The 144,179-nt window shown below is 37.7% G+C and overlaps 1 protein-coding gene across 1 annotated transcript; it reads left to right on the top strand.

Annotated features, from left to right (window-relative positions):
* The first annotated feature begins 28,985 nt into the window (after positions 1-28,985).
* Positions 28,986-93,744, top strand: LOC150080153 (omega-amidase NIT2). Its single transcript, XM_090381809.1, has 9 exons — positions 28,986-29,008; positions 35,082-35,200; positions 51,027-51,147; positions 57,376-57,464; positions 65,481-65,574; positions 67,541-67,615; positions 80,570-80,747; positions 89,078-89,133; positions 93,407-93,744. The coding sequence occupies exons 1-9, from the start codon at positions 28,996-28,998 to the stop codon at positions 93,505-93,507; spliced, it is 846 nt and encodes a 281-aa protein (XP_090237935.1). The 5' UTR covers positions 28,986-28,995; the 3' UTR covers positions 93,508-93,744.
* The last annotated feature ends 50,435 nt before the right edge of the window (positions 93,745-144,179 follow it).

Genomic DNA, 144,179 nt, shown 5'->3' with positions numbered 1-144,179 from the left:
ATCCGCTCTACAACGTCATCAACCTTTGCCCCTGGCAGACATACCCTGGTCCTGTTCCACCTATCCTTTTTACAAAGCATGTTCCCCGTTTCCCTGACAATCGGTAAAGCAACCGGATCCGAATTTTTTTCATGTATTGCCGAAGTATTCGATAAGCAGGATGTAAAGAACATTAAAGGTAAATATTTATCTTTAACGGCCGACAAATCAACGAATGTCGATAATATAACTGAAATTACCATTTTAATAAGTTTTGTGGATGACGGAAATAATATCAGGGAAATGTTTCTATGTTTGGTAAGACTTGACAGTACAAAATCGGAAACGATAACTCAAACTATCGCGAGCGAATTTAAATAGAGGCATTGACTTAAAATATTTAGTAGCCTGTGCTTTTGATGGTGCTACAATTTTTTTCTGGGAATATTAATGGAGTTTGGAGGAAATTTTCTGAAATGGCATAAAGAGAAATACCGTACATACATTGCCGAGCACATGTACTTTGTATACTTTCATTAGCATTAACTAGTGCAAAAATCAAATATCAAACCATCAAACGCGTGTTACAGATTAAAAAAAAAACACATCTACAACTTGTTTCATAAATCATCGAAACTTTAGAGAATATTACGTGATGTACAATCCATCCTGGAAGAGCCACTGTTAAAAATTCCCAAAATGATTGAAGTTCGTTGGCTGAGCAATTTCAGAACGATTAATGCAGTGAAGTTGTGTTATAGTATTATCATGATGACATGTGAACATACAAAGACAGAGTCAATCTTGCATCACTGACAGGTTAAATTTTGTTGGAATTAAAAAAATCTAGCTTTCTAATTAAATCTGCGTTTTGCATGAAAATTTATTCGCTATTTCAAATTTGAGTACAGTTTTACAAAAGGAAGAGCTCCACCTGATTACTATTGATGCTTATCAACTAGATAATACATTTAAAAAATATATCGTCAGGTTGTATCGAGCAAAACCCACGAAGTACAATTTATAAAAATTATCATAAACTGCCTCAAACTATTTGTCATATTCGACCAATTGTTCTAAATAAAGATATTAGTTCAAGTTATAAAACGGCAAAAAAATTTTGTTGATATCCTAGTCAGCCAAATGAAGGATCGTTTTAATGACAAAGCAAAGTCGATCATCAACGTTACTGCAAAATTTGAATCATCGAAATCTTCTGCGAACTAACAGAAGATGACATAAAGATAATCTCGTTTTGTCTAAATTTGAACTTCAATCTTTTGTGGAATGACATACTCTCGTTTAAATATGTGACAAAAACAGAAAACTAATTCAACAACAATCTTATACATTCAATTTTGGAATAAAATACTGTATTGATTATGTTGAGCTAAAGATATTACTTATCAAGCTATGCTATCTTCCTGTTTCAACTGCTAGTGCTAAACGTTCTTTCAGCTCAATGAATCGATTGATGACAAAATTAAAAAACCGAATGAGACAGGAAACGTTGCAAGATTGCATGAAGATAACCATAGAACGCCCGATTGAGTTCGGGCGTTCTATGGTTATCGGAAAAATTAATAAATGAAGTGATTGATACATATGCAAAGAAAAATAAGATTATTATAATACTTGCATGTTTGATTATAATTTGTATGTTTTTTTTTTTTTGCGAATTTTATTCTGTGATTTTCATATTATTAAACTGTGATTATTGTCATTGATGTGTTAGTTGTGAACTATTAGTATTTAGATATTAAATAATAAATATTTCCTTTTGTTTTGTCATATTCTCTTATTATGACATTCATAAACATACAAATTTATTTGTAACTTATACATATCACCAAGAAAGAGAAGAATGATGATGTCCTGAGCTGGATAATACACTTCAGCATGAAATCTCTACCTGTGATTTATAAAAATAGCTGCAACGCTTGAATGATGAGTGATATTTTTGCTTCACGGTTCGAAAGTGAGTTTGTACTATCAGTGAGACTCCACTTGCTTTCCAAAAAACTTGAAGAAAAGGCTCTGTTACCGTTGGATCACTGCACAGCTCATCATTCGGCTGATGTCCTGAAATCGAAGGATGGCAAGATCAGAGTCGCGTTTCTGCCAAAAACCACAACTGCACTAATTCAGCACATGGATCAGGGCATTTTTCAAGCCTTCAAAGCTGATTATCGTGGTGAGCTACTTGTTGGTGTTGTAAACTCAGAAATTCAAGTTCTAGAATTTCTGAACACATTAACACTGAAAGAAGTTGCATACAAAATTGGGTTAATGTGGGAGAAAGTAAGCTCAACAGCAATTGAAAACTGCTGGATAAAATGTATTGGAAAAGACGAGATCACTTGTAATAAATCAAAAATTAGTACAATTTTCATAACAAGAAGCAAAGGCTGCTTGTAACATAATTGGTGGAAGTCTTGGAGCAAATGACTAGGCTGCTTGGATTCAGGTGGATGGGGAAGCACCAGTTGCTCATTAACTGAGAAAAGAAGAAATTGCAGTCACTGTGAACAGTGGGAAGGCAATTGACAAAAAGAAGGGTAGTGATATAGGGAGGGATTCAGAAAATAATGTGGATGACACTTGAGGAAAAAGCCCCAGAAATTAATAACGTGCTTGAAAACATTAATGATGCGATAGGATGGTTAGAACGGCAGAGTGATAGTGAACATCTTCATTTAGAATGATGACGACTATTAAGAATTACGTACTGAAAAAAACACTGTCATCATTTCTAGCAAACAAAATTCCGTGACTATTTCAGAACCGATACGTAAAATGTCAGCCCATAAGAGTGCATTAGTAGAAGGTAAAGGGAATGATACAGCCTTTAATACTTAATTACTCTCAAAATATTGGTAAACAAAGTGTTTATTTGCTAAGTAAAGTGTATTTATGTTAAAAAAAATGGAAAAATGGTAAATTTTTTTCGGCTATAACGCTTTGCTTTTAACCCGGATATTTAAGTGGTCGCCTGACACCCACTTAAATCAAGGTTGCACTTTTATGAAACCTTGATGATGCTGTCCATGTTTGCAAATTGCATTTGTTCTGTGTCGATTTGCTGTTTGATGGACAGTTACCACTCTAAAGAGATTTGCATAATCGTCCCTAGAGACTAAATTATGGGAAGTAATATCGTGCAAATCAATAAACATTTAATGTTTTTTTTAAGTAAAATTTCAGTTTAAATTTTCCATTCATTTTACTGAAAATAACTGATAGTAGAAATTGTTACATGTAATTCTGAATCTCAATGGATAGAACTCATTAATGATCAACTCAGCAGAATATTTACTTGGGTACCTGCAATAAGTTCGCTTTTTTATAGAAAGTAGTTCGTCTGTTGACTTATTTCAATAACTTCATATCGTCCGTATTAAAATATTACCTTCCTGAACGTTTTCCCTTCAATAAGTGTTTCTCCATTATGGATTTTGTGTCCCTTTTCTTAAGGGTGAGATGGGGCCGGTGAGACTGGCCACACCATTCAATTAAGCTTGACATCTCTTTATACCAAACTAAAATTTATGGCCGACGGTAAGTTGTTTTATATTCTCAGAGATATTGGGAGCATAAATTTCAAAACAGTTAGAAGCACGAAAAATCAGCGAAAGATTGAATAAACAAACATTAAAGCTCTCAACTGTTATGCCATTCAGAATCCTGCCGTTAATAAACAGCTTAGTCGATTTAACAGTAGGCAGCCCACTAGCTTAGACTCAGCATCTGCGGTAATCAGCAGGAAATTCGCAAAACCCATATTCGTAACGCTTGCCTCCCAGGAGAGGCAACTGAGAGCAATGGTCTTTAATGTGCTACAAGAGTGAGGGGGAAGGGGAGGTGAATATTCCAAAATCTCCACAAGTGATTCTCCTTTTGTGAGTTAACAGCAACGAAATTCCCCACCTAAAGTAATGCTGCCTTATCCATTATCGAGCAATATCAACGACCAACTAAATATAAAAAATTAATAGACTCGTCTTATTTCTCTTTTCGTTTCATTCACTGAAGAAATAACAGAATTAATATAATTCTGTCAATTGCCAGTACATTGGTAACAGATATAACATACCATAAGAATGTATGAAAACTTGCTGACGAGTTTAAATGTTGGGTTGTTGCACGGTTTTAGGAATATTAGCCACTAAGTTCGCATACATTGGCTGTAAATTGCGTGTTTCCTGTGGTCGATTTTCTGTTCGCTGGACGAAAAATCATGCTACCCTCGCCTGATATCAACAACTTTGCCACGTTGTGAAAAAGACAGATCAAAATTCTTCCCGTCGTCAACCGGACTCGAACTCAGGTCTTTTCCACCCGGTGTGGGGAGGACGGCGATCATACCAACTGTGCTAAAAACGAGGGCCTTGTTGTTCTTGTTGTAGGGTTTTAGGTGCATCAGTAACTTAGGTCATATATCATGTCTGTTAATTGCGTATGTTTTGTGGACGATTTGTCCGTTTGTTGGAAGAAAAACAGTAAAATGTCATGACCGAGAGAAAAAAAACGTTACTCTCTCCTGAGAAAACTCAGCCATTGTGAAAGGTATCCTTTAAGGGACTTTTTCAATTCTCGCGTCATCGAAGGGATTTGAATCCAGTTCTTTTGCACCTGGTGTGGGAAAGATAGCAATTCTACCAACCGTGGTACACACGAGGGCAAGTGTTTGGGGGGAGCGGGGTTAAAAATATGGTATCTTATGTAGGACGGCACCTGAACGTCAGTTCAACCCCGCTTTGGTACTCTGTGAAGAATACAGAGCTCTGCAAAAGGCCAGAAGTGTGTAGTATTATGTTCGTGCAATGTGTGTGTGTTGTTTAGTTGTTTCTGGTCGTTTTGTCACCAGGCAGGCAATCGGAGAGAGAATATCTATGGAAACGTTCTGCATATGAAACGTTACTATTATGACAAGCTATAAAGCACTCGTTAAGCGTGTGTGTTAAGCGCCAAAGAAACTAAGACTGTGAGGCGTCAGTGTCTATGTCTGTAAACTGCCAGTATTCTGTGGTCCAGTGTACGTTTGCTGGAAGAACAAACCCGAGTTATCTGGAGGAAAAACCGCCCAACCTTTGCCTGAGACCAACGGACTCAGTCGCGTTGTGAAAAAAGCCATAAAAATTCCTTGAATCATTCACGGGATTCGCTCTTGGCCTTTTTCCATTCGGTGTGGGGAAGACGGTGATTTATCCATTTTGCTATCCGCGAGGATAGCACTTGTGAGCAGCACAATTTTGTGCGGTTTACAATATTCTTAAGGGGATGATCGCCACTGTACTTAAGGAAAACAACCACTATTTCATTGTTTCGTATACCATATGAACTGCATTGATTTTTGTCGATTTGATTCATATCTGACCAAGTTAGTCGATGTCTAGTAGTGACTCGCATCTATATTTATATATATATATATATTTTTTTTCCTTCTCTCTAGAAATTTGTATTTTTCATACGCAAAATGGGCGGTTCGTTGTTGTTCTGTGGGATTTTTTTCATCAATTAGCTTCTTTTGGTCATAATGAACCAGTTAATATGGTCTTTATTGTGTGTATTTATAAAAGTGTGTTAGCAGATAAATTTTCATGTTATTCGGGATGAAAACCTTAAATCACTCGCATCGTATAAGTACAGTTTCGATCAAACAAGACTAAGAATTTCCTCGTATGCTAATGGAGTTTAAAACAGACCTCTCCAAATGAGTGATAAACCGATGCTATAGAATATATTCGACATACAGACAACAGGATATACATCCGTTTCATTGAAACTCATTCAAACATGCCGTCTCTCAAAACTGAAATCTTCTTTCTCCACCCCACTGATCAAAAATGACTGGTATAATCTGGGACATCGACCGTTCTTTTTTTTTTTTCTTATTTAAATAACAATATAATGTGGAATATTACAGTATTAATCGTCTCTTTAAAATAAATAACTACAATAAACGTTATACAGTAAACCCTCGATTTAACGGACTAATAAGGGGAGAAGGGGTGTCCGTTAATGCCGAAAGTCCATTAAATCGAATGTAACTTGGTGGGGAAGAGCATTTTTTATTGTTCTTAATGTAAAAAAAAAAAGCTTTAATACAATATTCAGTACTGTACAATATAAAATTATGTTGTATTCGGACTTTGATTTACGGATATCAGAAACAGTTTTTTTTTTTTTTTTTATGCCGTAAATTTCACAAACACGTGCTACTGAGACGCCTTGTTCTAATTTCTCAATTAGCTCTAATTTCTGTGCCACATTTAAGTTCACACGCTTTCTTTTAACTCCTCTTTCACTTGATGACATTTTAAATTGTAAGGATTGCAAAATTATTTAATAAATAAAGTCACAATTCAGAAATCACAGAAATACTATGTATACAACCTGGCCGCACAATAGAGTGAGGCACTCTGAGACCGAAACAAAGCGAGTCGGTAGACCTGCAGTTTAGTGTCCTGAGTCACATTCAGCTCGCAAGTCACCGCCTGCTCTTATCTGTTATCTGTAATCTGGGAAAACAACTATTTGAACACGTTTTGAGAAAGAATAAAAAACAATTTCCTGAATTTGATTATAAAAATAAAAGTAGGTAATTATCAAAACAATAATGGAAATAGGTAATTATCATTAATTTTTAATTAATAGTAAAATTGAAGTTTTGTATAACCTAAAAAAAAATACGGTCGAGATTAATACGTACATTATTGTATTATTATTTGTCCGGTCCGTTAAATCGAGGGTTTACTGTATTCTGTGGCGAGGATACAAATAGCAAAGTTTCACTTCCCGTACATTTTTTTTTTTTTTTTGCCAATTAATTTCATTTATAATTTCATTTATAATGTAAAACTCCTGGCCATGTCGCCGTGTTGAGTATTATTGTCTCTAGTACATGTCCTGTACTTATTAGCAATAAAGAATTTATTTATATAAACAGCGCTCAAGGAGGAGTAGCAAAGAACATAAAAATCTATATATCGTTCAGACCTTAGTTTTAAAAAGAAATGAAAAACATACTTCAACGGCAAGCAAACAAGACTATATGGAATGAAGAGAAACACAAACCCCAAAATTCTATGCTTTATTCGAAATGAAAAGAGAAATTTTCAACAAAATTAGAAGCCAACCCATAACAAAATGAAAATAGACTAAAATTGAAAGTGTTTGCAATTCTGCCCAGAAACGATAGAGTCTTGTCAATCAATTCGGCATTGGAGAGACTGTGAAAAGCTCATGTGATAGAATTTTTCTCAGTGTGGTCGGTGTTCGTAAATAGGAGAAGCTGTTTTTATAGGGATGGGACACACTTAAATAGAAGGGGTGAAAGAACATTGCCCTCGTGGGTAACACAGTTGGTAGGATCGCTATGCTCCCCACATCGGGTGGAAAAGACCTGAGTTCGAATCCCATCATTGATGGGAGGAACTTTTATAGGCCTTTTTCACAACGTGGCTGAGTCAGTCGGTCTCAGACGAGGGTAGCATGGTTTTTTCTTCTGGAAACTCGGCTTTTTCGTCCAGCAAACAGAAAATTGACCTCAGTACACACAATTTAGAGACAATATACATGGAGCAATATGGTCATAGTCACTGATGCTTCTAAAACCCTACAACAAGGATATTTTCTCATTCTTTCGAGGCAGTGCATTATCGCCTCAGTTGCTAATGCGCCAATAAAACCCAAATCGAAGCATTATCAAGTGGATCGGTAAAACTCTAGCTTGGGGAGAAACACAGACTGATAGTTTAACAGCAGCCACAGGCAAAGGAGAAAATAATACTTGCACTGCTGCTATTAGAATATGAGTAAAAAGAGTAAAACTGGTGGATGTACACTTGCGTGTACCTTAATGTTTGTAGGTGCATAGCAAAATTTGATAAACTTAAAGTACTGGTCAAGTCATCAAATTTAGAAATTGTAGATTTATCGCACACATGATATCATTCCGACATAAAGGATGCAGAATTTGAATATAGGGAGTACGATGTGTACAGAAAGGTCAGACAGAAGAGCACGGGGAGGGTTATGCTGTTTAAGCATCACATAAAATCTAAGATCTAGTTAAATGCACAGCCAGTGCAAGGCAAAATTGAATCAGTTCAGAGTAACAAGTCGGGAAAGGCTAAAATAGGATTCTACACTGCTCGACAAAATTAACAGAACACGTATAAAACGTGGTGTAACTCGTGCAGATTGCAATGAAGCGGGACAAAATTTAGCATGGTGGTGTACAATAGAATAATGATAAAATTAGGAGACATTGAGAAACTTCGACATGTATAAGGGACGTTCATAGCGGTTGTATAAGAATTAACAAAAAAGGTCACATTACAGAAGTCGATGCAAGATACTCAAAACTATGGTTACATGAATCAATACGGGGTACGATCCCCTTCAACAGCTAAACAGGCCTAACAGCGGTGAACCATGCTCGATATAAGGGTGTCTAAGATTCTAATTTTAACTTCCTCCAGGGATTTTAACTTCCCGGATATGACTGTGTAAGACGTACATCTTACAAATATAATAATAGCAAGTGTCAAGGTGTTGACAAATGACCCATCGATATCAGTGCTAAAATAAATCCAAGAAGGGCGATGGAAAAGGAGTATTAAGTTTAAAATAAGTGTTAAGATTGGATATTTAGGTTTAATGTAAATAAGGTTAAAGTTTAAAGAAACACTGATTTGGGGGTGGGAAAGTTATAGCCGCATATGTTAAATAGCAGCTAAAGGGAAACAAGTACTTTCGAGTAACATAAGATAGCAAACAGGGACAGAGATGTCATTTGAGTACAGGCGAAAAAGGGTTGCTGACGGCAAGAACAATAGGACCGTGAAACTCGATTGTGAAACGTGTCTTTTGATCTAAGCCACCGTTAGGAAGTAAACAGGAAATGAGTGAACGTCCAGTGTTTGAGTCAAAAGAAAACGGCGTCAGGGTGGCTGATATTTTGGTAAGTTCAATATATTTAGCAGAGAAGATGAACATGAAACGGAGTGTTTTGGAGGTTACCGGCAAACATGAAAGGTCCATACTGTTGTGTGAAAAAAATAAGAAATTTCTAGAGAAGGGTTTGTTTGTGCGCTAGGGAGACAACTGTAGTCCGATGTTTTTGCAAATAGGAAGGAATGAAAAATTAAACAGAGTATGAGGATTGGTTGCGAGTCCTTGGGTAAGGTGTTCCAAACTTGAGGGGAAAAAGAAAAGTTTGGGGCGAGTAATGGAGCAAGTGTCCACTCGGTATCTCACTTGTCTGTGGTAAAAATGAGAGAAAGTCCCCAGTTTGGCGGTGGAAGTAGAAGTAGATTTTTTGTTGATAGGACTTCACATCTCGTGGTAGCAAGATGAAGAAGAAAAATAAGATAAAAATGGGCAAGGAAAGGGATAATGAGGCGTAGAGGACGCGAATACGTGTGGACTGGAAGAGATTGTGTTTTTTTTTGTTTTTTTTTTGGAGGTATGGAAAAGTGGGAAACATGTGCGTTGAAAGTTGTGCAGATAAGTGAGCCAAGAAGAGGACGAAAGCCTTGTCCGGCATCGGAAGGTAGTGATAGAGTGATCGGCGTCTCTGGCAACGTAATCGCAAGCTGTACCTCCGAAGTTTTGTCGTGTCAGAGTCTACACTTGTGTCTAGGGTCCAGTCCGTTGAGAAATGGTCAGTTGTGCAGTTATGTGAGCGAAGAAAAGAAAGCTTGCCAGTCTGCCAAGGAAAGAAAAAAATTAGAGTGCCCAAGAAATGAACTTAAGCTTGTTTGCTACGAAGGAAATTGGAAGTTAGTAATACAATGAATACATTGCAATAAGCTCTTCACGGCCACAAGGCCAGGGGTTAACATTAATATTACAACATATAAGAAAAATAAATTAATAAATTAAATATAAAATGCATATGTGAACGAATAAAAGTAAATACAGCTCAACACTCAAAGTATAATACAATTATAAACATCACAATGTACAAAGAATATATAGGTGGAAAACTGCAAGGTTGGTTGGTAAGCCATCTTCATGTCATATTGCTGGATTGCGGCATTAAGGCGAGTTTCAAGGAGAAGGATCAGGGACAGGGAAGTACAAATTAAGGATGCGGCGTCTGTACTCCTTATCACAAGAAAACTTATTAAGGTCAGCATCCAAAGACTGGGCACATGAAAGTGAAAGTAGCTGATATGGCAGAAACCTATCGGATAGGTGGAGACGTCTCAGATGTGGGCACAGAGTTGGAGTCGCTCTGAGGGAAGGCTGAGGGACTCTCCAAGAGCCCAGGTCCCAGAATGATGGTGCCGAGATCTTGCCAGTGATCATTTTTACAGTTGTGGTAAGGCATTTCACCCTAATCAGAGTGTAAAGCCTGTGAATTTTTATCAATCTGGCCATTTCAATTGTCCTTAAGTGTGAAAGAAGTTTATGTTTGTTTATGGCCCATTTTAGGAGCCAAAACTCAGTAGAAAAGAGTGGTCGAATTGTGCTAGGGGCAGCAGATGCCCATACTTCTGCAGCATATAGAAGCGAAGAGTATACTGTGCTTTTTATGTATCTTCTGGTCGTTACTTCATTAATATAATGCAAATGCTGTTCAGCCATCCATCGAAGTCGAGCTGCCTGGGTGAGCAGCTTTTCCATGTGGTTACCAAAACAGAGCAAAAACAACCCCCAAATCAGTATGTTTCTTGACAATGGGAATAGGGGAATTGCATAGTGTTGGCTGAATATAGGAAGGCGTTTTCTTTAATGAGAATATCATAAATTCAGACTTTTCTGGATTTATTTTTAGTCCAAACTGGTTGAGGTAGTTTGCAAATTCCAGGAGTATATTGTTAATTGATGCTGTTATCATGAGAAGATCATCATGTGGAGAAATCAGTGTGAGGAGTTTCATATCATCAGCATAACATAGAGTATTATGCCTGGACTCAACAAGCGGCGAGATAAGCGCTGTAAACAAGAGCCCAGATAAGACACCACCCTGTGGCACGCCTGAAGAGACACATCGCTCGTATGTTTTGCCATGGACAGTAAGCCGGATTATTCTATTTTGAAGGAGTGAAGTGAAGAACTGTAGAGTGTCTCCCTTGATTTGATAATGGTCTGAAAGTAGCTTTAGCATTGCAGAAACGTTTATTGAGTTGAAAGCTGCTTCGAGGTCTGCATAGGTGACTGCGAGCCCTGTGAGATTCAAACGCAGAGAGGATAGAGCTGGTGGTGGCTAAGAGATTAGTCACAGTGGATCTATGAGGAAGAGCGTAGTGGATTTGATGAGGCTGATGTGGAAGAAGTTGTTTAGTTAGAATGGGGAGAAGTACCTTCTCTAGGAGTTTTAGAAGACTTGAGGCGTTGGAGATTGGCCGGTAATGCTTAAGAAGAGTAGGAGATTGAATTTTGGGTTTAGGCTTCACAAGGTAGATGTTCCACTGCTGGGGAAAGAAATTACTTGACAAAATAGCATTAAAAATAGTTAGAAGGGGACCCAAAATGTAGGGGCTAAGACATTTAATAATGAGTTGTGGTATTTCATCTGCACCTGCCTTAGCAGAAGCCGGTGTAGAATTCATGGCAGCAATAAGCTGTTCCCTGGAAATTGATACTGCAGATAGCGTGTCAGGTGGGATTTCAGTTGTTGGTGTCTCAAGATCAGCACATTGTTCCGAGTTCGAGGCAAATTGTGATCTTGAAATTGCAATAAATCTGCTTACTAATTGGCTTAAGACGATTGCGACATTTGCAGCATTAAAGAGGATTTCTATTATGCCTCGGTCCAGATATAGATATAAAGTCTAGCCACTGGTCAGGTTCAAGTTTTAGGGGGAAATCAGAAGGCCGTTCAAAGTAGGGGGTTTTTCCTCTACGAAGGGTGGTGTCCATATAATTCTTAATTGCTTGAGATTTCAGCTTGTTGAATATTGCACGGGCTCTAGAGTAGGCTATCCTGTCTTGAACACTTTGCGACTGCTTCCATATTTTGTGCAGTTGCTGTTTTAATCTGAAGCTCATATTAAGATGGGCACCATGCTCTGGACCGAGGCATAATAGAAATCCTCTTTGATGCTGCAAATGTCGCAATCGTCTTAGCATTAGCATTAGCATTAGTAGAGGCATTTGATGCAAGAAAGCAAGCTTATGCAGCATCAGCCAAAAAAAAAAAAAAAAATAAATAAAACCACTTCCACTTCACCCCTCTGTTCGTTCGAAATACCTGTCCAGCTGAGCCTTAAACTTATTTAGGCTATCAACTTCCACGACAAGGGATGGAAGTCTGTTCCACCAACCAAACACCCGCTGGCTAAAGGCAAATTTCCTCACGTCTATCCTACATCCGTCTTTCCTCAATTTGAATTTATGCCCTCTCAGGTGATTATTCTGAGCAAAAGGAAGAATCCCATCAGCATTGAGCATGCTCAAACCATTCAAGGCTTTATACACCTCTATCAAATCACCTCGCTGGTGCCTAGTCTCCAGACACTGTAATTTGCAAAACTTAAGCCTTTCTTCGTAAGAGCACCCCTTTGTTCCATTCACTATTCTTGTTGCCCTTCTCTGTACTCGTTCCAGCATCTCTACATCCTTCTTGAAATGAGGCCTCAAGAACTGTATACGGGCTCTAGAGTAGGCTATCCTGGGTGTGGCTTGACCATTGCCTTATACAAGGGAATAATCACCTCCTTATCCCTGCTAGAAAAATTCCTATATATCATCGACAATACACCATGAGCCACTCTTGCAGCGCGTCTGCACTGCTCATAGAACTTCATATCCGCCTGCACAACCACCCCCAAGTCCCTTTCATTCTCTACCACTGTCAGTGTAGTACCACAGAGTTGATACGTTGCTCTGGAATTGCTGTTTCCCATGTGTAGTACTTTACATTTGTCAATGTTAAACTTCGTTTGCCACCTCTCAGCCCATCTGCTCAACTTTTCCAGATCCTGTTGCAGTAGCATAGTGTCAGTAGTGTCCTTGACAACCCTGCCAACCTTCGTATCGTCTGCCAACTTGGACATTAAGCTTGATATACCATTATCAATATCATTTATAAATACAGAAAACAATAATGGACCCAATACTGACCCCTGAAGGACTCCACTAATAACATTAGTCCACAATGAGCAGTGTCCAGTGATTATCACTCTCTGTCTTCTCCCCCTCAACCACCCCTTTATCCATAGCAGCAATTTGCCTCCAATCCCACACTGCTCCAATTGTGCAGCAGTCTTCCATGTGCAACAGTATCAAAAGCCTTTCTAAGATCCAAATATATAATATCAAAGTTATTCCCTGCATCCAGTTCTTTTGTGACTGCATCATAGTATCCAATCAAATTGGTCAGGCAAGACTTCCCCTTAACAAAACCATGCTGTGTCCGAGCTATAACTGAAGTGTTGTCTAGATAATCCTGCAGTGCTTCTTTAACCTGTGCCTCCATTAATTTTCCGGGAACAGAAGTTAAACTAACAGGCCTATAAATACTTCTGTTGCCCTTTGATCCTCCTTTGTGAATTGGGGTCACATTTTGCACATCTCCAGTCTATGGGTACTTCCCCTGAGTCCAAGGAAGCTCTCATAATTATGGCTAAGGGTTTCCTTATTTCCTTTGCTGCCTCCTTTAATATAACTGGATAGATCCCATCCACCCCAGGTGCCTTTCTTGTATTTATCTTCAACAATTTCTCCTCCACTTTACTCTCAGTTATTAGAAGATTCTCTAGCTTACTGCCAGAGTTGAATACACCTCTGGTATTCCCCTCGCTGAATAACTCCTCATGTGTGAATGTCGATGCAAAATATTCATTTAGTTTGTTAGCTACCTTAGTAGGATCATCAACAGTTGACCCATCGATATCAAGTGGACCAATCAGATTCATCCCCTTCCTTCTAGAGTTTACATAAGTAAAGAACTCTTTGCTGCTTTTCTTTGCTTCACTTGCCAAAGATTTCTCGTAATCTGCCTTTGTCTTGCTAATCTCCGTTGTGACTTGTTTACAGAGTAGCTTATATCTATCATAGGCCTCTGTGTCACGTGTTAATTTGTATGTATCCCATGCATTTTTCTTCTCTGCCATATGTCTCATTAGTTCATCTGACATCCACTTAGGCCTAAACCTTGAACATTATTTCTTAGTTGGTATGTAAAGCCTAGTAGCTTCCAAGATAAGTTCTTTGAATGCTTCCCATTTTGAATTTGCTGTTGGTAACATCATCAGTGGGTCCCATTGTATAGAATTTAAATACTGTCTCAGTCCATCGTAGTCGCCTTTACAAAAGCAATAACCCTTCCCTTTACCCCTAATGGTAGTTACCTCTTTGAGTAAATCCCTTCAGCACACTGTGATCACTGCCACCTAGTGATTCATTTACCTGCCGATTCTTTATGCATGAAGAATCACTACTGATAATCAAGAGAAAACACATTATTGAGAAAACACAAAAAAGCATAAATGGTTGTGACAGGTGTGCTAAGCACAAAAGACAGAAGAGAGGGAGGATTTCCCTAGGGAACTGCTACACAAATTGGAGCAGTGTGACATTGGAGGCAAATTGCTGCTATGGATAAAGGGGTGGTTGAGGGGGAGAAGACAGAGAGTGGTAATCAATGGACACTGCTCATCGTGGACTGATGTTATTAGTGGAGTCCCTCAGGGATCAGTGTTGGGTCCATTATTGTTTTCTGTATTTATAAATGATATTGATGATGGTATATCGGGCTTAATGTCCAAGTTTGCAGACGATACAAAGGTTGGCAGGGTTGTCAAGGACACTACTGACACTATGCTGCTGCAACAGGATCTGGAAAGGTTGAGCAGATGGGCTGAGAGGTGGCAAATGAAGTTTAACATTGACAAATGTAAAGTACTACACATGGGAAACAGCAACCCCAGAGCAACGTATCAACTCTGTGGTACTACACTGACAGTGGTAGAGAATGAAAGGGACTTGGGGGTGGTTGTGCAGGCAGATATGAAGTTCTCTGAGCAGTGCAGACGGGCTGCAAGAGTAGCTCATGGAGTATTGTCAATGATATACAGGAATTTTTCCAGCAGGGATAAGGAAGTGATTATTCCATTGTATAAGGCGATGGTCAGGCCACACCTAGAGTACTGTATACAGGTCTGGAGGCCTCATTTCAAGAAGGATGTAGAGCTGCTGGAACGAGTACAGAGAAGGGCAACAAGATTAGTGAATGGAACAAAGGGGTGCTCTTACGAAGAAAGGCTTAAGTTTTGCAAATTACAGTGTCTGGAGACTAGGCACCAGCGAGGTGATCTGATAGAGGTGTATAAAGCCTTGAATGGTTTAAGCATGCTCAATGCTGATGGGATTCTTCCTCTAGCTCAGAAAAATCACCTGAGAGGGCATAAATTCAAATTGAGGAAAGACAGATGTAGGAGAGACGTGCGGAAATTTGCCTTTAGCCAGCGGGTGGTTGGTTGGTGGAACAGACTTCCATCCCTTGTGGTGGAGGTTGATAGCCTAAATAAGTTTAAGGCTCAGCTGGACAGGTATTTTGAACGAACAGAGGGGTGAAGTGGAAGTGGGTTTTTTTTTTTTTTTTTGGCTGATGCTGCATAAGCTTGCTTTCTTGCATCAAATGCCTCTACTAATGCTAAATGCTAATGCTAAAACTGAGTAGGAGCGATGCTTTGTGATTCGGTCAAGGTTGACTCATTGCCCACTTAAGCCTTTAGGGTAGTGGGGCGTTTGCCAATTTCATGAGGGCTAAAGCGCTGTGCATACATCGTAATGAAGGACTTCAAACGTGAGCAGGAATAATTAAAAAAATCAGAAATACCTGTTTATCATATCACGAAGATGATACCACATCAAGCTTAAGCACAGGAAGAGGAATTCATTGGTAGGCGAATCACTTCATAACGTTAAGTATAACTAATCTAAAACTGAATTAATATCAGGAGCGTAAACAAACACCGTATGCCATAACTCGCGCACGCTGGCGTCCATGTTCCTGTTTTCTTATTGAACCTGGAACTCATGGACTCACAATCTAAACTCTATAAGAAATTTATTGATAGTTCTTTCTAAAGAAAATTCAATTTGAAATAGACAAGTTAGTTACTAAAGTTGAGATAATTTGTTATGAATGTTAATTATTATGAAATAACGTAAGGGGTAATAAAAAGAGAGAGAAATAGTATAAAAGAATTAATAAATAAATATAATCATAGGGATAGTAAGTCGAGGATATGTTAACATGTATCATTAATTTAGACAAGGTGTTGACAAATGATAACTTGTCAGATACGGTTTGTAGAGAAAGAAATTTTATTTATTTAGAAACCCCTTGAATAAAGGGAGTAACTAAGGTAGAATGAGTGATCTGTAATGAATATTACTGATGTAAAAGGATACCAGTTGTAATACATTTCATTCGTTACAAGCTAAGAGATTTAACAAAATAATAAGAGTTGTAATGGGTATTACTGATGTAAGCGATAACAAATAGTAATAGATAAGAATGATTGATATTCATTGAGGATTCATAATATGTAAGATACAATTGATGCAAAGTAAAGTGGATAATTTGTAACGGAAAAGGAACGATTTCGCGCAATAGTCCTGATTGAGAGATAGTGTATTGTACTATGGTATGGTTTATATATTTAGAAATTGATATACATATATGTAGTTTGTTTTTTTTATGTAAATGTTGTGTATAATGTTCATTAAAGGTTTGTAAATTTTTTGTAAAAAAATGTGTCTTTGGTGTTCTGCTAACACTCGCTTTACACACTCTAGAATCTAGAATTGCAGTTAGATTTGCGTTTTGTGGGGTGGGCTTGTGATTTCTGTACGGTGGAAGTCAAAACAACAACAAAAACAAGCCAAATAAAAACTTTTTTCTTCCCCTCCCACAACTGGAACTTGATGATTGGTCACTTGCACATTAGCAAGGCTTTTGTATATTTGTTGGATGATTGTTTTCTATGGTAGCATGTTCGAGAGTAACCAGAGAGAGAATAATATTCTTGATCTGATTATCAGAAGAGATTCTTCTTGCATTAAGAATCTGTCGATAAAGGAACCACTAAGTGACAGTGATCACAGTGTGCTGATGTAGGAGTTACTTAAAGATGTAACTAGCATGAGGGTAAAGGGAGGGGTTTTTGCTTTCGTAAAGGTGACTGTGGTGGTCTCAGACAGTTTTAAATTGTACACTATGGGCCCAACTGGTGATGTTACCAACAGCAAATATGTTTATTTATTCAGTTGATTGCAAGGTACAATCGCCCCTTGTACGGTGTGCAAGCCAGAGGATAAATTTACAAAAATATTTACAAAATATTTACAAAAAAATGTTTACTAATAAAGTTTACTTTATTAGTAAATTGTTACTTTGTAATTCTACTACCTTACTTTATTAGCAAACTATTAGTTTACAAAAATATTTGCAGTTTGCTAATATATATATTAATATAAAAATTTTGTTCTTCATTGCGGGATGTCTTTGTAGAGGAGCATTCGCAACACTAAAATTTATTGACTTCGTATCCTAATGCCGTGATGACAGCATAACTCATAACTCAGAACTAAAAGATGATGGGTTCCAGTTAGTAGAGTTGCGAATCAGTTGTTTGTTGCTAGATAGTTTTTCTGTAGGCCTTATTGGAGCACAGATTTTGACAGTTAATCTGAAACCGGTTTAAGGTTTCTATGGTATTTAGTAGTAACATCCTGTTTAAACTTTTCTAGGATTTTAGGTTTGAGCGAAGTAGCCTAATTTGCAGGCTGCAGGATTGCTTCTGACTTCGTGGGTGCGAGATGATGCCTGTAAGTACTGGCGCATCATATCTTCCTGTTAATAGCTTGGCCAGGATATGAACATTTGCCCAAATGACAATAAAAGTCCACGATGTCCACTCCATATTTGCATACAAAATGCCTCTGTAGACAGTGAAGAGGGATTGGAAAATCTTGTTTAGCCACTTGAATATCCAACGTTCTATGTTTAGAAAGGTTTTAACGTACGTTTCAGGAGCTGAGGACCAGATGACCGAAGCATAAGCGAACCGGGGAAACGCACCTAACAATGTATTCCTTCACCAGTTGAGCATTTTGAACCCCAGCAGATTCTTGTCTTGGGCGCCAGATGGTGGTCAGTGTTTTCTTCCTAGTGGTAGTGAAATGCTCAGTGAAGGATAACTTGTTGTCCTAGGTAATTTCCAGATCCTTGTGATGATCGACCTTTTGGATCGGTTAGCTATTTAAGGAAATGGTGATGTTATGTATTTTATTCTTTCTGGAGAAGGAAATCTGGGCTATTTTAAGAGGATTAATTTCGAGCCCAATCTAGGTGAGGAAGTTGGCCAGATTAGTTAACTGCTGTGTGGCTTGTACAGCAACGTTATGCTCACTATCATTACTGCAGGATGGGAAGAATATTTTTAGGTCGTCTGCATAGGTTAGGATGTTATTGCAGGTTGAGAGGAAAGGATCAAGGGCTGCGGTGAATAGTGTGGCAGAGAGCACTCCTCCTCCTCCTTGGGAACTCATCTTTTTACTGTGTAATTGGAACTAAAATTTTCATGCTTTACTATTATGATCCTCTCTGTAAGTAAATCTCGCAGGTAGTGTGAGTAAGTTTCCTGTAACGCAAAAGTGAGATTCGAGGAAGTAGCGGAGGGGTTGGATCGCTATTCTGTCATAAGCGGCTTTGATGTCAAAAGTAGGATATCCATCCGGCTTTTATTATTCAGAGCGGGGATCCTGCAACTTGTCTCTAGGAGAGACAAATCTCTTGTTCCATTGCATTACTCCTTACATCTTACGATATTCGTGGAAAAAAAAAAAAAAAACACCGATGCAATAACGGTAGGAATAATAAGTCGTAATCTGCAAAATCACTAGCAAACTTTAGAAGTAAGCTAACGAATGTGATTAAGACTATTAAACTATTTGTCAAACACAATTTAATATGTTAATTAAACAAAAAGATGGTAAAAATTTCCAATAGACTATGTAGACACCCCTCCTCCATTGATAGTTGGTCACATCCAACAAAACACCATATATCTGGCACAACTATAAATATGCTCCTAAAATTGTAAGAGGCAATAGCAAGATTACGAATGCAAGCTGCTGAAATTGACGGAGTTAAAGGATTTCCAGCGCGAAATGTTAAAGGGCACCATACAGACGATTAGCGTTCTGAGAACGAAACTGGATTGGTGCTGTAACTGTCACAAAACGACTTGGAAAACGTTTGAAGCTGACGGAATGTAACAAGAAGTCTCTGCAAATATTCATTCTCTCGTAACGCATGTCAATTGGTTAACAGAACACAAAGGCTTTCAGTCAGATGACTGGGACACATGTCAGCACCAGAACAGTGTAGAGGACACCGAATGATATGATATGGGTTACCATAGTAGTTCAGCCATCTAAAAGCTACTAATCTCATCGACTAATTAGCATTAGCATTAGTAGAGGCATATGATGCAAGAAAACAAGCTTATGCAGCATCAGCCAAAAAAAAAAAAAAAAAACACTTCCATTTCACCCCTCCGTTCGTTCGAAATACCTGTCCAGCTGAGCCTTAAATTTGTTTGGGCTATCAACTTCCACAACAAGGAATGGAAGTCTTTTCCACCAACCAACTACCCGCTGGCTAAAGGCAACTTTCCGCACAGCTATCCTACATCTGTCTTTCCTCAATTTGAATTTATGCCCTCACAGATGATTATTCTGAACAAGAGAAAGAATCCCATCGGCATTGAGCATGCTCAAACCATTCAAAGGCTCTATCAGATCACCTCGCCGGTGCCTAGTCTCCAGACACTGTAATTTGCAAAACTTAAGCCCTTCTTTGTAAGAGCAACCCTTTGTTCCATTCACTAATCTTGTTGCCCTTCTCTGTACTCGTTCCAGCAGCTCTACATCCTTCTTGAAATGAGGCCTCCAGACCTGTAAACAGTACTCAAGGTGAGGCCTGACCATTGCCTTATACAAGGAATAATCACCTGCCTATCCCTGCTAGAAAAATTCCTGTATATCATTGATAAGACACCATGAGCTACTCTTGCAGCCCGTCTGCACTGTCAGAGAACTTCATATCTGCCTGCACAATTACCCCCAAGTCCCTTTCATTCTCTACCACTGTCAGTGTAGTACCACAGAGTTGATACGTTGCTCTGGGGTTGCTGTTTCCCATGTGTAGTACTTTACATTTGTCAATGTTAAACTTCATTTTCCACATCTTAGCCCATCTGTTCAACCTTTCCAGATCCTGTTGCAGCAGAATATCGTCAGTAGTGTCCTTAACAACCCTGCCAACCTTTATATCTTCTGCAAACTTGGACATTAAGCTTGATATACCATCATCAATATCATTTATAAATACAGAAAACAATAATGGACCCAACACTGAACCCTGAGGGACTCCACTAATAACATTAGTCCACGATGAGCAGTGTCCATTGATTACCACTCTCTGTCTTCTCCCCCTCAACCATCCCTTTATCCATAGCAGCAATTTGCCTCCAATGCCACACTGCTCCAATTTGTGCAGCAGTTTTCCATGTGCAACAGTATCAAAAAGATCCAAGATCAAAATATACAATATCAAAGTTATTTCCTGCATCCAGTTCTTTTGTGACTATCTCAAGCTTTTGTGACTGGCTAATGCCACAAGCCGTCTACCCTGTAGTAAGGCCAGCCATTATTGGACTGTAGACTAATGGAAAGCCACCTTTTGGAATGTGTTGTTGTTATTGGTTTTAAGAGCATCGGTGACTAAGACCATATTATTCGGTATACACTGTCTGAAAATTGTGTGTGTTCTTTGGTCGACTTTCTGTTTGCTGGACGAAAACCCCGAGATTCAGGGAGAGAAAACCATGCAACCCCCGTCTGTGACTGACTAACTCAGCCACTTCGTCAAAAAGATCCAAAACAATTCCAAAACATGGTCTGCCACTCATAGTCACTTCGTAGTAGTAGGGTTTTAGGAGCATTAGCGACTAAGGTTATATTGCTCCGTGTAATTCTCTGCAAATTGTGTATGTTCTGAAGTCAATATTCTGTCTGTTTGACGAAAGACCCGGTTTTCCGGGTGAAAAACTGTGCAACTCTCACCTGAGACCAACTAACTCAGCCACGTTACAAAAAAAACCATAAAAATTCTTCCCGTCATCAACGGAACTCGAACTCAGGTATTTTCCACCTGATGTGGGGAGGATGGGGATCCTGCCAACTGCGCTACCCACAAGGGCTAGGGTTACATACATAGAACGCTAGCTGCAAACTGCTTTGCCTCGACAATGAAGTTCGGCTTCAATTTCGTAACTATAGACTTAGCAAAAGCTCTTTTCGTGTTCAGGCTGTTTTTGATAAGAAGCATAACTCCTCCACCCCCTTCTATCTTCTCTATTTTTCCTAAATACATTATACGGATAGTAGTGGAAATCATCACCAAAAATCCTTGCACCACCTTTGGGTGGTACAAGGATATTTTATCAGTATCATTGTGGATACCCCAAGGGTTCAGGAAACTACTAGTTAGGGGGAAGGGTAATTTAGATCGTCGTATATCTGATAACATGGGTCAAAGTAATGCTTCCACTCACCTCATGAATACTTGTTTGTTGCTACAACAGTCAGTGTTGGGAAGATGATGTGAGGTGAGCAACGTTTCAAATGAAGTGGGAGATAAAAAGTTAGAGATACAAAACTAAATTACATCAAGGGGTGTGTCAAGGTAGCTAATTATAGAAGATGAATTAATCTCAACTGTGTCTACAGTAAAGTCAGGAGTGTTGTCAATAAAATGGCTGAAATTGAACTCCTGGTTAGGATAATTAATTCTGATATAATAGGGCTAACTGAAACGTGGTGCCACCCGAAAATTGGTGATAACGATATATATAATCATAATCACCAATGCATCATGCTTCTTAGCAAAAGGAGCCTTGAGCGCGAAAACAGCCTTTGCTGAGTCTGAAGTTACATCTGCCAGCATGGAATCTGCGTGGTGTGAGTTAGTTGAGCAAAAGAGCAATGAGAGTTTGAGTAATCTACAGAGCAGAATATTGTGAAGAACACGATGAAGGTTTCTTCATGGAGATGGAATGGGCAAGCAAGCGTGGACGTCTTATTATAGGTGACTTTAATCTGCCCCAGATTGTTTGAAATAAGTCGGAGGGAAACTCGATGGGGAAAACTTTTTAGAATAAACTAGATGATTATTATTTGTACCATCATGTTAGAGAATATACTAGGGGCGGGCGAGAATATTCTTGAATTCGTTACCTCATTGTTCATTGCTTATTGAACGTTACCTCATTGCTCTTGAGCTCATTACTATCGAATCAAACGACATCACAGGGCTTAATATACAGGATCCATTGTCAGCAAGTGATCCTAAAATCGTCAGCTGGAAGATGAAGAAAGATGTTGTAGTGAAAGGTAAAAGCACAGGTGCCACAGAAAATTCTAGGCTAGCAAAGGCAGTTTATGTGAAATCTCTGGCAAAAAGAGCAAAGAGAGGGGGGATAAGGAATTCTTCACATATATAAATGCAAAGAAGAGAAGGAAAAACTAGATCGGACCCTTATGTAATGGGCGTGGGACAGTATTAGATACCTCAGCTGATGTTGCAGATAAACTCAACAGTTACTTTGCATCGATATTTACAGAAGATAAACCCTTCACGCCAATGAGAAATTCTGGGAGTGAAGTTGAAAAAAATGAAATTAATCATGTTGAAATTTCATATGTTTATTTAATGAAAAAAATTTCGAGCCTACAGGCAGTAAAGCTCTTGGGGTTGATGGCATATATCCTATAATCCTAAGAGATGCGGCAAGTGAGTGCATTGAACCATTGAGGCTAAATATGGAGCATCACTGGACTCGGGAGTGATTCCGTTCGATTGGAAAGGTGCCTTATGCATCTTCAATACATAAGGGCAGTTCTAAGAGTGAAATGAGAAATTACCGGCCTGTTAGTCTAACTTCAGTAGTATGGAATTCAGGATCATTTAGATAGAAATAGAATTCTGAAGGATACTCAGCATGGTTTTGTAAAGGGAAAATCATGTTTAACTAATCTGGTTAGCTATTCTGACAGGGTCACTCAAGAGCTGGACTTGGGGAATAATTTAGACATTGCTTATTTGGATTTCAGCAAAGCATTTGACACAGTCCCACATAAGCAGTTACTTTATAAGCTGGAACAGGTTGGAATCACAAGGAAAATCCTTAGATGTATAGCTTTATGGCTTCAGGGCAGGAGGTAGAGGGTTGTGATAAATGGTTATTCCTCAGATTGGGTTGATGTAAGAATTGGGGTTCCCCAAGGATCAGTATTAGGACCACTGTTGTTTTTGACTTTCATAAATGACATTGATGAAGGGATTTGCAGATGATTTAAAGATAGGTAGAGTAGTTAATGATTGCTGCCAAGCAGAGCTTCTTCAGAATGACCTAGATGGACTTCGGGGACAGTCAGAAAAATGGCAGCTATGCTTTAATCCAACAAAGTGTAAGGTATTGCACCTGGGGAAAGGTAACCCCAAAATAACTTATGCAGAGTTGAACTAAAGCCGGTAGTGGAGGAAAGGGACTTGGTGTTACAATACGGTCAGACATGAAGTTCTCTGAGCATTGTAGACAGGTTGCAAGGAAGGCCCATGGTGTCCTATCGTTGATTTATCGAACAATCGCTAGTAGAGATAAGGACATCATATAAGGCTATTGTTAGACCACTCTTGGAATACTGTGTTCAAGTATGGAAAACACACCTAAAGAAAGGCATTATGCTTCTTGAAAGGCTCCGGAGACGGGTAACTCGCCTGGTGATCGACAAAAGGGCGTCCATATGAAGAAAGACTTCGAATATGTGAGTTGCAGAGCTTGGAAACTAGGCACCTTAGAGGAGACTTGATTGAGGCGGTTAAGGCTCTGAGAGACATAAGCAAAATGAATAAGGACGAAATTTTTACGGTTATAAATGATTGTAGAACTAGGGGCCATAATTTCAAGTTACGGATGGGGACTGGACTGCAGGAAGTTTCATTTTAGCAAGCGTGTTATAAATTACTGGAATAAGTTACCTACATGGGTGGTAGAGGCTGACAGTTTGGGGAAATTCAAAAGTCAGCTGGATAATTACCTATGAGAGCAGGGAAACGCTTAGTTTGTCCATTTCCTTTTCTCTTATTTATTAATTATTATATATATTTTTTTTTTTAAATTTTCTTCTTCTTATCATTATTTCATTCTTATCGTTTTATTTTATTATTATTTAATTTAATTTAATTATTATTTTTTATTATTTTTATTTGTTTATTTATTTATTTATTTATTTATTTTTGCTGATGCAGCATAAACCCTAGGCTTACTTGCACCATGTGGCCATTGCTAATATTAATTACTGAATTGAAGAATTGCTGAGTGAGAGTGAAGCCATTTGAATTGTGGAATACTCTCAAAGTAAAAATCACAGAAGCCATGAACACCTACTATTATGTATTTTATAAGGCAATGGTCAGGCCACACCTTGAGTACTGTAAACTGGTCTGGAGGCCTCATTTTAGGAAGAAAGTAGAGCTGCTAGAACAAGTACAGAGAAAGGCAACAAGATTAGTGAATGGAACAAAGGATTGCTCTTACGAAGAAAGGCATAAGTGTTGCAAATTACAGTGTCTGGAGACAAGTCACTCCAGGGGCTCACATCTGGTGAGTATGAGCGTGGCACACCCAGGGTCCTGAGCTGGATATCATATCATTCTTCTATTTCTTGGTGATTCCTCTCTCTCTCTCTCTCTCTCTCTCTCTCTCTCTCTCTCTCTCTCTCTCTCTCTCTCTCTCTCTCTCTCTCTCTAAGGATAACCCGGGAATTCTTTTTTGGCTGGTGCAGGCTTCCTTGCACCTTATGGTTAATAATAATAATAAGGCACCTATGAGGTGATCTGAATGAGGTGTACAAGGCCTTGAATGGTTTGAGGAAGTTCATTGCTGATGGGATTCTATCTCTTGCCCAGATTAATCGCCTGAGGGGGACATAAATTCAAATTGAAGCAAGACAGTTGTAGAATGTTCTATATGTTGTAGACAGTTGTAGATGAACGGAAATTTGCCCTTAGCTAGCGGGTGGTTGATTGCTGGAACAAAATGTAGTTGTAGAAGTTGACAGCTCATATAAATTCAAGGTAAACCTAAACAAACATTTGGAGCGAACGGATGGAGGAAATGGGAAGGGTTTTTTTTTATTTTATTTTATTTGACTGATGCCGTATAAGCTTGCTTCCTTGCATCATATATCTCTAATAATGCTAGTTTTGATGCTATTAAGAAAATATTGCAAAAGGAGGATGTTGAATGGATGACTGCGGAGCTCGCTGGTCAAAAAGGGCAGAAAATGATAGTATGGGAGTTACAGAGCAATGAAAAGTAGTGAAGCCTCCAACAGGTATAAGTTGATCTGTAATAATACTACAAATAAGGTCAGGAAATCCAATGCTGCGTGTGAGATAGCTTTGGTTAAGAGAACAAAGAATTGGGAAAATGAATTTTTCATGTATCTGAATACAACAAAGAAGAAAGCTAATCAGATCATACCCTTGTGCACTGGGTGTGGGAATGTCTTAGACAATTCAGTTGATGTTTTGGATGAAATTAATAGGTACGTTCATCGGTTTTTACTGACTAAAGATCCTTCATGCCGAGAAGAGGCTGTGCAGTGAGGGTAAGCCATATGAAGTTAGTGATGTCGTAATTTCAGTTGATTGTTTATTAGCAAAACTTTTGAGCATAAAAGCAAATATTCCACCTGGAGTTGGTGACATATACCCTGTACTTTTTGAGGAAGTCTGTGCGGGAACTATAGTGGTATCGTCACCGTTCCCCCACACTCGGTGGAAAAGACCAGTGGTTCGAATCTCGTCGATGACGAGAGGAACTTTTATGGGCATTTTTCACACCGTGATTGAGTTAGTTGGTCTCAATTTACCTCCGTTTTTTACCCCTGTTCCGGGGAAAAAAAACGCAGGGAAAAGGTTTTTCACTCGGAACGCGTGGTTTTTCTTCCAGCAAAGCAGCCAAATCGACCAGAGAACACATGCAATTTACGGACATAATACAGAAGGGTAGATGAAATAACTTTGAGGATAACCCTAATAAATAGTTTTTTTTTTTCGTATTTTTGAGGGAGAAGTAGAGAGAGAGGGAGTGTATTGTACCCCTGAAGCTAATTATGCAGGTACCCTTGGACTCAGAGGAGATTCCTTTGGATTGGAGAAGTGTATTCTCCAATACATAAAAGCGGTTCTCAGAGTGAAGTTGGTAACTACCGAGGAGACCAGTTGCTCGACTTCAATGGTAGGAAAAATCTTATAGACAGTGATTAAAAGTACAATCCAAGGACATTTAGATAGATATCACATTCGGAAGGACACACAACATGGCTTTGTTAAGCGTAAATCAATCTTAACTAACTTAATAGGCTATTTTGAGACAATTTATAATGAGCACAATTTAGGGCACAATTTTCGATAGAATTTATTCGGATTTTAGCAAAGCATTTGACTCGGTCCCTCATGAGAGGTTTCTGTATAAGTGTGAATAGCTTGAACAGGCTATGATTACTGGTAAGATTCTAAGATACATTGCTGGGTGGTGCCAGAGCAGAAGGCAGAGGGTTGTGATTAATGGATATTCTTCAGATTGTCACAACGTTAGGAGTGGGTTCCCTCAAGAATCGGTTCTTGGATCACTACGGTTTCTGATTTTCATAAATGATCGACGAAGAGATAGAGGCTATGAGGTCAAACTTTGCAGATGACTTAAAGATTGGCAGAGTCGTTAATGATCAGTGCCAAGCAGCGCTCCTTTAGGCTTGAATAGACTTCAAAGATGGTCAGAGAAGTGGCAGCTCTGTTTTAATGCTGGTCTTACATTTGAGAAACTGCAACCCTCAAATAAATTAAAGATTTGGTTGGGTTGAATTAAAACGGTGGAAGAGGAAAGGATTCTGAGAGTCACAATACGAGCAGATGTGAAATTTTCTGAACACTGTAAACAGGACGCCAGGAAAGCCCAAGGTGTCCTATCATTGATTTATCGATCGTTATCTTGTAGAGATAGAGAGGTCATAATCAGACTGTATAATGCAATTGTAAGACCACATTTGGAATACGGCGTTCAAGTACGTAGACCTCATCTGAAAAAAGACATCCAGCTTCTTCAAAAGGTCTAAAGACGAGCAACTCTAATGGTGAGATCGGCAGAAGGAAGACCGTAGGGAGAGACTCCGATTATGTGAGCTACAGAGCTTGGCAGCCATGCACCTCCGCACCTCCAAGGTGACTTGATTGAGGTTTACAAGGCTCTGAGGTTTACAAGGCATTCATTATTAAAATGAATGAAAGTGGAATTCTCACGGTTATAATGAATTCCAGAACTCTAAGTCATAAATTCAAATTACAGGGGTGAGGTTTAGATTAGACTGCAGGAAGTATTCTTTTAGCCAGAGATTCTTTGATTTCTGGAACAAGTTGCCTTCGCAGTTAGTGAGGCTGACAGTTTGAATAAATTCAATGGTCAACTAGATAATTACCCGTTTGTGGAGGAAAGCATATATTTTGTGTTTTCTTATCTACTTGTTTTTTTTTTTTTTTTTTCTGTGCAGCAAAAGCCAGTGGGTTCCTTGCAATACATGGCGATTACTATATCTGGATTGCAGGGTATATCACGAAAATCCAACCTATGAATCATGGACCTCCCTACTCCACGCTTACCTTACATGTTTTCGCTACGTTGGCTACAGTTCACTTTACGATGTGTAAATGGGTGGCTGTGGCACATTTGTCTAGTTATAGACTGGGTGTGGTATCCAATGATTAAGGCTCTTTGAAACACTGCAAGCGTTTTGACCCTTCCAATTCTGCTTATTTGTGTTACGTTTTTTTTTCTGTTCTTTAAATGCTTTCCCTGTTCCTTTGCAAATATCTCGTTCGCTTCTCTTACTACGGTTGGTGGATTGTTATACTGTAATACAGTCCACTAACTGTAGTGGTCTTATTATTATTATTATTATTATTATTAGCCATATGGTGCAAGGAAGCCTGAGGCTTATGCTGCACCAGGCAAAAAAAAAAAAAATTTTCCCTATTTCCCTGAGAGAGAGAGAGAGAAAGTAGAAAGGAATCACCAAGAAAGAGAAGAATGATGATATCCAGCTCAGGATCCTGGGTGTGCCAAGCCTGTATGCAATGAATAGCCGACCGGGCTAGCCGAGTGGGTAAAGTACCTGCCCGGCAACCCAAAGGTCGCGGGTTCGATTCCCGCCTCGGGCTTGGATCAAAGTACTGCAAAAACCTTGGGAGGTGCAATATGGCCACAGAAGCCGATGCGACAACAACTACCAAATCAAAAAAAAAAAAAAAATATGCAATGAATGAAAAATACGTTTTCACTTTTTCATATATCGTATTGTATATCGCCATGTATCGGCCACGATACATGGCGATATACAATATCATGGCGATATATGATACATGGCGATATATGAAATCGCTACCACGATTTCATATATCGCCATGTATCGGCCACGCAGTGTGACTGAAAACATAAAAATTCCCCAGGCTTAGAATTCAGGCCTTTTCTATACGGCGTGATTAGGCAGTAATCCTAACCACCTTGCTAGGAGCTAGGTCCTAGAGTGAGATATGGCGTTATGTATGCTCCTGTAACTAATTTTCCTATACGTGAATCCATTGTACTCTTTGTGAGCATGTTTTGTGTCTGTACATCACTTGCGAAGGTAGTTGTAGGTACTCTTTAGCTCTGTTATGGATAGCTGCTGTTTGTAACGAATTCTTAAGTAAGTTAATTGTGTAGGAAAATAACGATTAATTTTTGAGATTAAATTAAATAAAGGAAGAATTAAATTGACTGTTGTCCATTTTCTTTGATATGAATGGTTTAGAGTTTTAAATTGGCAGAGCAAGCTCACATAGCGACACTCTTGACATTTAAACTTGTCATTTTAAATATGGCGACAAGTAGTGAGTATGGAACTTGTATGTTGTAATGTATTTGAGTAATTGTATTTCCAGTATTTTTATGTGGAGGTGATTTTCTCCATGTGATATCGGCATTATGCAAATCTCTAAAAATGATATTTTTACTTTGATATACAGTATTTATCGAAATAGAAATCAGAAGCAGGAACAGATGCATGCTGTTTTTCCCCCTGGGTGGGAGAACGATGTAATGATGAATTTGCTAAAACAAATAAATAAAATAAAAATAAAAAACACATTACGCGGTATTATATTTACATAATTTAACTAAGTTTTAATGTTATTGTCGTTTTTAAAGGACAATTACATTAAAACCATACGTTTCGGAGTACCCTGTCTAGTAGTGGCATGTGATGCAAGAAAGCAAGTGTATGAGCTTATGCAGCATCAGCCAAAAAAAAAATAAAAAATTTACAAAACAGTTTCTTCTAAATGTTTGTCCAGTTCCTCCTTAAATTTATTTAACCTATCAACTGCCACAGCGACAGCTGGAAATTTGTTCCAGCAATTAACCACCCGCTGACTAAAGGCAAATTTCCGCACATCTATTCTAGTGTGGTAAAAAAGTATATGTGAGCATGAACTGTATGTTATATAAAATAAGCATGATACGAAATGATATACTTTATAGGGTAACGTGATATGCACGACGATTATGATATATGCAATTGACAATAACTGAAAATCATATCAGATTTGTCGAATTTTAACTATCCTTTATATAATATATATATACCACATAAAGGTATGATGCAACTTATAAAACACAGAATTTTTCCAACTTAATCAGGCGCTAAGGAGCTCTATCCATGACCATCACCATCCTTTTATCTGCTACTGATAATTATGAAACCTGTTGATTTAGAACTAGTTTAATAAACTGGTGTATTAACTAATTTCACAGGCTTCTAGTAATAGGTTTCACAAGGCAGTTTGGCTCTTTCTCCATCAGCCAACTGTGGGATGCCATTAGAAAACAGGCCTTGTGCGTCGGGTTGCATTATATCATCAAAGTTTCTTGCGACGACCGACTGTCAGTCATCACAAGAAACTTTGATGATGTGGGATGCCAGTTTCCTTTCCCCATTCATAATAGTAATTTTATGGAATTGTAGGTGTAAGTCAATTAGTTTTTCACTTTAATTGACTGGAAAATGAAGTTCTGGTGGCATGTTTATAATAATGCATTATTTTAATCACTTCTCAAATTTTAAAATATTAGTAGCTGGAAGCTAATATTTGGAAACAAAAATAATAAGATATATATATATATTATTTATTATTTTTTTTTTGTCAAAAGTTTATCTAACACAGCACATTTTTTATAGAATTATATCAGGTGTTCAGAACATACATTGGAATGCCATTCCAGTTCATTACAAAAGTAATGTAATGTATTAACTGCTTTATACACATTATGCTGCTGAATATCCTCTTTTGTAAAATTTTCCCATTTCAAGCTCTGATTATATCATTAAATATACAAATGAACAAAATATTGAATTAGTCAAAATGAACAGAACAAACAAAACAGTGGCTACATGAAGATCATTTTGATGCTTCCCTTACATTGCTATTTATTAAGTGAAAGTCATTTTGTTGAATTGGAAGTAATGCATATCACTATCCAACACAATTTTGTTTGCTCAGTTTCTGTACTGAAAAAAAATTCAAGAAATATATTTCTCAAATATATAGTAAAAATATAGAGTCAAAGTGGCAATATCTTAATGTGTATACCTTCTACTGAATATTTTCATGTGAAATTTCATGTTTTTTTCATGTAAACAAGGAGGGTAGTTATTCCTTAAGGAAATGTAATTGAAATGAAAATAAAATTTTACGAATATATCTATAAAGATACAGGAAAACAAAATATTCAGTTAACTGAGGTTATCAGAATTATATCAAAAACATTATATATTTCAGTTAACTAATATTCCCAATATTTTCATAATTATTATCAGGCCACCACATCTTGAGTACTGCATACAGGTCTGGAGGCCTCATTTTAGGAAGGATGTTGAGCTGCTGGAATGAGTACTGAGAAAGGCAATGAGATTCATGAGGGAGGAAAAAAAAGGGTGCTTTTACCATGAAAGGCTTCAGTTCTTCAAATTGCAGCATCTGGAGACTAGGCACCTGTGTGGTGATCTTGATTGAGGTGTTTAACTATTTGAATGGGTTGAGCAAGCTTAATGCTGATGTGATTCATCTTCTTGCTCAGACGACAGACATGAGGGGAGCACAAATTAAAATTGAGGAAGGATGGTTGCAGAATAGATAGAATAGATAGATAGTGGAAGTTTGCCTTTAGCCAGTAGGTGGTTGATTGTTGGAATAGACTTCCATTTGTTTTTTGTGAAAGTTGATAGCTTAAATAAATTCAAGAAAAAACTAGACAAACTATTGGAGGGAATGAATAAGTGAAATGGGAAGTGTTTATTTCTGTTTATTTATTTTATTTTTTTGGCTGATGCTGTCTTGCATTATTTGCTAATGCTAAATGAAACAGTGTTGGATTTGATTTCGCACACTTCTGCGGCCAACATGCTGATTTAATAATACTCCTGGAATGTTCTAAGCAAATTCCTTCATTTCTTTTTACAGTTTAATTTTTTTTTTTTATGAAAACCCCAAACACGAAAGGTATCAGAACCTATAGTACTTAGTACCGTGCATGGGTTGGAGGAGAAGTATGGGGGGAGGGGGATACCGGCAACTTTGCTCTAGAGCAGGCCCGGACAAACTATGGCCCACGGGCCATACAAAAATGTGACGGCGGCGAGCTTTAATTGTATTTTCAAAAAAAGTTTACTTATTTTATGCCTTTTTGAAAAATAAATCTGTATATGTAATACATTATAGAATTTGTCAACTTGTAAATTGTTTTATCATCTCTGTATTGTTCATATTGAGATAGAATTTGAAACTGTGCGCGAACCGGAGCGAGCCAACGGGCGCTTTTATAACAGTATAATTTGCGATTATAAACTAACCGCGCGAAACTACGGTAACAGACAACTGGTGATGACGATAACGGCTTTGCTGTGGTGGCGGAGTAATAGGATAGGACTGCTGACCGGCCGCAGCTTCAATCTGTTTTCTCTGACGGTCATCCCGCAGTTAGTTTTTTTGCATTATCTTTGGTTATCATCTTGGTGCCAGTAGCGATAAAAATAATATTTATGCCCTTTTAAAAATGAATAAAAAACGAAAAATTCAACAAGAGCATCGTGTCTTCAATGAAGAGTGGAACACAAAATATTTTTTTGCTAACATAAATAACGAGACTATTTGAGTGTGTCTCAGTGTTGAAAGAGTACAATATTAAAAGACATTTCACTACTAAATATTCCGAATATGGTGCCAATTTAACTCCGGAAGCGAGAAAGAAAACTGCTGATGGATTGATTCAAAATTTATCTAGACAACAAACTGTGTTTATGCGGCTAAGGAACAAGAAGCTACTGTAGAGGCAAGTTTTTTTATTTCTCATATAATTGCAAAAAGCAACAAGCGTTTTTCTGATGAAGACTATATTATAAGGAATGTATGACTGAAGCTTGTGGAATTATATGTCCTGATATTAAACATAAATTTGAGAATATAAGTTTATCTCGGCGAACCGTAGCAAGAAGAATTGAATGTATCGATACAAATTTGAATGAGCAATTATTATCAGTATTAGAATCCATAACATGGTACTCAATAGCTCTCGACGAAAGTAACGACCAAAAGAATACTGTGCAGTTATTAATTTTCATACGTGAATGTACCTCTAATTTTGAAATTATTGAAGAGCTTCTTTCAATGGAATCTCTTAAAGACCAAACAACGGGAGCTGACATATTTGAAAAATGCTTAACAAGATATAATTTACAATGGAACAAAATGGTAAGCGGAACAACTGATGGAGCAACAGGTAAAAATGTTGGAGCGTTAAAGAAAATTCAGGATAAAATTTGTGAAAATTATCCCGATTATGATTTAATTACAATTCATTGTATTATACATCAACAAGTATTATGTAAAAATGTGTTAAAAGTTGAACATATCACATCTTGTATTAGTAAATTAACTGGTAAAATTTAGTAATTCCAGTAAAATTCAACTTGTAAAAGTTTATTTACTAGTAAAATTAACTAGTAAATAAACTAGTAATTTAATACGATCGAGGGACCTGAAACACAGACAACTCGTTAATTTTCTTCAAGATATTGAATCCGAGTACACAGATATTCCTTATCATAGCCAAATTCGATGGCTTAGCTTAGGAAAAGTTCTTTGGCAAGTATGGGATCTTAAAGGTGACATCGTTCAATTTTTAAAACTGAAAAATATTATGGACTTTCCCGAATTAACTGATAATAACTGGATTTGTGAATTTGCATTTACCCTGAACATCGTGACACACTTAAATACTTTCAACACCGTGTTACAAGGGAAAAATTTATACGCCCATGATATGTTAAAAAGTTTGAATGGATTTCAATTAAAATTCCAGTTGTTCCTTCGACATTTATTGATTAACAAGGTAGACCACTTTCCAATTATGAAGTTGCTGAAGATTCCAGAAAGTAAATTTTAAAAATATTGTGAAATTATCAACGCTTTGAATGACGACTTTTCATGAAGATTTGGCGACTTCCAAAAAATTGAGACAAGTTTGGCAATAGTGCGCGGCCCATTTTCAATAGAAATTGATAGTGCACCGAGTGAACCACAACTTCAGATTATAGATCTGCAGTGTGATACCGATTTAAGGGAATTGCACTGTCGTGAGGAAATCTGTAAATTTTACAATACTCTTTTTAATTCGGATAAATTCGACGAACTTAAAGATTTTATTTTGGATCAACTTACATATGTGAACAAACATTTTCCATCATGAATCTAAATAAAAATTATTTACGATCAAGCATCACCGATGAACATTTACAAGCAATTTTAAGAATCTCAACTACAAAATTAACACCCGAAATTAAAATAATGTTAAAAGATGTAAAACAGTTCCATTCATCTCATTAAATTCTTGGTTGTTAGAGAATAATTTTTTTTTGTTATATTTCTTCTTCATGATAACAAATAATATATATCTAAAAATAGTATTTTACGTGCGGCCTGCCTTCTTTTTGAATTCCTAATGTGGCCCTTCAGCCAAAACGTTTGCCCAGGCCTGCTCTAGAGACTAAACATGGGTTCTCATATGCAACTCCCATTGCTCTACCAACCCTAGAGTTTGTAGTACAGCACTCACATTCAGAATTCATATTCTGTTTATTTAATGGGTGGGTCAAATGTGGATTTGTACTGTGCCCCATAAATGTATGGTTCACTTCTGTATACTAGTGCTACAGGCCATACTGCTATGGCCTAGTAGGCATCAGCAGCAGTGCATTATCTCCAATCATCCTCTACTCCCCCCCCCCCAAAAAAAAACTAAAATAAAAATAATGAAAAATGAATAAATAAACAAAGAAGAGGAGAGCCATGGATCACATGATGTTAATCAGGGTGAGAATGATTCCAAGGAAAGTTATCAATAGCTGCAGATTTGAATTTGACTGTTCCACATATATTATTTGGCTCGATTATATATGTGCTGAGAGTCCAAAAGTGCATCTTTAGTGTTCTTTATGCTGTGTTATATTATATGATTAAGTAAGCTGAAGTAAGCTATTGGCCTGATAGGTAACGTAGAGTGATTGATCTTGATAACAGAGTTTCATTAATAGGATAGCTTGCCTTATAGGAAATGCTCTTTTGGTAAAGACTTGGAGTGTTTCTACAAGGTGTTGTAAGTTACTGCTGGTAACTTTACTCAACTTTATATCATAAAAAAGTTAGGTTGATATGCATCCTCCATGCATTCTTACCAGCTGAAAAACAGTTTTTTGTTTAATCATTCTCTTCTTTGATGAAATTATTGGAAGAAATTATATAAATTTTATACTCTGAATTTTGTCTAAGCAGACATCTGTAGATGAAAAATGATTATTATGATATGATGATGAATACTTTCCTAAGTTTTTTTTTTTTATTTATTTTTTAGAATTGCGCTTAGCCCTCGTTCAACTCACAGTAGGCAGTAACAAGGAACTTAATATCAAACATGCCTGTGAATTGGTTCAAGCAGCAGCTAAACAAGGAGCCCAATTGGTGTGCTTACCTGTAAGCATCAAGTTTTTTGTTTTTATTTTTAGAATTTACCTTTTGTAAGCATCAAATTTTTTGTCCCTATTTTTAGAAGTTATCTGTTGTAAGCATCAAATTTTTTGTCCCTATTTTTAGAAGTTATCTGTTGTAAGTATCAAATTTTTTGTTCTTATTTTTAGAATTTATCCTGTTGTTGTTGCCATTACACAAAACTTAAATTTTTGTTTCAAATCCAGGGGTCCCCAGAATCTGAGTCCTTGCAGTTATGAGGATTTGAAAATTGAACAATTAAAGCTTTTTCCCTTGAGAAAATTGACCAAGCACTTGAATATTTTTTGTGAGAATGATCTTCTTTATTATCGTACAACAAATGTTAAGCGCAAAGTTTAAGACATAACTAAATGCTACGACACAATTTTATCTGAAAAAATACGACAAAAATAACCAAAACTCTGGATTCGTTCTTTATTCGTGCAACTTCAATAAACTTTACTTAACCTTACATTTTGTAACATATTATAATAAAAAATGTCTAATAAAATAATTTTCTCCTTTTTCACTTCCTTCGTCTATTTTTTAACATTAAACATTACTATGTAATATCGGTGTAGATAAAACATATCTACCCATCCTTCACAACAAGTTGCCCATGTATTGCACTACCTCGAATAAGTAAGACTTCACTTGCAATACCATGATACCTGCTCACCCACCGATGAAAAGCTAACTAGCTTTGAAACAGTGCCGTCTGGGTGGTGGCGCCCACTGAGAATACGTAACAATAGTCTTCTCTATTTTGTGAAGCATTACTTATTTGAGGTAGAGCAATACATGGGCAACTCATTGTGAAGGATGAGCACAATATGAGATACAGTTGAAATGATGCCTTTCATGCTGTGATCGTAGTTTTTCTTTAAAAGTTGTCTATGGTGTATCTACACAGGTGGCTAACAATCTGAACGAGTATTTTGCATCTACATTCACACATGAGGAGTTATTCAGGAAGGAGAATGATGTAGGTAAAGTAAACATTGGCAGTGAGCTGGATGATTTTGTAATAACTGAGAGGAAAGTGGAGGAGAGATTGTTGAGGATAAACATAAAAAAGGCACCTGAGGTGGATGGGATCTATCCAGTTATATTAAAGGAGGCAGCAAAGGAAGTAAGCAAACCCCTAGCCATAATTATGAGATCTTCTTTGGACTCAGGGGAGGTACCCATAGACTGGAGATGTGCAAATGTAACCCCAATTCACAAAGGAGGATCAAAGGCTGACACAAGTAATTATAGACCTGTTAGTTTAACTTCTGTTCCAGGTAAGTTAATGGAGGCACTGGTTAAAGAAGCACTGCAGGATCATCTAGACAAGAATTCAGTTATAGCTCAGACGCAGCATGGTTTTGTTAAGGGCAGGTCTTGCCTGACCAATTTGATTGGATACTATGATGTAGTCACAAAAGAACTGGATGCAGGGAATAACTTTGATATTATATATTTGGATCTTAGAAAGACTTTTGATACTGTTGCACATGGAAGACTGCTGCACAAATTGGAGAAGTGTGGCATTGGAGGCAAATTGCTGCTATGGATAAAGGGATGGTTGAGTGGCAGAAGACAGAGAGTGGTAATCAATGGACACTGCTCAACGTGGACTAATGTTATTAGTGGAGTTCCTCAGGGTTCAGTGTTGGGTCCATTGTTGTTTTCTGTATTTATAAATGATATTGTTGATGGTGTATCAGGCTTAATGTCCAAGTTTGCAGACGATACCAAGGTTGGCAGGGTTGTTAAGGACACTACTGATACTATGCTGCTGCAACAGGATCTGGAAAGGTTGAGCAGATGGGCTGAGAGGTGGCAAATGAAGTTTAACATTGACAAATGTAAAATACTACATATGGGAAACAGTAACCCCAGATCAACGTATCAACTCTGTGGTACTACGCTGACAGTGGTAGAGAATGAAAAGGACCTGGGGGTAATTGTGCAGGCAGATATGAAGTTCTCTGAGCAGTGCAGACGAGCTGCAAGAGTAGCTCATGGTGTCTTGTCAATGATATACAGGAATTTTTCTAGCAGGGATAAGGAGGTGATTATTCCCTTGTATAAGGCAATGGTTAGGCCACATCTTGAGTACTGTATACAGTTCTGGAGGCCTCATTTCAAGAAGGATGTAGAGCTGCTGGAACGGGTACAGAGAAGGGCAACAAGATTAGTGAATGGAACAAAGGGTTGCTCTTACGAAGAAAGGCTTAAGTTTTGCAAATTAGAGTCTGGAGACTAGGCACTGGCGAGGTGATCTGATAGAGGTGTATAAGGCTTTGAATGGTTTGAGCATGCTCAATGCCAATGGGATTCTTCATCTTGCTCAGAATAATCACCTCAGAGGGCATAAATTCAAATTGAGGAAGGACGGATGTCGGATAGATGTGCGGAAATTTGCCTTTGGCCAGCGGGTGGTTGGTTGGTGGAACCGACTTCCATCACTTGTTGTTGAAGTTGATAGCCTAAACAAATTTAAGGCTCAACTGGACAGGTATTTCGAACGAACGGAGGGGTGAAATGGGAGTGGGTTTTTTTTTTTTTTTTTTCGGCTGATGCTGAATAAGCTTGCTTTCTTGCATCATATGCCTCTACTAATGCTAATGCTAATACACCGATATTATATAGATATAAAATCTTAAACTCTTAAAGTATTATGCCTAGTTGCATTTAGTTTTATTTAAATAATAAACATTACGAAAATTTCTCCTCGTTTTAAGTGGAATTTTCTGGAACCAGTTATCCTCAGATAAGAGGATTCCCTGTACCTTCTAAAATTGGGCAAAAATTACTTGATGTAATCTTTGTCTTTGCCGTAATTCCATTTATATGTGTGTATATATATATATTTATTTTTTTTTTTTCCGTTTTTTCTTTTATATTTTTTTTATTGCTCCAAAACAGCCTAAGCCTTACAGAGGAGAAACACTATGAAATATCAATAAAAAAAATAGTTAGCACTCTGCTTTTTCTCTTATTTAAAAAAAAAAAAAAAAAGTCAACTATCAATGAAAAGACTTTACTTGTTACCCCAATCAGACTCAATTTGAGTCTGATTGCGGTAACAAGTAAAGTAAAGTTATGTGGGACTGAATAAAATGCTTTTTGCAAGTCCAAATAGATGATAATAGATGATATAAGCGAGATTGCATATAAAATATATTTAAGGGAATTGGAATAGAATTAGCAGTCATGGAAAAAGAAGAATAATTCTTGAGAGGATACTAAATGTTTATGGCGATTTTATTCCTTCATATTTTAGAGTAAAATTTTAGACTAAGCAGATGAGGCTAACTATCAATCTAAAATTGTGAATGCTTAAATGCAGCCATTTCTGACATACTTAAACAGCTGATGATGCATGGAAAAAGAATGGAAATATTTGAGTTTAATTTTTTGGTCATTTTACAGAAAAAAGTTGGCATGAGCAGTATCCATTTGCATTAAGTATCTTGAAGTAACTCCAAAGGAATAACCACAGTTTTTTCCCTGTAAAATTTAAATATTTTTTAAACAAATTCTGAGAAAAGTCCTTTTATGAATTGTGAATGAAAATAATGTGTGGGTTCATATCTTAAGATTATACACATTCTACAAGCTGTGAAGACTGGGTTTGTTGAAAGTATGATAAGGCTTATCTTTGAGAAATTCATTGCTTAACAGTTTGCCTGACATTAGCATTAGTAGAGGCATTTGATGCAAGAAAGCAAGCTTATGCAGCATCAGCCAAAAAAAAAAAAAGGAAAAAAAAACCACTCCCACTTCACCCCTCTGTTCGTTCAAAATACCTGTCCACCTGAGCCTTAAACTTATTTAGGCTATCAACTTCCACGCCAAGGGATGGAAGTCTGTTCCACCCACCAACCACCCACTGGCTAAAGGCAAATTTCCGCACATCTATCCTACATCTGTCTTTCCTCAATTTGAATTTATGCCCTCTTAGGTGATTATTCTGAGGAAGAATCCCATCAGCATTGAGCATGGTCAAACCATTCAAGGCTTTATACACCTCTATCAGATCACCTCGCTGGTGCCTAGTCTCCAGACACTGTAATTTGCAAAACTTAAGCCTTTCTTCGTAAGAGCACTCCTTTGTTCCATTCACTAATCTTGTTGCCCTTCTCTGTACTCGTTCCAGCAGCTCTACATCCTTCTTGAAATGAGGCCTCTAGACCTGTATACAGTACTCTAGGTGTGGCCTGACCATTGCCTTATACAAGGGAATAATCACCTCCTTATCCCTGCTAGAAAAATTCCTATTTATCATTGACAATACACCATGAGCTACTCTTGCACCCCTTCTGCACTGCTCAGAGAACTTCATATCTGCCTGTACAACCACCCCCAAGTGCACAACCACCCCCAACATGCACTGTTGCAAAGAAGTCTCACAAAGTTCCTGGCTCTTGGTACTGTTGTATGTAATGTACTACCTACTGAATAGGAGCTGTTTTCAAAAACTGCTAATTACACTTTCTTATTATTTAAAACTTATTAGTTTTATCTTATTTAAGTAGTCTATAAACTATAATTTTATAACATAATACAAAATGTAATTGTATATGGTATACATATATTACATAACTTGGGAATAATGTAGCATTATTATTTTACTTATCTCTTGGTTTAGTGTGATATTTTTAATTTAAATTTCAGCTAAAATCATGCTTCAGATTAGAGTAGTAAAGCAAAGAGCTTAAATTGGTGGGAACGCAGTATCTTGAAGTAACTCAAAAACAATAACCACAATTTTTTTTCTGGAAAGTTTAAACATTTTTGAAACAAATTCTAAGAAAAGTCTTTTTATGAATTGTGAATGAAAATAGTGTGTGGCTCAGGAGAGAACTGCTGAGAGCAGTTTTCCTATGAATCAGGAGAATGAACTGATCATAGGAGAATCAGGTTCTCCTGTGAATCAGTTTTATGATGTTCTGAGACAACCTGGTATATTAATAAATAAATAAATAATAGCAGAATATGATACAGTCAAATGGGATTTTTTTCTGTTTTTAATGCAAAGAGTGTGAGGAGATTAAGTGCAAATTTAGCATTTTGATAGGTGAATATGTCAGCTTGAAGAGTAGGAAAATGATGCCCTCAAAAGAAGTAAAACAAAGGACTCATCGGCCATAACACTATTTATGTATCACACAGCACAGAAAAATCCCAAACAGCTGAAAACACTGGTCCTACAGGAAGTCCCACCTATTATTGGTGACTATTCTCAGAGAAACATTGAGCAAAAAAAATAGAGCAGTATTAGAGTATGCCTGTCAAGGACAAAAGTTAATGACATAAAACAATTATCTTTTAAGGGCTCAAAAGATAACCTGCCAAGATAGATGGCAGGCATCTTTTGGTGACCTGCCATCAATCGATATAATCATACAGATGTTTATAAAGTTTGATAATGTTAATGACATAAAACAATTATCTTTTAAGGGCTCAAAAGATAACCTGCCAAGATAGATGGCAGGCATCTTTTGGTGACCTGCCATCAATCGATATAATCATACAGATGTTTATAAAGTTTGATAATGTTTGATAATATAAAGTTGAATATGGATGTTTAACATTAATGAAAATGTTCTGTACATGACACTGCTGTATACATAGGTACTAATGTTATTAAGAATAGGTGATATGAGGATTTGCTTTATAGGTATAGGGCAATGTTGAAAATGGCCATGAGTTAGGATCGAAATTGAAAGTGTCTGGAATTTTTCCCAAACATGATAGGAGGGAGTACATGAGAGGCTTTTCAATTAGTTTGTTCCTGGACAGATTGTGTGTCCATCTCAAAAACTGGTGCCATCACCTTACCAGTAGAAGGAATTAACTTTACTTTCTTTAGAGGAGTAGAAGAGCTGTGTTTCCGCTGTTTGAACTTCTCCTTTGTCTCTGGCTGAAAGGGATGGACCCACATCTCATCTGTGGTCACAGATCTTGCAAGGAAATTTGTTTGATATGCTTGAAAATGATGCAAATGGTCACTTGACAACTCTTGTGCATTTTGGATCTGCTGTGAACAACTTTGGAATCCATTGTGCTGACAACTTTTTCATAGCTAGAACCCTCTGTTATTATGTGGTATACACATTTAGCATTCTGATAGGTGAATTTAGCAAATTTAGATGAGATGCTCAGGATGTGGCAATGTACCGATCTGTTGCTCATCGATCGTTCATCAGCACATCGTCAACAACTTCTGGAGTGATGGACATTGCAGGTCTTCCAGAGTGTGGATCATCTTTCAGGCTTTCCCTTCCCCCCTTTAAATTCTGCTGCCCACTTCTTAACTGTTAAATGGGAAAGGGCATCCTCCCCCACTGTTTTAACCATATCATGTTTTATTTATGAGAATTGCCTTTGGCATTAGTCCTTTTTTTCCCAAATATTGAATGACTGCATGGTGACTGATTTTTCACAGCTTTGTTGACTTCAGGACCTGTAATTAAAAAAGATGTTATTGAAACAGTGTGAAAATTGGTAGGTTACTATTTGAAGTGCTATATATTAAATACAGAAATTTTTAAAACTCGGCTACTAACGTTTCATGCTCAGGCTACGAACTTCAAATGCCCCTCGTATAATGCCTTTTGGGACAAACAAATATATGGTCTTTGTCAGAGTTACAAGAGCAAAACCAAGTGCACATATGCTAGGAGAATATCAAATAAATTTCATGAATTTGAAGTATTAAAGCCATCAACTGTGTACATAGTGCCAGTTAGGCATAGGGGACGCAGAGTTTATATATGGTGAATACAATATATATAGGAAGCACACATACGTATTTCTGTCTGAGCAGTTTGCCAGCATCACCCTAAAATCTGCTAATCATATCTATGTTGTAGCATCTGTGTAAAACCATTCATTCATGTTGTTTAGGTTTATTTAGCATCTTATTGCAATGTTGTTTTGTATAACTGGCCACTTAGCAACTAGCCAGCAGAAAATCACCTGGAAATTCATTGGATTGCCCCTTGCCACAAGGAAGTAGACCATTGGCACCATTTGTTGATAATCTGCTGGGCTGTCTCTGTGATCTGAGATTTGAGAGCAAGCCCAGTAAAAAATAAATAATAAAATGAAATAAAATTATAAAATATAGTTAAAAAAATTTAATAATAAAAAGGAAGGGAAAATGATTGACAGGAAGAGATGAAAGTTATGGCTAGGATTAGATTAGGTTGAGAGAGAGAGAGAGAGAGAGAGAGAGAGAGAGAGAGAGAGAGAGAGAGAGAGAGAGAGAAGGCAACCCACGGGAGGGGGATTGTGGTTGGCCAGCAGTCTCATTGCATGTTACCTTACAGCCTCGGACTGCTGTGTGACAACTTCTGCTTAGCAGGCACAATTTCATAAATTTTGTTTTGTTTAGACATAAATTCAAGTTGAGGAATGATGGTTGCAGGATAGATATGCAGAAGTTTGCCTTCAGCCAGCAAGTGGTTGATTGTTGGAATAGACTTCCATCTGTTGTTGTGGAAGTTGATGGGTTGAATAAATTCAAGAGAGAACTATACAAATTCTTGAGGGTATGGATAGATGAAATGTATAATTTTTTTTTTCTTTGGCTGATGCTATATAAGTTTGCTTTCTTGCATCATTTGCATTACTACTGTATTTAAATTACTCATCATATACATTGTGTTATTGTTCACACTTTGGGTTTAAGTAAGTTAAGAGTTTAAAACTTTGAATAGATTGAGCAAGGTCAGTACTGATGGCATTCTTCCTCTTGCTGAGACTACACATGAGGGGGGCATAAATTCAAATTGAGGAAGGATGGTTGCAGGTCCATTGTGCAGAAGTTTGCCTTCAGCTAGCGGGTGATTGATTGTTGGAACAAACCTCCATCTGTTGTTGTGGAAGTGGGTAGTTTGAATAAACTCAAGGAAGAACTAGACAAATTATTGTAAGGGATGGACAGATGATGTGAGCAGGTTTTTTTTTTTTTTTTTTTTTTGGCTAATATTTCATAAGATTGCTTTCTTGCATCATTTGCCACTAATAATAGTAAATATTTGAATTAGACTGATGGCAACCAGCTTGGAGGGCCTTTAATTTTATGGAGGTCCTAAAGTCTCTAAACTTTATTAGACAGACAACTTGAGTAGTCGAGACCCGCTAATTTTCATAAAGTCGGACAAAAAAGCTCACATCTGGTGAGTATGGGCTTGGCAAATCCAGGGTCCTGAGCTGGATATCATCATTCTTCTCTTTCTTGGTGATGCCTTCTACTTCTCTCTCTCTCTCTCTCTCTCTCTCTCTCTCTCTCTCTCTCTCTCTCTCTCTCTCTCTCTCTCTCTCTCTCTCTCTCTCTCACACACACACACACACACACACACACACACACACACACACAGGGGATAACTCGGGATTTTTTTTTTCTTTTTGCTGGTGCAGCATAAACCTCAGGCTTCCTTGTACCATATGGCTAATAATAATAATAATAAAAATGCTAATAATTTATTGTAATTTTTCTTCATAGTTGATCTGTGATCTCATTATGGATTTAAAATAAACTTTGTGGATTTTTTCCAAAAAAGGATAGTAAAGGCTATTTTTGGAATATTAAATTTTAGAAATGTTATATATTTTAAAGCAGAAGAATTCTCTTACCTGGGGTTTCCTTCAGGAACGGCTGCATCTGGATGAGATGTAATTCAAAAGGTGTTCAAATAGCATATATCTAGCAGGTGGATGAAGAAAAAAGTAAGCTTTTGTCCTAAATTCTTGCATGGGGAGTAATTATAAGTATAAAGGGAGATGATGTCCTGAAGCCTGATGGGGGCTTTTCGTTAATACCATCTTCAAAGGAAGGTAAATACGTGTTGTAGGCTATCTTTTATAGTCCAGCACATTCCATTGCTGTATTTCAAAAGCGTGTGTGGGGTGGGTGGGGGGGGGTGTTGAGTAGTCAAAAGGAGAAGTAGGGTAGAAGAAAAATTTTCCACCCCACAGTATTACACTTATAGTTTGAGAATTTAGAAATTGTTTTATTGGAGAAAAGGGGGGGGGGGACCAGGAAAAGGTGAAAGGGAAAAAAAGGTTTTGCTCAGAAATCTGGGTGTGTGACTACCTGTCCCCGTTAGTAGAGGTCCTGGATTGGGGAGGATGTTATGTTCTGTTCTTGAAGTTGAACTTATCAGACTTCAGGACATCATCTCCCTTTATACTTATAATTATTCCCCATGCAAGGATTTAGGACAAAAGCTTGCTTTTTCCTTCGTCCCCTTACTAGATATATACTATTTCAACACCTTTCGAATTACATCTCACCTGGATGCAGCCGTTCCTGAAGAAAACCCCATGTAAGAGAATTCTTCTGCCTTGAATATAATATTTCTAAACTCTAATATTCCAAAAATAGTCTATACTATCCTTTTTGGAAAAATATCCACAAAATTTACTTTAAATCCATAATTAGATCGCAGATTCACTACAAGGAAAAATTACAATAAATTATTAGCATTTGTCCTACTTTACAAAAATTAGTGGGTCGCGACTACTCAAATTGTCTGTCCAACTATCTAATAAAGTTTCAAGACTTTAGGGCCTCCATAATTTTTTTACACCCTGTCACGTATCAAAATCTAGCTATTTGATTTCATAACTGCTAAAGTGTGTTGGACAGATGTTTCAGTGAATGATCCATTGTTCTATTTTGAAGGCATGCAACCCCCATTATGTGAACATTTCAACTTATATGAAGTAACCTTAATAAGATATTTCCAACAGAAAACGCACATAGATTTTTTAAAAAATGCATCATCATCAGCCATTTTCAATCCACTGCAGGATGAAGGCCTCTCCAGCAATTTTCCAGTTCCTTCTGTTTTGAGCACTGGCCATTCATTTACTACCCAAAAACTCATGAATTTCATCTATCCATCTCCGCCTTTGTCTTCCAGGTTTTCTTTGGGTACCATTTTGTTATGGTACCCAAAGAAATGGTACTCCTCTTGGGTACCATTCTGTTATTTTCTTAGTCCATCTGTCATCATGTCTTCGAGCTATGTGTCCTGCCCAAGACCATTTTAGTTCTTTAGTTTTGATAAGAATGTCCTTTACTTGAGTTTGCTGTCTAATCCATGTGTTTCTCTTCTTATCTAACAGTCCGATTCCAAATATAATTTGTTCCATTCTTCGCTGTGTAGTTCTCAGCTTCTCTTCCATTCTTTTGGTGAGTGCCCAAGTTTCACTTCCATAAGTCATGGTGGGGAGTATACATTAGTTCATTATTTTATGTTTCAGACAAACTGGGATATTGCTCTTCAGTATGTGACTATATTTCCTGAATGCTATCCATCCAAAATTTATTCTTCTCTTGACTCCAGCCATTTATCATTATTACAGCTAATAACTTGTCCCAGATAAGTATATGACTCCACCTTTTCAATTACTGCTCCTTCAATCATTATTTCCCTTTCTGTGGGGGCGCCTCCGTAGCCAGGTGGGAAGGAGCAGCAGTGCGTAGCACACGCTTCTTGATTAGACCGGGGTTCAAGCCTGTCACCACCAAATACGGAGGATGCGAAAGGTCAAGGGAATGACCACCGCATATTCCCGGAGAAATATGGCCTTAGTTGCTAATGCTCCTAAAAACCAAACAAACATCCCTTTCCGTGGCATACTTGTTCATCATTACTTTTGTTTTAGCCATATTCATCTTTAGTCCAAAATCCTTACTATCTGTGCATAACTGATTAAGATTTTCCTCTAATTCTTTGGGATCGTGGCTTATAACCACAATGTCATCTGCAAATCGTAAATGGTTTAGGTACTCTCCGTTCACATTGACTCCTTTCTGCGACCAGTCTAATCTTCTGAAAGCTTCCTCAAGGGCAGCAGTAAACAGCTTCAGAGATATTGTGTCTCCTGTCGAACTCCTTTCTCGATTTTAAATTTGCTTCTGTCTTTGTCTAGTCTAATAAAGGAGGTAGCACTCTCATATATTTTCTTCAAAATCATAATATATGGGGTATCTATGCCTTGTCTTTCCAGTGCCCGAAACATTGCCTTATGCTGTATGGAGTCAAATGCCTTTTCATAATGCACAAATGCCAGGCATAATGGTGTTTTATATTCATTTGCTTTCTCCATTAGCTGTGATATTATGTGAAGGTGATCCATAGTTGAGAATCCTGTCCTAAAGCCAGCTTGCTCTTTCGGTTGATTCTCATCAAGTATTCTTTCTAATCTGTTAGTAATGACCCTTGTGAACAACTTGTAGATGTGGGATAACAAGCTAATTGGTCTATAATTTCCAATTTCTGATTATCTCCTTTCTTATGCAGCAAAACTACGATTGCATTATTCCACTGCTTAGGCGTCACACCTTTTCTAATGCACTTTGTGAAGAGCCTTGCCAGTTTTTGTGTTAAGGCTCTTCCTCCCGATTTTAACAACTCTACAGTAACTTCATCTTCCCCCGGGGCTTTCCGATTCTTCATTTTCTTCAATGCATGTTCTACCTCATCAGGAAGAATATCGGGTATGTCGTATGTGTTGCTACTTTGCAATCCATCTTCCCCACTGCTGGTATCATTTCCTCGCTCCTTGTATAATTCTCTATAGTAGTCTTCTGCTATTTGAATTATGCCTTCTCTGCTGTTTATAAGTACATCATCGCTATTCTTCAGTTTCAGTATCATTTGTCTTTCTGTATTACTGCTCATGGCTGCTGATTTAAATCCTTTGTTTTCCCTTAATGCTTGTTCTACTTTTCTTGTGTTAAATCTTCTTATGTCCTCTCTGAGTCTCTTTCTAATGGCTTTGCATAACTCAGTATACTCAATTTTCTCCCTGTCAGTGTTTTTTCTTGCTCTTCATTTGTCGTCTTTGGTTCATCATGACATGTGTTTCTTGACTAATTTTTTCTTCTTTGGATTTCTGTTTGCCTATAGGTTTCTTGGGCTTTATCACTTTCAGAAAGTTGTAATATTCCTCGTCGATATCTTGGTCCTCAGCAGTCTGCAGAAGCTCAAACTTGTTTTTAAGTTCCAGTACATACTTCTTTTTCTCCTCCTCTGTTATCTCAAAGACCTTTGTATTATTTACTCGAGTCAGTTTTTTCCTTTCCTACATCTATATCAAGTGTACATCTTACCATTCTGTGATCACTTCCAACATTTACCTTATTCAGGACGGTAACATCATTCACAATATATCTTCTGTTAGTGAGAATGAAGTCGATTTCATTAGTTGTTAATCCATTTGGACTCTTCTATGTCCACTTTCTGTTCACCCTTTTTTTGAAAAAAGTGTTCATTACTGACAGTCCTTGAGATTCTGCAAATTCCACAAGTCTTTCACCTCTTTTATTTCTTTCACCAATTCCAAAATTTCCTATAGTTCCTCTTTCTGCGCTGTTTTGCCTTTTTCCAACCTTAGCATTGAAGTCCCCCATAATAATAGTGTAGTGGGTTTTCTGCTCATCTAGAAGACTCTCAATTTCGGTGTACATTTCTTCAACCTCTTCATCATCATGGCTCGATGTTGGTGCATAAATCATTATAATCTTTAGCTTATACCTCTTAGAAATCTTGAGTATTAGCCTTGACACCCTTGGTGATGTACTTTTGAATTCCAAAATGTTGTTTTTAAAATCTTTATGGACCAGAAACCCAACTCCACCTTCACTCCTTTCACTGTTTCCATTGGTGTACAGCAGATTTCCACTTTATAAACTTATAAGTGATTTGTTTCTTCTTCTTGTTTCAGCCAAAAAATGCATATGTTTACAAATTATCCCAAAATTAGTGCAAATAAAAATACAAACAAATTATAGAAATTTTAGAAGCAAATTCAAAAGAGCTGCCATATCTATAGTAAAACGTTCACTAAAACAAAGGACCCACGCAAAGGAAAACCTTTTACGCTATATTAACACAGTAAAAAACCGACTGCCATGAGAACATTGCTACATACAAGAATCCAAAAACATAAAAGCAATTTAAAAGTAGCTGTAAATAACAAATAAAAAATAGACCGAACGGGAAAAAAATAATAGTTCTGAATTGGTAGCACACCACTTAGACACTGGACATTACCCTTCCTTTGAAAACTTGATAATAATAGGCAAACAAGACAAGAAATTTAAGTTAGAAACCAGTGAGACACTAGCATTGAGATCAACTAACAGATCTATAAATATACATAGTGCAATAATAATAATTTTTCAAGAATGGGACCTAACAAATATCCTATTAGTTCAACTTTAATAATGGAACATAACCCCCCCCACCTCCCAATCCAGGACCTCTATTAACTGGGAGAGATGCAGGCACCACCGTAGCTAGGTCGGCAGGAGCAGCAGTGCGTAGCACACGCTTCTTGATTAGACCGGGGTTCGAGCCCGTGACCACCAAATACGGAGGATGTGGAAAGGTCAGGGAATGACCACCGCATATTCCCCGAGCAATATGGCCTTAGTTGCTAATGCTCTTAAAACAACAGGGAGAGGTCACCCACCCGGATTTCTGAGTGAAACCTTTCTTTCCCTTTCTTCCCCACCTTTTTTTTTTTTTTTTTTCAAAAAAACCTGTAAACTGTTGTAAATCTACAATTTCCAAATTCCCAAACTATAAGTGTAATACGGTGGGGCGGGAAAATTTTCCTTCTACCCTACTTCTCCTCCTTTCGACTACTCAAACACTCCCCACTACACTTTTAAAATATGGCAATGGAACATGTCCAGGGTATAAAAAACGGCCTATGACACGTATTTACCTTCCTTTGAAGATGGTATAAACAAAAAGCCCCCATCAGGCTTCAGGACATCATCTCTCTTTATACTTATAATTACTCCCCATGCAAGGATTTAGGAGAAAAGCTTGCTTTTTCCTTCATCTCCCTACTAGATATATGCTATTTCAACACCTTTTGGATTACATCTCACCCAGATGTAGCCGTTCCTGAAGAAAACACCAAGTAAGAGAATTCTTCTACCTTAAAATATATAATATTTCTAAAATTTAATATTCCAAAAATAGCCTATATTATCCTTTTTTGGAAAAAGTCCACAAATTTTATTTTAAATGCATAATGAGATCGCAGGTCCACTACGAGGAAAAATTGCAATAAATTATTAGCATTTGTCCGACTTTATGAAAATTAGTGGGTCTCGACTACTCAGGTTGTTTGTCCAACAGGAAATATGGGATGACTTGGAAAAATAAGAGACTAACACTTTTCCAGGCAACAAGTTAATTAGAATGTGAGAATGGGAAATCCTTATAGTTATTGCATCTGTAGAGTATAAAGATCTAGTAGGACTTCGTTATTTGCTTTCTCAGGAAACAACTCTTAGATGAGAGACTATCAACAGAATAGCATTTTTTTCTCGGGAAGGTATAAAAAATATCCATCATAATTGGCCATTTATTTGAGGTAATAACTGGCATTACACCAATGGGCTGTTTCTAGTACCAATTCAAACACTTTCAAATTGACCTTTAGAGTCAGGACTTTAAAATAGCTAACAAAAGATCAGTCTTAAAAGGTACTCACATTTCAGTGTGATTGGCCATTTTGTTTTTGGATGGTAGATGTGTTTAGACTGGTGGAATGAGTTGAAGCAGTCTTGGTTGATTCATCTTTAGCAGTAGTAGAGGCATACAATGCAAGAAAGCAAGCTTATGCAGCATCAGCCAAAAAAAGCCTCTGTTTCACCCTTCCATTCGTTCTTAAAGATCTTTCCATTTTTCTTAAGTAATGCTGATTTGCAATGTGCCACGATGGAGGGAATCAGTTGAAGACTTTTCAGACTGTTGTTTGGCTGGGTTATGAGCTTTAAAATGAAAGTGATTGATACAATGAGTTGGGATCTAGATTTCAATGAAAAAAGTAGGTATGGGTGGATACAACATAGAAAAATCATAAAAGTGAGAAGACAAAAACAAAAATTTCTAAATAAATAATTGGAGATAGTTTCAGCATCTATTCTTGATTTATTTGAAATGTTTTTGTGGTTGATAACTCTGTTAATCTTATTCTGTTTCATTCAATATTTTTGTTGGTTAGATAAACTGCATGAAATCAAATTATTTCATGCAGTTTATCTAACTATTATTTTATTAATAATATTATTTTTTAAAAAAACCATTATGTATTTTTTATAAATTTTGTGAAGTTTTTTTTTAATTTGTTTAATCATGTTAACATACAAACACGCAAGAAAAACAAAGTTTAAATTAAACTAAGATGGGCTAATTATGGCAAAGGTAAAAAATATTCAGTTGAGAAAGGGAAAAAATGTGTCCTTCTCACACTATTTTTTATCTTCATCATAATCAGCCCATCTTAGTTTATTTTAAACTTCAAATATAACAAATAAAAATGTAATTTTTATCTATTTGGTATTTATATCAAAACACAGTACACTGCATTAAAATATCTTAGTAAAACTAGACTTTAATTAAATTGAGAAAAACTGCTCATAAGTGCATGTTGCTACATGCTGCAGAAAACATTCTTTTTTTATGATGTGTAGCAACATGCATTTACAGACAGTTCATCTCAGTTTAATATTTAAGTTCTTTAAAGATGTTCTAAAGTAATATAAGATGTTTTTGCTACAGAAGAAGGGGGATAGATCCCCAAAAATTAAATTAACATATTAAATTTAATATGTTAATTTAATTTACATTTAGTTTCATAGTGATATTTCAATACAGAGTAGTGTGTTTTTGCATAGGATTAGTTTTTCCTATATTCGAAATTGTCCTTCAACTCCCTTATATTGAATATTCAGGTATCATGTGATTAAGTATCATTTGTTTCATCTTTTCAGGAATGCTTCAACTCTTTATATGGAGTACAGTATTTTTCTCAATATGCAGAAACTATTCCAGGTAAAACAAGTGAAAGTCTCTCATTTGTTGCAAAAGAAAATAACATCTATTTGATAGGAGGTATGTGTTCCAGTACTTGCTTTCCACTCTACATTTGTTTCTCTAACTGTATGCACATATTCTTTTCCGAAGGCAAATAAGAATTGATTTAAAGTTATTGGCTGGTTATTATTTTGCATGAATCAGTTTAACTTGTTTTAAATATGTATGCTACTTGAAAAAAATATATATTTTAAACAGAAAGATTTAAAAGTGTAAAGATTTTCAAAGACCTTTATTAAAAAAATGAAAGAAACTTAAGAAAATTTGAAAAATTAGAGTTTTGAAACTGAAATAAAGACAAATGCTAAAGACATACAAGAAAAAAAAAATAAAATAAACTGGGACTCTCCTTGCTGTTTTTTTCCTGATATTAAAAGATTATCTTTCTTTACCTCTGTGGATATATCCAATAAAATTATTATTATATTAAAATTAATATTAAATTGATTATACAGTATATCATTAACCCAACAGTAGATGTGTGGAACCGTACAGGTGCCACTCCAAAATAACTTGATCTCCTGCACTACCCTTTAATTAATGATTAAAACTCTAAAATCTTTTCCAGCTTCCTAAATATATAAATATAGCCAAACCTTTACTGCAATAGTTCACATTTTTTTTTTTTTGCAGTTTTTGCAAAGCAGTTAAATGTGCAAGCACCTGTGAGGTGCCACCTGACCATCTTTGTAACCATTTGTGTTAAGACTAGCATCTGAATTGATACACATTGATGTTGCTATGAAGTTTAAAATTATGTGTTTGTTTATGGGCCAAGGTTACTTACCTTTTCACTGTTGAGTAAACATTTACAGTCTCGTACATGTTATTTATGAAAGATTTGTTATTTCCTTTGCATAAATATAGATAGGGGAAAATGAAAGGTGATATTCACATGAGACATGATACTCAGTTGAGATGAATACTCCTCTGCAGGAAGTAAGATATGTATGTTTAAAATTTTGTGCACTGTGAATTGCCCAGATTTGAAATAAATTTTGAAAATGGAAATGAATACTAGTATCTAATATATACATATACTTATGAGCCAAAACATTATGACCACTCCAGTTTCCACAAGTGGATGCATCCACAGCACATAGGACTGATGTTCCAAACCATTACAGCATATATAGTGATGGCACGAGCAGTGCCTGTCAGTACAAAGCCTGTGCAACGGAGAAAGAGAAAGCCCTGACAGAGTTTGAATGGGAAATGATTTGCAGCATTAAGAAGGTGGAGACCAACACTCAGTAACTGCAGGCATTGTTGATTGTAGAGAGCCTTCATAGTGAAGGTGTGGCAGGAATGGTCTGAAGAGGGATACACGACCACCTAGTGTGCTGCAATGGGAAGACCACTACTGGTTGACATTCAAAGTGAATGGTGGCTGACATGTGCTCTATAGGAACACAAGGAGTTTTTGATCCTTCATTTAATGACAGCCACAAAGAAACGTTTTCAAACATGTGTGTGTTGTGTGTTGTTTGGTTTTTAGGAGCATTAGCAACTAAGGCCATATTGCTCCGGGATATGCAGTGGTCATTCCCTGACCTTTCCGCATCCTCCATATTTGGTGGTGACGGGCTCGAACCCCGGTCTAATCAAGAAGCGTGTGCTATGCACTGCTGCTCCTTCCCACCTGGTTACGGAGTCGCCCGTTTTCAAGCACACCATTCAGTGGATAAGTATATGACCTGTTCATGTGCTGGTGTTGACCAATTGCCATCAACACCTCCACCTGCAGTGGGCTGGGGGGCACCATTCCTGGACATTGGATTCAAAATTGTCCTTCAACTCCTTATATTGAATATTCAGGTATCATGTGATTAAGTATCATTTGTTTCATCTTTTCAGGAATGCTTCAATATATGCTTCCCTTAATTTACACAGAAAAGAGTCACCTTTTCTGGTAAATTAAGGTTCCAGCTCCATCATGCCGATGGATGGGTACATAATCAACGGTGAGTAGGTAAACAGCTGTAACCAGACTGCATGGTTTGAGGGATGTTTTCATGGACATTACTAGATCCCCCTCGTCCCATTGAACACATCACTGCCAGATCCTACTATGTAAAGCAGCCCTTTTGCCCTATGTAGTGACCCACGTATACAGATGGCACTGGTCTGTTTCAACATGATAACACCCCATTTCACAAGGCCTACATTGTGCAGGAATGTAGGCCTTGTGACATGGCCTACATTGTGCAGGAATGGTTTGAGAATATGTGTAAGAATTTTGTGTGTTTCCCTGTCCACCAAATTCCACCGACATCAGTTCTGTCAACATTTGTGGGATGCAATGGAATGCAGAATTCACTGATCCACACCTGTGATTTACTCCTTTACTGAACTCTGGGATGCCCTTCTATCCAGCTGGTCATGGATACCCAGTGACACATGTGGTTTCACGCAGTCGATGCTACACCAGGTGCAAGCAGTTATTACAGAAAAAGACAGCCTACCTGCTATTTGGTAGGTGGTCATAAAGTTTTGGCTCATGAGTGTATATTTTTTAATTTTTTAGAAGTATTTGTTGATTGTAATAATCAGAAATATATATACATTCTTAAAATTTTGTGTGCTTAAGTTCTCTGAATGGGAAAATGGAAGTGACTATTAGTTTCATGCTTATATTTTGTGCTTGCGACTTTGTGTTTTAATTTTTGCACAGAAGTTATTTTTTTTTTGTTTTTGTTTTTAATATAATGTGTAAATATACATAGAATTTTTTAAAATATTTAAATTTTTATTAAAAATTAAAAAATTACATACACTGAGTACTGCAATCCATTAAGAAAGGAAATATTGGTATACTGCAAAGGTAACTTTAAAAAAATAATAATAAATAAAGTAGGGCACCTATGCTGCATGATTGCATTTATAACAAACTGGGACGTAGCTGCTGTGACAGTTTAAGTTCTTATTAATTTTTTAATAATCATTATAGTTTATTATAATGCATTTGAATATTTAGGTTGGGAGAATTGCCAGCAACAGCCACTCAGTTCTTTTGCCAACAGCTTTTTATATGTTTCTCTTTTTCTGAATTTTAAAAGTTATTTGTCTTTGGATCCACTTTGCATTTGGCTTACTTTGGAATCCCTTGCACTTTTAATTTTTTTAAAAAATACTGTTAAGTTTCTTTAGGCCATTGATGCTATCTAGGGTCCCAATAAGATTGGACTATCGATGCATACTTGCCACCTTTTATGGCTTTCCTATAAAGTGCACAGAAAGTGTCTTTCTTTTATAGAAAGCTCACTCTTTACATAGATTTCCATCAAGTTTGTGTTTAAAATACATACAGTATTTTGTTATTTTTCAAAGACAGCTGAGGTCATAATTGGTGTATTTTTATGTTTATTAATGTGGGTTTCTCAGCCAGGAATTAATTTGTCTAATCATTTAAACTTACAAACACACAAGAAAAACAAAGTTTAAAGTGAATTAAGATGGGCTAATTGTGTGAAGATAAAAATTTGCAGTTCAAGAAGGATACTTCTAACAGTGACATGTTATCTAGAGTGATATGTCATTGTTAGCATTAATTGCTTTTTGTGCTTGTGAATAGTAAGGTTACATTTGTTGTTGCATTACTTACCAAATTCAAATAGCAGTACTCTAAAGAAATAAGGATTATTTTCAAGAGTTTGGGAATTCATATTCTGATGGTATATTTTCTTGTTTTTAATTAAAAAAAACATGTTTGTCTTTTGTTCTGGTATTACATTAACATAACATAATACATAGCAGAAAAAATGTTTTAGATAAAGATAAAATTATTTACAAAAGAAAACATATTACACAAAAAGTGAAACACTGATTTTTCTATTTTATAAATTCCATATTTTGAAGACAAATTTCACAAAGGAAAGGCTGATTTGTCTAGTTAGAACATAATTCTAGAATTTAATTGTTGATCAAAAATAATTTCAAGTAAATAATATCATAATCATATGTAATTAGTCATATGCAATCATAAGTAAATCATAAATAATATATGCACATATTGTTTATATCAAAGTTATCTCTTAATAAAGATTTATATTTTTAATATATTTTAATTTCAATGTTTAAGTTTGTAAGCTGCATTAATTAATCATATAATACAGATCTGTCAGTCATTACATGCTGGAACATTTTTGCTCTTGCTGTATTGTTAATCATATTAATATAATACATAATGCTATATTTTATGCACGATCCCCTCCCCACACAACCACAATAAAAAAATAAAATTATTAATTAATTTAAAAAAAAAGAAGGTTCCAGGATAGAGAAACTTTTAATAGTCAAAAATTGAGGTACTCTTAGAACACATAAAAAAGTAAATAACTTAAAAATATGGTTCCTTGCATTTTGACATGTGAAATTTTTTCCATTGTGCTGTGTGACATGAATTCATTATTATTAATTCAGAATAAACATTCTGGTGTACTCTTCTAAAAAGGTAGCTCTATAGTAAAAGTTTTACATAATTCACATTTTACATTCCACTTTCAAAAATTTTTAGATATGTCAATGGCATCCTTGCAAGTAGTATCAGTAGTAGAAAAATGATTCATGGAAGCAAGTTTATATAGTGTCAGCCAAAATAAAATCACTGCCAACTTTATTTGCTGATCCTGTCTGATAATTTGCTTTAAGTTTATTGGAACTACCTACTTTCAAAAAACAACCAGATGGAAGTTTTTTCTAACGATCAGTTGCTTTGGCTGAGAGGAAATTTTTACATATATGTCCTTTTACAATTTAAATTTATGTCCCTTTATATGTGGGTGTTGTTTGGGAAAGAGTAAGGATTCCATCAGCATTTTGTTTACTCAATGCCTTTAAAGCTTTAAACCTCACAAGTGCTTAGTTTCCAGACATTTATGAAACTCAAGTATTTCTTGGTGAGAGTACCCTTTTGTACCTCCTCTGATTAATTTTGTTGCTCCTCTCTGCACCTGTTAAATAGATTTACATTCTTCTTACATTGAGGCTTCCAAACCTGTATGTAGTATTCAGTAGGCAACCCAATCATTATACAACCTGTATACAATGGGTTAATTGCTTTTTTACCCCTTCTGTCAAAATTCTTGTACATATATATATATATATCATTAACCCCACAAGCCATCCTTGCAAACTTTAGAAGGTGTGGGTTCAATTTCTGTCAAAGATGGGAGGAATGTGTATGTGCTTTTTTTTATCCTGAGTTAGTCTGTCTCATGCAAGTGTTGCAATGTTTTCCCTCCTGGACACTTGCATTTTTCTAAAATAGGCAAATTGAGTATAGCCACATAATAATATACTGGTGCCTCATAGCTTCAGTTGCTTTTTTTTTTCACTGATTTATTTATTTTTTTACCATGGTAAAAAAAAATAATAATAATAAATCACTGAAATTTATCACTGTTATTGAGATTTCTTGATAATTTATTACTATTTTTTTGCCTATTTCTACCCAGCTTCCTCTCCACTTGATTAATTCATTCTCTTGATTCCTGTATCACTTTTAGTTGAAAATAAATCAATCAAAATAAAAACTGGCAGAATGATGGCAAAACATTGCAACAAAGCAATTACAAAATGATGTTGTGAAAGACAAATCACTCCTTGGGGATGACAGAAGAATTGAGCATTGGATTTGGCCAATAAAAGAGTAGCAGTAAATGAACTCATCTTGCAGCACAACCACACTGCCAGCTCCCGTTTTCTAGTGATTTTACATAGTAAGCAGTACACTTATATATCTGTAGTCATCATGGCAACCTAGTTAACATAGTAACTGTTTACAACAATAGCAAAATAAAATCAGTAAATGAATACACAAACATGGCATTCTTAGATAGCAGCTAGTTGCTATATACCTACAAAGAATGCCTAAAATTCTCTGAAATGGACATTTTAAATACATATTGTTGCTCTCAAAATAAAGGCTGTTAAAGACAGCATTTGTTTCCTTTCTTTTTCTTCTTCCTGTATATTGTCAAATATATAGTTACAAGACAACATATAGGGTTTATGGCTATTTTAGAAACAACTGTCGTAATGGCAAACCACAGCTTAATATTAATTTATTTTTTTTAAATGTGTATGCGTTGTATTAGGTTGTAAAATATTTAATTGGAAACTGTGTCTGCCAAAATGGGTAGTCACAAATTTATATTTGATAACTAAATAAGCTCTCTTTTCTCTGTTTTAATTTTCAAACCTTTTTTGAAAGGAAAACTCACTGAAGTTTGTTTAATTTTCTAGGGTCCTTTCCAGAATCTGACTCTGGAAAGCTGTATAATACTTGTTTAGCATATGGACCGGATGGCCATGTTTTAGCAAAATACCGTAAGGTATGTTATTCATGAAGCTACCATGTATGATTATTACATGTGAAACATATTATTACTTAAATTATTACTTTAATGAAGACAATTTATGCCACAGTGTGGGCTATCAGGATGCATTAGCATTAGTAGAGGCATTTGATGCAAGAAAGCAAGCTTATGCAGCATCAGCCAAAAAAAAATAATAAATAAATAAAAAAAAATAAATAAATAAAAAAAAATAAAAAATAACCACTTCCACTTCACCCCTCTGTTCATTCGAAATAACTGTCCAGCTGAGCCTTAAACTTATTTAGGCCATCAACTTCCACGACAAGGGATGGAAGTCTGTTCCACCAACCAACCACCCGCTGGCTAAAGGCAAATTTCCTCACGTCTATCCTACAATTGTCTTTCCTCAATTTGAATTTATGCCCTCTCAGGTGATTATTCTCAGCAAGAGGAAGAATCCCATCAGCATTGAGCATGCTCAAACCATTTAAGGCTTTATACACCTCTATCAGATCACCTCGCTGGTGCCTAGTCTCCAGACACTGTAATTTGCAAAACTTAAGCCTTTCTACGTAAGAGCACCCCTTTGTTCCATTCACTAACCTTGTTGCCCTTCTCTGTACTCATTCCAGCATCTCTACATCCTTCTTGAAATGAGGCCTCCACACCTGTATACAGTACGCTAGGTGTGGCCTGACCATTGCCTTATACAGGGGAATAATCACCTCCTTATCCCTGCTAGAAAAATTCCTATATATCATCGACAATACACCATGAGCTACTCTTGCAGCCCGTCTGCACTGCTCAGAAAACTTCATATCTGCCTGCACAACCACCCCCAGGTCCCTTTCATTCTCTACCACTGTCAGTGTAGTACCACAGAGTTGATACGTTGCTCTGGGGTTGCTGTTTCCCATATGTAGTACTTTACATTTGTCAATGTTAAACTTCAGTTGCCACCTCTCAGCCCATCTGCTCAACCTTTCCAGATCCTGTTGCAGTAGCATAGTGTCAGTAGTGTCCTTGTCAACCCTGCCAACCTTCGTATCGTCTGCAAACTTGGACATTAAGCTTGATATACCATCATCAATATCATTTATAAATACAGAAAACAATAATGGACCCAATACTGAACCCTGAGGGACTCCACTAATAACATTAGTCCACGATGAGCAGTGTCCATTGATTATCACTCTCTGTCTTTCCCCCCTCAACCACCCCTTTATCCATAGCAGCAATTTGCTTCCAATGCCACACTGCTCCAATTTGTGTAGTAGTCTTCCATGTGCAACAGTATCAAAAGCCTTTCTAAGATCCAAGTATATAATATCAAAGTTTCCTGCATCCAGTTCTTTTGTGACTGCATCATAGTATCCAATCAAATTGGTCAGGCAAGACTTCCCCTTAACAAAACCATGCTGTGTCTGAGCTCTAACTGAAGTCTTGTCTAGATGATTCTGCAGTGCTTCTTTAACCAGTGCGTCCATTAATTTTCCGGCAACAGAAGTTAAACTAACAGGTCTATAATTACTTGTGTCGCCCTTTGATCCTCCTTAGTGAATTGGGGTCACATTTGCACATCTCCAGTCCATGGGTACTTCCCCTGAGTCCAAGGAAGCTCTCATAATTATGGCTAAGGGTTTGCTTACTTCCTTTGCTGCCTCCTTTAATATAACTGGATAGATCCCATCCACCCCAGGTGCCTTTCTTGTATTTATCTTCAACAATTTCTCCTCCACTTTACTCTCAGTTATTACGAGATTCTCTAGCTTACTGCCAGATTTGAATACACCTCTGGCATTCACCTCGCTGAATAACTCCTCATGTGTGAATGTCGAAGCAAAATATTTATTTAGGTTGTTAGCGACCTGAGCAGGATCATCATCAGTTGACCCATCGATATCAAGTGGACCAATCTGATTCATCCCCTTCCTTCTAGAGTTTACATAAGTAAAGAACTCTTTGCTGTTTTTCTTTGTATCCCTTGCCAAAGATTTCTCCTAATCTGCCTTTGCCTGCCTCACCTCCTTTGTAACTTGGTTACAGATAAACTTGTATCTATCATAGGCTTCTGTGTCACATGCTAATTTGTATGTATCCCATGCATTTTTCTTCTCTGCCATATGTCCCATTAGTTCATCTGACATCCACTTAGGCCTAAACCTTGAACAATATTTCTTAGTTGGTATGTAAAGCCTAGTAGCTTCCAAGATAAGTTCTTGGAATGCTTCCCATTTTGAATTTGCTGTTGGTAACATCATTAGTTGGTCCCACTGTATAGAATATAAATACTGTCTCAGTCCATCGTGGTCGATGGACTAAGACAGTGTTTAACCCTTCCCTTTACCCCTAATGGTAGTTACCTCTTTGAGTAAATCCTACTTCAGCACACTGTGATCACTGCCACCTAGTGGTTCATTTACCTGCAGATTCTTAATGCATGAAGAATCACTACTGATAATCAAATCAAGAGTATTACCCCCTCTAGTTGCCTCCCGAACATGCTGATGTAGAAAACAATCATCCAATAAATCCACAAAAGCCTTGCTAGTGTGTGAGTGACCAGCCCCCAAATTCCAGTCAATATCTGGGAAATTAAAATCCCCCATTATAAGACTCTGATTTACTGGCCCACTCTATTTCCCTGTACAATTTCTTATTATACTCATCAGAGTCATTAGGCCTATAGCACACTCCTACTCTCAATTTTGATCTCCCATGTGTTACTTATTTGTTTCAAACTAATAAAGTCATCTGCAGACTTGCATTTAAAAATTCTAATTTTTCCCCTGTTAATTATGGATAAAAGAAAGAGTGAAAAATATGACTGCAATAAAAAAAACAAAAAAGTTATTACTTTAGCTGATAAACTTGAAGTTATTAAAAAACATGAAAGTGGCACAAACCATGCGAAAATCGTAAGAGATCTAGGATACAGCGAGTGTGAACTATCTTGAGCTGTAAAGATGAATATAAAGAGCAAGATAAAGTTTCATCAACTTCTGTTGGTTTCCAAAATACCAGAAACAGAACTCCAGTAATGATTAAAATGGAAAGTCTTTTATCAATTTGGATAGAAGATTGCAATCAAAAAAGAATTCCACTATCTAAGGACAATATTCAGAGCAAACTATTAACATTTTTACTAACCTCAAACAAACAAAATATCAAAAGACTGAAATGTTTGTTGCTAGTTCAGGGAGGTTTGAACATTTCAAAATCGAGCTGAACTGCATAATGTAAAACTAATAGAGGAAGCTGCTAGTGCTGATGAAGATGCTGCAGCCAGATTTTCTGCAGCATTACAAATAATCATTCCGGATGGTCTGTACTTGTTAAAAGGAGCGACTGCTTCCACAGGGATGGGATACACTTAAATAGAAAGGATGCAAGAATATTTGCTGATGCTATCGAGGCAGTGTTAGGTGGGTCTGAAAACTGCTAGCTTGGAGGGATACAAGGACTAATAGATTAACAGTAGCCACTGGCGGAGGTGAAAGTGATTCTTGCACTGCTTCTGTTGGAATGAGAAGCAGCCTGGAAAACAAGATGCAAGGTATTTCAGAGACTGCTGGGAGTCATTGCAGTACAAGTAAACACATGGGTTGTGTTAGGGTAGCTAAGAATAGGAACAGGTGCATGTATACTTGCGTGTACACTAGTGCTAGGAATTTGGTAAATAAATTCGATGAATTTGAGGTATTGCTCAAAGCATCGATATTGTTGGGATATCAGAGACGTGGTGTCACACAGATATAAGGAATGCAGAACTGGAATTTGGGGAGTACAACGCCTACAGAAAGGACAGACAGGATAGGAAGGGAGGAGGGGTTACACTATTAGTTAAGAAACACATAAAATCCACGGAAGTGAAGCCAATCGACATTGCTGGACAGTGCTGTGTCTAGTCAGTTTGGTGTGACATAAGCATTGGGAGATCAAAATTGAGAGTAGGAGTGTGCTATAGGCCTAATGACTCTGATGAGTATAATAAGAAACTGTACAGGGAAATAGAGTGGGCCAGTAAATCAGAGTGTCTTATAATGGGGGATTTTAATTTCCCAGATATTGACTGGAATTTGTGGTTTGGTCACTCACACACTAGCAAGGCTATTGTGGATTTATTGGATAATTGTTTTCTACATCAGCATGTTCAGGAGGCAATTAGAGGGAGTGATACTCTTGATTTGATTATCAGTAGTGATTCTTCATGCATTAAGAATATGCAGATAAAGGAACCACTAGGTGGCAGTGATCACAGTGTACTGAAGTGGGATTTACTCAAAGAGGTAACTACCATCAATTCTATACAGTGGGACCAATTGATGTTACCAACAGCAAATTCAAAATGGGAAGCATTCAAAGAACTTATCTTGGAAGCTACTAGACTTTACATACCAACTAAAAAATATTGTTCAAGGTTTAGGCATAAATGGATGTCAGATGAACTAATGAGACATATGGCAGAGAAGAAAAATGCATAGGATACATATAAATTAACAAGTAGCACAGAAGTGTATGATAGATATAAGTTGATCTGTAACCAAGTTACAAAGGAGGTTAGGCAGGCGAAAGCAGATTACGAGAAATCTTTGTCAAGGGATGCAAAGAAAAACAGCAAAGAGTTCTTTACTTATGTAAACTCTAGAAGGAAGGGGATGAATCACATTGGTCCACTTGATATCGATGGTTCAACTGTTGATGATCCTGCTCAGGTAGCTAACAAACTAAATGAATATTTTGCATCAACATTCACACATGAGGAGTTATTCAGTGAGGGGAATGCCAGAGGTGTATTCAACTCTGGCAGTAAGTTAGATAATCTTGTAATAACTGAGAGTAAAGTGGAGGAGAAATTGTTGAAGATAAATACAAGAAAGGCACCTGGGGTGGATGTGATCTATCCAGTCATATTAAAGGAGGCAGCAAAGGAAGTAAGCAAACCCTTAGCCATAATTATGAGAGCTTCCTTGGACTTAGGGGAAGTACCCATAGACTGGAGATGTGCAAAATGTGACCCCAATTCACAAAGAAGGATTAAAGACTAACACAGGTAATTATAGACCTGTGAGTTTAACTTCTGTTCCAGGAAAATAAATGGAGGCACTGGTTAAAGAAGCACTGCAGGATCATCTAGACAAGACTTCAGTTATAGCTCGGACACAGCATGGTTTTGTTAAGGGGAAGTTTTTCCCGACCAATTTGATTGGGTACTATGATGCAGTCACGTAAGAACTGGATGCAGGAAATAACTTTGATATTATATACTTGGATCTTAGAAAGGCTTTTAATACTGTTGTACACGGAAGACTGCTGCACAGATTGGAGCAGTGTAGCATTGGAGGCAAATTGCTGCTATGGATAAAAGGGGTGGTTGAGAGGGAGAAGACAGAGAGTGGTAATCAATGGACACTGCTCATCATGGACTAATGTTATTAGTGGAGTCCTTCAGGGTTCAGTGCTGGGTCCATTATTGTTTTCTGTATTTATAAATAATATTGATGATGGTATATCAAGCTTAATGTCCAAGTTTGCAGACAATACAAAGGTTGGCAGGGTTGTTAAGGACACTATTGATGCTATGCCGCTGCTGCCACAGGATCTGGAAAGGTTGAGCAGATGGGCTGAGAGATGGAAAATGAAGTTTAACATTGTAAAATGTAAAGTACCACATATGGGAAACAGCAACCCCAGAGCAACGTATCAACTCTGTGGTACTACACTGACAGTGGTAGAGAATGAAAAGGACCTGGGGGTATTTGTGCAGGCAGATATGAAGTTCTCTGAGCAGTGTAGACGGGCTGCAAGAGTAGCTCATGGTGTCTTGTCAATGATATACAGGAATTTTTCTAGCAGGGATAAGAAGTTGGTTATTCCCTTGTATAAGGCGATGGTCAGGCCACACCTTGAATACTGTATACAGGTCTGGAGGCCTCATTTCAAGAAGGATGTAGAGCTGCTGGAACGAGTATAGAGAAGGGCAAGAAGATTAGTGAATGGAACAAAGGTTTGTTTTGTTCCATTCCTATTGATTATAATATTCAATTAATGTTGTTTCCTTTTTGCACAATGCTTTTGCAGGATGAATTAATCGCATTAATCGAGGCCAGCCGGTACTGTGTTCAATTATGGAAACATTCATCTGAAATAAGATATTGAACTTCTTGGAAGGGTCCAAAGATGGGCAACTCGGATAGTGCGATTAGCAAAAGGATGACCATACTAGGAAATGCTCCAATTATGTGGGCTACAGAGCTTGGCAACCAGGCACCTCATTGAGGTTCATAAGGCTCTGAGAGGGATTAGTAAAATTAATGAAGGTGGTATTTTCATTGTTATAAAGAATTCCAGAACTAGGCGCATAAATTCAAATTACAGGGGTTGAGGTTTAGATTAGATTGTAGGAAATTTTCTTTTAGCTAGCCAGTTGTTGATTGCTGGAACAAGTTTTCCCTGCAGGTAGTTGAGGCTGACAATTTGAATAAATTGAAAGGTCAGCTAGATAGTTGTATGCTTCCCTCATACAGGTATGAGGGAAGCATATAAATTGTATTTTCTTATCTACTTGGTGGTTTATTTTTTATTTTTTTAATTATGCCAGTGCTGCAAAAACCTGTCTTCCTTGTACTATGTGGCAAATACTATTATTAATATAAAATGTTGCTTGAAATTTAATGTTTCTAGCACTCTTTTACTTTTCAGATTTCTAGTATTGTTTCAAATTCAATTTATGTTTTATAAATTCAAGTGGTCTTGTGTTATGCTGTAGGAAAGAGTTGCCTCATGAATCTACAATCACTCCATTAAACAGTAACAGCATCTGTCTGTAGTTACCTAAACATTTTCTCTTCTCTGAAATGTTTTTATATGTTTTAAACATTTTAAAATGCAGGAAAGTTCCTTTTAGACTGTAGCTTCTAAAATATAATCAGCACATGGTTCATATTTTCCAGGCATTTATTATTACTTCTCACATTACTTGTATCCTAATCTTCAACATGGTCCCCATCATTTTGAACCATTTGTATTCTCATTCAATGTAATGTTATGAGGTTGTAATAATGGAGTCATCAGGATGTTAAGATAGTAGATGTGAGCAAAACGAGAGTAAAAGATAAAAGGCTCCTATGATGTTTCCCCAAGTTTTCAGTGTAACTTTGATTTCATTCGTGTCATTTATTCACTTTTTTTTAAGAATGCTGTCCTTCATTAAACAGTACTGAATGAGAATCTAGAGCACCAAACCCAGACAGCCCATTTCAGCAGTCACTGTAGTTGTGGCAAAAGATACAGTGTAATAGCATTATCATGGTAATAGCATAATGGAATCTATCTTTCTTCTTTTGAATGATCTTCTAAACTTCTTGAATTTCAAAATACAGAATTCACTGTATTTTGTTTGGCCGTTCCAAACACGCAACTGCAATTTTTATTTGTTATTCTAAAATACTATTGCCTACATATAGATGGATTTTTGCAGTTTTAAATTCTCAGGCCTAGAGAATGTAAGATGCTGCTGCTTCATCCAATGTCTCTAAATCTAGATTGTACATGAATTTGTCTCATCTCCTGTAAACACATTATTGTTGATTCTGTTTCATAGTTGTCAGATATATTACATTTATAGCACATTAGTAGGCAATTAATAAAAAATGTCAGAATGTGATACATTTTTTATTAATAAATATTTGTTACTTAAATATTTAGTGAAGAAATACTTAATGGATCCAAAGGAGTCAAGTAACCACTGGCTGGAAATTGCTGTTATATCAGATTATTTTTGATGCTAACCACTCTTATTGGCTAATTCATGTTAGATTTTTTAATTTTCATATAATCTTCATATGTTGTTAAAAGGTTAAAATTTCATTTGTTATCAAGGCATAATAATGAAGTAATACTGTATTTAGTTCTTATAGTTAATAAAGCTTATCAAAACCATTATGTCGTATTATTATCATGTTAGAAGTTTAGCTGAATTTCCATGAAATTAGACTCTGGCTTTTGCAAAATACTATTCTACATTTACAGATTCATCTATTTGACATTGATATTCCTGGTAAAATTACTTTCAAGGAATCAGATTCTTTAACTCCAGGGAATTCATTTTCAACGTTTGATACACGTAAGTAACAAAAAGCATAATTAATTTTAATATACATTTAGAAACTGATTATGACTAATTAAAATTAGTTAATTATTTTTTGATGTGTAATTATCTGATTTTATTATTTTTTATGGTAACCCCAAACATGAAGCCGTTATAGAATCTGTAGTGCTCTAGTACTGGGTGCATTATGACCCACATAGTCCATGTGCCATTAAACCTCAATACAAACAAACAAACAGCTCTAGTACTGTGTATGGGTTGACATTTGAGAAGACAGGAGATACTTTTTGACCTTAAACTTCAATTTCTATAGATTGTGATTTCCAGGAAATATATATGGGGGAAAGTTGCTGCACAAAACAGAAGCGGAAAGGATAAATTAGTTCAGTGAGTTAGGAGTTGAAATGTGAATGAATTTGACTAGTTGAGACATGTGTTTGGACTGCTTTGGAAGAAAGAGGTGGAATTACAGATGGTAATTCATAAAAACTGTGCTCATGAAAATATCTATAGTAAAAAAGGATGCAGCAAAAACTGTGATAGGAGAATGGAAATAGTGAGGGAAGAGACATGATTTAATATCAGTCACTTTTGATAGAGTCCAAGAGGAGTGTAGAAGAAGTTTTGGTGGCATCTCAGAACAATACTGTTCTGAGAACAGTATTGCATAGGAAGCCATATTTGGGATTTGTACAAAGTCAGCAGTCATTTAGAAGAAAACTAACAAGTAGTATTAATATCAAAATGCTGGATAAATTTCCATACAAAAAAATAAATAAATAAAAAAGAAACTAGTGGTGAGTGAGTGAGTGAGTGAGTGAGTGAGTGAGTGAGTGAGTGAGTGAGTGAGTGAGTGAGTGAGTGAGTGAGTGAGTGAGTGAGTGAGTGAGTGAGTGAGTGAGTGAGTGAGTGAGTGAGTGAGTGAGTGAGTGAGTGAGTGAGTGAGTGAGTGAGTGAGTGAGTGAGTGAGTGAGTGAGTGAGTGAGTGAGTGAGTGAGTGAGTGAGTGAGTGAGTGAGTGAGTGAGTGAGTGAGTGAGTGAGTGAGTGAGTGAGTGAGTGAGTGAGTGAAAAAAAGTAGCGCAAAACAGGAATTAACTCTGGGTCACAAGTTTTAAGGACAGTGAGTAATAGATTCTATTACAACTTCAGATGAGATTGTAATAATAGAATCATCAGGATGTTAAGATAGCAGATGTGAGCAAAACGAGAAAAAATTTGCAGTCAAATGTTTTAGCAAGGAATTAGAAGGTCCAGTACCATTTGGACAAGAGGCAGCAGTTTTAATCTTAGATTTTTAAAATCAATTTGGATTTATTAATCTTTAGCAGGCAAACTGTATGCAGTTTTATACACTAAAAACACAGAGAAGGTTTAAAATTAAAATGCTTGTAAGATTTTCACTGAGTTTCCACTTCATTAGTTACCTACCTGATAGTGAGCAGATCCCCCCTTCCCTTTACCCTCAGCACAACACATTTGTTGTGGTACGGATTCAGTGAGTTGTCAGAAGCATGCCTTAGGAATGCGGGTCCATGTTGAACTGTGGCATGAGAAATCTACATTCAGCTTTGGCTACTTCAGGCTAGAGCTTGACTGGTATAAACATAAATATTGACTCTAATATGTTAAATGTCTGTCCCAGGTTGGCATTATTTCAACACATCTCACTAGCTATTTCTGGAAGAATACATGTGGCCCCCATCTCTGCCAAGAAACTAAAAGCTGTTCTAGGTAAATCAGTTTTTAACCTATGCTTATAAATTAAATGGCACAAATAATAGAAATTTGTCATATTAATGAAATGACAATAATACTTAAGTTTTGTAGTATAATAATTAAATGGATAAAGACAATTTTTTGGCAGTGCATGGTTGTATTCCATTCAACAGATTTAATCATCTTATATTTATATTATTATACAAGTTAATATAATTTTATCTTGTACATTATAAACTGTATAATGATTTATATTGGTTCTAGCTTTTGGAAGAATTGGTTTGGGAATTTGCTATGACCTTCGCTTTTCCTTGATGGCTAATATTTATTCACAAAGAGGTAATTCCATTTTCTTTGTATTTTCTGTGAAATTATATGAAATAGTAACAATTTTTTATGCTAATAACTTTCAGTTCTTTAACTCACCTTGTGAGTTAAAGAACTGAAAGTGATTGAACTTGATTCCTTCCTGGTTAAAGAATCAGGAAGGAATCAAATTCAATCCCCTCAGAAAATTATGATAGTGTTCAAATCATTGGGAAATCTAATGCTATAGTCAATAAAGTTTATTAATATTATATCAAATATAATATTATATGAAATTAATAAAACTGCTTGTAATGATTGTGTCATCACAGGCAATGTACAATAAAATGAAGAGGAAACCCAAAACACTGGCAACAAGGTAAATTATTATATTGTGTGAGTGGTAAACTAATACTAACAATTAGCATGTACTCTTATGTTACTCCACTGTAGTTGTAAATACTTTTTTGATATACAGTACTACTAAACTGTTAAATTTACCCCAGGGGGCTCCATCTGGTGAGTATGGGCTTGGCACACCCAGGATCCTGAGCTGGATATCATCATTTTTCTCTTTCTTGGTGATTCCCTTATGCTTCTGACTCTTGTTCTCTCTCTCTCTCTCTCTCTCTCTCTCAGGGTAATTCAGAATATTTTTTTTAGCGGGTGCAGCATAAGCCTCACACTTCCTTGCATCATATAGCTAATAATAATAATAATAATAAGGAAGGAAGAAAACGGCAACACATGAAGTGGAGCATTGAAATGAATATGTACATCATGCGAGCATACTATGAAATAATCAGACGAGAGACCAATATGACACTAATATCTGTATATGACAATATACAGATCGCGACTACATACCAAGTGTTTGGAACGATACCCTGATATTCAGGTCACCGAACAGCAATTAGCAGACCAAAGAAGGACCATCGTCATGAAGAACTTATAGCTCCTGCCATCTTGGAAAAAATCAAGCAGGATGTCAGTGATCAACTACAAAGCACAAAGAATATGGTCAATATGGAACCAGAGGAGGAGGAGGAACATCATACCATGGAACAAGAGGAGGAACAGCAAGAAGGAATACAACCCGGAGTAGCTGAAGTGGAAAGAGACGAAGTCATGATATCCAGAATAGAAGACGAGTGGAAGAAGGCCCTAACAGAATTCGAAGAAATAGACCCAACAAGAACCCATGTGATACCTAAGCAGAGGCCAAATAAAATCCTATGGAGAGTAACAGACCACCTCAATCGGCAAATAATGCCACAGTACCTTGACAACAGTGGTGCAATGCTGGAGGCTATCCACACATCCACACACACACATACACACGGCTATCCATACTGTGCTGCCATAGCAGCTACTAGGATTAATGGAAACGAAACGAGAGACCAACAGCAGAAGAGCCGAAAACAGAAGGAACCGTCAACTTGGGAAGGAAAATTTCAGCAGAAGATAGAAGAATTAAGTTCTGTCAAGATAGGTCAGTAGACTCAGTAGCAACAGGGTAATAGAAGTAAGAAATTGATTGTCCACAGCAAACATGAGACCAGAAATCAGAGAATAGGAGAATACTTGGACACATTGAGGCAGAACCTCCTCACACTCAGAAAGAGACTACACAGATAAAAAGAGAGTCCCAAAGGAAAATAAACAACCGAATCTTCGATGAGGACCAAAGAGCCTTCTACAGGAAACTGGGTGAAGATGAGAAAGCAGGAAACGGACCATCCGAGAAGAAGACGATTGAGGAATACTGGGGAAATATCTGGAGCAGTGAAGTAAGACATAACAGCAGAGCACTCTGGATAGAAGTAGAATGGAAGAAAACCAAGGACATACAAGAGATGAGAGAGTGGGAGATTCGAAAAAAAGAAGTAAAACAGTTGATCAGGTACACCCACAACTGGCGAACCCCAGCAATTGATAACATTCACAACTACTGGTACAAGAAGCTCACCTCCACACACAGGCACCTCACAGAGCAGTTCACTCGAATGAGAAGGCACCTGGAGACAATCCCGAAATTTCTCACTGAAGGAGTCACATATTTGAAGCCTAAAGATGAAGATACAAGAAACCTGATGAAATACAGGTCAATTACCTGCCTCCTATCAATGTATAAGTTCCTGACCAGCTGCATAATAAAGAAAATATCAGACCACTTAGAGAGTCAGAACATAACTGCCAAACAGCAGAAAGGATGCAAGGAGCAATTAACCATAGATGCCACTGTTATAGAGCAAGCCTACAAGAAGCACTGCAACCTATACATGGCCTACATCGATTACTGCAAGGCCTTCAGCTCCGTACCTTATAGCTGGCTAATAGACCCTGAAGATCTACAAGGTCAATCCGATAGTGACAAACTTCCTAGGAGCAACAATGGCGAGTACCACCATTAAGGTCGAGAACATCACAACCAGGCCAATCCCCATTAGAAGAGGAATCTTTCAGGGAGATGCTCTGAGCCCACTGTGGTTCTGTCTAGCACTTAACCCACTATCCACCATGCTTAACGGCAGCAAGTATGTATATAATCTCAAAGAAGGAAGAAAGAACCTGTACACCCTCACACACCTGATGTACATGGATGACATCAAGCTCTATGTGGCAAGCGAGAAGTAACTCCAGCAACTACTCTGGACCACTGAAGAATTCAGCAAGAACATCAGGATGGAATTTGGTCTAGACAAATGCAAGACCCACACACTGCACCAGGGAAAATTAGTTGGTTGAAACTATCAGCTGCTGGCTGGTAAAGATATTGATGCTATGACAGAAGGAGAGACCTACATATACCTAGGGATGATGCAGGCTCAGCAGTTAGAGCACAAGGAAATCAAGAAGTGCCTGACCGAAAAATATCATCAGAGACTCAGAAGCCTGCTGAAAGCAAAATTGAACGGAGGGAACACAGTTAAAGCCATAAACACCTATGCAGCTCCAGTATTAACATACACCTTCTGGGTAATAGATTGGACTAACACCGAGCTAGAAGATATCATGCAAAAGACAAGGACAATGATGACGAAGAGCTGCCAACACCACCCGAAGTGAGCAGTGGAGAGACTAACAATAGCTCGGAAAGACAGAGAAAGGGGCCTGATAGACTTGATAGAGCAACAGAAAACAGTGATAGTTAACCTGAAGGATTACTTTGAGAACAAAACAGCACCACTCCACCAGGCCAATAAGGAAGATAGATGAGTGGTATACCCCACTCAACCTAAGCGAGGAACCCCCACCCACATAAAGCCTTGAATGGTTTGAGCATGCTCAATGCCGATGGAATTCTTCCTCTTGCTCAGAAAAATCACCTGAGAGGGCATAAATTCAGATTGAGAAAAGACGTAGGATAGATGTGTGGAAATTTGCCTTTAGCCAGCGGGTAGTTGGTTGGTGGAATGGACTTCCACCCCTTGTTGTGGAAGTTGATAGCCTAAATAAATTTAAGGCTCAGCTGGACAGGTATTTCGAACGAACGGAGGAGTGAAATGGAAGTGGTTTTTTTTTTTTTTTTGGCTGATGCTGCATAAGCTTGCTTTCTTGCATCATATGCCTCTACTAATGCTAATGCACCCAGACAGCACAAGAAATGAAGTTAGAAAGATGGACAAAGAAGACACTCCATGGCAGACACTACAATGACCTCCATCAAGATCATATCGATAACATTGCTTCCAATGCATGGCTCACAAGCGGGATGCTCTTCCCCAAGACTGAAGGATTCATGCTGGCCATCCAAGACCAGGTAATCAACACCAGAAACTATAGAAAATAGATCGCAAAGGAGCCCAGAATGTCAGATGACACTTGCCGACGATGCCACCTGGCCCCAGAAACAATCCAACACATCACCACAGGTTGCAAGGGGATCACCCAGACTAAGTACACTCATAGACACAACCAGGTAGCCAGGATAATACATCAGAAGCTAGCGAGGAAATACAAGTTAACCAAAGAAAGTGTACTATATTACAAGTACGAACCCAGGCAGTACTAGAGACCCCAACTCACAAGCTGTACTGGGACCGTGCCATAATAATGGATAAGAATATCCCACACAACAGACCGGACATAACCCTTGTCTGGTCTGTCGTGTGGGATGGTCTGCTGGACACTGGCAATGTCCAGAAAACCGATGAGATAAAAATTATGAAGTACACGAACCTGAGATGTGAAGTCAAGGAGATGTGGCATATGCAAGAAGTATCGACCATCCCGATCATTGTGTCAATCATTGGTATGGTGCCAAAGACTCTACATAGCAGTCTAGCAGCAATAGATCTCCCAGAGAACATGTACAAGGAACTCCAGAAAGTCGCAATCCTGAACACCTGTAGGATAGTCAGAAATTTCCTCGACCAACAGTAACACCAGACATTACAACCACCCTGTGTACTTGGTAGTAGTACCTGTCATGGAGTGGAATCCCCCAATCAGGGAGAAATAATATAAGAGCAGCAATAATAATAATAATAATATAACTATTGTTACTTTTAAATGTTACATGTTAAAGTAACCCTTTTTCTACAATTGTATATAGAATGTATATATGAGCCTCAGATGAGGTGGATCTCATATATAAACTCTAATGAGCACATTACATTGTCTCATATTAGAAGGTTATGTGGGCAGTAATGCTTTTATTTAAATACATTTTCAGTGAACATCAGAACTAGATACACATGGTTACACCTACATGCTGTATATAGTAACCCTCTCAAACACAGTTTGCTGACTGACTATTTATAGAAAAATAAGAAACCCAAGAATTGATCACACAATAATTTCAGTTTGAGGAGTTTTTTTAAGGCATACTTACATTGTTATAAATATTAATTTACAGCATGGAGAAGTCTATTAAAGGTCATGTTGCTGTAACCTATTGATAATTAGCAGTGGAAAGCCCAAAGTTTCTAAGTCCCATGATTCACATAATATGAAGCATTAAGCCTACATAACCCATTCACACTCTAACAACTTTTAGCTTGTCATATTTGTAAGTAACATTGACACAGCAAATTTCATTCATTTTTTTATTGACCAGGAAAAAAAAATTTCAGTGATGTGTGTATATGCACATTTTTTCAAGGTTATCTTGTAATAAAAAATATCTTATAGAAGCTTTGTTCATATAATATGTATATAGATATTCATAGATCAGTAAGTACCAGCGTATTTCTGAACTTCTTTGTTCTTTCTGATAGTACACAAACATAAATTTCCTTGTTGGTGCATATAGCAGAACTCCTGCGTGCGTGGATGGAAAAAATTAGGAGGAACATTGTCTACATTGCCCTACCATTAATATCCAGGCACCCTGTTGTTGATAGTTGGTCACATCCTACCAAACACCACAAGTCAAACACAACTGTAAATATGCTTGTAGGCCTTTGAGCAGACAGTAGTAAGGTTCTGAATGCAAAATGCCATGGTTGACAGAGGCAACAGACATCTGGTGCACAGTAATAGGGTGCCACATAAGCAATCAGTCTGTATCTGACATTCCAACAGCTGAAAACTCTATGTTGACGATTGCTGATTAGCATTAGCATTAGTAGAGGCATATGATGCAAGAAAGCAAGCTTATGCACCATCAGCCAAAAAAAACTCCTACCATTTCACCCCTCCATTCGTTCCAAATGCCTGTCCAGCTCAGCCTTAAATTTATTTAGGCTATCAACTTCCACAACAAAAGATGGAAGTCTGTTCCAACAATCAACTACCTGCTGGCTAAAGGCAAATTTCTACACATCTATTCTACAACTGTCTTTCCTCAATTTCAATCTGTGTCCCCTCAGGTTCTTAATCTGAGCAAGAGGAAGAATCCCATCAGCATTCAGCTTGCTCAAGCCATTGAAGGCCTTATAAACCTCAATCAGATCACCTCACAGCTGCCTACTCACCAGGCACTGCAATTTGCAGAACCTAAGCCTTTCTTGGTATGAGCACCCCTTTGTTCCCCTCACCAATCTTAATGCCCTTCTTTGTACTCATTCTAGCAACTCTACATAATTTCTAAAATGAGGCCTCCAGACCTGCTAGCAAAATTCCTATATATCATTGACAAGACTCCATGACCTGCCCTGGCAGCCTGTCTGCAATGCTCAGTGAACTTCATATTTAACTGCACATTTACCCCCAGGTCCTTTACACTTTCCTCTTCTCTGAGTGTAGTACCACACAGTTGGTATATTTCTTTTCGGTTATTGCTAACCATATGCAGTACTTTGCATTTGTCAATGTTAAACTTCAGTTGCCACTTCTCAGCCCATCTGTCTAACTTATCTAGGTCCAGTTGGAGTATCATACTGTATTTACTGTCATTAACAACCCTGCCAACCTTTGTATCATCTGCAAACTTGGACATTAAACCTGATATACCTTCATCAATATCATTGATAAATATACAAAACAACAATGGGCCCAACACCGAACCCTGGGGAACTCTACTAATAACATTTGTCCACAAAGAGCAGTGTCCATTGATTACCACTCTCTGTTTTCTCCGGCTCAACCATCCCTTTATCCATTGTAGCAACTTACCCTTAGTGCCATATCTCTCCAATTTGTACAGCAGTCTTCCGTGTGCAACAGTATCAAAAGCTTTCCTGAAATCCAAGTATATATGATATCAAAATTATTTTTGTCATTCAGTTCCTTTGTGACCACATCATAGTATCCAATCAAATTGGTCAGACAAGACTTCCCTTTAACAAACCCATGCTGTGTGTTAACTGTTACTGCAGTCTTGCTAGATGATCCTGCAATGCTTCTTTAACCAGTGATTCCATTATTTTCCCCTGCACAATTTAAACAAAAGTTAAACTAACAGGTCTATAGTTACTTGTGTCACCTTTTGAACTCCCCTTTGTGAATTGGTGATACATTTGCACACCTCCAGTCCATGGGGACCTCCCTTGAGTCCAACAGAGCTCTCATAATTATGGTTAAGGGTTTTCTTACTTTCTTTGCTGCCTCCTTTAATATAACTGGATAGATCCCATTCTCCCCAGGTGCCTTTTTTATGTTTAACTTCAATTTCTCCTCCACTTTGCTCTCAGTTATTACAAAATCACTTAGCTCCCTGTTAGAATTTGATAAACTTCTGGCACTCCCCTCATTGAATAACTCCTCATGTGTGAATGTAGATGCAAAATACTCATTCAGTTTATCAGCTACCTGAGCATGATCATCAATAGTCACCCCATCTATGTTAAGTTGTCCAATCTGATTCATACCTTTCCTTCTAGAATTTACATAAGTAAAGAACTCTTTGCTGTTTTTCTTTGCATCCTTTGCCAAGGATTTCTTGTAATTTGCCTTCACCTGCCTAACCTCCTTTGTGATTTGATTACAAACTAGTTCATGGAAGTACACTGATGCTGAAACCATCACAGAATTACTCTGAAAACTTATAAAGCTGACAGAACACGACATAAGAGCCTTGCAAAAAAATCGTCTGCTTGGAATACAGGTTGATATCGTGCAGTGTCCTGCACACTGTACTGGTGCTGTCACAATCACCTCACTGAGGGCCAGGGTGTGCTGGTCATGTAGCCATCTGAAAACCACTGATCACCTTTGGCTAATGCCCATTGTCATCTACCTTGGTGTAAGGGCTGTGATTCTTGGACTGTAGACCAATGGAAAGCTGTGCTTTGGAATGGCGAGTCACGGAATGTGGCCTACCAGTCTGACAGTCATGCCTTGGTGTGGTGGATGTCTGGAGATAGCCAGCTGTTGGAGATTGATTGAGACAGCATGATGATTTGGAGCTGTTTTTCATGTTTTACCTTGTTACCATTGGTTGTTTTGGATGAATCTGTGAATGCTGAGCCTGTCTGTATGCATTGGACAATAGATAGAGTTGGGGGAGACCCCCCAGTGCTGCCAGATAAAAAAAATACTATGCCCTGGACAATAATGAATTACCTATTTTGTGGCAGCATGTTAAGGAAGGCCCATATTTCTATCAACAGAATAATGCTCTGTCGTGACAGACTGGTTTGAGGAATACTGCTTGTATTCTGATGGACTTGTTTGGACACATGAGCATCAAAAAGTTTGACTGGACAGCCCAGAATCTTAACCTCGGTTGTACAGAGAACCTTTGGGTTAAATGGGATCATCAGGTGCATGTAAGGAAAGACTGCCCAAAAAAAAAATTGTATAAGGCGATGGTCAGGCCACACCTTGAGTACTGTATACAGGTCTGGAGGCCTCATTTCAAGAAGGATGTAGAGCTGCTGGTACGAGTACAGAGAAGGTCAACAAGATTAGTGTATCTTGAAACAGGCCTCTGAGATTGGGAAAACTCATGTCACAATAATAAACTCGTACACCAACCATTTAAATTGAATTAAGAAAATTAATTTTAATTTTAATATTGTAAAATAAAATATATAGTACAAACAATCTATTTACAATAAATATAAAATTTAAAATGGATTAAAATAAATATATAAAAATTAAAATGGATTAGAATATAGATTAAAATAAATATATAAAACATTTAAAATATATAATAAGATAAAAGCTCTAAAACTAGATTGTAGCTTTCGGAAACATCCGCTGTCTTTCTCAACAGTGAATTAAAACTTACACAACACATCCTTAAATAGCAGGCTCACGGCACTTCCACATGTGGTTCGACCGGTGCGTGGGTGGTTTCATACATATTAGAATCGAAAGTGGCTCGGGAGAACGGAAAGCAAAACCGTTCGTACATACTGAGGACCACAGCCTCAAAGAGGGAATGCATACGCATACCCCTATCTCTGTTAATAGTATTATTTTCTGATGAACAGATTTGCAAGCTCTCAAGCCACTTGCGTTTCCAGAACTCATGCACCCGGTCAACGATGACCGCATCCTCTGGGGAGATCTGGTGCTGCTTCTCCCAAAAATGTTCAGCCACAGCCGACTTTCCATAATCTGCGGCTTTGATGGCATTCATGTGCTCTCCCAGACGATCCTTGAATCGCCACCTGGTTTTGCTCACATAACACTCCCCACAGTCCGGGCACTTTATCACGTATATGACCCCACTACTGAAATCATTCGTTATAGGATCTTTAACCTGGGACACCACTGTTGCAGCCTACGCCCTGGCAGCTGCACACAGCGTGTCTGGCATTCACAAAGCACTCTTGTTATACGCTCAGTAAGGCCCGGATAGTAGGGAATGTATGCGGTGGCAACTGGCACAAACGGTTCACTTTGCCTGGGCATCACCCCTCTTGTATGACCATCTGGGGGTAGCTGCATTTCTTAAGGTCTGCTGTGACTCGTCTAATTTCCTTTTTTCTATCCTCAGAGGTACTGCAGTGGGACTCTACCCTATCTAGTAATGGCTTAGTGACGCTGTTCTTATGTTGCATAGTTAGTGACGAACTATAGTGGATGTATTGGCTCCAGCACAGGTTTTTTAAACACTGTTGTTTTAAGCCTAAGTCCTGCTCTAGAGACCAATACATCTAGAAATGGGAAGGTACCAGCTGCTTCCACCTCTGAGGTGAACTGGATAGCAGGGAAGATCACTAATGAGGTATTTTGGTCTTTGCATGCAACGGGATGTCAGCTTCCCAGATTCTACGGTCTTCCGAAAATACATAAAGTGGGGGTCCCACTCAAACCTATTGTTTCTTTTATTGGAAGTCCCACTTATGCCTTGTCCAGATTTTTAGCTAAGTTGATTGCCCCTATAGTAGGACATTCTATTTTCACTGTCAAGGATAGTAATGATTTTGTGAGTTTTGTGAACTGGCCAGCCCAGATATAGAAGGAAGTGAAATTATGATATCTTTTGATGTAGTATCATTATTTACATGCATTCCCATTTCTCATGGGGTACAGTGTGTAAGAATGGCTTTAGAAAGAGATGATACTTTAAGTATTAGGTCTCCTTTAAGTGTGGAGGATATTTGCTCCACTGTGGAACTTTGCCTTTCTAGCACCACTATGGTGTACCAAAGAGTTATGTACAAGCAGGTTCATGGCACAGCCATGGGTTCTCCCATTAGTAGCGAATACCATAGCACCATAGTAGCGAATTTGGCCATGGAGGAACTGGGAAACAGCATTTTTGATGGGTTAGAGTTCCCCATGCGCAAATGGAAAAGATATATAGATGACATGTTCACCATTATTCAGAAGGGGAGAGGAGGAAGTACTTCATTTGCTTAACAGCTTCTCCCAATTTATCCAGTTCACCTCAGAGGTGGAAGCAGCCGGTACCCTTCCATTTCTAGATGTATTGGTCTCTTCTTGTGTAAATGATATGTTCACAGGTGTACATACCTGGCTCATTCTCTTTACAAGGGCCTACATTACCAAACTCACCTACCTCCACTTCAACCCGCACTCATAACCTTCTTTCTCCCCTTTGACCACACCACACAGTAGTCAGACACAGAATGCCCTTTTCTCTCAATTTTTCTTTCCCCGAACTTTACTCTTCCCCTCAAGTTTCACACGCCTCCCCCAACTAATCCTTCCCCTCTGTTTAAATTTATGTTCCTTTCCATTTGCCAACACAATTCTCCCAAGCTGTCTTCCTAGCATGCAAACCAACCCTTTTCTCAAACTTTCTTATTTTTTTCTCACAGGCAGTATGACCCTTTCGTGTCCACCAGCAACCTCCAAAAACAACTCATTTTCGTTTCACACCTTTCTCTTTAAATGTATCGGAACACCCAAAAATCAGTCAGCCTGATGGCTGTTTTTAATTTGACGCGAACACTGGATGTCCACTCATTTCCTGTTTTGGCTCCAATGGTGTCGTAGATCAAAGGGGTTGCCTCGTATAATCCCACTTCACATCTTATTGTTCTTCCTTAAGCAACCCTTCACGCCTGTTCTCAAATGGCACCCCTTTACTTAGTCCTGCTGTCGCTGTTTGCTCTCTCATATTACAGTCCCTTCCAGTTATTTGGGACACATCGGAACTAGTGCATTTTGGCCCGATTAAGCGGCTGCCCCAATTATCCGAAGTTTCACATAAATAGTAAAAATTACAATGTATCCCCCCCCCCTTTACAATTGGTTCACTGTACAATCAAATCACGGTACGATGGAGTCACCATCGTAACGTGATTTGATAAGTAGCATAGTAAAGTACCGTCCACTATACGATGTGCAGTAAGCGACGGTCATTGTGATCACATTTGTGAATTGAATTTTAATTCTATTAAACAGCAATTCTAATTACCAAAAATAGGAGGAATATTATCTACAGGCTATAAGAGCAAAGATATATTAAGCACAAATTTACCCTTTATTACCTTACCAATTAAAAAATTAAATAATACATGAAAATCGGAAGAATATACGTCATAATCGGAATAATTAATATGTACATACGAACCAGTTGACATTTCTGTTCACTGACATTTGTGGGTGGGGGTTAAAATTTAAAACAGTAAAAAGATAAGCAATCAATAACAAAGAACACGGCACACACAAATTGCAAGTAACACAATATGCACAAGTGAGAACCGAGTAGCGAGTTACAAAGCTTTAAAAATAGGAATGAAGAAAAGATCTGAAAATTAATTTTTTTATATGATTGAAGATTTCATGGAAGTGTAAACACATTTCACCATAACCCACAGAATTCCAGCTGTCGGTATTATCACAAATTCGTTTATGATAGATTTCACTAACAGAAAAGCCCAATAAACAGGTGACTGCTAATTGTTTTTATTGTTTTATGGTTGCGACCTCTAGAATTTTGACCGAACCACGTGGTGCTGTCGGAGACAATCGTAGGGTAATCTCCATTGCTGCGTTCTCCTGCCCTGATTAAATGGCATGCTGTCCCAATTAAGCGAAGTAAACCCTGGCTATTTTCTCGGTTGGTTTCTGTTTTTTTAAGATTTTCCCCCAATTAAATGGCTGCCCCGATTAACCGGTGGCCCAAATAACCAGAATCCACTCTATTTTAATTACTTGTTTACCCCTTTGCTACTATTCTCAGTTCTCATGCTTAAACTATCCCATCACTAAATCTAGGGTTCTTCAAACTTTAACATTACTTCTAGCAAAACAGTTATTTTATTTTAAATTTGTAAGATTTTACATCTTTGTCATTGTCAAGTAGGCAAGCTTATAGCTTATGCCACTTACTTCAAATAAACGGTGTCCAGTTATTTTTATTATGGCTCATTTCGAGGAAATGCAAAAAACGATTGAATTTACGTGCCGACAAACGATTTCCGTAGAGTGATTTAACTTTTATTTATTTAGTATTTAGTAAATTTTACCGATACTTACCAGTGAAGAAACAAAGCATGTGAACAGTACACTTCACCGAACGAATGACTATTTAATATTCAACTATATACTGTACTATACATAACCTCAAATGTGAAACGGTGAGAGTTACGCTTTAGAAGAGCTAGACTTGCACTCCCCCCATTCCGACATTGCCACATTATTTGCATAATTGACAAATGACAAAGTATATTTTTTGAGCCGTATTTACTGTCATTTAAAACATTGATATTTGATATTTTATTCAAATCCAATAGTGTTGCAAACCAACGATTTAAACTTTATCTAGGTACGAAAAAATTTTGTATAATTTATTTTTTCTTAAATTTTTAATTTAAATTGTTTTTATTTTTTTTTACCGCGAAGGGGCCCTTTGATTGAATAGGGCCCTGAGCTGCAGCCCATAAAGACCATGCCTAAATCCGTCTCTGTCAAAGACCTTCATATTATTTACTCGAGCCATTTTTTTCCTTTCCTTTCCTACATCTATATCAAGTGTGCATCTTACCATTCTGTCATCACTTCCAACATTTACCTTATTCAGGATGGTAACATCATTCACAATATATCTTCTGTTAGTGGGGATGAAGTCAATTTCATTAGCTGTTAATCCCGATTTCATTAGCTGTTTATATCTGTATATAGGCTTAATAATAATTATAGTTATACAAGTCATTTTGATTACTACTGCTGCAGGCTGCAAGTTGCTTGTCTACCCTGGAGCCTTTAATATGACTACAGGACCTGCTCACTGGGAACTCCTTCAGAGAGGAAGAGCTGTTGATAATCAGCTTTATATTGCAACAGTATCTCCTGCTAGATCAGAAAGTGGTACATATATAGCTTGGGGACACAGTTCTGTAGTTAATCCATGGTAAGTTAATGTAGTATTTTTTATTAGTGCTTCATTTCTTCAAAACTTTACTAGTATATTTGTCATTAGTAGAGATTTTAACATTCGTCATTATAGTGACAGTTAATAAGTTTCTAATTAGTTAACTAACTACACAAGTATATTAAAATCCATTATTCTAGTTCTACCATTGTTTTTTCCCAAAATTGTTTTCACTTTGAGAGAGACCAGACTTGCTAGAAAGATGATTTTCACCAGGAATAAAAGTGAAAAGTCCAGGAGAAAAATAATTAATCGTATATCAATAAAGTCCTTTATAAATACAGTAAACCCCAGCTATTTGTGGGGGTTATGTTCCTGAGAAATGTCGCGAATACCGAAAACGCGAATACTGAGTTATGGCTCCCATAGTAATAAAGGGGTTCCGTTCCAAAGTATGAAATATATAAGAAAAACTAGTCTGAAATTTTGTCTATGTATGTATTATATGTACCTTCATAATGACTATGTACATAGTGAAATGCAAGCATATGGAATCGAAATGAAAATAAGAAACAATTTAATATTAAATGTAATATTTATTAGAAATTTCAAACAAATCTTTCAAACCAGTGCCTTTTCTAGCTAAAAAACTTATCCTGCCAGTGCTATCACCAGTTTCGCTAAAGTATTGATAAAGGAGTTTTGCCTTTTCACGAATGATGAGTGAACTTAACGGAATTTTATTTTGAGTTCGGTCTTCTATCCACAGATTTAAAGCTTTTTCCATTTTTTTCTAATTTAACATCACTAGTTACAGAGCAAATTTTTGAAGCAATTAGCGCGTTTTCACGGACGCTAACGGCGGATTTTTTCTTCCGATTTCTTGATTGATCGTACCATTGACTTTATAATGTTTTGCCACTGAGGAGACACTTTCACCATTAGAAATTTTATCTAATAACTCAATTTTATTTGCTAATGTCATCACCTTCTTTGATATTTTCACATTTCTCTTGTTATTTGTAGCCATATTTTTGTAGGGGTTAGAAAGAACTTGTCCACAATAAAGTCATTTTCTTCCGTTAACACACTCGAAAAAGTCTGTTTTACACTGCAAAACGGTAGATTTATCATTTTTATAAGCATATCAATTTATAAATTGATAAATTTATTCAATTTATAAGCATATAAATTAAAAGCAAACGACGAAACCTTCCATGACAAACGCATAACACATACTGAACAAGGATTAGCGAGAAACATCCACGCTCGCGATTTTGTCACCACTCTCCCCCACCCACTGAGCGCTGTTTTGACCGGGAAAGATAATTTTAGCCACGCCCATGTTTTTTATGGCGGAAAATATTCACGGCGCTTTAAAATTCACATTTTTTTAGGTTTCATTTTATATTAAATCAGCGATCGCGAATACGCGAAACCGCGAATACAGATACTGCGAATAGCGGGGGTTTACTGTAGTGCCTTTTGAATTTTAGTGTTGGCTCACTAAAATCATGCTTTGCAGAATATTCCAGTTCTAATCTGATAATTGCAGTTAAGTGGGCATTTGGGCAATGCAGTACTAGAGTGAGTGCCAGTCTAGTTAGGGAAGTTGACATTTTCTTTTAATCCTTCTCATTTCCAATCACTTTCACACTGTAGTTTTATTTTTCTGTAGTAATAGGCCAGCATAGTAAAACCAAATGGCAATTCAAGAAAATGTTTTTGTTTCAGATACTTTTATTTATGTTAAGTAAAACATTTTTGTGTTCAGGTTTATCTTTATTCCACTCCCTAATTATATATACATTTTTGCACTAGTAATCAGTCTAACCAGTAAAACTCTAATATTATTCAAGAAAACAGAGGGAGGCCTATATTAATAATCCACAAAAATAAATGACAAGGCTTTGGTTCTCTAAAGTTAAATCTGTTGCATGGACCCACTTATCATTTAATTAAACATTTCAAATGGGATTTCCTATAGTTTTTATTGGAAATTTTATCTTTTAAATGAACATCTAAGAGACTTATTTGAGTTTATTATCAAAGGTATTTATACCGGTCACTGTAATGTGACCGGTATAAATAACAGTCACATTACAGAAGCTGAATTTATAGAAGCTGAATAATAGCATTAGCATTAGCATTAGTAGAGGCATTTGATGCAAGAAAGCAAGCTTATTCAGCATCAGCCAAAAAAAAAAAAAAAAAAAAAACCACTTCCACTTCACCCCTCTGTTCGTTCAAAATACCTGTCCAGCTGAGCCTTAAACTTATTTAGGCTATCAACCTCCACCACAAGGGATGGAAGTCTGTTCCACCAACCAACCACCCGCTGGCTAAAGGCAAATTTCCGCACGTCTATCCTACATCTGTCTTTCCTCAATTTGAATTTATGCCCTCTCAGGTGATTATTCTGAGCTAGAGGAAGAATCCCATCAGCATTGAGCATGCTTAAACCATTCAAGGCTTTATACACCTCTATCAGATCACCTCGCTGGTGCCTAGTCTCCAGACACTGTAATTTGCAAAACTTAAGCCGTTCTTCGTAAGAGCACCCCTTTGTTCCATTCACTAATCTTGTTGCCCTTCTCTGTACTCGTTCCAGCAGCTCTACATCCTTCTTGAAATGAGGCCTCCAGACCTGTATACAGTACTCTAGGTGTGGCCTGACCATCGCCTTATACAATGGAATAATCACCTCCTTATCCCTGCTGGAAACATTCCTGTATATCATTGACAATACTCCATGAGCTACTCTTGCAGCCCGTCTGCACTGCTCAGAGAACTTCATATCTGCCTGCACAACCACCCCCAAGTCCCTTTCATTCTCTACCACTGTCAGTGTTGTACCACAGAGTTGATACGTTGCTCTGGGGTTGCTGTTTCCCATGTGTAGTACTTTACATTTGTCAATGTTAAACTTCATTTGCCACCTCTCAGCCCATCTGCTCAACCTTTCCAGATCCTGTTGCAGCAGCATAGTGTCAGTAGTGTCCTTGACAACCCTGCCAACCTTTGTATCGTATGCAAACTTGGACATTAATCCCGATATACCATCATCAATATCATTTATAAATACAGAAAACAATAATGGACCCAACACTGAGCCCTGAGGGACTCCACTAATAACATCAGTCCACGATGAGCAGTGTCCATTGATTACCACTCTCTGTCTTCTCCCCCTCAACCACCCCTTTATCCATAGCAGTAATTTGCCTCCAATGTCACACTGCTCCAATTTGTGTAGCAGTCTTCCATGTGCAACAGTATCAAAAGCCTTTCTAAGATCCAAGTATATAATATCAAAGTTATTCCCTGCATCCAGTTCTTTTGTGACTGCATCATAGTATCCAATCAAGTTGGTCAGGCAAGACTTCCCCTTAACAAAACCATGCTGTGTCTGAGCTATAACTGAAGTCTTGTCTAAATGATCCTGCAGTGCTTCTTTAACCAGTGCCTCCATTAATTTTCCTGGAACAGAAGTTAAGCTCACAGGTCTATAATTACTTGTGTCAGCCTTTGATCCTCCTTTGTGAATTGGGGTCACATTTGCACATTTCCAGTCTATGGGTACCTCCCCTGAGTCCAAGGAAGCTCTCATAATTATGGCTAAGGGTTTGCTTACTTCCTTTGCTGCCTCCTTTAATATAACTGGATAGATCCCATCCACCCCGGGTGCCTTTCTTGTGTTTATCTTCAACAGTTTCTCCTCCACTTTACTCCCAGTTATTTCAAGATTCTGTAACTTACTGCTAGAGTTGAATACACCTCTGGCATTCCCCTCGCTGAATAACTCCTCATGTGTGAATGTCGATGCAAAATATTCATTTAGTTTGTTAGCTACCTGAGCAGGATCATCAACACTTGACCCATCAATATCAAGAGGACCAATCTGATTCATCCCTCTCCTTCTAGAGTTTACATAAGTAAAGAACTCTTTGCTGTTTTTCTTTGCATCCCTTGCCAAGGATTTCTCGTAATCTGCCTTCGCCTGCCTAACCTCCTTTGTAACTTGGTTGCATATCAACTTGTATCTATCATAGGCTTCTGTGTCATGTGTTAATTTGTAAGTATCCCATGCATTTTTCTTCTCTGCCATATGCCTCATTAGTTCATCTGACATCCATTTTGGCCTAAACCTTGAACAATATTTCTTAGTTGGTATGTAAAGCCTAGTAGCTTCCAAGATAAGTTCTTTGAATGCTTCCCATTTTGAATTTGCTGTTGGTAACATCATCAGTTGGTCCCACTGTATAGAATTTAAATACTGTCTCAGTCCATCGTAGTCGCCTTTACGGAAGCAATAACCCTTCCCTTTACCCCTAATGGTAGTTACCTCTTTGAGTAAATCCCACTTCAGCACACTGTGATCACTGCCACCTAGTGGTTCATTTATCTGCAGATGCTTAATGCATGAAGAATCACTGCTGATAATCAAATCAAGAGTATTGCTCCCTCTAGTTGCCTCCCGAACATGCTGATGTAGAAAACAATCATCCAATAAATCCACAAAAGCCCTGCTAGTGTGTGAGTATCCAGCCCCCAAATTCCAGTCAATATCTGGGAAATTAAAATCTCCCATTATAAGACACTCTGATTTACTGGCCCATTCTATTTCCCTGTACAGTTCCTTATTATACTCATCAGAGTCATTAGGCCTATAGCACACTCCTACTCTCAATTTTGATCTCCCAATGTTTATGTCACACCAAACTGACTCCACACTGCACTGTCCAGCGATGTCGACTGGCTTCACTTCCTTGGTTTTTATGTGTTTCCTAACTAATAGCATAACACCTCCCCCCTTCCTATCCTGTCTATCCTTTCTGTAGACGTTGTACTCCCCAAATTGCAGTTCCGCATCCCTTATATCTGTGTGACACCACGTCTCTGATATCCCAACAATATCTGCCTTTGATGTTTTGAGCAATACCTCAAATTCATCAAATTTATTTACTAAACTCCTAGCATTGGTGTACACGCAAGTATACCTGCACCTGTTTCTATTCTTAGCTACCCTAACACAACCCATGTGTTTACTTGTACCACAATGGCTCCCAGCAGTCTCTGAAATACCATGCATCTTGTTTTTCAGGCTTCTGCTCATTCTAATAGAAGCAGTGCAAGAATCTCTTTCACCTCTGCCAGTGGCTACTGTCAATCTATTGGTCTTTGTCTCCCCCCAAGCTAGCAGTTTTCCGACCCACCTAACACTGCCTCGATAGCATCAGCAAATATTCTTGCACCCTTTCTATTTAAGTGTATCCCATCCCTGTAGAAGCAATCTCTCCTGTTAACAAGTACAGTCCAGGCTGAAAAAAATTCTACCCCTTGAGCCTTGCACAATCTTTCCAGGGCCGAATTGATCGACAAGGCTCTCATCATATACTCCCTCCTATCGTGTCTGGGCAGAATTGCAGACACTTTCAAATTCAACCCTAATTCTCGGCTTTTGTTCAACAGTGACCTGTACTTGTTAAGTAATTCTGCCGGTCTCCTACTCTTAATATTATTAGTGCCAACGTGTACAACTATATCACCTTTTGTGCCCTTAAAAGATGATATTCGCTCTACAACGTCATCAACCTTTGCCCCTGGCAGACATACCCTGGTCCTGTTCCACCTATCTTTTATTCCCTGACAATAGAGTCACCAACAACTACTAGTTCCTTCGGGACCAGCGCATTCTGCCTTGGGGGTTGTCTCTGTGTCACGCGATGCCCAAGTGCAAGCTCTGGCGTTGATGTGGGCAGCTGAGAGCTTGATGGGCCCCTCAAATAATAACTGTAATGGCAGTTATTATTCTGCTGCTTTTGAAATAAACTTTTAGAGAACAGTATACATTAAATATTTTAACAAATTCCATAAGTAATATAACGTTTTTCTCCTTTACAGAGCATTCTTAAAGTTTATATTTTAATTGTCTGTCTACTATTATATAGTTACGGATTTAACATTTTTTAAATATCCGAACCATCTGTTTACTGAACAAAAAGTTGAAGGACTGACTTTGTATCTTGAAATTGTGGCACTGTAGTGAGTTTATTATGCATTCTCTATCCTAACTAACCATCAAAGAGAGTATAACAGATGGGGAATGAACACAGTGGTAAAGTACTTCAAGAAATTTTTGAATGGAAAGTGCCAGTGTGCAGAGGCATTTCGTGATACAATCACCAATTCCCTTCGAGCCCGTCACCACCAAATATGGAGGATGCGGAAAGGTCATGGAATGACCACCGCATATTCCCGGAGCAATATGGCCTTAGTTGCTAATGTTCCTAAAAACCAAACAACAACAACAACAACAACCAGTTCCCTGAAAGCCACTTTTCAGCCATTTTCTCCAAACAGCATTGCACAATTGCTATAGAACTGTTTTAGTATTTGTTCTTCACTGTGTGACCATGAAGGACAAATTCATTACTTCATGGGAAATAGTGATAAGAAATAAAGAAAATATGATAAGCATGATCTTCACATTTGATGAAAAAATTTTTTTTTTTTTTTATGTGAACCTCAAACACGAGAGGTATTAGAACCTATAGTACTTAGTACCGTGCTTGGGTTGGAAGTTGAGAAGACGAAAGAAGATATTTGTTGACATTGGACTTGAACTTCTGTAGACTGTAAATTTTAGGAAATACGTATGAAGGAAGGTTGTTCCAGAAAATGGCAGTTGAATGAATAAATGAGGAAGATGAAAAGTTGGTTCTGTGGGTTTGAAGTTGGACAGTAAATGGATGTTGGCTGGTGGCGGCACCTGTTCAGACTGTTTTGAAAGAGAGAGCGGGAATTATAGAAGCCAATTCAGAAGAACAGTGCCCATGGAATTATCTGATTGTCATTGTTATTCTTTGTCATTCTTTCTTGGGCCTTGAGAAGATAGTGTCTTCCATTGAGAGGACCTTTGTGTCCAAGTTATAGTCATACACTCACAATTCATCACCAGTAATGATGGAAGTAACAAAAGGTGGTCCAGAAGCAGCATGTTGAAGATTCTGGCATGCAAAAACTGCCCACTGTCTACAATCATTAGTCAGGATGCAAGGCATAAAGTTGGCAGAAATGCATCACATTCCCAAACCTTATGTTAAATTGATTGATACAGCCTATAAGAAATACCAGTTTTGCTAGTAACTTCACTGATGGTTAGACCTCTGATCAGATAAACACAAGTGATTGAATCATTCGTTTCTGAAGTTGAATGGCAGCCAGAGTAATGATCATCTTCAACAAACAAGCAGCCTTCTTTAAACTTGCGAACTACTGAAAAGTATTCAAATGATACTTAATTTCTCCTCTGAAAGCTGTTTTTTAACATTTCTTGGATTTATGTTGCAGTTTTTTTTCTAAGTTGAAACAAAACTTGATTTAGATTCACTGTTCGATAAAACCACTTTTTAAAATATGAGAAAAAATCTGTAAATGTGCACTAATTCACATGTTACTCTGTCTAAATGAGTCAGATTAGTCTGTTTAGATTATGACAGGTCATAACCTTAGACACCATAATTTCACAATACAAAGTCTCTGAACTATTTGATATCACACCTGCTTGATACCAATACCAGAATGGGGATGAGGGAACTGTATGGGCGGCAAGAAGGAGGGTAGCAAAGGGAAAGGAAGTCAGAGCAAAAGTGACTTCCCTTTCAGTTCTTGGTATAATGTGTTACTATTGTGTGTGGATCACACTGGTTACATTTCTGCCTTATGTCCATTTATTAGCTACCATTAGTGAGTTTTGCATACAACTCTGAAATCCCCCTTTGTTTTAGTATATATATTTTTTGCATATTTTATCAATTTTATGTTCTCTGTTTTATTGGATGTCATTCATTTTGATTTATATGCATATGTTATTTTTTTACTTTATATTTTTATGGATGGATTTTTTATTATTAAAATAAAATTTGATTTATTCTCTGTAGTCAGTGTGCCAAGTATATTATTATTATTATACTCTCTGTAATAAGACACTATTTTAAGATTCTAATTGTACCTAATCAAATGTTTTATATTCCATCTTTGAATGATGATTTTATTAATACAAAGATTACTGTTACAATCTGTTTATATACCTAACCCAAACATTTTATATCCCAGCATTAATTTGAATGACGAATTTACCCATACAAAACTCTTATAGTCTGTTTATATATATTGTAATTAGTTTTCTTATATTACCATTATTATTAGTTCAATAATTACGATATCCTATGTCAATCTTATTTGTATATGTTTTTTGTATATTTAAATTTTATACATGTCTGAGTGACACCATAAATTTGAAAAATCCTTAATTAAATTTATAGCACTTTAATATTATTTTTTTATTTTTTATTTCTTTTGTTTCATAGGGGTGAGGTAATGGCCAAAGCTGATCATAATGAACAAATTATATATGCTGATTTAGGTGAGTTCTATTATTTATGCTTATTTGCATCCTTATCTTAGCTGCTTATGTCTGCTTTTCTATTATAGTTAAAAAATTAATTTTTGTTTGTGCAAAGTACTTATTTATTCTGTTTTTTTTAATAAAAGAAATAGCTAGTACAGTTTATGTGTAAGTTAAAGTAGTTTTGAATTTGCATGTTGTTTTTAATGTGCATTGTTGTCTGAGATGTTCAGTAGTCTCTCATGTATGAAAGTGTATGAGAGAGTGAAAATGTATAAATACAAAATATCAAAAAATAATTGTTTACTATAATTATTTCATTTAATATTAATACCAGTATAATAGAAAAATAAGAGTTCATGATTATTATATATGTATGAAAACAATATAATAATAACACATTTAGAAACATTGAGATTTAAATTTAGTCAAAACTTTGGTTTTAGAATGGTTTTCCAAATAAGTATAGTGATACACTTTGTACTGATTTTAAAATAAAGGCAGTTAAAATGTTTCGTGCCTAAAATATAACTGTAATACCTCTGAAAGGAATATCCTACAATCACTTAAAGTGCTTTTTTCACAGTGACATTAATTTCTTGTAATGGGTATGAAAACATTCTTCCACAGTTAGTACAACAGCTGTTCTTCCACGAGTGTGTAAAAGGGCTGGGTTTGATTGCCGTTCTTCTACGCCATGTAGTAAATATCTAAATTTGAATTCTATCTTGGTGGAGGAACTTTTAAGGTTTTTTACAATATGACTAAATTATTCAGTCTCAGATATGGGTTGGTGTTTAATAATTGTAATCTATGCAAAAAAAATGGTTGACATTTCTCTCTTTTCTGCATTATTACTTTCAGTAAACTTAGTAACTAAGCATGACCTGACCTTACTAATTACACTACATGTGCAATGCCTAGTTTGACATCACTTTAGAAGCTGAGAATGATAGAAAATGTCCAGTGGCTGAGTATAGCTTAAAAAATATCAATCCCAGAGACAAAAATTGTTCTACCACTTTTTTTTTTTTTCTGGTTTCCAAAAAAAAAGTTTGCTTGCAGTTCTAATTTTTTTTTTTTAGTTGGTTGTGTGAATTAATTCTCTTTTTATGTTTTAGCCCTTTCATACATAAGTTGCTATGAAAAGATTAACAGTGAAAGCTTAAAAGGATATATTAGAACTTTTCAATTTGAAAGTGGAGATGTGTGATAAAATTATCATCTTATCTTTAACTTGCCTAGACAATCTCTTTCATAAATAGTGACTAATTTATATGCACAAAAAAATATATAAAATAAAATAAAAATTGATTTAATTCAACACAACCAATGTAAAATTTCACAACTGTAATCAAACATTTTTCGAGTTTTCCACACACTTTGACATGCTATTGGTTTTTGCTCTCAGCTGCTCTAAAATGTCAAAAATGGTCACTAGTTAAACCCCAATCACTCTATGACTACCTTCCATAACTGTTATATATATATATATATATATATATATATATATATATATATATATATATATATATATATATACAAGAGTAGTTCCCTCTAGGTTATGTTGTTTGGTAAATAATTGATAGTGCTAAAAAAAGAGGAAATGTCACCTTCCTTTTTCATGGATTACAAGTATTAAACAGCAAATACTATCTCAAATTATGGATACTCCCTCCTTTGAAGGTAGATGCAGTTATACATAATAAACAATTCAGTATATGTTTTAATACACATCTCTTATACATTGAACTGCATGACTGTTATGGTGGCAAAAACAAAACTGAGAAATCTTTACATGCAATAAATTGAAAAAGATTTCACATACTTTCTTATTTATTCCTTGAAATTTAAAAAAAAAATTAACTATTTTTAAATCCTCCAGTGTGAAAATATTTTTTTCTCTGAAGCACATTCTCTCTCTCTCTCTCTCTCTCTCTCTCTCTCTCTCTCTCTCTCTCTCTCTCTCTCTCTCTCATAAATGAATGCATATATATGGTGACTTGATGGTGTGCAGCACCTACACCTGCATTTGGAAAATGGGTGTTTGCACCATTAGCAATTGGTTGATTTTTTTTTTCAGCAGTGTAAACAAAATAGATTACATATACACCCATATTATGAGTTACAATTATGTTATTCCTCATGATTCTACATTTAGTTTTTCGGGAAGTGAATAAAAATGTAAAATTTAAAGGTGTCTTATTTTAAAACAATTCTATATGCAGTATGCCAGCAATTTTTATTATAGCTCCATTCAGTTTCATTTTCAAAATTTTTGCCTTTAATTTGTTTCTGTAGTCTGTATTTTTGAATTAAACAAGTTATTCACAAGTTGCAGGGCCCAATTCAGACTGAATTTCATTGTTGAAATATCGCAAATTACACTACTCTGCATTTTGAAAAAAATTCACTGATATTTTTTCAGAAAAGGGTTTTTCTGAATCATTTTCTAATGCTGATTTCACAAATAACTTCTGTTTGTTTCCATCACTTCAGGTTTCTTCAAAAATCACAAAAGAAAATTTGATTTTTCACAATTTTTTATTAATTTTGGCAAAATTTGTACACTGAAATTATAACAAAATGCTACTTTTACCAGACTTTTATATTTAAGTACCTGTCGAAGACTAATAAAAATGACAGTGTTGTAAAACGTCCACTAAACACTCGCTTCTCATTTTAAAAACTGATCTACAATGGGTCAATTTTCATTTCTTTGATTTTTTTGCAGAGCCTTTGAATTTACAGTCCTTTTTTAGCATCCAGCAGTAGTCAGCCATCATATTGACATTCCACTTCTCCTGTTACCTCATCTCCATGTCTTTAATGTTCTGGTGAAACCTCTCACTCTGTTCTTCACTAACACTTCCTAGATTTTTTTGGGATGTAGTTGATGTTGAGTATAATAAATATACCTTGACACTCACGTTGCAGCCCAACTTCTTGAAGTTTGCCAACATATTTTCAATTATATTCTTGTAGTCTGGATCCTTGTTGTTCCCTAAAAAGTTCTCAACAACAGACCTGAAGCTGATCCATGGCTGTTTTTTTTTTTCTTTTATTCATAGTCTCTCAAAATATGTCCCTCGTCAGTTTGAAAATTTGAGGTCCAACAGAAATACCTTCCTTTATCTTCTCTTGGGTGATTGATGGGAATTTTGTACAAAGGTAGTTTGTACTAAATTCCCATTGATCACCCAAGGAATTTTTTGAGGTAAGGAAGGTCCCTGGGATGGGACCTTCCCTACCCGGAAGAACCGATCCCAGGGACCTTCCTGAGGTAAAGCTTTCACAAACTGTTTCATCAAACCCAGTTTGACATTCAAGGGTGGAAGGAGGACAGTTTTTGGCATGCATCTACCACTGGTTTATGAACTATGCTCTTTGATCCAGGCAAAAATTTGTTGTTAACAAAATTTTTAACAAATAATAAATACAAAAATCATGGTTGGTTGGTCTGTGCCAACTTTAAAGCAAGGAATTTTTGTGTAGCCAGATTGCTGTCCAAGTAACATGCCTATCACTTTAAAGTCGGCACAGATCAACCAATCATGATTTTCGTATTTAATATTTGTTATCAACTTCTTCGAGTTCTCATGTTTCTTTCAAATGCACAGAGTGAGCTGCTGGAATTGACCCATATTTATTTCTGTTGTGAAGCAACACACCTTTGAGACTCTTCTTTGATGAGTCAATAGAATTGTGTTAATGCCCATTCCTGTCAGGATGACCTTGCATTACTTCTTTAACTATTGACTGTTATTTTTCCTGCCACAAAGGTCAAACTTAGAGGTCTATAATAGTTGTCCATTTCCCCCTTTAAACCACCCTTTTGAATAAGAGATACATTTGCACATATATTTATATTATCTTTCTCAATTTTTATGATTGATCCTTGTAAAAACCATTGGAATTGTGGAATATACAGCAGTATTCTATATATAGATATTTTAGGTTTAAGTATTACATTTGTGTACTGTGTAATTTCACTTAGCTATGTCATTTTCATGCAGTAGTCTCTTCCAGCCTCTGTATATTTAACAAATATTTTCGTTATTCTGAAAGTTAAATTGCGTTGCTAGTTCATATCTTCATACTTATTATATACTACAATAATATATACATTTTTTTTGTGTGTGACCATATATAGATAGTAATAGATATTAATAATATGCTTCTAGTTTGGATTAAGCTAAATTAATAACTTATGTAATATTCTTATTTTCAAAAATTATTTTACTTCATGATTTCAGATATCAATGGCTAATTTAATTTTTTGTCCTTCCAGATTTCAACTATCTTAATGAAGTGAGGGAACAAATTCCTATATTCAAGCAGCAGCGAAATGATCTATATCAACTTATAAGCCCCCAAAAACATAACTTATAAAAATAAATTTCAGTAGATAATAAGTAAACTTCATAGGCAAAACTTGAACTCTTTTATCATTCAGATTTAAGCAATAAAATTACATATGTTGAATTTCACATATAATAAAAGTTCCATAATTTTCTTAAATTAATTGAGGGTAAAAAGAGTCTCATAAGCCTTTAATAAATGATGTTATTCAAAGTAAAATTATCCTCATGTGATGTAGTGATTTTGAAACGGAGGTTCAAAAACTGCAAAGGCATGCGGTTTTGTGATGATAAACTTTGAGAAAGTGTATTTGTAATTTTAATTATAATAATAGAAAAAACTGTATTAAAGTAAGTAATTTTGTTAAATGTGTAAATTATTGTTAAAGTTTTTGTTTTATAATAGTTATATATTTTTTACAGATGCTGTTAAACAAAATTACATGAAAAAATAAAATAAAAATGTGAAAAATTAAAAATGACCTCTCCATTTATAGAGTTCAACATATCTACTCTAAATGAATTGGCAATTTGTATTTATATTAGTGCGGCATAAGATGACTGGTGTATTGGGCAAACATTTTTCATTGAATATGCTTTCCATATCATGTGCATACATTGTGAGCACTAATGTGAATTGTTGCTTACAAACTGTATGTTGTGCTTGTAGTTTGAGCATCAGTATTTTTACTTGCCAATTTCTCACTAAAAGTGGGAAATCAAGCACCATTCAGAGAGCAAAGTTTGTTCTGCCCAACAGATGACTTGTGAAATAATTTGTTTTATGCCTATGAGTGCAAGTGTTATTTTTAGTTTATGCATTATGCTGTTCTGTTTAGTTTAATTAAAAAGTGGTCTACTGAGGTAACTGTAGACTTTCTAAATCTTTATGAAAATGAGCCTATGATATGGAATCTGATGCAACTGTAAGGTGGTCATTCTCTCCACTTGCTAAGTACACAAGCATTTGTACAATATGTTTGTCAAATAACCAGTCATCTAGTACCACCTACCTTTAAAGTTGAAGTTACTTCCCTCTCCAAAGTTTCACTTGAATATACTAAACATTTCGACACTGCTTCTAACAAAACTAGATGAGAGGGGGAGAAAATAATTTACTGTAAACCAACATAGTGATTGCATCAATGTGAACAAATGGGAGTGAATCATTTTACTGAAAATTATGCAGAATAAAATAAAACGAAGAATACCAAAATATCACAAGAATGATCATAAATAAAACTAGATGCATTCATGCCTCAATCAAAAATGCACAAACCATAGGTTAAATAACGCAAGCAAATATGCACATTATATCATGCACATTCTTAAATTGATTGAATTTTTACTAAATTCAGTGAAATTTGTATTTAATCATGATTAATGGAAATAAAAAAAATATATAATTGTATAATTTTCTGTTCTATGCATCCAGCATTCATTCCCTCGATCAGCAGATGCAACAAAATTTCCAGCAGTTTGACTAATTATATATGGATTACTCTAAGATATGGACAAAATCATTTATTACATCTCATTTTGCTGATTTTAGTGAAATTTACAATGGCTTAATTGTAAAGGATTTTCAAACAAAAGGTCCCATAAAATATTTGTGCCCAAGGTCCCACAAAAATTCAAGCTGACTCTAGATGTGGGAACCATTTCCATAGAACAGCCACAGTATAGATACTACAGAACTCCTCTCCAAGATGTCAGTGTATGACTCGGCATTTATGGTTTTAGTTCAGAAACCAATGGTCCAAGCTCAAATGAAAATCAGCCACATCATGCCCCATGCTCATTAGAACTTCACTGTGAACAGTACACTGCAGATGAGGTTCCCGTGCACTTTCTACATCTGCACATGACCGTTTGATTTGAAGATTGAATAATTACTCCATAGGACTGTTTCAACTATTGTGCAGCCCACAATGGGCTGGGTACCACTCAAAATCATGTCTAGAATTTGTTAGCATGATGTGGAGCTTGTGAGCAGCAGCTGTGCCATGGAAACCCATGTCATCTATTTCCCTACAGACCATGAATGCACTCATTGATATTCCTGAGGATATTAGGCACTCCAACTTAACATTTATCAAGAATGTCACTGAGTTTACCACTTTCTTCAGTGATCAGTAATTTTCTCCTGTCTTTTTTTTGCATGTCAGTTGCTCTGATTTCATTGGCACATTCTCATACCCCAGCATATCATGAATAAATGGGAGAAGGTTGCTAATATAACGACCTTCTCCCATTGACCGGAATATAACATAAGAGGAAAAGAGTTGGAGAAAGAACTGAACCTTGGGGAACACCTGCATTGGTGGAGAAGTTAGAAGACACGATCAAAAGAACACAACGAAACACGATGAAAAAGCAGTTTCTCTTTGGCAAGAGAAACTGCTTTTTCATTTCCATTTAATTTGTCTGTTGATGAGTAAGATAAACCAGAATATCAGGCCGACCGGGCTAGCCGAGTGGGTAAAGTACCTGCCCGGCAACCTAAAGGTCGCGGGTTCGATTCCCGCCTCGGGCTTGGATCAAAGTACTGCAAAAACCTTGGGAGGTGCAATATGGCCACAGAAGCCGATGCGCCAACAACTACCAAATCAAAAAACCAGAATATCACCAGTGGATTGACACTGACGAATTCCATACTGGTGATCGTTGATCAGACGGATGGTTTATAGATGGTTTAAGAGTTGACAGTTAACTGATTTCTCCATTACTTTTGAAAGAGTAGAAATAAGTGTGATGGGATGATAATTGGATGGGAAGGATTTGTCACCCTTTTAGGAATTGGCTGGACATGAGTAGTTTCAAGCAGAAGGGAAAAGGGTGGAATAAGAAAGTATAAAAATGCGACAAAAGACAGGAGTAAGCTCAAGAGCACAAGTTTTGAGAACAAGTGGAGAAATGCCATCAGGTCCTGGTGATATCTTGGTACCAAGGCTTCAAAATTCTTCTGACATCTTTTTGATGGAAGGTCAGAGGAGTGTACTGGGAATTATATTATTATTATTATTAGCTATATAGTGCAAGGAAGCCTGAGGCTTATCCAGCTCAGGACCTTGGGTGTGCCAAGCCCATACAAGATGTGAGCCCCTGGGGTTATAGTAAATGATAGTAAGAATAATTTGATTGGAGTGTACTTGGAATGATAGTAAGTGGTTTACCAAGACCATCAATACACGAGTTAGAAGAAAAGTAGCATGCTAACAGGTCAGCTTTATCTTTAGCTGTGGTGGCAATAGATTCATTCTGTTTTGACAGAGGTGAGAATAGAGATGGGCAAAAGTTGAAACCAATAGCTTTGTCAAGAGACCAGAATGTCCTGATTAAAAACTGCTTTTCAGTTGTTGTGAGCTATGGTGTAGACAGAAAATGAACCTGGAGATTTGGATATAAACCAATTGCAATATGCAACATTCTTATCTTGAACAGCATTAGCACAATTTTTGGAAAACCACGGTTTAGATAAAGAACGAGATTTTAAAGTGGAGTGCGGAATAAAGGAGTTCCTCCTTACAAGAATAATTTCACTGACACCATCTGAGCAAATGTTGACATTAGAAGATCTGAAACAATCTGACCATGGAACAGAAGAAATCTCGCAAATCATCTCATTTTGCATTCTTGTAATGCCAAACAACACAAAGTTTTCAATGGCCACGAGAGAATGGTTCCAGGAGGTGCTTATAGGTACTTATTATGGATTTGAATATACAGCATAATTTTAATGACATCAAAATTACGAACCTATTCCACTCCGTGACGTGTATTGCTACCCAGTACACAAGATAGTTGTAATGTCTAGTGTTACTGTTGGTCAAGGAACTCTCTGACTATCCTGCAGGTGTTCAAGATTTCGACTTTCTGGAGTCCTTGTAGGTGTTCGCTGGGAGACCTATTGCTGCTAGGCTGTTATGTAGGGTCTTTGGCATCATACCGGTGGTTGACACGATGATCAGGATGGTCATTACTTGCCACATCTCTTTGATTTCCTGTCTTAGGTTCATGAACTTCCTGATTTTTTCCCTCATGGGTTTTTTTCTGCAGGCTGTCGGTGTTGGGTACCGCTATGTCAATCAGATAGGCACATTCTCATACCCCAGCATATCATGAATAAATGGGAGAAGGTTGCTAATATAACGACCTTCTCCCATTGACCGGAATATAACATAAGAGGAAAAGAGTTGGAGAAAGAACTGAACCTAGCCTTTTCCTTCTTGTCCACAAGGGTTATTTCCGGTCTGTTGTGTGGGACTGACTGTCTTATCCGTTATTATGGCACGGTCCCAGTACAGCTTGTGGGTTGGTGTCTCTAGTACTGACTGTGCCATACTTGTAGTACGGTACATTTGGACTATAATATCTCTCTATACATTAAAAATGTTTTCCTCCTAGTGATATTTATTCGAGCCAATGGAAGAAGAGAGCAAGGCAATTACGTCACTACAAATGCAATTAATTATTGACAACTGCCACCATAAGGTCCACCAACATCGTGCTTCACTGTCTAAACATTTGATGTTCCATTGTAACGTTTTATATATTAATGAATATTATATATTTGTAAATACAGTAGTTTAGTATTTTGTAAATATTTTAAATATTTGTATAGTTTGTAAATATTTCAGTTAAATATTTTAGTCCTGCTCTTTGGGATGCAACAATATTCCTCATGCATTATGAAACTTGCAGCAAAAGGCCTTTTCCTAAGTGACCTATGTAAACGCAGGTGAATAATTACATAGTGATATTTATTCAACCTTGAAAATGCCACGCACTGCAAATGCACAGGCAAATAATTACACAGATCATTTCCTGATTAGATATCGATCATAGTGACATAGTGTTATTTTGTCTGATGGCACCGGAGGTCTGCCCGACTCCGCGTTTTTACTCTGGGTAGAATACAATACTCTACCAGGGTGTGTGTTATGTTAAGTATTAGTGTGGATTGTCTTTTTCCTCTGGCCACTTAGCCTGGGGGCCCCTGCAGAGAGCCACTAACATCTGCAGTTTCCATCACCGCCCCAGGGAGGCGGGTCAGAACACATCGTTGTTGTTGTTTTGGTTTTTAGGAGCATTAACAACTAAGGCCATATTGCTCCGGGGATATGCAGTATAGGTATAGGTATGTTGAGGGTCTGACCGCTCCGGGGATTTCTCCCATCTCCGCATATGTTCTATGTATCGAGTGACAGTACTCTGTCTATGCCAGAGGTTTAAAAATAATGTATGGGGTCATGTGGTATGTAGTTTGTTGTGCCCATTGTTCATCTGGCCTGTTGGCCGCCGGGCCCCCAGTGGGACCTGGAGTTACCATACCTAGCAACGGGGACGCTGGCCGGGTGTACCAAGAGACTAATTATACTCTGGCAGGTCCTGCCACTTACTTTCCTGGGATTTCGATGCCTAGGACCTAAAATAAAGGTTGGAGTTATCGCTGTTGATTTAAGTAAAATTGCATTTAGAAAGCGCTGCGTGGAGTTTTACGCTGAAATAACTATTTCTAGAGAGCCTAAAAGGTCTGCCAAAATTTGATGTGATTTAAATTTGGACATGTGGGGCAGTCGCTGTACAAGAGAAAGTAATGGGAAGGAGGGTGTAGATGGGGGATGAAATAGAAAGAAGAGGGGGTTGGATAGGAAGGTGGCCCCCCATTTTCAGTGGGGCATGCCCAAGCCCCACGACATGGGGAGGAGAGGAGAAGTACAAATACCCCCTCCCCGAAAAAAAAAAAAAAACCGCACAAAGGAGTGCAGTTTTGGGTCAACAGTAGGCCATCCAAATCATCCTAGAGTCTTGTCTTTCTGTGGTATGCTGAGTTTTTTTTTTTTACTTTGACCTCCTGCATTCTTTTTAGTCGGATTAGCATTAGTAGAGGTATTTGATGCAAGAAAGCAAGCTTATGCAGCATCAGCCAAATAAATATATAATTAAATAAATAAATAAATAAAAAATAACCACTTCCACTTCACCCCTCTGTTCGTTCGAAATACTTGTCCAGCTGAGCCTTAAACTTATTTAGGCTATCAACTTCCATGACAAGGGATGGAAGTCTATTCAACCAACCTACCACCTGCTGGATAAAAGCAAATTTCCTCACCTCTATCCTACATCTGTCTTTTCTCAATTTCAATTTATACCCTCGCAGGTGATTATTCTGAGCAAGAGGAAGAAACCCATCAGCATTGAGCATGCTCAAACCATTCAAGGCTTTATACACCTCTATCAGATTACCTCGCTGGTGCCTAGTCCCCAGACACTGTAATTTGCAAAACTTAAGCCTTTCTTCGTAAGAGCACCCCTTTGTTCCATTCACTGACCTTGTTGCCCTTCTCTGTACTCATTCCAGCATAATCCTTCATTGCCTTATACAAGGGAATAATCACCTCCTTATCCCTGCTAGAAAAATTCCTATATATCATCGACAATACACCATGAGCTACTCTTGCAGCCCGTCTGCACTGCTCAGAAAACTTCATATCTGCCTGCACAACCACCCCCAGGTCCCTTTCATTCTCTACCACTGTCAGTGTAGTACCACAGAGTTGATATGTTGCTCTGGGGTTGCTGTTTCCCATATGTAGTACTTTACATTTGTCAATGTTAAACTTCAGTTGCCACCTCTCAGCCCATCTGCTCAACGTTTCCAGATCCTGTTGCAGTAGCATAGTGTCAATAGTGTCCTTGACAACCCTGCCAACATTCGTATCGTCTGCAAACTTGGACATTAAGCTTGATATACCATCATCAATATCATTTATAAATACAGAAAACAATAATGGACCCAATACTGAACCCTGAGGGACTCCACTAATAACATTAGTCCACGATGAGCAGTGTCCATTGATTACCACTCTCTGTCTTCTCCCTCTCAACTACCTCTTTATCCATAGCAGCAATTTGCCTCCAATTCCACACTGCTCCAATTTGTGCAGCAGTCTTCCATGTGCAACAGTATCAAAAGCCTTTCTAAGATCCAAGTATATAATATCCAAGTTATTCCCTGCATCCGGTTCTTTTGTGACTGCATCATAGTATCCAATCAAATTGGTCAGGCAAGACTTCCCCTTAACAAAACCATGCTGTGTCTGAGCTATAACTGAAGTCCTGTCTAGATGATCCTGCAATGCTTCTTTAACCAGTGCCTCCATTAATTTTCCAGGAACAGAAGTTAAACTAACAGGTCTATAATTACTTGTGTCGCCCTTTGATCCTCCTTTGTGAATTGGGGTCACATTTGCACATCTCCAGTCCATGGGTACTTCCCCTGAGTCCAAGGAAGCTCTCATCATTATGGCTAAGGGTTTGCTTACTTCCTTTGCTGTCTCCTTTAATATAACTGGATAGATCCCATCCACCCCAAGTGCCTTGTATTTATCTTGAACAATTTCTCCTCCACTTTACTCTCAGTTATTACAAGATTCTCTAGCTTACTGCCAGAGTTGAATACACCTCTGGCATTCTCCTCGCTGAATAACTCCTCATGTGTGAATGTCGATGCAAAATATTCATTCAGTTTGTTAGCTACCTGAGCAGGATCATCAACAGTTGACCCATCTATATCAAGTGGACCAATCTGATTCATCCCCTTCCTTCTAGAGTTTATATAAGTAAAGAACTCTTTGCTGTTTTTCTTTGCATCCCTTGCCAAAGATTTCTCGAAATCTGCCTTCGCCTGCCTAACCTCCTTTGTAACTTGGTTACAGATCAACTTGTATCTATCATAGGCTTCTGTGTCACGTGTTAATTTGTATGCATCCCATGCATTTTTCTTCTCTGCCACATGTCTCATTAGTTCATCTGACATCCACTTAGGCCTAAACCTTGAACAATACCTTGGTATATTTCTATCATTGTTTTCCTTCTAGAAAATAGATCCTAGGCATATTGACTGAGTGCCTTGTAGTCTTCCTGAGTGTCTAGAGTCTGGGTTCTTGGTTGTCTGGGATTGCCTAATAACGGCAATCCAATATATATTGGATTGCCGTTATTAGGCGTAGTCGTAGGTCATCGTACAAATCGCACTAAAACATTAAGTGTCTCCAGGACTCCGGGTTGCCACAGGGACAGTCTGCGCGTTATCAATGATGCCAAGTTGGTGAAGTTTAGCTTTAAACGGACCGTGTCCTGTAAGAAGGAAGGTGGTATTTCGACCAGGGTGAAACCATGCTGGCGCCTTAGGGTACAGTTTGGTGACAGTGGGGAGGAATCTTTTGGTCACTGCACCTTTTTCTGTGTTGCTCCATCTCCTCTGCCAAATCTGGACGAGGTGAGATATGCGGTAGTCATTCCCTGACCTTTTCGCATCCTCCGTGTTTGGTGGTCACGGGCTCGAACCCTGGTCTAATCATCAAGAAGCGTGTGCTACGCACTGCTACTCCTATCCACCTGGCTACGGAAGCGCCCAGGACACATTAGGAGAGAAGAAAGCTCTGTCGGGGTGTACCCTGGTGTAACCTAGGCATCCAAGGAGAGCCGAAAAAAAATATTGGAAAGGAGACAGAAAGAGGGTGGGATAAAAGGGGCAGAGAATAGAGGGAGGCAGTATTTGAGGCACTTGCCTGATTTGAAAGGAGAGACAGTAAGGGAACCCCCTGGCGCAGAACGCCCATTCTGGTAGGGTGGGAGTTGAAAGTGGTTGGTGGGGTGAGCAACAATACAAAAGGGGGGTATGGGCCATCCAGGGTGGGGGAAAGGGATTGTGGGAAGGACACTAAACCACTCCAGGTGGTACGAATAAAAGAACATAAGGCAAGAGATTCCTGTGGTAGAGTGTGCTTTTTTTCAGCTCTGTCCCACACTGGCCCGTGGGTTTCCCTAATAGTCAGTGTCAGCATCCCACATCATACAAGCTAGGAACAGCTACAGCATGGTGTCAGCTTGGATAACCATGGGGCCCCTGAGGACATGCATGGCCATTAGTCTGCCCAGTGAAGAGGCTAAAACAGAACATGAAATGCATACAATTTTCTTTTCTTTTATATATTAGATTAGATCAGTGCGTTTCGACAGGTGTGTCTTTTATGTATAAACGATTTGACTTAGTCCGCCATACCTCTACATTTTAGGTAGAAAAGCATGCGCAGGAGTTGGCGAGCAGGGCCGGAGCCCCCCTAGTTATTATTATTATTATCATTATGATTATCCATAGGGTGCAAGGAAGCCTGAGGCTTATGCTGCACCATCCAAAAAAAAAAAACGAATTACGCAATTTAATTGATCATACTTTTAACTGCATATGTAAGATTTCCTTTTTCAGTTAAATCTCGAAATGATTTGATTTTTCTAAATTTGTCTCCAACTGTTTGGGTGATTTTATAAGTATTTATATAAATTTATTTCTCTGTGATAAAATAAAATTGTATATAATTTTTATTGTATTATTTTATATATTTATAAAATTCCATATAAATTTTTAGCACTGTAAAATTTGAATAGGGTTTTGTTTTTATTTATTTATCAACTTTGAGCCAGTATTGGTTCATTCCGTGAACAGGCTGGAAAGATGTGGTAAACACTCCCAGAATACAGTATTCATCATGCTATTTCCTTTCTTTGCAGTTTTAGAGGCTTCAAATTTTTCGTAACAACAATATCATTATTAGGATTTTTTATCAGTGGGTACATTAAAAAAAAAAGGCGCCAATTGCCTAATGCTAAAAGGCGCCAGAATACCAGATTTCGGCGTCAGGTGGTACAATGTACCTGATGATCCTACCTTGGCTACGCCACTGTAGAGAAAGATTTGGAGATTTGCTTGTGAACATGGAACACATTTGAGCTAACCTGAAGAAAATGGCGTCGTGCAACACTGAGAAAAAAGTGGTTACTTCTAAAGAAAGTGGGAATTGGATTGGATTGTTTTTATCAGCAACACTTTCATAAGCGTGATGGACTAATAAACAAGCAATGTTGAGGGTAGTGGAGTAATTATTTTCCTCTAAAACACTGCCTGTTCTCAGGCAGTGTTTTAGACAAAAAAGAAAGTTAATGCAAACACTCTTGCTGTAAAGCCCAAAGAAGAGTCTGGATAAACTTTTACAACACATGAAGTTGCCTTACAGCAGAGTAAGAAAACTTTCGAAAGTGACTTCTCTCTGTATCTTACAAAATTCGGATCTGCCAGCCACTGATACAAAATGTGAAAGAACAGCGTGTTCTTCCGCATTTATAAACAAAGTTTAGTTTTCTAACGAAGCACACTTGCATTTGGTTCTGGAGAATCCACACTTTATTGCTGACAATTGATTCATGTACAAATTTGTATGTTTGGTGTGCACTCTCTGCATTTGGCATTTTTGGAACAGTTTTTGTCGATGGAAGCATCACAAGTTACATCTACCTCAGTGCCATTAGGGACCATTTTATTCATTATTTTTGTATAGCTATACTATTGACGTAGATGCCTACTGATTTCAACAAGATGGTGCGAGAATTCATATTGCAAGAGTTGTCCTAGAGTTCTGGATGAAATTTTCGACAACAGTGTGGTTTCGAACTGCAAACATGAGATATATGGAGAGAAAGGACTGGTGTGGCCTCCTGTGACACTTGATTTAAAACCATGTGATTATATCAAAGACAAGGTGTTTCAGAAGAATCCACGAACCATTCCTGAGCCGAAGAAAGCGATAGAAGATAATTTTTTCTGTGTCGGAAGAAACGTCAGAGCATGTTCTTCGCAATTTCAAACTCCGATTGAGACACATAAACGTGGAGGAGGCATTGAATATGTTGTGGCGTGAATTTCCCAATACGTACAAATCAGGTGTCAATATCTGTTTCTAAACAATATTTTGTATTCTTCAGATGAATAGAATAGTGTGATGAATAGAAATCACTCTGTATATTATATACTCTACACTCGGGTGATCAGACATCTCATTTATATAAAATTAAATAAACTGTTACAAATTGTTACAAAAGTACAGTATAATTAATTTTATATTTAATAATAATTAATATATTACAGTTAAATTTGATTAATGTTGATTTATTGATTAATTAAAAGTTCTGCCAATTTTGGACGGTCTACCACCCTTGCCCGATTGTAGTTAGGGCTTAGCGAAAAGGCAATTTATGAAATTTTGTTTACCTTTAACGTTAAGAAATCGGTCCTTACGTGACATATCAACAGCACCGAAGATCCCTAGGATGATGATTAGTGATATTATCTGCAAATGGAAGCGGACCAATGATGAAAGCGAGACGAAACAACCCAGAAAACTTCCGAGGATGACGGAAAGTGACAAAAGAGAGCCTGCAAAGAATTGTTGCTCAGAATGAAAGTCGACATTGTCGCAGCGTAGGCCCTCAGTGAGACGATTGGAACACATTTCAGCGCCAGAATAGTGCTCAGAACGCTGCATAATATGGCTTACAAGGTCGTGGAACCGTCTACAACTCACTAATTTCACTGATCACTCTGATTAATACCAAACAACATCTAGCTTGGAGAAAGGCAGACTGTTCTTAGATCTTTTGGAAAACTGTGCTTCGAAGTGAAGAGTCAAGGTGTAACGGACATGCCTGGCTGCAGATGGCTGGAGAAAGCTACCTGCCGGACTGAATCGTCCCGTCAATGAAATTTGGCGTAGGCAGCGTGATGGTTTGGAATTGTTTTTCGTGTTTGGCCTGGGATCATTTGTTGTTTTGGACAATACCATTTTGAAGCTAAAGTCTTTTTAGACGTCCTGGATAATAATACGTTACCTACGTTATGACATCACGTGAGGGAAGACCTATATCAACAGGAACATGTTCCACACCAAACTTCTCGCGTTGTGACTGACTGGTAAGGAGACATGAGCGTCGAAAAGTTGGAATGGCTAACTCGGAGTACTGTGTGGACATGTGTATATGTAATGGACGGCTCCTAGAACGTTTGTTCAACTCCGCCTCGTATCTCTGTGAAAAACATTATCACTACAAATGGGCCAGATATGTGTGTGAAGTAGGTCTGTGTGTATTATGTGTGTGTTCTGTTGTTCTGTTCTGGCCTCTTGGCTACCCAGAAGCATCAGTCACCTGGACAGATGATTCTGGGTGCTCGCCCACACCACGGTAAGGTGGGTCAGTCCATGTAAAGCACGTAGTGTCTCAAAAGAGACTCTGACCTACTTGATGTTGCCAGAAGGTAGGCCAGGATCCTCTGGGACACCCATTCCAGAAGGAAAAAAAAAAAAAACGATCACCCATGGTGCTGGATATGGAAACGAAATGAATAAAACTGAAGCAGAAGAAAATAAAATAAAACGTATAATAAAAATAATACAATGGAAGAAGGTAGTGGTGCTGCTAAAAAAATAAATAAATAAATTAGTAAACAAAAAAAAACAGAAAGAAAGAAGTGGTGCTCATAAAAAAATTAATTCAATAAATAAACAAACAAAAGAAAGTAGCGGTGCTCCTTAAAAAAAAAAAGAAAAATTATAATAATAAATAAGTACATAAAAGAAAGAAAGTAGTAATGCTACTAAAAAAAAAAAAAAAAAAACACAGAAAGAAAGCACTTCATTTTATCTGCAGGCAGAGGAAAATTTTCACTTCTTGAGGATTTGAGTTTATATAACCATTATTAAAGGAGATCTAACCAGCTATGTATCAGCAGGGCCATTGTGCTGCATCCTGTTAAGATATGTCGACACTGAACGCCTTCGAAGAAATACGCCTTGAGCGAAAGCCTGAAGAATCAGATATGACTCCGAGCTTTGAAGCAAAGACGACTCCTGTCCTGGTTGAAAATTAGTAAGTGAATGAAGAGGAATTCTGAGATCGTCATACAGGGAGCAATGATATAAGATGTGATCCCAACTCTCTGGTAATCCACACGAACAGAGATCTGTTTGTGATAAATTGATCAACCTAAAAAGACTTTGGTTCATCGATCCATGTCCTGTCAACAGGTAGGACGTGGATATGTCCATGCAGAACCACAATCGAACACGTTTATCCAGGAGAAATGACACTTGTGATATAAATTTCTCGTTGTTGCACCAACGGGAGCTATATCCCATCGAGACTGCCAGATGTTAACTAACTCGTTCCACAGTCTCCTTCTTTCTCTTTTAGTATCATCTTGAAGGTTGATGGTTATTCCAAGAAATTCGGTCTCAATCTGGTTTTTCAGTTCGTATAAAAATCCTCTATAAGTAACTTGCAAGTCTAAAGGTAATGTTCCGGCTAGTACTTGCAGAACTCGGAGTACTGACCTCAATCGTACAGAGCGCCTTTGGGATGAGTTGGACCGTCGGGTACATGTAAGGAGAGGGTGTCCAAAAAAACAGCTGAACTGGCCGCCGTTTTGAAAGCTGAATTATATCGGAGGACATTTATAAAAAAAATGGTGGACAGTGTTTCACGGAGATAGAGGCCGTCATAAGGTTTCAGTACACTTTATTAGTTTTCCTATATATTTTTCCTATAAAGGTTATTTTTCGATATGCAGGCGTCCAGATATTAATGGTTGGGTAGTGTATTTATACTTTAATAAGACATGAAGATTTATTTTAAGTAATATAATCTGCTAGAGATCGATGCATGACCAGTGAAACCTAATTTTGTTCTCTCATATTAAGGTTGAAACTTTTATTAGTACACAGTTCACAATTATAATTATTTATTGTCCGACTTTTCAAGAAAAGGTGTATAAATAAATATGTATTTAATTACCAAATAATTGTAATAAATTTAGTTATTAATGGTTTCTCTCTGTTAAGTTAAGAACTGCTGTCATTCATGAAAAATTAATTGTTAAAAACGAAGTTTACACTTGGAGCAAAACTGTGTTTTTTTTATTTAATTTTCGAAAATTTTAAATTTCCATTAATTCAAAGTCCATCATGTATTTGTTTATTCTTAATTAATTTGCATAATTACAAAATTGTAAAGTTCTTTGTTTAAAAATATTAAAAGTTATCTCCTGAAGATCATATCATGTTTTTTAGGATTTGGATCATGGTATTAAATTATGAACAGAAGACACCAAGATCATGCCGGATTTATGGATTCTGAGACCCTGGCGTACATATTTTTAGAGGTCCTAAAATGAAATTTCGGGAACTGTGGGCCAATTTCCTTCTTCCCGTGCCCCCTGGACCCAGAGACTCTGAAACATCTGAGCACTGTACTTCGGTAAAAACAGCCCTGATAGCACAGCAGAATCAAACTGTTTCTTGTAATGGTTATGTTTCAAATTTAAATAAATGTTTTCAATAACATACGCATAATTATGGAATAATAATAAAATTTCTGGGTATATAAAATAATAATGTGTAAAATAATGATGGGGGTGGGACTTATGCCATGCTAGGCATGCCTATTTTTTGATAAATAAGATGAAAATAAGATGAGCAACAGCTGGAAATTGAGGGGGGAAATACAAATCTTACGCAAACGAAACTAGATGTCGCAACAAGCCACATATCAAACAAGTAGAGAAGGTAGACTTCACTTTAAGAGAACACATTTTTCTTTTTTTTTTTCTCACTCTTTTCAATAAAGAGCCAAAAAATATTGCTTATTATTTTTTGTTTTATTTCATGTAAAAGCTGTGACTGATAGCAGTGATGTGCTTTAAATGCCAAAGAAACCAAGGCCAGGTTTCTTTGACCACCAGGTGAATCCCACTGTACTTTTTTTTTTTTTAATCTAAATAAAAATATTTAGGATTTACAAATGCGAAGGAGCACGGTAAAAGTGGCCTCCATCTTATCATCAGAATCTACGTGAATTAGAATGTTGTTGAGACAGATCGCGCGAACTTACAATAATAAGTAAATTAAGCTGCTTTATTCTTCTACACAACATCAAACTTTGTTTTCCAATAAATGCGCTGAGTCTATTCAAGACAGCAAAAGCCTAATGACAGTCGAGCTTTCAGGTCTGTGACCAAAGTTATGGGCCGAAACTTCTGTTCATCCACGCTTCTGCCTGTTACATCCTGCTGGTTCAGTTGTTCATATAAATATAAAGCTGACTTGTTAGCATCTTCTTGTCTTCTAGCTTTTGATCTTGGTAAATCCGTTCCTATCATACGAAATGTGATCCATTGTTCTTCCATCAGAAAAATGTTATAAAAATCCCGAGGAATTGTTATGCCAATAAGCCTCCACAAAAATTTTTCCCTCTTTAGTATCGGCTTTTGTTTCCTTCTGCATGGAAAGTTACTTATATCCAGTAAATTACACAAAAAAGTGACAAATTACTTCCTTCCAATTATACTTCCTTTGTCTTATCTCAATGTTCAAAAGTAATGAAAATATCAATCACTCATCCAAACCAAGCGGTCATTATTTTGACGTGTGGTTTATAATAACTTCAATCCAAATTATTTTCTCTTGAAATTTCCCATCAGATTAACTGCCAATTTAGATAAGGCCACTGTCAATCCATTCATCTCCCCAGGTCTTACGGATGGAAAAAGCTCGGGTTCGAATCCTGCCAATGAGGAGAGGAACTTTTATAGGCTTTTCACTCCAAGGCTGTCGGTCTGGGGTCGTAAGGTTTATCTTTAGTCGGACCTTTTAGTCGGTCTCAGGCGTAAAGTTTTTCTCCCGGAAACTCGTATTTTAAGACCAATAAAAGTAAAACACTGTTGTTCTGCGATAATTATTAATTAATTATCGCGACTCAGAAGCCTATGGCAGATATAAGCTAGTCTGTAATCGGGTGACAAAGGAGGTTAGGCAGGCGAAGGCAGATTACGAGAAATACTTGGCAAAAGATGCTAAGAAAAACAGCAAGGATTTCTTTACTTATATAAACTATAAAAGGAAGGGCATGAATCTGATTGGTCCACTTGACATCGATGGTTCGACTGTTGATGATCCTGCTCAGATAGCAAACAAACTGAATGAGTATTTTGCATCTACATTCACACATGAGGAATTATTAAAGTTTAAAAATGGCAGAAGGTTGTCAAATTGTAGCAGGATACTTAATGATTTTGTAATAACTGAAAGCAAAGTGGAGGACAAATTGTTGAAGTTAAACATAAGAAAAGCACCTGGGGTGGATGGGATCTATCCAGTTATATTAAAGGAGGCGGCAAAGCAACTAAGTAAACCCTTAGCCATAATTATGAGAGCATCCTTGGATTCAGGGGAGGTCCCCACGGACTGGAGATGTGCAAATATATCCCCAATTCACAAAGGGGGATCGAAAGGTGACACGAGTAATTACAGACCAGTTAGTTTAACTTCTGTTCCGGGTAAAATAATGGAGTCACTGGTTAAAGATACATTGCAGGATCATCTAGACAAGACTGCAGCAATAATTCAGACACAGCATGGGTTTGTTAAGGGAAAGTCTTGTCTGACAAATTCGATAGGATATTATGATGTGGTTACAAAGGAACTGGATGCAAAAAATAATTTTTATATCATATATTTGGATTTCAGGAAAGCTTTTGACACAGTTGCGCATGGAAGACTATTGTAAAAATTGGAGCAGAATGGTATTAAGGGTAAGTTTCTACAAAGGATAAAACGATGGTTGAGTGGGAGAAGATAGAGGGTGGTAATCAATGGGTGCTGCTCTTCGTGGACTAATGTTATTAGTGGAGTCCCACAGGGTTCGGTGTTGGGTCCTCTGTTGTTTTGTATATTTATCAATGATATTGATGAAGGTATATCAGGCTTAGTGTCGAAGTTTGCAGATGATACAAAGGTTGGCAGGGTTGTTAATGATAGTAATGACAGTGTGCTACTGCAACAGGGTCTAGATAATTTGGGCCGATCGGCTAAGAAGTGGCAACTGAAGTTTAATCTTGACAAATGCAAAATACTGCATGTGGGTAGAAGTAACCCCAGAGAAACGTACCTACTCTGTGGTACTACACTTAAGGTGGTAGAAAATGAAAAAGACCTGGGAGTAATTGTGCAGTTAGATATGAAGTTTTCTGAGCAATGCAGCCAAGCTGCCCGGACAGGTCATAGGATTTTGTCAATGATATATAGGAATTTTGCTAGCACAGAAAAGAGGTTATTGTCCCTTTGTATAAGGGAATGGTCAAGCCACGCCTTGAGTACTGCGTACAGGTCTGGAGGCCTCATTTTAAGAAGGATGTAGATTTACTTGAGCGTGTACAGAGAAGGGCAACAAGATTGGTGAGGGGAATGAAGGGATCCTCTTACCAAGAGAGGCTTAAGTTTTGCAAATTGCAGTGGCTGGAGACTAGGCACCTGCGCGGTGATCTGATTGTGGTATATAAGGCCTTGAATGGGTTGAGTACGCTGAATTCTGATGGGATCCTTCCACTTGTTCAGATTACGAACCTAAGGGGGCATAAATTCAAATTAAGAAAGGACAGATGTAGAATTGGCAACAAGATTGGTGAGGGGAATGAAGGGATCCTCTTACCAAGAGAGGCTTAAGTTTTGCAAATTGCAGTGGCTGGAGACTAGGCACCTGCGCGGTGATCTGATTGTGGTATATAAGGCCTTGAATGGGTTGAGTACGCTGAATTCTGATGGGATCCTTCCACTTGTTCAGATTACGAACCTAAGGGGGCATAAATTCAAATTAAGAAAGGACAGATGTAGAATAGATGTGCGGAAATTTGCCTTTAGCCAGCGGGTGGTTACTTGCTGGAACAAACTTCCATCTATCGTTGTGGAAGTTGAGAGGTTAAATAAATTTATGGAGGAACTGGACAGGCATTTGGAGGGAATAGTGTGATATTTTTTTTTTTTTTTTTGGCTGATGGTGCATAAGCTTGCTTTCTTGCAACACATGCCACTACTACTACTAATAATAATAATAATAATTATCGGGGAGTAACAGTGGTTGTAATTGTAATTGTCTCTTAATGAAACAAACCTCGCGAATGTAACGACTCTTTAAAAAGTCATGATTGAGGATGACTTTCTGATGGGTGTTCTACAACCTGTTCTTCAACTCGCGTCTAACGAGAGTTGAAGAACAGGTCTGATTCCCTCGAAGGAATTAAAATGAGGAACCCCATCAAGTTCTCAGCTGCCCATCTTAAATGCTAGAGCGTACACACTCATGAATCAGGAAAAAAAGCGATATCCCCATTAGCCGAAATCACTGGCCCCAAAAAGAAAATTTGAATGTATTAAGTAACTATTGCCGGTGACTATTTTCTATTTTCTAGGAGCCAGGAAATATATTGTAAAAAGAATAAGTACAAGAGAACCACGGTATATCTGCTAGTGACAGATATACCGTGGTTCATTAGACGGTATACCGTTAGACATACACATATATAAAAAGGTGATGCACAATTTTGATGCACAATAAAAAGGTGATGTACTAATCATATTAAGAACAGATTTGGGGATTTATTTAACAGGTTTGAACAATGCTGAGAAAAAGCCACAAGTTGCAATTAGCTTTCATAGTGTCTGAAATTTTGTCCAGATATGGTAAGAGGGGATATCTGATAAGATCTCTGTTTCCAAAGCGGTGCAAGCATTGCTGGCTCCCAGAAAGAGAACTGTCCTTCGACACAGCCAAGTGATTACTGAGAATGGTCCGTACCAACCCTCAGAAATATTGCATTCTTTGCCAATCATAGACACTTTAATACGTCTATCCTATATAACGAAGTATTCGATTTTTTGGCACATATCCGGACATCACTCCTGTTGGTCAACAGAGGTAATTTTCTACAGATTCTCTCGACATCATGCTTAGGCCAATAATTTATCTGATATTCAACAGGGGTAATATCACTATATTACCCTGTTCATGAATAATTTATTGTCTATTTCTTTCTTTTATCAAAAATTTGATGATGGCCCGATGTTCCAGATACTTGATATCCATGTTTTCGTTTTGGTTGGCTACTTTAAATTCCCTTCTCTTCTTTTATATTTCTCTGTATTAAGCCAGACGTGTGCAAATAAGATACAAACATTTATGAGAATGTTTCAAAAACTACTGTTTTTATCATATTATGGAAATGAAGGTGGATGAAAGGTTTGTCCCGATTTGTCATTCACACATTGGTATTATACAATACACGTGTGACATAGGATCCCATGTGATCACATAGACTCTGCTAGTCCTGTTACGGTCGTAATCTATGGAAACGGACGCAAACACAAGAAACATTAAAATCACATTTTCAAACTAACAAGTAAATACAGAGAAGAGCATACACCACCAGAGTATTCATAAAGATACAGAGCAGACAGATCTGTTATTAGTTTTCTAACAGCTATGCATTTGAATCCAACCTACACAGGAGGAACTTTTATCATAAGCGTTCCGCCCGTGGAATTCTTTTATCATATTTAAGGATTGCATGCCGTTATATGCAGGAAACTCGGATTTTAAGTCGTACAAACCGACCGAGGAATACTCGTAATTACAGGAACAATATACTGGCCCCGCATAGCCTTAGTCACTTAAGCTCCTACTAGGCACCATCTAACAGCTACATACACTATATTACTAAGAGTATCTGGCGACCTCTAGGATTTGTGGGGAAAATTAAACATACACGCCATCCACTTGTCGAAATAGGTATAAAAGCAACTGCGTTCGCGTTAAAATTATAGTATAAAGGTAAAAAAACTGCAACCATTATCAACCCACTGCAGGATGGAAGCCTCCTCAACATGAATTGTTGAGGGAAATGGACCATAATCTGACCCGCTGGTCCAGTGCGGGTTAGCAGATCGATCGTATTTAGCAGTCAGGGGCTTGTTCCCCGGTCTACTCAAGGAGCGTGTGCTACTGCATTCCCACTCCTGATCACTCGGCTACGGAAGCCTACTAGAATTACAGTATATTCCGATGTAAATGTCGACCTTCGAAGCATAAGAATCGCCTTAAAGTAACTCCGATATATTTACAAGTCATTAGACATACATTTTTAAACAAATATATATCGGTGGAACCCCGAAGTAGGTAATCTGTCAGGGTAACCCCTTTTCAGTCCCAAAACATGGACAACGCCCCTTCTTCGCAGATGGAGTGGTCTTTGCCTTTTTGGAAAGTGGGGAGGAGGTGTGCTTCCATTGCTTTTACATGTCTTTAGTCTCCGGATCATATTTGTACACCCAGCATTCGTAAGTTGTCATCAACCGATCAAAAAAGTTCTCAACAACCGCATTACACAAATCGAACAGTTGTCGAGAACATTGCATTCGACATTGCTTCTGCAAAGGCGGCAGCAATCTTGGAACCCATCATGTGGAGACCTTAGACAAGTGCAGATGGTTATGTAAAATGGTCTGCGCGGGTAGCACAGTGGTATCGTCAGCGTCCTCCCTACACCGGGTGGAAAAGGCCCGTGTTGGAATCCCGTCTATGACGCGAGGAACTTTAATGGGCTTTTTTCACTCCGTGGCTGAGTTAGTCGGTCTCAGGCATAGATAGCAACGTTTCCCCCAGAAACTGAGGTTTTTCGTCCAGCAAAACAGACAAATCGACCATAGAACACACGCAATTAACACATCACGGCAGAGGAATTTAATTATTCGGGCGGCCTAGAAACAATAGCCGGACATGTAAAATGCTGTGGCAGACCCATAACTAATTCCCACTGCATTTGCGATGAAATGATGTCATACGTCTGTCACTCAGCAACAGCTGTTCAACCTTTGCAACCATCTTACTGTCTGTGGATGTTGATGGCCTTCCTTCTCTTGCCTCGTCAAAGACACTTGTACGACCCCACTGGAAATTCTGTTTCCACTTTTTTAGTGTCATAGAACGAACAATTCTGCCCATACACAGCTTTTATTTCTTTGTCAGTTTCCTGAGCTTTCTTGCCCTGCAAATTCAGGAACTTGATCACTGCTGGATACTCCACTTTGTCAACCATAGTGTCCTTCCTCAGATTCCGGCCTCCACCTCTGGTGTACACCTACGGGAATGAAATTTCACATGTTATTTATTGAATATGCAGACAACATATTAAAAACAACATCCTGCTACTGATGATTTATCTAGGTCGGGATACGAACTTTTTGATACTCCCTCGTACTCCTCAATCAGATTACCTTGCAATTATGCTATAGTCCTTTACATGTACAATTGTCGTTTAATTATTACACATTTGTTTATAAAAATTACTTGGAAGGGCTTTACCTGTTAATGTGATCCGAGCGTGGAGTCTCTTGGTCCGGTTGGGGCAGACTGGGGTGGAAGGAGTTGGTTGACAGTTTATATAGGTTGGGGTTGACTTGGTGTAGCCAAAGGAAGGTTCTTGCTCGGCAAAATCTGGCGGATTTTGGGTACAGAAATATTTTATGGAGGGAGATTAGAATGGTAACGTGAGAATAACGTTAACAGGTAAGTTTACTTTTAGAGTCCTCGAAAAGTAAAGTTTCGAGATTGCGATTTCCATATTGAGGCATTATTTATAGAGAAATCAATTTGCAGTACAGTTCTAAAGAGGTAACAAGAAATTGCTCAGTTACTAATCAAATCAAAGCTTCCCATGTACACGCATAGTATTAATAAGAATGATGTCAAAATCACCTGTGCCCAGGTTTTAGTTTCGTGACCATCTACATAAAGGAGTACTCCATGGGCTTATCGCTTTCTTTACAATGTACTGTGCACTGTAAAGAGATAACAAAGTGTAACATTTTTAAAAGAACAGTAGACATAAGTGAATTAAAACGCAGAAGTGGTTCTTAATGCCGATTTTACTGTAATAACCACTACTCGAGATTAAGAAGATGGTTAAAAAAGAGAGTCCACTTATATGGTGATTATGCATGTACACTCACTGGCCAAGAAATTAAAAACCTTTATTCAATATCGAGTAGGGCCACTGTTTGCCCGCATTACAGCCAGTACACATCGTGCCATGAATTCAACTAGGTGTCTGAAGGAGTTCAGCTCTAGATTCGACCATTCTTCTATCAGGACTGCTGTATTGTTGTCTGTACAGAACTGTAGCCTAGCTGTCCTTTCCAACATTCTTAATTGGATTCAGATCTGGATAATTAAGCGACCAGAGTAGATGTTGGAAATCTTGGGAAAGTTTCTTGAATCACTGAAGTGCAATTTTTGCACGGTGGGTAGCTGCGTTCTCATCTTGAAAGAATCCATAGCAATCCGAGTAAAAACGAGGCACTGCTCCGATAGGTCCACTCATACCTTTAAACGGTATGAGTGGACCTATTTCATATCAAAAGAATGTGCCTCATACAACCTACAGCCACTTCATTGGTGGACACACGGGTCTGGATTCATGGCATCATGACTATCACGCCACACTCTCACTATACCGTTCTTTCGAAAAAGTGTAAATTTAGGGCCATCAGACCACACGATCTTTTTCCACTGTTCTACAGTCCAGTCTTGGTATTGCCGGGACCACTCCAGTCGAATCTTTTCAATTTTTTACAGAAAAAAAGTGGATTTCTTATAGGCATACGATTAAAAAATCCCAGATTCTTGAATTCCCACGCATAGTTCTTTTGAAAATGGGTGTTGTGTTGGGTCTTTCTTTGCGTAAATTGAATTTTTCAGTCATTTGCTGCACACCGTACTTTCCATTCTGACACACAGTTCCTACGTCCTCGTTCTCGGAGTACCAACTTTCTGCCGCATTTCTTCCTGTTATTGCAATAAATAAAAATGTATCCTTTTGAGACGGTTGCTTTCAATAGCAACTTTCTTTGTTTGCTCAATTGTATCTTCAGCTAAACGTGTCCTTCAATAACACCTTTATGAAAATTTGCAAGACCACTTGTCTTCCTCATGACCGGATCGACTAAGAAGTTCCAGGAAAGTGTACAGTATTTATCCGATACCAAGGACCTTGTACTCATATTATGACAACTTACATTTGCACATCGCACGTTTAATTATCTGTGAACCCAAATGAGAAGGTTTACTTTTTTGACCCGTGAGCGTATAATTAATACCGAATATTCAAAGCAAAAAATAGAAGTCGACTTATACGCCAGAATGCACAGTGGAACACCAAGGAACCATGGAATCGAACCCAGTTTTCAAAAATACCCATATGAGATCGATGCATTAAGTAGAAAACCAAGTTTATCCATTGCTACAAACAAAATGAGATTTTATTCTCTAAAGAACTTAAAATTATTTTAAAATACAACAATTTACAACATATACTAAAAAGTTAATTTAATATCCAATTTCGGAATACAATGATAAACGCTTTTCACGTTGTCATTCACTTACTATGTTTTTATGTATTACTTTAAAACAAAATTTCTTAACGTTCCTTCGTTATCCATAAGCCTTCAACACTTAGTAACCAACAAGCATTCAATTGAATAGTCCTCGTAGAAATTGTCCACAATAATTTCTACAAAACAGCTGTTTTGGAACTTCAAATAAACATATGGCGATTCATAATTTATGACAAGTACCGCACAACGCTCACACACTTCTGTAGGACCACTAAATGTAACTGTGACCAATCGCTGACGTAATTCCTCATGACGTTGTCGAAGGATCAAGTGAACCAATGGGAGAGAAGGACAAAACTAGAGAGTGGCACGACCAAATCGTTTGGCACAAGTGATGCATCGTGTCAGGAAAAGTGTGACTGGGAAATGGCCTGACGGACAATTTCAAACTGCCTCAGCAAGCTGATGGTGACGTCGCGTGTTCTCAGGAGCTAGTCGCGTGCACAGAGTTTACGGCTTTCCACGTTCGGGAAAGTTCGTGACCCGACTTGCGTCACGGAAGGCCAATTAAAGGTTCGTTGCCGACACGGTCGTCAGTAGGCCTAATTAAGTTTTATTGGCTACACGGCTAATGAAAAGAGTTGCTCAAGCTGAACCGATGGAACCGACTGGGATACCAAAAGGAGGACGGTGAACGGACGGAATTCGTAAGGCACGGTGTGCATAACACGCCGTCATCATACGAGTCCGTAGTGGAGAATAGACAACGAAGAGAAGAAACTTCAGAGTAAGTTTTGACATTTCGTGTACTTAAAGGTTTCGAGAGAGAGAGAGAGAGAGAGAGAGAGAGAGAGAGAAAATTAAATAAAAGTATAAACTTTTTAGCAGTTTCGTATTTTAAAAATTACTGGCTTCCTTTATTTCTTTACTTTTTAATCTATCAAATCTAAAATTATATTATTTTCATTAATGAAACATTTAAAAATCATTGTATGACAAATATGACATCGATACGTTAACCATTATGATTCTGTATTGTGTATGTATACGTATTTCCGTTTCCGATGGCATTCCTTAAAATTTGAGAACAAGTAGAAGTCGCCGGAGGTTTAGATCTAGGTGGGTGATTAGTCAGTTCGTTCGTATATCTCTGATGGTAGCCAGTTCAATTGGGCGATGGAATCCAGGTAGCAACTGATATTTATTATTCATTGTTATCGGACGACTGTTTTCCAGTTAACTGTTCCAGAAGTACAGTTGACCATCTCTTAAGGAAAAGCATATAACTTTCTGCAACATCCCAAAAAGTTGCTGCTATGACTTTACACTAACACCAAGTTTCTTTGGAGCAGGAGACTGTTTTCTTAAAAACCATATCTTGTCGCTTGGATCTTTGTCGAAGGATGACCATAAAATTTGATAATTGATGTAAATGCTCTAAAAGTACTAAAAATGGTACTTATTCTCGAAGTTTCTTTGGAGAAAGAAATTATGATTTACTATGGTGATTTACTAGGAAATAAAATGCTGCTATGCACTAAAAGCATTGTTCTATATGTACCTTCGGATTTCGTGATCCATCAATCGTATCTTATTCATCTGCAATCATTGACATTTTGACCCTTAAAAAATTTGGAGTTCAAGAAAACAAAATCTTTAATAAAAACATGGAGATGTGATATTCGATATAGGTTGATAAAAGGACAAAATATTATGCATTGCATGATTTTTTTTGCTTCTAACGTTCCATGAGATTTCAATAAATAAATAAGTTTTTGTGGACCAACACAAAAGTCAGAGAAGTTTACAAGATAGAGGCTATAAGGAAAGATATGAGCCCACAGCTGTTTGTGATGATAACTGATGATGCTCTTAACAGCTCTTAATGATAACTGATATGAATACCGGTTTTCCCGATAAATCAAATTGTCCAAAAGCGTTTAACAGAAAAATGGATGTAGTTACTATAGGGTTTTTCATCTTGTCAAAGACCACAGTACAATACTTATATTCTCATATAAATTCACTGGATTTTATTATATCCTTTAGAAAGAACACTGAAAAGAAACACAGGATTTTGTCGACTGTTCCCCTGTAAAAATACTTTCTCTGCAATGATTTCCATTCATACAAGTGCCTCAATGTTTAGGAGAGCAACATGTTGAGGCAATTTTACCGAGTCGATTTTATACATCCATTAGACTTTATTGATGTTATTGATACTCTTTAGTTCCTCCTCTTTCACACACTCTCTCTCTTTCTCCCCCTCTCTCCCTTTCCCTCTGTTTCTCTCCCTCTCTCATCCTCTTTCTCATCCCTCTCTTTCTTCTCCACTCTCTCTCTCTCTCTCTCTCTCTCTCTCTCTCTCTGTATTCTATATCTATCTATCGCTTCTCTTGTCTATCTCTATCGCCATTTTCTATATCTATCTCTTCTTCTCCTCCTCCTTCTTCTCTTCCTTTTTTCTCTTCATTCATCTTTCCAGTTATCTCTCTATCCTGTCTATTTATTTCACAGTCCTTTCTTTGTATGGCTTCCTTTTTTTTTTCTTTTCAAAATTTCTCTTAGTCTCCATATTTATTTTTCATCCTTATCTCACTGCAATATATTTCTCGCGATAAACGATATAATGCAAGAATTATCAATAAATAAGCGAGAAAACACTGTAGTAATTTACGAGATACCTGAATCTGCTTCAGGGATGGTAAGAGAAGCGGCAACTACGGTTTAATACTAAAAAATGAAAGTGAGAAATAACCCCAAAATAACTTAGTAGGGTTGAACTGAAAATAGGAGAGAAAAAAAAGGGATTTGAGAGTTAGGATATGGTCCTAGATGAAGTTCTGAGAGCGAGCGAGCGAGGGGTGTGATCAGACGTCAAGGATTGCCCATGGTATCTTATCGATGATTTATCGAACATTGGTTTGTAGAGACAAGTAGTTCATAATCCTACTGTATAAGGCAACTGTAACATTGCACTTGGGCTACTGTGTCCAGGTATGGAAACTGCACCTAAAAAATACATCGACCTGCCTACGGACAAATGACCTTCGTGGGTACTTAAGGCGGTCGGCTTGGTTAAAAATTCAATGGTTTAACTGGATATCCTACAAGAGGAAGAACGGTTAGGTATTTTTTTTTTCTTTTCCTGTAACATAGAAAGCCAGATTTCTTGAACAGTGTGGCCAAAACTACTCATAGTGAATTCTACGAAGAATTTTCAAGAAGCAGCATTCTTATATATATGAAAAATATGTCCAAAAAAGACAAAAATGTTCATAGAAGGTTATTCGTCCATTCCTCATTTAATATGGCATCAAGGTCACATTTATTTATAAGATATTTTTATGGAATTGGTACGTCTATGATTTCCAGTCTAAGTCGACTAAGTTTAGTAAAGTTATCACTTGGATGACCTCTGATTATAAAAAAACGGAATCTTTGAAAGATTTTGTCTGTTTTAAGGGCGTCCAACTTTTCTGGAACTGAATATTCACCAACTCCATGGGGAACTAATAGCCTTAAAAGCACTGAAAGACCTTGTTCACCAGGCAAAAATGTGAGATGTTGACAAGGATAATTTGTGTGTGACAAAGGTTGAGACAGATCAATGAAAATGGTCGTGAGCCGTGTTATACGCCTCAATTTCGTGGATTCATGAGGAAGGCAATCCTACGATGGGGTTGGCTTCTTACTGCTAGTTGTAGATGTCACGCTGCCATCTCATTGGTGGGCGGATTCCACACACAAGTTTCCTGGAGCGATGTTTTCGTTTACCTCATTTGGAGACGCATGCGCTATGAAGCAGGCGCATTCCTCCCACACAACACACACACACACACACACACTCTGGGCATTTTTTATTTTTTTTATTTACCACGTTTAGCATGAGGAGATCTATTCTTTGATATCGAGTTAACTACCATAGTTGATAGGAAAAAAATTAACTAAGAAAATAAAATTTCATTTGTTCTCTACTAAACTCAGAACAACTCCGTTTCCGATTGATATTTTGCATCTATAATGATAGACAAAAAAGCTAACAAGCAGAAAATGAAGCAAAAAAAAAAATACACCAACCTCGAATATGTATTGGCACACTTCGCTCAATGCTTAATTCAGGAAATCACGATAGGTAGTTGGTCGTAAAAGTATGATATAAAAGGAATGGACTTAGCACACTGGTTGTTATCGACGAAAATATTAATTCGGCAATATAGTGTGATATTGTGAATAATTTAACATTACCTGCAACACGTGACAGTTATTTGGAGATGGACCCATGTTTGAATCATCATCTTACAATGTTACAATGCATCTCAGTAAAACATTGGTTGAGGAGGAGAATAATGTGTTAAGCCCACTTTCTGTCCAAGTCTAAATCAAACTGAACATCTTTGGTTTATTTTCGAACAACGTTAGAGGGCCGGAACAAGACGCTGTTGTTGTTGTTTTAATACGGTTTTAGGAGCATCGGCGACTAACGCCATATTTCTCCGTGTATATGGCTGTAAATTGCGTGTGTTCTGTGTTCAATTTTCTGTTTTCTGGGCGAAAAACCAGAGTTTCCGGAAGGAAAACCCATACTACTCCCTCCTGAGACCGACTAAATTGGTCACGTTGTGAAAAAGGACCATAAAAATTCCTCCCGTCATCGACAGGACTCGAACTCAGATCTTTTCCATCCAGTGTAGGGAGGACGTGTATTTCTACCACGAATGCTGTTCCGGCGCTCGTGGTTATCACATTTTAGCAAAAGATTTGACTTAGTTCCTCTTGAGCAGTTACTATATCAATTAGAACATGTTGGGATTAGTGGAAAGATTTCTGAGATGGATTGCAGGATGGGTGCAGCACAGAAGGAAAGGGTTGTGATTAATGGACATTCTTCAGACTGGTGTAACGTCAGAAGTGAGGTCCCCCTCAACTTCCTCAAGAATCGGTTCCTGAACACTGCTATTTCTGACAACAGTGTTCCCAGAACCGATCAACGAATGGATGGAGGGCGTAATGTCAAAATTTGCAGACGACGTAAAAATTGGAAGAGTGGTTAATGATTTTCCAAGCAGCACTCCTTCAGGATGATTTGAACAAGCTTCAAGAATAGTCAGAAGAGTAACAGCTCAAGGTCTTACATTTCGGAAATAGCAACTCAAATATAACCTATACACTTGGTGGGGTTGAACTAAAAATAGTAAAGAATAAATGGGATTTAGGAGCTACGATGCAGTTGTACATGAAATTCTCCGAGCACTGTAGATAGACAGATGGAAAGGACGACCTATGGAGTCCTATCGATGATTTATCGAACAATATCCTGTAGAGATAAGGAGGTTATAATCCTACTGTACAATTCAATTGTAAGACCGCACTTATAAACTATGTTCAAGTATGCAGACCACACCTAAAAATAGACAAAGGGTCTAAAGACGTGCAACCGGGCTTGGTAGGTCTGCTAAAGAGTACTCATGAGCAGACTTTGAATATGTGAGCTACACTTGGAATACTGTGAGTTTGGCAACAGGCACCTCTAAGGTGCCTGTTGCCAAACTCACAGTATTCAAAGTGAGGTGCCTATATGGCTTTGAGAGGGAACAGTAAAATTAATGAGGGAGAAATTTCCACTGTTATAAATGATTCCAGGACTATAGGCCATAAATTCAAATTACAGAGAAAGATATTTAGGGTAGATTGTACGAAATTTTCTTTCATCCAGCGAGTTGTTAATTACCGGAATAAATCACCACAGTGGGCAGTTCAGGCTGACAATGCTTGGCAAAAACACACGTTTTTGTGCTTTCTTTTTATTTATTTATTTTATTATTATTATTTTACTTATTTGTTTTGGGCCAGTTGCCTGTGGCGTCTGGCTTCCTCTCACCATGTAACTAATACTAACCTACTAATTTAAATACTAGATCCGCTCTTTCTGATCCTAAATTTGTTTATTAAAGTTTATAAAATAAGCAAAATCTAATTTAAAATAACATTATTTATTTGAAGATTTTTTTTATGGTGATTATTACGAAGGATTTTGGGATTTTTGGTCTTTTTCTCTGATTTTTCTGTCGTCTGCCATTCCAGACTTATTCCTCTTCACTTTAATCTGTCTTTTGGAGCTTCCTTCCTTCCTCTTTTCAGCCAACTGTGCATAGTTTTCTTCCCTTTATTCCACACTCTCTCTTCTCTCTTTCTCTCTACCATCCATCAAACATCTGTTTTCAGCGCGACACCGAAATCACCTTTTATTTCGAGTACTTTTCACTGCTGTTTTTCCGCGCCCTCTGTGAACAGCGTGTGGCGTTAAATTACGCATTTTGCCTTGTGCAACGTGTGACAGTGACATCTATTATAAAGTGTCGTGTCTCTTCTCGTGCAACCAGACCGTGTTAATCCCGCGACGTCTACGAAGTTGCGTGACCCACGCTTGTCGAACGCTGCATATTGACGCACCTCCTCGTGTATTAACTGGATTAACACTGTCGCACGTGCCATCTGTCGCCCGAGAACGATGCCCGTTGTCAGCAAAACGCCCGAAATAGTTGGCCTTTGCCGAAACTCCCAACACCATCCAAACTGCCTTCTTGGGTCCTTAATTCGCTTTATTAGAGGTCCCGCAACACTGCCCGTTTGGGTGTTGTTTAACGTCGAACCCAGTTCAAATACAGCATCGTTTGCCATTCTCATTTCTGCATTCGAACCGAGTTTGGATTACCGAAGGGACAATTGGGCTTTCAAATCCCTTTCAGCCATTTTCATAAAACTAACTTTGAACATTACGCAACGATCTTAATTATTAACGGGTTCTGCTATGTCACGTGATAAGAAATTAGGGCAGTCAAACGCGGCATAGTTTGCCCTTTTGATAAATACAAAATGAAATTTTAATCCTCGTTCTCCCCCCCTTCCCCCGCAATTTCCGACAAGTGTGTCTCGTGAGGGGGGATCGTTTGTGATTCATTCAAAATTTTATTGTTTATTAGAAAATAAATAGTAGCGCAAACGAGCTCGCGGTGATTTTCGATCTTTATCCACGAGGGGGAAGGAGGGACTGGCCGCCCCTTCCCTTAACGACTTGTGTCAACACCCAGCCGGTTGTGGACCGAATGCGTTAGGGCCCACATTTCGGCTCCGATGCTTCACAATAGTGGCGCGGTGGTTGGTCTGTCGGCTGTTATGGTTCTCTGCGAAATGACTGCTAAATACGGAGGAGGGTCGTGTGGTCGACCTTTCCGTTTCTGTTCGTCGCCCGGTAATGCTCGTGTCACCGTGACCGAACTGAGACTAAATTACATACTTATATGCGACGCGCTCTCCCTATCTGTCTGTCTGTCTATTTGTCCCTCTCTTTCCTTTCTCTTTCTGTTCAAATGCTATCTCTATTAGTCTGTCTGTCTGTCTCTCTCTCTCTCTCTCTCCTTATTTCTTTCCTATTTGCTTATTCTTTCTCATTTTATCTATTTCGCTATCTCTCTTGCTATCTTTGTGCATAATGCGTCATCAGCTTTCTTTCTTTCTTTGGTTAATTTTATTTATCTGCTCTCTTGCTCTTTCTCAAATTTTCTGTCTATTTCTTATCAACTTTTTTCTTCCCTTTTATTTCACATTTGCTTTCTCCCTCTCTTTCAATCTGCTTCTTTTCTCTCTCTCTCTCTCTCTCTCTCTCTCTCTCTCTCTCTCTTTCCTTTATTCAATGACTAATCGTTCAGATAATCATTGACCCATAATATTTTACTTACGAATTAAATATTTCAGATAATCAAACAGACTGCACACATTTAAGCGTGCTTTCCACTTCTGCAAATAAACACCATAACTTTTCGTAGCTCTCTTTAACATTTTTTTGCTCTACCGTCAGGGTCCCTGACAATCCGTCGATCATTTTAAGAATTTAGCTCACTTCGTTCCCTTGATACAGTTGTCAGATAATAAATTATCTGAGCTCGAAACTGATGAAGCAAAATGGCGATGGTAGGAGATAAAACACTCTTCTAACCAATATCTGGAGAGAGTTGGATTACTTAAACATTAACTGAGATTGTTAAGTAGAGGGGAAAGGCTTAAGAAGACTTTTAGAATTGAAAGGCAGACCAATTTTACCCTTTATGGCTTTGCTAAAATTCTAAGCCACCACCCATTCATGAATTCAGCTTGTTTACGTACCTACATCAAAATCTTTTCTCAGACCTACTCGATCATAATTGGTCTATGTATTTGTGTTTATTAATGGCAAAAGCTTGTCTAATTGCTGTATAATGTCGACCTAACAGGTCTGTATAATACACCAACTGGAGAAATATCACCAAATTTGTGGGTTGATCACTTACACACTAGCAAGACCTTTGTTGATTCCTTGAATGACTATTTTCGACAACAGCATGTTAGAGAGGCAACAAGGGAAAGCAATACTCTTGATATGGTTATCAGTAGTGATTCTACATGTATTAAGAATCTGCAGGTAAAAGAACCCACCAGGTGGCAGCGATCACACTGTACTAATGTGAAATTAAATGGATGTCGGATGAACTATCGAGACACGTGGCAGAGTAGAAAACTGCCCATATAAACTATCAGGTGATACAGAAGCTATGGTAGATATAAATTAGTCTGTAATTAAGTCACAAAGGTGGTTAGACAAGTTAAGGCAGATTATGAGAAATCTCTGGTAAAGGATGCCCATAAAAGCAGCAGACTTTATATTAACAGTAGAAGGAAGGGGTGAATCATATTGGGTCATTTGATGTCAATCGGTTAACTGTTGATGGCCCTGCTCAAGTTGCTGACAAATTGAATAGATATTTTGCAGCTACATTCACACATGAGGATTTCTTTACGGAAAGGAATGTAAGAAGTTTATCAAATTCCAATGGGCGCTAAATGACTCTGTGATAACTGAAAGGAAAGGGGAAGATAAATTGTTGAAGCTGAACATAAAAAAGGCACCTAGGGTGGATGGGACATATCCAATCATATTAAGGGAGGTACCAAAGGAGGTAAGCAAACCCTTAGCCATAATTATGAGGGCAACCTTAGATTCAGGAGAGATCCCTATGGACGAATATATCCCGAATCATAAAAGGGATCAAAAGTGACATGAGTCACCTTTTGATTCCTTTACAGGCCTGTTAGCTTAACATCTGTTCCAGGGAAAATAATGGAACCACTAGTTAAAGAAGCAATACAGGACCATTTGGACAGGGATGCAATTATACTGGTCGTAGAGTGCATTTGTTAAGAGGGTCTTGCCTAACCAATCTGACAGGTTACTATGATGCAGTGACCAAGGAACTGGATGCAAAAAATAAGTTTGAGATCATATACTTGGATTTCAGGAGGGCTTTTGATACTGTCGCACATAAAACTCTGCTGTACAAACTGGAGAAATGCGGCATTAAGGACAAGTTACTGCTATTGATAAAGGGATGGTTGAGTTCAAGAAGACAGAGAGTGGTTATCAATGAGCACTGCTCTTCGTGGTCTAATGTTATCAATGGTGTTCCCTAGGATTCATTGCTGGGCCCATTTTTGTTTTTAATATTTATTAATGATATTGATGAAGGTATATCAGGTTTAATTTCAGAGTTTGTAGATCATACAAAGGTTGGCAGGATGGTTAACGACAGTAATGGCGGTACTACTGGGACAAGATTTAGAAAAATTTGGTTGATTGACTGAAAAATGATAGTTTAACATTGACAAATGCAAGGCAATGCACATGGGTAGCAGTAATACCAGAGTAATTTATCAACTATGTGGCACTACACTCAGGGTAGTGAAAAATTAAAAAGACCTGGAGTTAACTGTGCAGTCAGATATGAAATTCTCTGAGCAGTGCTGCCGTGCTGCCAGAACAGCTCATGGGTTTTGTCAATGATATACAAAAACTTTGCTAGTAGGAACAAGGAGGTGATTATCCTTTTGTATAATGCCATGGATAGGCTGCACCTAGTGTATTGTATACACCTCTTGAGGCGGTTGTTGTTGTTGTTGGGTTTTAGGAGCATCTGCAACTAAGGCAATATTGCTCTGTATATATTGTCTATACATTGTGTGTGTTCTGAGGTCGATTTTCTGTTTGCTGGACGATAAACCCGAGTTTCCGGGAGCGGGAGAAAAACTATCTTACCCTCGCTTGAAAGGAACTAACTCAGCCACGTTGTGAAAAAGACCCATAAAAATTCTTCCCGTCATCGACGGGATTCGAACTCAAGTCTTTTCCACCCGGTGTGGGGAGGACGCGATCCTACCAACTGTGCTACCCACAAGAGCTGCTGGAACGGGTGCAGAGAAGGGCAGACCGAATTGTTGAAGAGAACAGAAGGGTGCTCTTACCTAGAAAGGATTCAGTTATGGAAATTTCAGCGTCTGGAGACTAAGCACATGCGGGGTGATCTGATTGCGGTGTTAAGGCCTTTTATCAGCCTTTTTCGGAGGAATTTTTATGGGCCTTTTTCGCAACATGGCTGAGTTTATCGGTCTGAGGCGAGGGTAGCATGATATTTTCGCGAAAACTCGGGTTTTTAATCCAGCAAACAGAAAGTCGACCTCAGAACACACACACGCAATTTACAAACAATATACACGGAGCAATATAGCTTAAGTCGCTGACGCTCCTAAACCCTACTACAATATAACAGCTGTTTACTGGAATAAAAACCCATGCTACTCTTTCCTGAATTCGATTAACTCAGCCATGTTGAAAAATACCCATAAAAATTCCTCTCATCAGTGACGGGATTTGAATTCAGGTCTTTTCCACCTGGTATAGAGAAGCCGGTGACTATACAACTGTGCTACTTGTGAGAGGTGGCGCATTATAGAACTAGTTGCTGATGCGCCATTAAAACCCAAACAACCAACCAGCTATTGTGAGAACAATGTCGATATTTACCTCTTAAATATCTTTCTTTATATCGATCCACCTTCAAATCTTCATATTTACCGGATTGTGATGGATTCTTTCAAGACAATATCCATCGTGCAAAAATTATATTTGAATGGTCCGAGAAACATGCCAAGATTTCCAACATCTGGGATTGGCTGGAAAGGGCAGTTCGGCTTGGCAATTTTTTTATCGATCGCTATACAGCAGCTGAAAAATATCCTGATGGAAGAATGGTCAAATATGGAGCTAAACTCCTTCAAACATCTAATTTAATGCATGCCAAGACGTGTACATGCTGTTCGGGCAAAAGGTGTTTCCTGAAAATTATAGTCTACAGAAGTTCAACTCCAATGCCAACAAATATCTTCTTTCATCTTCTCAACCTCCAACCCAAGCATGGCACTAAGTATTATAGGTTCTAATACCTCTCGTGTTTGGGGTTTACATAAAAAAAAGGTGGATCTACTAATACTACCTTTATTCAATATCCAGTAGAGGATCCCTTCATTCCCTCAGCAATCTTATTGCCCTTCTCTGTACACGCTCAAGCAAATCTTCATCCTTCCTAAAATGAGGCCTCCAGACCTGTACGCAGTACTCACGGTGTGGCCTGACCGTTGTTCTTATACAGAGGGACAATCGCCTCCTTTTCCCTGCTAGCAAAATTCCTATATATCATTGAGAAAACCCCCATGACCTGCCCTGGCAGCCTGTCTGCATTACTCAGAAAACTTCATATCTGCCTGCACAATTACTCCCAGGTCTTTTTCAGTTTCTACCACCTTAAGTTTAGTACCACACAGTTGGTACGTTTCTCTGGGGTTACTTCTACCCATATGCAGTACTTTGCATTTGTCAAGGTTAAACTTCAGTTGCCATTTCTTAGCCCATCTGCCCAAATTATCTAGATCCTGTTGCAGTAGCACACTGCCATTACTGTCATTAACAACCCTGTCAACCTTTGTATCATCTGCAAACTTTGATACTAAGCCTGATATACTTTCATCAATATCATCGATAAATATACAAAATTACAGTGGACCCAACACCGAACACTGTGGGACTCCACTAATAACGTCCACGAAGAGCAGCATCCATTGATTACCACCATCTGTCTTCTTCCACTCAATCATCCTTTTATCCATTGTAGCAACTTACTCTTAATACCATTCTGCTCCAATTTGTACAGCAGTCCTCCATGCACAACAGTGTCAAAAGCTTTTCTGAAATCCAAGTATATGATATCAAAATAATTTTTTGCATCCAGTTCCTTTGTAACCACATCATAATAACCAATCAAATTTGTCAGACAAGACAAGGTTTATATTTCTGCGTTTTTTTGTTTTTCTAAATAAAGACCTATAATTACTTATAAGATTACAATCTTTGCAAAGATGATTCCATATACTACACGTCAGGTACCCATCATTCGTCACATCACATCGATAGCAGATCTGAGGTTCCATGACGCGTATCAACTATCGAAAACCGATTATAATACCTAACAATAACAACACACGTATATGGAATACAGATCGTTATCCGTTAGTGTTAGGCTTATCTTACGAGAGTTAAGTGAAAACTGTCAGAGATTAATAAATGTAATCGGCAAAACCTACTTCAATAGGATTTCATCAAAAGAATAATTCTTTGGCAACATATTACATAAGTATTGAATTAAATCAGAAAATAACTTAAAAACTTAAGATTAAACAAGCACAAGTTGATATCCGCCATGACAGACAGCGACACCATTGACTCTTATAATCTTGAAAAGGAAATTTTCAAGATTATAATTTATTATAATTTATTATAATGCGTAGTTCGCAACAAATGAAAGTTGAAAGTTTCGCTGTTGTAGTCATAAAAGTTATGTTCATAATCTGTAAAGCTTATATGTACACTGTCCTGTCAATATATTGGAAACTGTATCATATTTTCATTGACGATGCTAATTAACGGTGCAAAGAAAATATGTTCAAATCAGAGAATCACACAATATGATTATATGTCAATCTTAGTGCCCTATATACCGTTAGTACAGTCATGGGACCAAAATTCAATATGGACATGGGCCTGATGGGTGATATAACTGGTTTTAAAAAACGAATTTTCTGTTTCTCCACAAGAAAGTGGAGCTAAAACAATAGAACTATGGAAATCATAAGATTGCTCAAGATTGTCCAATACCAGAGTTTATAAATGGTTAGAAGACGGGGAATACACGTCCAGAAAAAAAAAAAATTGGTATTAATGCCCCTCCACCAAGCGTATGCTCATATCTATTTGTACTGTGTAAAAGCGTGTGCGTCCAGAAGATTCCTCCGGTCATCGAAGAGAATGAAACCCAGACCTCTTTAAACGCTTGGCGGAGGGCGAGGTACCGTGCCGACTGGGTTGTTACTGAAGGCTTACTTCCAGAAGAATTTACTGTGGTAGAAAAAGGACACTGCATGAAAGGAACCGCAGATTTAAGTAAGACTTGAGTTTTCTGTGGTTTTGTTTTTGGACCAACGCCACGAGAGCTATGGAGTCAATGTATATCCTCTGTAAATTGCAGACGGTATACAGTGACTCCATAAGTGACAATTATTCTATAGCCAGTTTCCCTCTTTTGATTTTTATTCTAGAAAACACCGAAGTTTCCTGAAGAAATAATACAACTACCGTAAGAGACCGAGTAATTCGTTGTGGATTAAAAAAAATTCATAAAAATGCTTCCAATTTGACGGGATTCGAACACAGGCCTTACCATACGTATGGAATGACACCAATCATAACACCATTGGACTGTGATTTTACCTCACAGTCCGAGTGGACTGTGAGGTAAAATTACACGTCCAATGTCCGGAAATTGAGAGATGTTTTCAACCTACCTATATTATATTGCAAAAATAATCGAGAAAATACATGCATATTTCTTAAAAAAAAAAAAAAAAAAACTTTTATTGACGTAATAAAGTGTTAGCCAACCTTTGGCATTAAATGCACACTATATCCTCGTCAGCAGACTGCGATCTAATTTTTGGTAGTAGGAAGGCCATATTTTGGCTTATTCCTCCTTCAACACAACGATAAATTGAGCTACTGATTTTTGGCGTGTTGGCCTGGCCCGCAGCCGACGTTCAGTTCAGTTCTAAAGTTGTTCGGTGGAGCTAAAGTCGGTGCTCTGGGCAGGGCAATGAACCTTTTGCACACCCATATCTTCGAAATAAGTCACTACAGGCTATGCAGTATAAGACAGTACATCGGGATGAAAAAGAAAAGGATCCTCTCCCATATTGACACAATATAGGAAGAGCAAAATTGTCTAGAATATGAAACACCACATGACATTTATTGTTCCAGGAACAACTATCAATGGTTTAAGCCCAGCTACAAGAAATAACCAAAATAGTTGCAGAACCTCCGCCAAATTTCCTCTTGGAAGCACACATTGCGGTAAATAAGGTTCAATGGGAGCCCGTCATACCCAAACAACCACCAGATTGGAAATGTACCATGATTCTTCGTTCCATATAGAGCTTTCAAAAGTTCAGAGACCAGTTAAAATGGGTTCTGCACCAATAAAGCGGACAGTGTGCAATGCATGCTGTGATGTTCAATTTGTATCGCATCTCTATGTATCATCCTTGTAGTAATGTCAGTTCCTGTGGCCTCCTTGAATTTTAAGTTTATAACATTCGATGAGGGATTGACGGGATTTGCATATCACTCTTCTGAATGCCTTCTGATTTCTTTTCTACGTGCCATTGTTATTCGGAAACTTTTAGCAATACACTGACCTGCTCAAAGGATGAAGATGATTGTATACGATTATTTTTGCCTGAATCCCGATTTACACTTTTTTTGTGAAGGTGGCAGGGCCAAAGAATGGAGAGAACGGAATGAAACGATAGATCTGTTATGAGTTGCTCCTGGTGTACTTGCTGCATATGTAGGTTGAATAATTGTGTAGGGACATTCTCATGGCATTGATTGGGTCCACCGAAATATCGGGAAGAACAACAAAAAGCTACCACACATTTAACAAATTAATCAGATAATGAGCTCTTCGATGTTTCAGTTTTACCCAGAAGGAGAAGGAACTTTTCGGGATGATAATTTGACAGTCGATCGCGCTAAATTTGTTCGTGAGCGGTTCAGGGATTCCATCACCCTCCCCTGTCTACAGACTTAAATATCCATCTAACATCTGGGGAGGGACGACGATAAAAATGGAATGTATCGGTGCGCATTCCAATGTATCGGTGCGCGTACAGAAGAATTGCTTTGTAAAGGGCACGGATTTTGCTTTGGGCACGGATTTCATGAAATCTTCAGCTGGTTGGGACCAGCTGAAGATTTCATGAAATCCGTGCCCAAGAGAATCAAAAATGATTGCTCTGGACTAACTTAAAATTAACATTAGAAAGTGATCAACAGCTAGTTGAATCCATGGCATGTTCATTTCAAGCAGTAATTCAGGTCCGTGGTGGTCCTAGAAGACAACGAGGTTCGGTTTCTAATATTTTTACCGGAAATAACTTGATTGTTAACAGAGGTCTATTAACAACCACACAGGGTTATATTGAATTTAAATGTATAATTAAGAATTCTTACAAACATTCTTCGAAATTGTTTTCGAAGAATTACAAAGATTTTCGAAAACAAGTTAAAGACGCAATGAGTTCCAATAGAGAAAGCCCGGTAAGCGTTAATTTATGAGTAATTGGTCCACCACTTTGTAAGAGTACATTCTCGCCCCTCCCATCCGACAATATTATCAGCAAATATACACCGGGTCAGTTGCACTGGTCTCTGACCTCATGGTTTGTTAATGGCCTCAAAAGTGTCCCACAATCCCGTGCGACCAGACAGTCAGAGTACTACCACTTGACCATCAGATTATAGCGAACATCGCCCATTATTGTGACATGATCACCCCCTTAATATGTTCCCCTTATGACGACAATCCCTTAATGGACCCCCCAGAAATGTCAGATCCCATGACGCTGACAAACATCGCCGTGTTCTCTTACGTCTTCGACTATGGCACTCCCATTTGGATGCGCGACTGTGAGTTACGACGACCCAACCACTTGTGACAGTTCACCTCGGCAGCGTTCGCACGGACCGGGACACGCAGCGGGCGAGTCTTTCCTCAGGTGGACAGCAACGTCGATGGTGTGTAGCGGCGGCAGCTTCTACGGCAATCTAATTAGTCGTAGTGAAGCCGTAATCTACAACCTCGCGTTCTCTGCGGACGGCGAACTGAGGGAACATGACATTAATGCGTCCCAACCCTCCTCGTGTGTTCATGTATATTTCATCATGCATCATTGATGAGAGTGATTCATCTCTTCGTTGCCGTTTAGGCTAATCGCATTTCTTGGCGAAATATTAACACCCCCCCCACCCGCTTGCCGTCGCCTGCACTCACCTCTACTCCATCCCCAAATCTAAATCTACAGTAAGATGCGTAAACACAGGAGGAGCCGAAAGTTTTCTTTTCTTTTCTGTCCCGAATCTTCCACCTGCGTTCCTCGGTTTTATCAGCTCATCTACATATGAAACTCCCTTTGCCCGCAGGCGACGATACGATCGGGCGGTATCGGAGGAAATATGTTACCTCTGAGACTTTCTGTCGTCAATAAAAACGAGGTTACGCTGTTTACAGTAAATTTTAAACTTCGGCTTATTTCTCCTGTATTTTTATGAGTTCCAGCAGCCAGATTTGCACCGAAGGAAGACTTGAAAGAGTTAGTGAATGCGAATGAAAAGAGTGTGTGATTAATCAACATCTTGCATCGTGGTGTTGGATCCCGCGTACAGAAGAATTGCTTTGTAAAGGAAAAGGTTGGGACCAGCTGAAGATTTCATGAAATCCGTGCCCAAGAGGATCAAAAATCTATACCGAAAACATTTAAGATAAATACTTGGGTTAAAAGCCCCCGAGTGATCCCTGTTCGAAATTTCCGAAACTACAAGAAATCTGTTCAGGCCACGCCCATAAACCTTACTTTAGAGATTTAATAGAATGTTATTTTGTGGACTTGTAGGTGGCAGTCCTTTCAGAGATTTTATTACATGCTTGGGCCCATAATAGAAACACATTTTTTCCCCCTTTTAATGAAACTTTCTTTAACTGGGAACCACAACAGTTGTTCAAAACCAGATTACGGGTATCAGATACCTGTCTTTGGGATCCAATTCTACACCAGAGATATACACATAACGTTCTCATATAAACAGAAATGCGTTCTTGGCTAAAGAACCCAGTTATCTTGGAAAAATTCACTTTCGAATTAAATTCTAAATTTAGTTGAAATGAATGAAGAATTTAATTTTAATTCAGTTGTCAAAAAGAAAGAAGTATAACGTGGAAAACGAGCTTTTTCGGTAACTCAAGAGTCAACCAAAACGGGTTTTATTATATTTTTATCAATTAAGAACGATAGATCTTGTCTTAAAATAAAAGTAATGCCAAACATCTTAGCAATCAATTCTTCAAATGTACTTATTGAACAACAACAAGAGGATCTCCTAAAATATCACTTTGTAGCGTAACTCAATTAATAATAATAATATTATTTATTGTAGATTTAACTTGAAATTCAACTTGAAATTTTATGGGGAAAAAATTGCGACTTAGGCAGATTTATTAATCCAAATTTAAAATATTCTGATCAGCAGTCTATTGAATAAAACGATTTTTCGATGGCTTGTCTACTATTATATTACTATTAATCACTGAAAATGAAATGCTGCGAATTCTTTTCCTCATTGAGGAGAACTGCAGTGTGGAAATACATCGGATGATAGACGTGGATCACTCCTGATCAGATAACGAACAACAGCTATTGAATCATTCGTTTTTGTAGTTAAATGGCAGCCATGATCATCTTCTCCAAAAGCTCTTTTTAACATTTCATGGGTTTCTGTTGCATATTTGCATAATTTGAAGAAAAATTCGATGGACAATTCTCTACTCAGTCAAATCACTAGTTTTAAAATGCAACGAAACACATAAAACACCTCTTCAACACGCACGCGTTAACTGCAAAGAAACGGACGATTCTTGCGTTTCTATGTCTGGAGGCGTTCGAACATGTTTCAACAAGTCACAACTCGCTCCAACGCCGCAACTTCAAGATACAAGCTAGTCCCCAAACTTTTTAATCTCACCTCAGTATAATGTCATCAGATATGCAAATTAAATTCGGCATTTGTGCACACGAATATCGAATATTGAATTAAGAAATTGCAACCGTAGATGATGCAGCTTTTTGACGATTTCAAAAAACTTTGACGGGGGATTAAATTTCCATCAATGTAATTACACTCACTGACAAAAAAAATTAGAAGCATTTGTGCAGTATAGGACCCCCCTTCCTTTTGTCCGAATTACAGCCCTTACACTTTGTGGCATGAATTCAACTGGGAGTCTGAGAGAGTCTAGCTCCAAATCTGCACTTTTTTCCATCAGAATATTTGTCACCTGCTATACTGTAGTCGACAGAGGACTACGAAGCCGAACTATCCTTTCCAATATTTCCTAGACATTCTCAATTCGATTCAGTTCTGGAGAATTAAATCTTGGGAACGTTCCTCGAACCACTGAGATATAAATTTGAGAAGTTAGGGAATGCGGAATAGAAATCAAAAAAAAGCAGTCACATTAAATCGAATTATTAAAATCTTTAAATCTTTGCGATTGAACCGCATATTAAATGTGTATTAAACCGTGAACAAAAATTAAAAGAGAGAAAGATTTAAAGAGAAAGAGCGAAGAGAAGAGAAATTCATTTATTTTCAATCCATACCCATTTAAATGTGTGAATGTACATCCAAAATCCTGCCAAGTTATCCGCTGTCGATTTCTCTCTTTTTTTCCTTTCTGTTTGTTTTTTTTTTTTTTCTTTTCCTTTTCCTTTTTTTTTTTTTTTTTAATCACATCATGCTACAACTCCGCGCCGCTCTGAGTCATTCTTCAACTCTCTGCTACCGTAACATCGAATGTTTAATTATGTTCTCTCGCGGGTCGGCCGGTCCCCTTTGATTAATGATGAGGGCAATCAGAGGAACAAACTCAGCTCGAATTAAAGCAACAGTTTTTCCCTGGGCAACTACATTTGTAGCGTTTCCCGGCAAGAAGCTAAAATGTCACTTAAAACTGCGTAAATATCTTTAGATTTTTAGGTAAAAATGTGACTTTAAAGATGATGGTAAATGGTACACGTTATCGTGAAGTTTTGATTAAATACGAAAAAGATTTTTCTTTTTTCTTACAATCAAATGATTATAAAACTTTATTAATTTTACAGAATAATTTTAGTTATCACTACAATTTTACAACAGTTCATTCCCAATATCAGAAGTACAGCATCATTAATTGTATGCCCATATTACTCGTAAAATCACCTAGATGAATTTTCTTGAATAGTTGAATGCATGACGGTGACCTACATGGACGTAAACGATTATCATATCAAATTGATAGACTCAATAGAACGTCCAATAACGTATCTGTTACTACTCTGAAGATGCTGTGAAAGATTAGCAGATAAAAAAGGGTTAGCATGACCGTATAGGAGTGTGAAATGCCTTTAGCAGGCGTAACTAACGACGTTATTTTAGTCGCTGTTGTATTGGACGTGGTCTGAGTGCTATCGAGACTGTGCGAGAAATGTCAGAGGTTTATAGAGACATGTGTTTGAAGAAAACTGCAATTTTCAAGTAACACAAATGCATTAAAGGTCAAGAATCTGTGGCTGATGACGCGGTCTGAACTGTCGCAGACGTCCACCACCCCACTTCAAGGTCCAGGAGATTCTGGATGAAGACAGGAGAATCATATACCATCAACTACGCAGCAGAACCAATCTCATATTGTAGTGCACATGCAGTTCTTACCTGACCAGAAACAAAACCGCGTGAAAGTGTGTAGAGAAATGTCGATACGATTTGAGAGACAAGGATCACTCACTTATGATTCAGAAACATCTCACAAAACGGTCCACACTAACATCACGTAGCTTAAGTCACTCTACAACTACGAACTTGCAACTTTCAAAGTATTCTTGGACATATACTTTCCTACCATCTACCGGCAGTTCGCTGCAACTTAAGCGATTACTTAGGGGTGTCGTTATTAAAAAAAGGTTGAAAACCACTGCTCTAGTTCTTGTCTCTCCTGCCAGTGAGGATACACCCCTCTCATTCATCATTCTCATTCTCTTCAAGCCTTATCCATTTTAACCAGGGCCTCCCCAAAGGTGTTCAGTTGTCAAGATTTGCAGTCAGTATCAACATCTAAGATGTTCCTTGTAGGAACAACGATCCTCGCATGCCATTGCCATTTTGGTGTGCTTTTGTGGACTTTTCTTTTTTCTTCTTCTTCACAACATGGCTGAAATAGTCGGTCTCAGACGATGGTAGCATAGTTTTTTCACCAAGAAACTCAGATTTTTGTCCAGAAAACAGCAAATCGATTACACAACACACGCAATTTACAGACCTAATATATACGGCACAATATGGCCTAAGTTGCTGAGGCACTTGAAACCCTACAGCAACCAACCAAATAGTCTAGTCATGTTGTTTTGAAACCATTTCTCTGATACCAGAAATGAGTTCACGAAACTTTAGCATCGTTTCTTAAAAAGTATTCCGCCAATCCAGTTGCCCTTCTTTGAACTATTTCTAGAAGTTCTACGTGTGTCTAATAAGCGCAACCTCCAGATCTCAATATTATTCCTAATGCTGTCTCAACATCTGAGGAGTAAGGACATGATTTCAGGCAAACATAAGTCCGAATATTAGTACTTTTCTATGCGATAAATAACTCTTGCTTTGGGGATTTAGAAGTAAAAACTTACACATCATCCTTGCTAACGAAACTGCAATTTCTTGATTTCAGAACTATGCTTTGATGGATCCCGAACTTTGCATGAAGTGCTCATTATTGTTCTGAAATAAAAGCTACGAGAAATTTTCAAAGTTCCAGAACTAACTTAAGTAAAATAAATGTGTGTGGCATTGCTGTTTGATCTCCATATGTCATGTTCGTTGTTCTTTGTTATAGTGTATTTATTGCGTACAGTGCATGGTATTATAGTTTTGGTAGAATTTCATACACTGAGTGGCCACTTTATTAGATACACCTACCCTTTTCGTGAAATGGTGCACTCATTCAGTAACAGCTTTATGTTTCCACGAGGTGATATATAGCAGGCAGGCAGATATGTAGAGGTGGACAAATCGGTGCGAGAGTGGGCAAGATGAAAGATTTAAGCGAATCTGAATATGGGATGATAGTTTACAATAGGCGTGCCAGTATGAGTACTTCAGGAATTGCAACCCTGCTTAGATTTCAAGTAAGAATGTTGCTCGAGTGCATCAAGATTGATGCAATAACCATATAACATCCAGCCAACGCCGATCTGTGGTTAAACAATCTTTTGCCGACCACCGATCTTTTGCATCAACGAGCTGGTTAAAACCAGCTAGTTGAGGCGGAAGGCCAATGGAAGCTGACAACACTTGTGCAAGATAACAGAAATACGAGTTGACAATCCAATTGACCTGTGGGATGAGGTGGAACGAGCTCTTCGGAATAGAGATTCGCAACCAACCAGTTTGTAACGACTTTGAGAAGCAATTGTGTCAACCCCAACACCTTGAGTTCGTGCCCTAACACATACAGGTTGTTCCGAGGGCTAATGTGTAACCTACACATTAGCCCTCTAGAATGCGCAACTCGTCGGATGTTGTTATGTATGGATTATCGCAGCCGACAACTAAACTGCGTTCCATTCTTGTCAACAAAAAAATAAGAAGGTAAGGGTACATGGGGCTCAGGAACACCAACACCAGAAGGTGAAGGGCTGGAAAAACATTGCCAAATCTGACGAATTCCGGTTTCTACGGTCTCATGATGATGAGAGTATGTAGCGAAAATAGTGGGAGTCCGTGTACTCATCCTGCCAAGTGTGACAATTCAGGCGGTAGTGGCGATGTAATGGTGTGGGAGGAATGATTCTTAGTATACATTTTGCCGCTTAATAACAGTGGAGCAATGTATGCTACAGGTCATCAGCAAATTGTTTCTAACCAGGTGCACCCCTTCAGGGCTGTTGTACATCCATTTCCTAATGGGTTCTCCCACACAGATAATATCCCAAATCACAAGGCCAGAATTGTACAGAACCGGTTCCAGAAACATGAAAGTTCATTCAGTCTACTGCGCTAGCCTTCCAAGTCAGCAGATCTCAATCCAGTTGACTTGTGGGATGAGGTGGAATGAGCTCTTCGGAATAGAGATTTGCAACCAACCAGTTTGCAACGACTTTGAGAAGCAACTGTGTCAACCCTGTAGCATTTTTTCACACCTTCTTGAGTTTGTGCCCTAACGTATACAGGTTGTTCCGAGGGCTAATGTGTGACCTACTCACTATTATTAAGTGTACCTAATAAAGTGGCCACTCGGTGTACATCATCTTCAATGTTTGTTTTATAGACTATTTATTGTGAACAGTATTCATGCGAAATAAACTCTTCTATATATATATTTTTTTATTTATGTTTCAACACTAATGATATTTAATCCTTGATATTTAATCCTCCAGGAAGTTAAAACCTCTGAATACTTTGAAATTTCTAATTTATAAAACTACAATCCACAAAAGGTTATTTATTCTATATCAGGAAACTCACAAACCAAAATAGATAAAGCGACGTTTCGGATAGATTTATTCCATTCTTCTTCATAACACACACACACACGCACACACAAATATGATGATTATACTTTGTTGTTATGGAAACAGCAGCCAATAATAACATTAATGTACCAAGAGTGAAAGACTAACTGTGAAACAAGTGGCAATTGTTGTTAATACTTCCGGGAGAGCTGGTGGAGTGAATAAACATGACCAGGATTTGCTTACTTATTTTGAAAACAGAATAACCAATAGATTGAGAGGATGCTGGTTTTCGTCACATCCATGTACGAGCTATCAGAGATTGCGCATAGGAATACAGGCGAGATGAAATTATTCATAATCTGCAGCATTCGAAGGAACTTAGTTTGGAAGGCTCAGTTTTAATATAAAATTTTTGAATAAGTTTAAAACCATCGATTAATTATCATGCCATTTCCTTTATTACTAAAAAATAATAAAATAACAAAAAAATAAATAAAATAAAATGATGAGAATAAAATAATAATAATAAGAAGAAGAAGAAAATTAAAATATATATATAATAATAATTAATTGTTCCACCAATCAACTACCCGCTGGCTAAAGGCAATGTCCTCACCTCTATTCTACAACTGTCTTTCCTCAGTTTAAGTTTATGCACCCTCAGGTTCGTAATTTGGGCAAGTGGAAGAATCCCATCAGCATTGAGCTTACTTAAACTATTCAAGTCCTTATACACCTCAGTCAGATCAATCGCAGGTGCCTAGTCTCCAGACGCTGCAATTTGCAGAACGTAAGCCTTTCTTTGTAAGAGGACCTCCTTTGTTCCCCTAACCGATCTTGTTGCTGTTCTCTATGCTCGTTCTGGCAACTCCACATCCTTCCTAAAATGAGGCCTCCAGACCTATACTCAGTACTCAAGTGTGGCCTGACCATTGCCTTATACAGAGGGATAATCACCTCCTTATCCCTGCAGGCAAAATTCATTCCTATATATCATTGACAAGACCCAATGACCTGCTCTGGCGACCTGTCTGCACTGCTCTGAAAACCATATCTGACTGCCCAATTACCCCCAGCTCTTTTTCATTATCCACCATCCTGAGTGTAGTACCATACAGTTGGTACACTTTTCTTGGGTTACTGCTATCATATGCAGTACTTTGCATTAGTCAATGTTAAACTTCAGTTTTCCCCTCTTAGCCCATCTGCCAAACGTTTCTAGATCCCATTGCAGTTTCTAGATCCCATTAACAACTTTGCCAACCTTTATATTTGTCTGCAAACTTGGACATTAAGTCTGGTATACCTTCATCAATATAATTGTTAAATACTGTATACAAATCAAAAATGGGCCATACACTGAACCCTGAGAGGACTCCACTAATAGCATTAATCCACGAAGACTAGTGTTCATTCATTACCATCCCTTTATCCATTGTAGCAACTTTCCCTTAATGCTGTACTGCTTCCAATTTGTACAGCAGTCTTCCATGTGCAAAAGTATCAAAAACTTAACCGAATTCCAAGTGTATGACATCAAAGTTATTTTTTGGCATCAAGCTCCTTAGGGACCACGTCATAGTATCCAATCAAATTGGTCAGACAGGACTTCCCCTTAACAAACCCATGCTTTGTGTGAACTATAACTGCAGTGCTTCTTTAACTAGTGACGCCATTATTTTCCCCAGATCAGAAGTTAAACCAATAGGTCTATGATTATTCGGGTCACCTTTTGATCTCCCTTTGTGAATTGGGGATACATTTGCACATCTCCAGTCAGTGGGGACTTTCCTTAAATCCAAGGATGCGCTCATAATTATGGCTAAAGGTTTTCTTACTTCCTTTGCCGCGTCCTTTAATAGAACTGGATAGATCCCATCCACTCCAGGTGCCTTTCTAATGATTAACGTCAACAATTTCTATTCCAGTTTTCTCTCAGTTATTACAAAACCATTTAGCTCAATGTTAGAGGTTCATAAGCTTCTGACCCTACAGGATTCCTCATCTGCGAATGTAGATGCAAAATACGCATTCAGTTTGTCAGCTACCTGAGCAGAATCATCGACTGTCAAACCATTGATATCAAGTGGACCAATCTGATTCATCCCTTCTTTCTAAAGTTTACATAAGTAAAGAAGTCTTTGCTGTTTTTCTTTGCATTCTTTGCCAAAGATTTCTTCTAATCTGCCTTCGCCTGCCTAACCTCCTTTGTGACATTATTACAGAATAGTTTATATCTACAATAGGCTTCTCTGTTGCGTGATAATTTATATGCATTTTACTTCTCTGCCAGGCGCCTCCGTAGCCAGGTGGGAAGGAGCAACAGTGCGTAGCACACGCTTCTTGATTAGACCGGGGTTCGAGCCCGTCACCACCAAATACGGAGGATGCGGAAAGATCAGGGAATGACCACCGCATATTCCCGGAGCAATATGGCCTTAGTTGCTAATGCTCCTAAAAAAAAAAAAAAAAAAAACTTCTCTGCCAGGAGCCTCATTAATTCATCTTGCATCCATTTAGGTCTTGAAGAGTATTTCTTAGTTGGTACGAAAAGCCTAGTAGCTTCCAAGATTACTTCCTTGAATGCTTTCTATTTAGAATTTTCTTTTGTTAACATCATTAGTTTGTCCCACTGTACAGAATTTAAAACTGTCTGAGACCACCATAATCACCTTTACGAAAAGAAAACCCCCTCCCTTTACCCCCGATCGGATCGTAGTTACATCTTTAAGTAAATCCCACATCAGTACACTGTGATTACTACCACCTAGTGGTTCCTTTATTGGCAGATTCTTAATGCATGAAGAATCTCTACTGATAATCAGATCAAGAGTATTCCTTCTGGTTGCCTCTTGGACATGTTGTTGTAGAAAACTATCAATCAACAAATCCACAAAGGTCTCGCTAATGTGTGAGTGAATCCTGTCAGTGACGTGAGTCATTTTTGTGGAACTTATTCACAACGCGGCTGTGTTAGTCCGGTCTCAGGGGAGGGGCATGGTTTTTTCTGCCAGAAATTCGGGTTTTGTCATCCAGAAACTGCAAATTGACCACAGAACACACAATTTACAACATATTATGTACGTCGGAATATGATCAAAGTTGCTGATAGCCCTGACGGCGGTGAACCATGCTCGATATATGGGTGTCTATAAAACCCTACTGCAACCGCTTCCGCTACACAACGCAGTATTGGGAGGTTTCTGCGGATTCGGTTTTAATGTCTGCGCGGATAGCACAGTGGTATTGTCACCGTCCTCCCCACACTGGGTGGAAAAGGCCCGGGTTCGAATCCCGTCGATGACGCGTGGAACTTTAATCGGCTTTTTTCATTCCGTGGCTGAGTTAATCGGTCTCAGTCGTAGATGGCAAGGTTTTTTCCTCCAGAAACTGGGATTTTTTCGTCCAGAAAAACAGGCAATCGACCAGAGAACATACGCAATTTATAGACACAATGTAAGAAATATGTAAGAAAGGTATATGTAAGAAATTACCGGGTGACCATAATATAATAATTTGGTTTGGTTTTAATGAAATTTGGAAAACTCTTTCAAAAAATCTTTCTTTCGAAACACCTTTGTAAAAATCCAAAATATAAAATTTCATGAATATCCATCCATTTTAGAGTTGATACAAATTACATCACATGAAAAAAAAAGTTAAGTGAGACTTTGGTTTCGAGAATAGTACTACAGTTACTAGTGCTAATATTAGTACTAGCTACTAACTAGTACCACTACCAATACTATTATAATATAATGCTAATAATATAATAATAATAATGCTATAATATAATACTAATGTTTACAAATACACTGCTCGACAAAATTAACAGAACACGTAGAAAACGTGATGTAACTTGTGCAGCTTGGGATGAGGCGAAACAAAATTTACTATGGTGGTGTACCATAGAGTAACAATAAAATGAGAAAACAGAGAGACACGTTGGACAGGTATAAGAGACAATTTATAGGAGTTGTATAAGAATTACCAAAAAGGTCACATAACAAAAGTCGATAGATGATGCTTGAAAATATGGTCACATGACATCAGTACGGCATATTATCCTCTTCAACGGCTAAACAGGCCTGACAGCGATGAACTATGCTCGATATAAGGGTGTCTTTAAGATTCTGTGGCAACAATTCCCATTCTTCCACTAGCGCAGACCTTAGCTTACCAAGTGACCGAGGAGTTGACTGTTGGTGTGCATTGCGGCGCCCAAGAGCGTCACAAACATGTTTGATCGGATTTATGTTTGGCGATTGTACTGGCCACAGTAGTCGTTGGATATCTTTATTTTCAAGATATTCCTCCACCACTTGAGCTCTATGTGCAGTGAGGCTGTCGTGCATGAAAAGAAAATCTGCGCCAACTGCATCCCTAAAACGTAGCACATAGGGTTCGAGGATCTGTTCTCGGTACCTCTGCGCAATTGCTCTATCAAAAACATGAAGAGGGATGTGGCCGTTGATCATTATTCCGCCCCACTTGAGAACACCATCTCCACTATAAGTGTAACTTTCTTTGATGTTGGAGGAATGGTACAACATTCCTCCTTGTCTTCAAATGAAATAACGTCTATAATCTGTTTGTAGGCTAAAATGGGTCTCATCAGGGAAGAGAACTATACTCCATTTGTCAGAGCTCCAAGTGACATGTTCATGGCACCAGTTTCGACGAGCTCTGCGGTGGTTTGGGGTTAATGGGACTCAAACCGCTGGCTTCCTTGAGTGGAGCCCACTTAAATTGAGCCTTCTTACCAGTCCGGTTGGAAAGGTTTTCACCTGTGGCCGCAGCCAACTGAAGAGACAGTTAATAGCAGGACATCATAGGGTTCCACCTTGTTATTAGACCCAGATAGCGGTCTGTTCTGGTTGACGTAGTCAACCTCTTGCAACCTTTGCGCAAGAGCTACGCCTTCTTGTAATGGTTCCTGTCTCCTGAAACTGCTTCCATTGTGCCCAGACGATATTGCGTGACACATTATGCCAACGTGCCATCTGCGACTGCCCGACTT

This window comes from Mastigoproctus giganteus, chromosome 9 (genome assembly GCF_048544385.1).
Source record: "Mastigoproctus giganteus isolate SK-2022 chromosome 9, ASM4854438v1, whole genome shotgun sequence".
NCBI lineage: Eukaryota > Metazoa > Arthropoda > Arachnida > Uropygi > Thelyphonidae > Mastigoproctus > Mastigoproctus giganteus.
This window is presented reverse-complemented; position numbering and strand designations above follow the sequence as displayed.

Excerpts from the sequence above, each read along its gene's own strand:
- LOC150080153 (XM_090381809.1), top strand. Across the intron at positions 67,616-80,569 it reads TAATATTTATTCACAAAGAG|GCTGCAAGTTGCTTGTCTAC; the intron begins GTAATTCCATTT and ends CTACTGCTGCAG. Across the intron at positions 89,134-93,406 it reads AATTATATATGCTGATTTAG|ATTTCAACTATCTTAATGAA; the intron begins GTGAGTTCTATT and ends TTGTCCTTCCAG.